Source organism: Pimephales promelas, chromosome 1 (genome assembly GCF_988280905.1).
Source record: "Pimephales promelas chromosome 1, fPimPro1.hap1.1, whole genome shotgun sequence".
Classification (NCBI taxonomy): Eukaryota; Metazoa; Chordata; class Actinopteri; order Cypriniformes; family Leuciscidae; genus Pimephales; species Pimephales promelas.
The window spans coordinates 11,500,592-11,644,770 of NC_142769.1; the positions used below are offsets into that span (position 1 = coordinate 11,500,592).

A 144,179-nucleotide genomic window follows, 5' to 3' on the forward strand; every position below is an offset into this window, starting at 1 on the left:
CTAGTGAAAGAAGGTAAGCTTTCTGGTTCTGGTCAGGAACAGAATGTGTTTTTTTCTATCAATTCAAACTTAAAACTCATTCCTAAATTCAACGAGGAAGATCCTGATACTTTCTTTACTCTATTTGAACGCATGGCAGAATTAAGGAACTGGTCCGATGATAATCGTGTTGCTCTACAGTGTGTGTTAACTGGGAACGCACAAGTAGTTTTTTCTTCATTGTCGGTTGATGATTGTAAAGATTATGAGAGAGTTAAATCTTTAATTTTAAAGGCGTATGAATGTGTATCCGAAGCATACAGACAGCGCTTTCGATGGCAGAAAAAAGACCAGTTACAAACAAACTTAGAATTTGTGCGTGATCTGAGAAAACACTTTAATCATTGGTGTTCATCATTAGACATTAAAACACTGGAGGATTTAACGCATTTGATGGTGTTGGAACAATTTAAAAATTCAGTCCCAAGCCGTATAGCTGTGTATATTGGTGAGCATAATGTTAAAACACCAGAGGAAGCGGCTAGGTTGGCCGATGATTTTGTACTGACGCACAAAACCACTTTTGTTGATTGGCATGCTCGTGATGTTCAGTACATAAAGTCTCCGTCTAACGGTAACTGTGTTTCCACAGGAACTTTTGATCCAAACAAGATTTGCAATTACTGTCATGAGAAAGGACACTGGAAAGTAGATTGTCCGGTCCTTAAAAAGAAGTCCAAACATAATTATGCACAAAGTTCACATGCTAAGCCTTCTGCTCTCGCGGCACCACCAGTCCTGTTTTCAGGGAGTGAACTTTTTGAAAATCAAAAATTTGATGTTGCTTTATCTTCTTACTCGCCTTTTATTACAGAGTGGCGTGTATCCCTGGTTGGAGAGAAAGAGGAAATCCCTGTTAAAATCTTGCGGGATACTGGCGCAATGGATTCATTTATTTTGGAATCAGTATTGCCTTTTTCCTCACAGTCTCATACTGGTGAGAGTGTGTTAATTCGTGGAATAGGACTGAATACTCTGTCTGTGCCTCTTCATAAGGTAAGGCTTCAGTCTGATTTGATTCAAGGTGAGGTTGTAATGGGAGTACGACCAGCCTTGCCAGTGGAGGGAGTCCATATAATTCTGGGGAATGGACTGGTAGGTGAACGAGTGTGGGCTGATACTTCAGTGTTTCCCATAGTGATCACTGATAAGAAAGTTGAATCTGAACTGAGTTCTTTGTGTCAGGATTCAGCGTGTGTCGTCACTCGTGCAATGAAATTTGCCAATAGGGATGTAGTATGTGGTCAAAAAGAGATTAAATCTGATAAAGTCGGCATTAAGTTGTTTATGCCTGGTTTGTCTGCTTTGTCTTTTCCTGTTTCTGCAGAGGAATTAGGGAAGGAACAGCGGAATGACTCCTCTTTGGATGAACTCTTCCGGAGTGCGGTGCCTCCAGTAGAGGAGTGTAACGTTTCCCGTGGATATTTTGTTCAAGATGTTTTTGTTGAGAAAATGGAGTCCTCACAAAAATTTTGTGGGAGATCCTGTTTTCCAGGTTGTTGTTCCTACTAAATTTCAACAAATGATGATCGAAATTGCGCATGATCAGGTCAGGTCACCAGGGGGTGCGTAAGACTTATGATCGCCTGTTGCGATATTTTTTTTGGCCGCGTTTAAAACGAGACATCTCTGCTTATATTAAGACATGTAAAACCTGCCAATTAACGAGTAAACCAAATCAGGTGTTGAAACCTGCTCCGCTGAAACCAATTCAGGCTACTGGTGAACCTTTCGAACATCTTATTGTTGATTGCGTAGGGCCACTTCCCCGTTCGAAGTCAGGTAACAGTTATTTATTCACTGTGATGTGTTTGAACACGCGCTTTCCTGCGGCATATCCACTACGTACCATTACGTCCCGTTCTATTGTGAAAGCTTTGACCCAGTTTATATCTGTTTTTGGGATTCCAAAAATCATTCAAAGTGATCAAGGTTCAAATCTCACTTCGCATCTCTTCCAGCAGGTGTTAAAACAGCTGCACATTAAGCATAATCAATCGACGGCGTATCATGCACAAAGTCAGGGTGCATTGGAGAGGTTCCACCAGTCGTTAAAGTCACTTCTCCGTGCGTACTGTGTGCAACTGGATAGAGATTGGGAGGAGGGTTTGCCGTGGATGATGTTGGCTGCCCGTGAAGTAGTGCAGGAAAGTACGGGTTTCAGCCCTAACGACTTGGTCTTTGGCCATAATGTTCGTGGATTGCTGTCTGTATTTCAGCAGGTTGGTGAAGCTGTAGAACCTCCTAAAAACTTGGCGTCTTATGTTTTGGGGTTTAAAAATCGACTCATCCAGGCTAGAGAATTAGCTAAATTAAATCTAGGAAAACATCAGGAAAATATGAAGCAATTGTATGACCGTACGGTTGAACATCGAGTGTTTGAACCAGGTGATCAAGTTCTTGTCTTACGGCCGATTGTATCCTCTCTTTTTGAAGCCAAATTTGATGGCCCATTTGTTGTACAACGAAAATTGACTGATGAAAATTATGACGTCTCGATGCCATCGCGTAAAAAGTCAGTTAAACGGTGCCATGTAAATCTATTAAAACCCTGAAAAAGAAACCAAACCTGTAGCAAATGTGATTTCTTTACATTCAGCACTTCCCGCCGTTTCTATCGGTGGGGGTAATGTTGTGAGTTTGGTGGGTGAGGAAGAGGAGACGCTCTCGCCCGATGATTGTGTTTTTCGTGGCCGTTTGAATACCGAGTCATTGCACAATTTGGAGTTTACTCTCCGGCATTTATCGCCTGAAAAATGTCAAGAAATATGTAGCATATTGCGTAGTTTTCCTGAATTATTTGGAGATGTGCCATCGCGTACCGATTGGGTAGAACATATCGATGTTGGGGACGCAAAGCCTATTAAACAGCGTTTTTATCGTGTTGCGCCTGAGAAACGAGAACTAATGGAGAGGGAAATTAAGTATATGCAGGATCACGATATTGCAGTACCTTCTTTTTCTGATTGCCCAGATAGCAAACTGACATTGAATCAACGTGGAAATATGACATCGAAACAACGTTGATCTGACATTGTTTTGCTCATCGAATTAACGTTGAACCAACGTCAGATGCGTCATTCTTTCAAAACTAACGGAAAATCAACTTGAAATCAACGCGTTGTTTCAACGTTATGAAAGCAAACCAATTTTCGATTTCATTTAGCTTTGAAGAATGCCGCGTCTGACGTTGGTTCAACGTTAATTCGATGAGCAAATCAACGTTGTTTCAATGTCATGAGAGACGTCGTTTCCACGTTGATTCAATGTCAGTTTGCTGTCTGGGTGGGCTTCTCCGTGTATTTTAGTTGGGAAGTCAGACGGTACTGTAAGATTTTGTACGGATTTCCGTAAAGTTAACGCCTTAACAAAGCCGGACTGTTTTCCTTTGCCCCGAGTCGAGGATTGTGTGGACCAGGTTGGTTCAGCCAAGTTCGTCAGCAAGTTTGACTTGCTGAAGGGCTATTGGCAAGTGCCTTTAACCAAGAGAGCACAAGAAATTTCATCTTTTGTCACCCCGTCAGGGTTACATTCTTACCGGGTCATGAGTTTTGGTCTACGAAATGCTCCGGCGACTTTTCAACGCCTCATGAACCGTGTAATCTGTGGTCTTGAGGGTTGTGCCGTCAATTTGGACGATTTAGTCATTTTTAGTGACAGTTGGGAGTCTCATTTAACACGGTTGCGTTTGGTGTTGAGACGTTTGTCTGATGCTCGACTTACCGTGAATTTGGCCAAATGCGAGTTTGCGAAAGCGACCATCGCGTATCTTGGGAAGGTAGTGGGGAATGGAGAAGTGCGTCCGATACAGGCTAAAGTGCAAGCCATACAGAATTTTCCTTCCCCAATGACCAAGAAAGAGCTTATGAGGTTTTTAGGGTTGGTAGGATATTATCGATCTTTCTGTCGCAATTTCTCTACTGTGGTAGCACCACTGACAGACTTGTTAAAGGGTAAGACAAAGTTTTTATGGTCTTACAGCTGCGAATTGGCTTTTGAGAATGTAAAATCCCTGCTGTGTTCAGCGCCCGTGCTTATGGCTCCGTGCTTTGATGAACCGTTCACGTTGCACGCTGATGCTAGTAATGTTGGGGCTGGAGCTGTTCTTCAGCAGTCGAATGTGGACGGAGTAGACCATCCAGTTAGTTTTTTTTTCGAGAAAGTTTAACTCGTATCAACGTAACTATTCTGTGGTCGAAAAGGAAGCGTTAGCCCTGATTTGGGCCTTGCAGCATTTTGCGGTTTACCTTAACGCCTGTGCACCTATTGTGATATACACCGATCATAACCCATTAATCTTTCTCAATTCTTTGCAGTGTCCTAACCAGAGGTTGGTTCGGTGGTCCTTGTTTTGCAATCCTTCTGTCTGGATATTCGACACATACGAGGGTCGGAAAATGTGGTAGCTGATGCGCTGTCACGCGCTCCTGATGCATTTTAATCTATTGGATTCAAATGTATCATTCCCTTTGGCGTTATTGGGAGCTGTCTTTGGTCCTGCACTTGAGTAATATATTATGCCTATTTATTGAGATTTGTTTGTTCTGTTACAGGGATCTTTGTGGGAGTCCCTGTCTTTATGGGGAGGGGTGTGACGACCCCTGCTGTTGGTCTTGAGTGTTGCTGTTGGTACCTGAGCCCGCTAATTGCATCCAATGGCCTAATTGCCTCAATGGAAACACCTGTGACCTTAGACGCTTAAAAGATCACCATCTGAGCCAAGGAAGGAGGGCTTTTGGTTTTGGACTTTGCTTTGGTGTTTGGCTTGCGTTGTATTTTGTTGCTTTTTGCATTCACATTTCAAACCTCAACATTGCATTACACTTTCAACCATGCACCGTGCTCTACACACTGATTTTGCTGATTACTACAGAAACACTTTTATTTTCTTTAATGGTTTTCATTTCATTATTCTGTTTTGTCTTATTTGTAGTTAAATAAACATTATTTTTGAGCCTATAATTTGGTTTGCGTGTGTCCCTTGTTTTTGTTGCTTCCCTTGAGCCAAGGGTCGTAACATCAGCATCACAATGTTTCTGGAAAGTGGCTTTATATACAGTGGAGCCAAAGAGTATTTAGTCAGCCACTGATTGTGCAAGTTCTCCTACTTAGAATGTTGAGAGAGGTCTGTATTTTTCATCATAGGAACACTTCAACTATGAGAGACAAAATGAGAAAAAAAGTAAACACTGTAAACACCAGCTACAGTGTGTGCAAACCTGGTGAAGACTTACAGGAAACGTTTGACCTCTGTCATTGCCAACAAAGGTTATGTTACAAAGTATTGATTTGAACTTTTGTTATTGACCAAATACTTATTTTCCACCATAATTTACAAAGAAATTCTTTAAAAATCCTAATGTGATTTCCTGGATTTTTTTTTTTCTCATTTTGTCTCTCATAGTTGAAGTGTACCTATGATGAAAATTACAGACCTCTCTCATCATTCTAACTAGGAGAACTTGCACAATCAGTGGCTGACTAAATACTTTTTGGCCCCACTGTAGATATATTATTCGTGTGTGTGTGTGTGTGTGTGTGTGTGTATCTCACTGTTGTAAATCTGACTGATATTGTCATGTTTTACATATGATATAGCACGTCCTATGTGTTCCTTGTACTGAAAGAGAGTTGAGTTGACTAAAAGAAATGTTCATGTGTTGGGAAATATATTCTGTTAAAAAAGGTTCACTTAAGATGACTGTTTCTTTGAAATAATTTTGAATTGGCCTACATCAATTTATTACATTAAAAATGCAATGAAACATTGAAACTGTACTACGGTAAAACAAAACATGTCGTATGGTAAAACATTGAATTTTAAAAGAAATAAAAACAGATACTTTGTTTGTTTACAGGGTTCATGAAAATAATGGAGGAGAGTATGATATACATATATATAACTTCAAGGCATTTTTGACTAATTTCTTGCAAAAAAATAGAACAAATGTCCATACATGACATGCTGTGGTTGTTAAAAAACAAAATATCTAGTGGTGTAGGTGGTTATATTTTGCAACTTGTTATATAATACTTACAGATCAACTATTACATTCATGGTTGTTTTTAACTGTGTCATGAATATCAAATTTAATTTATTCCTAAAAATCACTTCGTTTTACCGTATGACATTTTCAAGGACTGTATACAAAGAAACACATTAAAATGTCGTATATTGTTATTTTTTATAAAGGGCACTAATAAAAACAAAAAATATACACATTGATGTACACAAAAAATGTTATATTTAATTTGTCCTTTAATTTTTATTTTTTTACTGTTTTGAAATTCTAAAACGTCACTGACCCCATTGATGCAAAAAAGTCAGATCTTGGTGACACTACCTGAAAATGCTCAAGACAGTCCTATAAACTATTTGCACAGCCATTTGAAAACTACAGTAAAGTTTCACATTATTGTATTTAGTGAGGTACAGTAATTGAGTATACAATACCTTTTTACTGCAGTCTTCTGCATAGCAAAAGAAAAAATACACCCTTATTTACAACAAACATACAGTAAACTCCCTTTGGGTAGATCGGTGCACAACTGTAAACAATATCACAGTACATATTGGAACTGAACATACAACATACATACAGTATAACCTGCTTGTGGTTTTTTAAACTTTATTGTGTCTGATTTGTGTTTTTAAAATCTTTATATAATTTTCCAAAATGTATAAATTTTGGATTAACTTGTAAAGATTATCTTGCTAGACAAAACGTGTAAGGGTCACAACCCTTTGTTAAACACAGATCTTATTTTTTGCGATTTTCCAAAAATCTATGGGGAAAATGCATTGCATTTCTACCGAGGGATTCATACCTACTTCTGGGTTGTCCTACAAAGTGACGTCATTGGACTGACTCTAAGATCAGCGGAAGTTATCGAGCATCCTTACACACCTTCACCGGAAATACCGCCGTGCATAGAGCCCACAGCCCTGTCTGAGAATGATAGAAGATGAAGAACAGCGATATTTGATGGTGGACTTTGTGAACACCCAAATGTCCTGCACTGTGACAACAAAACTCTGACAAATAATTATGAAATTAAAGGATTAGGATTTGCCTTTTCTATCAATCTTATCAAAACTTTATTTAAGACTTAAGATAGATAGTTTCTGTAATACGCCCCTGTACTGTAAAAGATGTCTCATGCATGATACATTTGATGATGATTTTCTTTTACAGCTACAGCTCATCCATAAAAAAGGTAGGAACAACTTATAAACTGTATAAAACTAATTTTTTATAAAGGTTACAAACTACTTTAGTTAACATGAACTAAGAGTTAACACAACTTCTACAGAAGTTGATGTTAATTTCAGCATTTACTAATACATTTTTAAAAATTTTTTTTTTACAAAAGTTATTTGTAAAAATTACTCCATTGTGAACTTACCAATCAACGGACAGCTGCATTTTTATTAACTCTATATTAATAAAGATGTATAATTACTATAACAAATGTATTGCTCATAGTTCATTTTAGTAAATACAAAACTAAAATAAACCATATACATATTTATAAACTAATAATATATAAACTAAATATACTAATATAAACTAATATAATATAAACAAAAATAACCATATACATATTTATGTTTAGCGTTTCAGCCACAAAACAGGTGATTTTTAAATTATGAAACTATATTTTATTATACATTTTTATTATACATCATACCACCTCTTCTCACAAAATCACTGGAAAATAAGTGCAAAATTAAACCCATCCCAAATTGACATCCATTTTAACATGTGTTACCCTGTGTTTTGAAACTAGATAATATAAACATAACAGAAAAAATATTATCTATACAGACAAAGTCAGGTTAAACACAACCCATATTAATAAATATATAAACACAATGTCACTTCATGTCAATTATATTTTTTGTAATCTTATGAAAAATCTTATATTCAATTTAAATAACAGAAACATTTCAGCAAAACATCTTATTACAGGAATGAATACTGACTCTCAATACATGTGTCCACACACTCTTCAAATGCCAATTCACTGCATCATCACTTTCAGGTGAAATGGTGGCTCATTTGCTACACAAACTCTTCATCCAGCCGTTCTTCTAGTCATTTTCACCATCTTCTTCCTCTTCTGGGGTATATTCTTCATCTTCAGACTCAGTGGAAAGTGGCTCTTCCTCCTCCTCACTCCTCATCTCCTCACCTTCTGCATCACTTTCATCATCATCATCATCAAAACTTTCTTCATATTCATCATCATCATCCACCTCCTCACCATCTTCCCCTTCACATATACCTACAAAAAATAAACAACAAAAATACAAGAACAAAATGTTGATAAGGTTCATGACTGGGTGTTTTCACTGAAAAACAAAGACAAAAAAAAGGCAATATTGTTGTACAGAATATTCTTTTATCAAGTTTACTTTCTGTACCTCATTAGGCCAACAGTGTTATTTTAGTATAACTGTTACAGATGCTATTATGATTTTTCATATTTCATTCAGATTTTACAACTGTTTTTTATATTTTGTTTTCATTTTATTTTTAGTCATTTTTTGTCATTTTTAGGAAATAATTATTATTTTAAATGTGCCAATATAGTTTGTTTTATTTCAGTTTTAGAACAAGTTAAACTAAATAAAATGAGAAATGTTGCCTCGGCAACTGGCTGAAATAAAATGAAGTTTCTTTTTATTATTATTATTATTTTTTTTTTAAACTATATAACTCTACTTTCCATCTGCGATCAGATTTGCGTTGTCATCTGAAACCACACTAATATGAATGAGTGGACGAAGTCATGTTGCATGACTCACAAGAGAATGTTAAATGCGCTAAACAAAACAAATACAGATGCCAACTGCAACATTCGAATATTCAGGTAACGCAGAGAAGTTTGAATCCCTTTTGTTTGGTGCACCTCCTCACAATACGCTCCATAACGTTTAGCAAAACGGCACATTACCGCAGTCCAGGACACATTTAGGATTGATAGCAATATGAAGGTAGTCAAAAACATTCTACATGGTTTCAGGGATCCAATCACAAAATATTATATCCTATTGTGGAGTTTAAAGTCATTATGCAATGGAAGTAGGAACATATCTTTTTCACACAGACACCTATGCACATACGCATGTAAATGTGCATGCTTGTAGACTAAACCCTGATAGCTGGTGGGAATTTTCTAAATTTGTTTAATTTAGGAAAATGAAACAAATGCATGCAAGAGTACTTCGCAAAAAGGCCTAATACGCATTTAGAAATCTCATTTCATACCATCTATAAGTGATTGGATATAAGTTCTGGGGCCTGTTTACCCGTATTTAACACAAACCACTTGAGACTCACAAAGTGTGCTGATGAATGTGCTGCCATGCTGACGCAATTCAGCAATGAACTCCTCCATCTTTCCTTCCATTGTTTCATACAGTGGCTCAGTGTCGACTGTTGGCTCATCAGGGAAAAACAGAGGTTTTTTTAACTGTCTCTGGTACCTGACACACAGTTAAAAAACAAAACAAAAAAACATTAACATGTGGACAAAAATAATGCCCCTCACTGCAAATGTTTGAATTAAGCACCTCAAATCAAAAGTTTGTCTTACCTTTTCATGGATAAATTGTAATCCTGAAAGAAATCCAAAGAGAAACCACAAAATGAAGATCAAATGTAAGTTTTGTTCAAACTGCCAAACAAGGGACACTCGGTTTAATAAAGAACTTGAAAAGAGTATTTTCTACCTCGCCATTTGCAGTGCGGTTGCACTTCGGGAATTAATAGGCATTGCCAGTCAAATAACCAATGATATTTTTGATACTGCTTTCAAAGGCATATTTGTATTTATGCTTTAAAGCATTGTAGCCTATTCACAGACTTTTGAGCGCATTAATGCAATGGCCAATCAGAGGTGTTTAATCCAATGGTTCAGCGATTGTTCATTGACTGCACCCTTGCAAAATGTCTCATAACAAACAAAGTGTAGGCACACTGCAAATAAGAGATTCATGGTGAAGTGTAGCCAGGTTAGGCTATAACAAGAGTTTTCACAAGACACAAGACTGTAGAAGTGATTTGCGGATCAGGTTGCGGTCTTTATGTCACATGGGTAGGGTGCGGAATTAAATTCTGATGCCGTCAGATAACAGGTCAGGTGTTCTGTTAAATATTGTGGGTGAAGGTTTAACAAACAGGACCCATGCAGGACTCTGGTGTAGATGATGCAAATAATGTACCATATTTGGAAACACATTTCGAAACATATATAGAGCAGCAGATTATGCTTTTAAAGAGAATACCATATCAATCCCCAGACCCCAAGGAGGATCTTTACAGACCCTTGGAAATTGATAAATAAAATTAGAGCCAGTGTGTAGGTTTCTACAAGGTGTGCTTTTGAGGAAAAAACAATTACTAGGTTTGCCATAGTTTGTGGCATCAAATATTTGGGATTTGAAGAATTTAGCCACTTTGTGTAGTGTTTGTGATCAAAGCAAAATCATTTCAGTACTTTCTGTAGATCCATTTACATATTTTTTATTTACACATCCCATGTCATTCAGGCGGTTCCGGTCTAAGTGGCCAGTTCTTGGCCAAAATAAGCTTCAAAGTGACCAAACTTTAGCCTGCTCATCAACTTGTAAAACTGCTGGATTCGTCTCTCTTAAAGAGGCCGCTTACACAAAACCATTTTCAAATAAAAACGGAAAACATTTTAATGCTTTCTGGCCATTTATTTACACGACAAATGTTTTGAGGGCATGAAAACACAAACTTTTGAAAATGGGTTTAAAGTGCATGTTTTTGAAAATGATAGCACTGATGATAGATTGTCTACAAAAACATGAATTTGAGAAACCAGTGAAGTGTGACATTGCCAACTACTGGTCTGGCATGCATAACACCGAGTGAATGGGGACAGTTTTTGACAGCATTGCCGTCTGTATGAGTAAAACAAAGGAAAAACTTATCCATGTTTAGTCTATTGTTCTTGTTGTCGTACCCTTAGCCAGACAATGAAACAGCCTTAAAATTGTGTTTATATGTAAAATGTACCTTAATGAATTGGAAAGAGTCATTCTCCTGTAGAAGCCTCTCAAAGCCTGAGTGAACCTCTTGTAGACGAGTCTGATCTTCAGCTATTCGACTCAGGTTCTGCTGGATTCCAGAACAAATCTCAACATCATAGGTGCTGACACATTCACGCAGCGATGATAGAAAAGCATCCAGATGTGCAATAGAAGTCACTCGGAAAGCATCTAGGTGCTGTTCTGTGTCATCCCGGTAGACCTAGAACAGAACAAATATTTCAAACAAGATTTTTACTTTTTTTTTTTTTTAGGAAAAGGGGTGCTTGCCCTTGCAAAAAAAATTTACTTAGCAAAAACAGTAATGTTTAACAAAAGGCAAAAACAAGAGAATAAATATTCACTGATAAATTCTTTAAGACTAAAAACAAAATGATACGAGATGTGAGGCCTCGTGATTAAACTATGAATTGCAATTAACTAAATGACATGACTAACTTCACCTTGTTAATCCGTTCAATCTCTTTTTGTTCAAGTCGATTTTTCTCTGCCTTTAGGATCTTCCTGTTCGCCTTGTGCAGCTGAATGTCAAGATAAATCTAGAGAATAGTGACCAAAAAAAGAGAACAAGAGAGAATTTACTAACATGGGAATGATTCTGTTGAACATTCAACAGTGAACAGCAAGTGAACATTCATTATTGAAACAAGCGGATACCGGATAATGTTTCAAATAAAAATAGTGGTTTTCAATCTTGTTCCTGCAGGTCCGTCAACACTGGACATTTTGTGTTTTAGCATCTGAAATCACGTACTGCCAAATATTGTACAACCTTCCTTTACTCATTTTTTGTATTGCATTTCAAACACTACATTGGTAGCCAACCCTGCTCCTCGAAGACTACCTTCTTGCAGACTTCCAACCCAGTTCCAACACACTTCATGCAAAACACAAACTCATGCAAATTTCAAGTTCCAACAGCGAATTTTGGCCCAACATAGTGGAGATGGAACATATTGTTTTGGTGCGCTTTCTAAAAACACGTCCAATATAGTGCGCACGTGCTAGGTCATAGGGAGGCAAGTAGCTGCTCGTATCTCAGCCTGTCTGACTGACATTTCTAGCTGCATGAAGGACTGCCACCTTCAACTAAACCTTGCAAAGACAGAGCAATTTGTGATCCTGGCCAACCTAAAACTATCACAACTTCTTCATTTAGCTAGGCTCATCATTCATCAAGGCTAAAGCCTTGTTTATACTCGACGCGTCCGCAAGAGCGTGAAGGGCGCGTGCCAAAAATGGCGTCATTGCGGTGTGGGCGGTCGTGCGCGTAGGTTCCGCAAGACCCCATTGCGCCTGGCGGTGTGCACGGCACTTTTTGTAACTTTGCGCGCGGCGCCGCATCCGAAGATGGACGACTACGAGCTGAATCTGGTCGAACTGGTGGTACGATCTGTACCAGCATGTTTATGATCCTTCTATACACCGAGACATTTGCATTGATGGGCGACCACAACATCTCATTTTGTGAACAACACATTTGCATTAAGCACCTAGTTCGCACTTGTCTAAAGTACAAACCCGATTCCAAAAAAGTTGGGACACTGTACAAATTGTGAGTAAAAAAAGAATGGAATAATTTAGAAATCTCATAAACTTATATTTTATTCACAATAGAATATAAATGACATATCAAATGTTGAAAGTGAGACATTTTGAATTGCCATGCCAAATATTGCCTCCTTTTGGATTTCATGAGAGCTACAAATTCCAAAAAAGTTGGGACAGGTAGCAATAAGAGGCCAGAAAAGTTAAATGTACATATAAGGAACAGCTGGAGGACCAATTTTCAACTTATTAGGTCAATTGGCAACATGATTGGGTATAAAAAGAGCCTCTCACAGTGGCAGTGTCTCTCAGAAGTCAAGATGGGCAGAGGATCACCAATTCCCCCAATGCTGAGGCAAAAAATAGTGGAGCAATATCAGAAAGGAGTTTCTCAGAGAAAAATTGCAAAGAGTTTGAAGTTATCATCATCTACCATCATCAAGGGTCAAGGCCGGAAAACCATACTGAATGCCCGTGATCTTCGGGCCCTTAGACGGCACTGCATCACACACAGGAATGCTACTGTAATGGAAATCACAACATGGGCTCAAGAATACTTCCAGAAAACATTGTCAGTGAACACAATCCACCGTGCCATTCACCGTTGCCGGCTAAAACTCTATAGGTCAAAAAAGAAGCCATATCTCAATGGGAACCAGAAGCGCAGGCGTTTTCTCTGGGCCAAGGCTCATTTAAAGTGGACTCTAGCAAAGTGGAAAACTGTTCTGTGGTCAGACGAATCAAAATTCGAAGTTGTTTTTGGAAAACTGGGACGCCATGTCATCCGGACTAAAGAGGACATGGACAACCCAAGTTGTTATCAGCGCTCAGTTCAGAAGCCTGCATCTCTGATGGTATGGGGTTGCATGAGTGCGTGTGGCATGGGCAGCTTACACATCTGGAAAGGCACCATCAATGCTAAAAGGTATATCCAAGTTCTAGAACAACATATGCTCCCATCCAGACATCGTCTCTTTCAGGGAAGACCTTGTATTTTCCAACAAGACAATGCCAAACCACATACTGCATCAATTACAACATCATGGCTGCGTAGAAGAAGGATCTGGGTACTGAAATGGCCAGCCTGCAGTCCAGATCTTTCACCCATAGAAAACATTTGGCGCATCATAAAGAGGAAGATGCAACAAAGAAGACCTAAGACAGAGCAGCTAGAAGCCTTTATTAGACAAGAATGGGACAACATTCCTATTCCTAAACTTGAGCAACTTGTCTCCTCAGTCCCCACACGTTTGCAGACTGTTATTAAAAGAAGAGGGGATGCCACGCAGTGGTAAAAATGGCCTTGTCCCAACTTTTTTGAGATGTGTTGATGCCATGAAATTTAAAATCAACTTATGTTTCCCTTAAAATTATGCATTTTCTCAGTTTAAACATTTGATATGTCATCTATGTTGTATTCTAAATATAATATTAAAATTTGAAACTTCCACATCATTGCATTCTGTTTTTATTCACAATTTGTACAGTGTCCCAACTTTTATGGAATTCGGTTTGTAATTGATTACATCTACAAAATAAGCCTACAATAGCAGAATTAAGCCCTGCTGGTAAAATTAAGGTTTAAACACTCTCCAACAAGGCTTCAGTTGTTTAACTAGTTTACATGCAATGAAAGTAGGCTACAATAAACCTACTGCATTTACTCTTTTATGAATTAGCAATTAATACTACTAATAAACGGCAAACTACTTCTTTACTGCTGATTCCTGGTGGTTTAGAGGAGAATTACTCCGAGTTCGCCCCCTGTCGTTTCACAGAATAGCACAACGGCGAGCGCGTCAAGTATAAATGCCTCGTCCGTTTGGAGAGGTGCGCGCGCAGGCAGCGGAGACTCGCGCTCTTGCGGACGCGTCGAGTATAAACAAGGCTTAACTAGGGTAGGAACCTTGGGGTTGTAATGATGATGATCAATTGAACTTCACAGACCACATTGCTAGTACTGCCCGGTCCTGCAGATTTGCCTTGCAAGACATTAGGCCCTTCCAAACAGAGCATGAATCACAACTCCCTTGTCCAAGTGCTTGTTCTATCCAGACTGGACTATAGTAATGTTTCCTGGCTGGTCTTTCAGCTTGCTCTTTCAAAACTCTACAACTGATCCAGAATGCTGCAGCCAGAACGGTCTTTAATGAGCCGAAAATCCTCACAAAATTGCACTGGTTGCCAGTTGCCGCTCAAATTAAATTAAAGTCAGACATTTGCCTACAGAACAACCACTGGCACTGCTCCCTCTTACCTAAACTCACAACTTCAGACTTACGTGCCATCCAGAAACTTGCACTCTGCTAGCGAATGTTGTCTTGTGGTACCATCTCAAAGAGGCACAAAATCTTTTTCTTGGACCTTAACCATAACTGTTCCCTGTTGGTGGAATGAGCTGCCTAACTCAACCAGAGCTACTTAGTCAGTAGCCACTTTCAAGAAAACTACTGAAGACGTATATTTTTCGACAGCACTTGATCCAGTAATACTAACACTTTCTCTTTTCTATTCTATTCTATTCTTAAAAGAAAAGAACTGCATTAAACAGATAGGTCATAGCACTTACGTTTGTTGTCCTTCTGTTAGTTTAACTGCTTCTATTGTTTTCATTTGTAGGTCGCTTTGGAATAAAGCGTCTGCTAAATGAATAAATGTAAATGCAAGTAGGCGGTCTTGTCCTGTTCTGTTCAAAAGCATTCGACTCTTACAGAATGCGTTTTTGACAACTGGAAGAGGTTGAAAGTGGAATAGCTCAAAAACATTTTAGACCCCATTTAATAGCAATTGTAAACCGTACTTGGCCATCTTTGGAATACTCAAACCAAATATCATCTTCTGTGCTAACTAATGTCAGAAGATTGAATGGGCCTTGACACGTCAGACCTACCTTGAAATCTTTCATGGTGTTCTTCAGCGTTTTGATGCAGTGTCCATTGTGCGTTCCTTCTATGGTGCAGGCATTACAGAGGAACAAGCGCTCATCCATGCAATAGTACCGAAACATCTCATCATGTTCCAAACACTTCCTCTTCTTCATGTCATTAAGCGGCTCCACCAGCGGGTGCTCTCGGAAAGCCGGGAGCTCCAAATGAGGCTGAACATGCTTTGCGCACATGGACACTTCACACTTCAGGCAGGTTTTAACCGCCATGGGACCTTTCCCATCTCCACTGCCATCCACTGGACAGTAATCACAGTGTACCTCCTCAGCAGGTCCGTGAAACGGTTCACCCCGGATCTGGTTGGAGTGAACTGACTGGCAACGACGGCGGAAACCATCAGCAATGTTGGCCAGTTTGAAGTTCTTCTGCCAGTTGGCAGAGCTGCGGTGACTCTGTCGGCACTCCGGACATCGCAAGCGGCCGTGATCTGAGCGGTTCTTGAGCCTCCGCAGGCATGGCAGACAGAAGTTATGACCGCAGGGCAGCAGGTGGGGATCGCGGTATACGTCCAAGCACACTGGACAGGTCAACTCTTCCTCTAAAATGCTGCTCTCTCCAGCAGATGTCGCCATAACTAGAACTGTGAGAAGGACTCTGGGGAGTTGGACTGTAAAATATAGCATACGTCTAAAGTTAACATTTGACATTACAGTTTGCAACCTATCTTTGCCAAATTTGGATTGTTGATACATAGGTTTATAAAGGAGTAGTCCAAAAATGACATCATGTTATTTTAAATCCACATTGTGTTATATTTTTAAACTCTTCTTACGAATATGATTGTCTATGAAAAGGCTATGAAAGCATAGCAATAATCAAATTATTCAAATTATCAAATTACAAGCAGTTATTAAAATGAACAATTCCACATTTAAAGGGGTCCTATTCTGCCCTTGATTTTGTTTTGGGGGTGTACTCCAATATGTTTTCATGCTTGATTGTTAAAAACAATGCATTCTTTTACACATATTTTTACAGTATAACAGCTCATTTCTCCCCAGTCAGGGTGAACACGCTGAAGCTCCTCCTTTCAAAATACAAAATGTGCTGTGTTTGATTAGCTGGCCCAGTGAGCTTTGATTGACCCAGTGTGCTTTGATTGACAATGTCCCACTCCTTTATAACAATGAGCTCCACCACAAGCCTTTAAAGATACTATCAAAGTGGGATATATATATATATATATATATATATATATATATATATATATATATATATATATGCGTGTGTGTTAATAAATTATAATAATCATAATATAGATGCATTTTCTCTTATACAAACATTATTTTTTTTTCACACACACAAAAGGAGTGCGGGCGCGCACACACACACACACAATTTTTTTTTACATTTTAGTCATTTAGTAAAAAATTAATTAATACAAGCATTAACCACAACGTACCCTATGAGGATATATCTCAGCAACGCCTCTCCAGTCCACCAGAATATCCCTTATCTTCCGCTGGAGAAAAAAAAAAGTTAAATTAAGTTTGAACAGGTCAGGTGGTGGCTGGACAAAATATCATCGCAATAAAACAAGCTGTTTTGGACGAGGTTTATTAGCCTGCTCGTCGGTGTTCTGGATCTACATATGGGTCAACATGTGGCTCTTCAATAATTATACATAATTTAACACCGTTTATCGTTGTTACTGTCTTGTTCATGCGTAAATTATTGTCCTGACCCAAGTGACATAAAGCTCTCACACAAACCTGGAAAACCTGACGTGCAGTGCACAAAGAAAATCACATTCACATGTACTAATTCATTCAATCAGTCACAATACACACTATTCTGTTGGTTCCCCCGTGTTCTAGTCCCTTACTGAACATGCGTTAGTATAACAAACACTAAAGTAAATTATTTAAATAAACAAAAACAAACAAAAAAAATGACCCGAGACTAAAGGAAACTAGCACTGACTGAAAGCAAGGCTCTGTTTATTAGTCCCAATTTGTTTAATTATCTTATTGACCCTTGCGTTTTTTGAGGTGTTAACTAAAATAATCTGTACAGACTGTCTTTCCACTTGTTGCGTGAGTTACTTATTTATCATATTAACGTTAATGTAACAACTACTGATACACTTGTACAAACATTTGTGAATCTTCTACAACCGCGTAAACTATACGTACCAAAATTGTTTGTCGTGTTAAGCCACCGGTGTTCTGGAACTGTGGATAATTCGTGATTTTTTTCTCTTTTTGTTAGGAAGAGCTGTCGCGTTTATTTCCCTGTCCTCCCAGTCTCTTGCATTTCCGCAACCAGAATTTTAAACAACTCTCAGTTACGACATTGTTAAAAACTACTTTAAACACAGAATTGCAAAACAATATAACTGTGCGTGCGTGTTAATATAAATATAAACTACAATGCCTGTTGCGTTCTGGGCTGGCAATCCAGTGCTGACTAATTACGTTAACCAATAAAGAGACTTGTTTTGTACCACGTGACCGGACGTATTATTAGCAGAGTATTATTGGTGACGGGAGAAATGAAGCTGCATTCGAATCGCAACACTCTGGTGACCCCTCCTGGTCAGAACTGTGTAAATGCAAAAAAAAAAAAAAAAAAAAAAAAAAACACCCAGGGCAAACATTCAAAAAGTTTTATTGAAAGTGAAATCTATCCAATGCAATCATCATCTAGGATTAGATATCAATAATGTCAACTTTATAGGCCTATAAGTGTCATTTGATCAATTTTCAGGATTTTTTTTTGTTTGTTTCACCAATGGCTCACTCTAACAGGCCAATCAGAGTCTATTAACCACTTTTTTTTACTTTTTAGTCAAATTAAAACGTCCAAAAATGTATACATTTACGTTTTAATTTGACATCAATATAATTAAAAAGTAAAAAAAAAAAAAAAAAAAAAATAGTATCACAATGATCATCGCCCCCACAGAATAGTTATATTTGTTACATGCTCACTGTCATTCGAAACAGAGTAATTAATAGAAGAGAAAGATTCAAATATGAAGTAAACCATCAGGGAAATAATGCAGACTTGGTATGCTAAATTAAATATATCAATCAATAAACTGATTACATAATTGAATGCATCATGGTTATAATACGTATACGTATATAATACTTATAATACGTATAAGTTTCGAAGCATACCGGTGTGCAAGGTTTGATTGATCCACGCTCCGGAACAGATGGTGGCGGTAATGAACAAAGATGTATGCCAACCACCATTGAAGAAGAAGAATGAAGCAAATCGCAAACACTACACACGAAGGTGCGTGCGTAAATCTATGGTCATGATTTACACGCCAACATCGTGACGAAGAACGCAGTTTCAAACGTTTGGTCCAAAACTCTCGGCTTTTTATTTCGTTAAGTGCCTTAGTGTGTGTGCACATTTGATCAAGTTTTTATAGTGTTTTCACCTGTTGGTAGATATGACAGATGTCAGAGCGTTGAGTGTTTTTCAAGAGCGGGTGAAATCTTTGTTCGGCTCATTTCTTGATGTCTTGCTGGTTGAAATTACAGAAGCTTATAGAGAGAGTTTCGCAGACAGCATGTGCCTAAGCCACTGTAAGTGCCATCCTGACAAACAAAAACTTTTCAAAAGTGGTTTATTCATTTTTGACTGTTGTGAATGTATGTGATTGTGTTATCGAATGTAGTAGGAACTATGGTTAAACTGAAATGTCCTATTATTATTATTTAATAATAATAATAATAAAAAAAGGAAATTATAAACTGTGTTAAAATTTCCAACAGGTAACGTTAACAATAAATAAGCAAACAAAAGCCAGTGCCTATGATAGTTCACCTCAAAATAAAATTATGGCATTATTTACTCACTGTGTTGTAATTTTAAACCTGTAAGTAATGACTGTTTCTTTTGCGGAACATAGAATGTTTTTGGTTGTTTTTGTCCATCCAGTAAAAGTCAAAAACAATGTGACACCCCAACTTTCACTGTGTGGGCAATAAAACTGAATTCAGAAGAGCATACTAAAACTATTTATGCTATATCAGGTTTTTGTGTGTGTTCCGTGATGCTTAGTTTGTACATGTAAATCGTATTTGACTTGTTTATTTATAGCACAATTAAACTGCCGCTTACCATTGTGCTGTACAAAACTTGTAAAAACACCAATCAAAACAATAAAATAACATGCAAACCATTTTACATGTAGAAAAACAAGCTCAGATCATACCAAAATATTTAATAAAACTCTAAACCATCTCAAATTGGAAACGAATGACCTGTTTCTTTGTATAATTAGTAAGCATGCACATAATTTGGGTATTCACAAAGTCAAATGAGTCAATGAAGTGTTAGTAATCTTCACACATAAAAAACAGAAGAAAACATGAAAAAGTTGTCAAATTGTGTAATTTATGCAAATACTACTGTAGTGAGTGTCTCTTGCATGTTTCATCATTTACTGATATTTCAAAATGCTTCCCAGCATTTTGACAAATAATAATGAAAAAATGGTATGTTGTGTTTTTCTGTTTAAGAAACATTCACACAGTAAATTATGCTATATGGGGATTGAAGGTAAAAAAGAAGGGATACTTGATTGAGGATATGGGCAGAGAAATTCACAAAAAAACTGCTAGTCACCCATATTTTAAAAATCTATAGACTCATTCAATTCAATCTATTCACATTTATTTGTAGAGAGCTTTTCGCAAGTCATACTCGATGCATATAGATTCAAAGCAGCTTTACTTAAAATCCATGTCTATATTACAATTTAGAGTAATCTATGTAATGTCCATATGTCAGAAATGCACAGTTCTAAGATCATACAAATCATGCACATTATTCAGAAAAAGGTGAAAGATAAAACAGAAGCAGTTAGCATCACAGTGTTGTTTTCTGAATTTATGATTTTGTTTGAAGAAGGTCACCTTACTGTTATCTCGCAAACTTTTCTTTCCATTTTTAAAGGTCATATTGCTTATGGTGAGTGAGTAATGGTTGAACTTTCATTTTGGGGTGAACTGCTGCTTTCTATGATTGATCATTACTGAAATCTGAGTGAATTCAAGGGCTTCAATAAAATAAAATGAAACATAAATGAATTTTTATATATTTTTAAAATATAAATTAAATTTAATCAAATTTATATAATTATGTAAAAATTACATATGTTAAATATTTTTGAAATTCTTGTTTTGCAGGTGATCAATGTGCCAGTAATCAGCTTGATAGCAATGACAATAAGGTATGTTTGTGCTATATACTTTACAGTCTATAGCCGCGTTTCCACCGCAATTACCAGGAACTTTTTTCACAGGAACTTTTTTTTTCCCCAGACCGCTTGCTTACTGCGTTTACACCGCATACTAAAATAAGAACAGTCTTTCAGGACAATCTTTATATATACCTGTCTGACACAGAGGAAACTATTAATGAAAATTCAACAAATATCTTATTTTGTCATTGGATGAACAACCCAGACAGGTTTCTGATTTGTCAATGAAATGATTTGTGAGCCATACACCTTTGATGGAAAGGGTAATGAGGGTTAGAATGTTAGCATGTTGACTGATACTATAGAAATGGACCTTGATCGATTATATCCATACAAGGCCTTAACTATATTAAATAAAAAATAATTAAAAACAACTATTTAAAGTAACTATCAATGTAGTGTAGTAAGAGTATTGGGTAACCTAAAAGCTGTTCTGATTGACTAGGCCAATCTCAACATGTTAAAATAGCTTAAAATCGTTTTTTTAGAGTTTCCCTATTTAGGGCTAAAACAGGTAGTGCATCCCCAAAATGTCAATGTTAACATTCAGATTAATATTCTACACATCTAGACCTTTCAGAAAAGCATGATTTTGTCAGGGGAGGGGGTTGGGGTGTATGATAGGCGAATGGTCATGGCCTATGCATGAAATGGGCTCATTATGTCAACATAAAGCCTTAACTATGTTAATTTTAGACACCTACCAATAAGCAGCATGGTAGATATTTGACCTAAGTCATCATATGTTAAGTTTGAGTGTGTATTGGGTCCCTTAAAAGCTTTTCTGATTGACTAGGCCAATCTTGAAATGTTAAAATCGCTTAAAAACGTTTTTAGGGTTTCCCTATTCACAGGCCTAAAACAGGTAGTGCAACCCAAAATTTTCAATGTTAACATTCAGATTCATATTCTACACATCCAGACCTTTCAAAAAAGTATGGTTTTGTTGGGAGGTGGGGGGGGGGGGGGTAGGCCTATGTAGCTCGCCGCCTAATTTGTTTGACGGGTGTAGTAACAATAACTAGGGGGCGTGGCTTTTGCCAACAGTCAATAGGAACTACCAGTGACGTGTAAGTGTACATTGAATAGCCGAAGGCATGCCATGTGAAACACCACCACCCACCATTTTTAAAAAGCTATGTTAACACTGTTTACATATGCCTACTCCATGAACTAACTTCACGAACCCTGAAGTCCAGGCACATCTCAACCTATCACTCATCCATCCCCAAGTTGTTGACGTACCACAGTTAAATGATGTCACTATCAACTGGCTTACATCACTTTAGAGTTCCTCCTAGTGGTGTCAATGCAACCAGGAAAATGAGTTATCGGGGTTATCTTTAGTTATCGGGGAACATCCTGGTGGCAAGTTTCTTTAACAGATTTCCTATAACTAAAGTGCAAAAGTCCCATAGTGATGCCATAGATAGAAGAGCCATTTTTTTCAGTGATGATCAGTCGTTAAAAGAAGTAAGTTAGTGTAAAACATTTTAATAATCTTTATTCACTATAAAGTACCTTTTTTTCATTAAAAAGGTTCAATGAATGCTAAAGGTTCTTCATGGATCCATCAATGCCCAGTGGTGGAATGTAACGAAGTACAAATACTTCGTTACTTTACTTAAGTACATTTTTCACGTATCTTTACTTTACTTAAGTAGAATAAATAGTGCATACTTTTTACTTTTACTTCGTTACATTTTGCAGCAATTATTATACTTTCTACTCCACTACATTTCTACAACTTCTGCTACATTTTCGTTACATTTTCTGATCAGTTTTTCCCCTGCCAAAACGTAATCTGACCGTCCGTTCGTTGCACGTTTGTTTCACCAGTGACGTTTGGTTGCCATAGATACATCAACTAAATGCGTCTCACGCAGTGTGTTTATCATGCAACTCATACGCGAAAATTTGTTTTTATGTGCATAGGAAACACCCATGTGTAATATACGTTTGGTTAGGATTATGGCAAGCCAAGAGGTTCAGAATTACACCATAAATGAATCGCGTTTACTGCCAAACATAGTTATAAACATATAGTAAGGATAAGCACGATATTGCCTAATTGCAAGCTTGTTTCAGAAATGGTGACATTTTTTTCCATCATTATTGAACATCATTATAGGAGTATTAGGTTGAATGAGTTCGAATTAAATGTTTTATTAATCATTAGAAAATAGACATTAAGATAATAAATTGTTATGCAAGTACTTTTACTTTTAATACTTAAAGTACATTTAAAATAAAGTACTTTTTACTTTTTACTTAAGTATGGTTGTCATTGTGTTACTTCTACTTTTACTAAAGTAAATATTTATCTGGGTATTTGTACTTTTACTTAAGTACTGAGATTTAGTACTTCCTCCACCACTGTCAATGCCAATAAAGGACCTTTATTTATAAGATATTGTTCAATGAAAAGTTCTTTCGGAAACCAATAATTGTTATTTTATGGCATCAATTATATGGCAAAAAGCAGATTTTTTAAATCTTTTTTTTCACACAGTCTGGCTTAAATAATACTTGACTTTGCACAGTCTGCATTGTTGTTGTTTTTTACCCAATCTAATTGAAATAATATTGTACCGTCAACAGTCATAAAGGTCAAGTGAAATCTTTGTGCTCTTTGCATCTGATTGAACTACTTTATCCATTATGTTTGATTGCACAATAATTGCATCATCATAGTATATGATTTTCTTCCATTTTAATTGTCTTTTGTCCTGTAATTTCAGCAGGACAGTGAAGTCAGAGTGGAATCTGAAGAGTCCCAGCTATTAATGAGATTTCAATGTAGTGACACAGTCACTCCATTGCAGTTGATGCACAGGGAATCTAAACAACCAGAAGGAGAACAAAACCAGTCCAACACCCTGAAAATTCTCAATCCGTATCCAGTGCAGGTGTCATCTCCTATATTAACAGCACAGATAAATCAGGATGACATACAGATAGCCATTGTAGAAAATATGATGATACAAACTACAGAATCCATAAATGACAATGAAAAGCAGACATTTCTGGAGACTCCCAACATACCTGTCCGAAAGCCTGAAGAAGGGCCGCCAACTGTTCATCATCAGCCAGAAACATCGGGCAAGACTGAACCAGAGCCCGAACAAGTCATTAAACAGGAAAATGAAGATGTCGCTGTGACGATTGAAGAAAAAGAAGAACTAGAAAATGGGTGTCGAGCGGAGACGCAAGTGTGCCAGATCTCAGGTGAAAATACTCAAGCTCAGCTGAAGCCTGAAGATGGTGAGCTTCATGAACCAGTAGAGTTAGACCAGAGCACCTCTTTTCAACGAGAGGATTCATGTCTTCACTGGAATCAGTCTTCTTTCGGGGTTTTTGGCACTGTACGAAGCCAGATACCTCAGAGCCATCAGGAAAGGCTTGAACCTTTGCAGAAGCTGGACAACTGTCAAATGCCCAATCGCTCTTTGATGCCTCAACATAGGGGGTGTTTAAGACCTTGCTTTGTACAACTCCAGAAGGCTGAAATACTGCAAAGAACCACCGGCCAGCCTAGACAACTGCATGTTTGCAGTATCTGTAACAAATTCTTTATCTACAAGAGAACCCTAAGAAGGCACAAACGCTTCCACACCGGCGAGAAACCCTACAGCTGCTCGCTCTGTTCCAAGACCTTCATCTTACGCAAAACCCTCCGTCAGCACAAGAAACTACATTTAAGGAGACCGTACAGCTGCACTCAATGTGGCAAGAGGTTCAAACACTGGAGAAAGTTACGCATCCATTGGCGTTCTCATGCCGGAGAGAGTCCGTTCAAGTGTAGCCTTTGTGGGAAATGCTGCAAGACTCTAAAGAGCCTTGACCGGCACCTGGCTTATGTTGACCACACCTGACTTATCGAGAGAGGAATCAATTGTTTAAAAAAAAAGATGTAAGGACATCATTGGATTTTCATTTGTGTGTGAATATTGTTGTACCGTTTTGTTTTTGAAGTGTTTCAATTATAACTAAGTGAAATAAATGGGTTGTATGTGTTCTTTATTGTTTAATTGTTTTGTTTGTTTTTTTAAATAAAAACAAAAACTTACATTCGGAAAGGATGTTGGTCTGTAAGGGTTTTTTTTGTTGTTTTTTTTGTTAATGTATTGAGCATTTTTCTGGCCAGTCCACAGAATACACTCTAAAAACAAATGTTTTGGATCAAGAAAAATACTAATAAATATAACGCAATTGTTAACTTCAATCTTTTTGTTATAACAACTTTTGATGAAATTGTTCAGCACACAAACTAGATTGAGTTAGAAGGAAATAATTTAAATGGAGTGGTGGCCCTGTAACCAATTAATCTTACATATTTTAGGTAAGCATATGTAGCGTAGGTTAGACTGGTAATTTAAATCTAATTTAAAATCATCAATTTTAAAACTAATTGATTCTGTTAAGTTAGCATAATGAGTGAACAATTTACAATTGATAGATCAAACATGCTTTTGATGTATTTTAACCCTTGTGCACTGTTTGAATTCTGGATACAGCGTAATTGGATTCAATACAATTGTCAAAAAATCTTTACTTATGTTTTAATGTGTGTTTTAAAGATTGAATTTATGTTACACCTCTACTCTTTTTCAAAGGGCATTCTGGACAAATTTACCCATTGGTCTCTGTCCATTATCATGACCTCCTTATCATCCCCATATAATTCATACTGTTTGACCTCATTACTCTGTCTCCTCTCCATCAATGAAGCTGGTGTGTGTGTGTGTGTGCATTCTGGCACAATATGGCTGCCGTCACATCATCCAGGTGGATGCTGCACATAGGTGGTGTTTGAGGAGATTCCCCCCCCCCCCCCCCTTCTATATGTAAAGCGCTTTGAGTGCAGTGAAAATCATATCTAGACTGAACATCACCTTAGAGATCACTGATGAATTTTCTTGTATTTTTGTTGAAGAGATTTGATGTATGAGATTTGTTTTTGTTTTGTTTTTTTACTTATAAAGGGTCCCAAATCATAAAGTCCTTGCAAATCTGGAGAAAACCGAAATAACTATTATTGAAATTAGTGATAATTCATCATAAATAAATGACAAATGATATAATTGTCGGTTACTCTTTATTTCGACAGTCACTTTAGACGTTCTCTTAAATATAAGTAACTTATCAACTACATGTCAACTAACTCTCATTAGAGTATTAGTATATTATAGTAGACTGTCAGTAGACTGTTAGGTTATGGTTAGGTGTTAGGCTTTGGGTTAGGAGAATAAGTTTACTTGTAGTTGCCAAGTTACTTACAGTCAGTTGAATGTCTGTTGGGGGACCAACAAAATAAATTAAGCTGACAGTCTACTAATACTCTAATGACAGTTAGTTGACATGTAGTTGAAAAGTTAATTATAGTTAGTAGAATGTCTAAAGTGGACTATCGAAATAAAGTGTTACCATATTGTCTCATTTGTTTGATTGGGTTCTCGGCTTACTTTTTGGACTGGAAATCTGGGCCCGTATTCATAAAGAATCTTAATGCAAAGAGTAGCTCTGACAAAATTCTAAGAAAATTCTTAGAAATGTGGACGTTTACACTTACAATTAAAGAAAAAAAATCAGAGTAAAGAAAAAAGTAATTCAAAGAGTATCCTAAAAGAATAATTCAAAGAGTAACCCTTAAAAGAGGTATTCAGGTCAAAATTGTTAGGAGTACGGACGAGGACTTTTAAGAGGCTAAAGAGTTTCTTTAGCAGAGGAAAAAATGGCAGAAAGATGAAGAGGGAGAAGAAATGTGTTGCAGACAATGGATGACACTGAGTTAATAAGACGTTATAGATTGACTCCTGGCCCGAATGTTCCTTTAAGGATGACCTTGTGTTCATCCACTAACTGGGCTAACAGTAAAACACTGTTCCTCTGTCCAGTCGGGCTTTCTCGTCCTTCTTAGTTTTGATTCCATGTTTGTTACATTAAAACCAACATTCAAACCACCATTTAATAGACATGCCAGCTGTCAGTGCAATTGGAAAGAGTGGAATAATTTGTTTCATTCTAAGCCAATCAAATACCTTATAGGAAATTAACAGCATGGTAAATAAAAAAGGATTTATATACACTTATTTAATGTGTGTGTGTGAGAGAGAGAGAATGGTAAAATAGGAAAATTTATGCAAGTAATTTCAAAGTGAAGTATCACTCTTTTTTCCCTTCTTGGACAACCAACCAATCAGTCTTTACAAGATTGTGTCATACATGATTTCAACGGGGTCAACCCCGCCTCCTCCCTAAGATGAAAGTTTTTGTCTTTTCCTTACTCAGAGTTGCTCTCAGATCGGTCCCGAATCGCTCTTAAGCTAAGACTCCAACATAAAAGTTTTTAAAGAGCCCCTATCATAGCATTTAAATTAAAATGTTCCTATTTTTGTTTTAGGAGTTCCCAAAAACAGTCTAACATGCATGCAAGGATAAAAAACACTTTATTTGTCTTATAATATGTATTTATTTTTAACTGATTTGCTCACCGACTCCCAAATGATTCATACAACGACTCATTTTTCCAAACCACTCCTTTGCGTGACGCTAATCGGTGGTGATTGGTCAGATGACGGACCCAGTCAGTTATTGTTTGTTAGCATAACACATATTGATAAAGCACTGCAGTACTACAAGACGATCTATTCTTTATGACAACTCCAATAACAGCGACAAACATTTCACATATTTAAAAAAAATTGACATTGGAGACCTAGAAGCTGCGCTGAGCGTAACTTGCGCACACACACACATACTTATTGCGCCTTCCCTCCTCGCGCCCGACGCTACAAAACCGTTCAAAACCCATAAAAGCAACAATTATTAATAATACTTACAGGTTGTGATTCATAGGAGGAAGCTGATCCATATACACTGGGTAAGTAAGTTACTGAGCCCTAGCTCCTTCAGGAACAACCGCTTGCGAATCCACATTTGAATTCATTTATGCTTTTGAACGAGTCGTAATTAAAAAGGATGAGAACTATACTGTTGTGGTATCGTTGCAAATATGAACTCTAACCACCGATTCTTCACATGCTCGCCCCTTTGTAAATGAAAACAAAGTGGCTGAACTATCTTTGCATTGTAGAACACAGCGTCTTCTCGACATGATGCTATGATGAAGTATTTGAATGTGTTGACTTCAAGTTTACACTTCCGTCTGCGCGCGCAGTAACTGGGCGCGGCCAATGACCTCTCTACGTCACGATGTAACAGCTAATGACTCTTTTCAAAAACAATTCATTTCATAGACTCAGAGAGTCGACTCTCACTTTTGAAAGAAAGTAACTTTATATACGGTGCACTTTCGGTTATAAATCTTTGCAGGATGTTTTCATTCCCTTAGAGCTATATTCCACACCATATGAATAGTCATTTAAAAAAATCCATGATAGGGGCTCTTTAAACTAAATTAAGAGTTTTCTGAGAGGATTGTTTGAATCTTTATGAATATGGGCCCTGATGTTTTGGGTCATATTTATACAGAAATATAGATAAGCTAAAGGGTTCACAAACATTCAAGCACCACTGTGTAGTTTATCAACTATAACAATTCCTGTCAAAGGACTATAAAACGAGCACATACTCTCGTTTGTGCTCGTTATCATTTGTGTTTTGGAATTTCAAATGTTACTCATTCTTGATGTTGAACTGTCCGTTGCATTTCTCGTTTGTAAGTTGTTATATGAACAAATACAGCATAATAAACATTTCTTAAAGGAAACAAGTATGCTAGGCTAGGTATGTGTAACAGTGCTTCATTGGCATACTTATTATTTTGCTTCACTTCAAAGAACAAAACAGTTTATTTTATCAAAATTAACACATTTTCTCAAAGTGGGTCTAAAGCCATCATGTACTGACATTTTAGGGACTGAACGTGTTTAGGGACAAAAAGAGAATCATTTTAAAGCAATTATGAAGTTAAGTAAAAATGTAATGTCTATGGCTTTCTACAAATTAGCAGTTATTGTGCTTCTTGATCTCACTTGCTTTCATGAGCGCTTTAATGGCTCTTGCCCTCATTTCCAGCTCCAGTAATTCCAGCTGTTGAGCAGACGGCTGCTCTGTTGGAGCTGCCGGAGCATTTTCTATCGTGGCTGATTTATCCAGTGATTCGGTCCTCAAATCTTTGCTGGGTTCAGAGGACGTCAGAGCCAGAATTTCACTGACGCTTCTATCAATGTCCTGCTGAAGCACCATTTTCGGCTCAGCTGACTGCATGACTGGGGCGAGAGGCAGAGTTTCATCTCTGATCACGGATTCTTCAGCTTTGATGACTTTATGACCCTCAATGTCACTGTCGTCAATTTCTGCATTGATGCTGAGAACATCACTGTCTTCTCCAGAACCCGCACCTAAGATACACACAAATGCACACTCACTAAAACTTTCAGAAATAAGTTTAAAATCAATAATAGTGCTGCACAATATCAGAAAAAAATGACATTGCGATATTTAGTTTTTCTGCTATATTGCGATATGAAAACTGTTTCACCAGATGAATTTCATCAGATCAAGTCTGCAGTGTTATTTTAAATTTGATTAATATATTTCTGTATCTGAATATTGTTATAGTCTTCGGCGTATAAATGAAAAAAATGTTAATCAAACAAAATCACATTTTTAAAGGTGCCATATGGAATAATTGAGGTAAAAATATCCAAAAAATGAGCTACACACATCAAAAGAATGAGAAGAAATAAGTGCAATGATGTCATTAAAAAACTGACAAGTTATAGTGCTGCCAAGATATAACCTAAATTAGCATGTTAAATTATTAGCCCCGACCCGGCAGGTGTCGTAATACCAGTTTCGGCCATGGGAGGCGGTATGCGGGCGGGCAACCTTACCACCAGCCAAACTGCAGTAACCACGAGTAAGTCGCGCCGGCTTGTGTGTACTTGAACAAACTTGAACCTGATGTCATGTCGTGATGTCGTGTGGAAATACAGCCCACTACTAAATTTCAGTTCAGGGATGAGTTAAATAAATGATTGGTCGATATTATGCATGAGGAATACATTTTGGTAAGTTGTAACATATCTTTCAACAGTGTTTGTGTTCTTTTACCATTAGAGATGATCGGTTCACATGCGCTAGGGATCTGTCGTCTAACATTTACAAGCGCCAAAACTGCATTTATTGTTTGAATTGCGTAATAAAATGAACAGAATCTGAGAGCTGAGATCGGTCTCTGTGTCCTTTTCTGTGCATGACAAAATGGATGTGGCATGAGAGTGTGTGAAAAGTTGTGTGTCTCACGGTGAATTTGTGAGAGTTGGCAGCTCTGAAAGGCGCTAGCTTGGTCCACATCAGGGAATGCTGTCTGTCAAATTAATTCAAACTAATGATAAAAAATGTAACATGAGCAAAACGAATACCATAAATTAAAAATGCCTGGGCTTTCATTTTCCCATATCGTCGAAATGCACCGGCTTGTCTATGAGACGGCCTTAATAATTTAGTATTGAGATGTTGTTCATTTAGTCTCTAATCTCTGAAAATCTCCAAATGATCCACGTGAAACTGCGGTCTTCCAACCTTTTACTATTAGTTTTACTGACTAATATGCGCGTGGGAGACCCGCTCGCCCGTGTTGTTTGAAGACATGAGTGCGCGCGGCCGCGGAGGTATTTTTCTGGAGGTATCCTACCCCCATCTGGTATGGAATATGGTGTATGATTTGATTTTTTATCCCAGAGGGCACCTTTAAAGATTAATTATAAAGGACTCATTTAGACAGTATATTAACCTGCTGTCACTTTAAGTGCTAATGCACTGACCCAATATAATTAGAAACCGGATGCATATTTCTCAATTGCTTATGTAAGCCATAAGCGACTGAGTTTATGAGGATACTCGAAGACAGACATTTTGATTTAATTTAGCATGTATTTGTCCATTCAAACACAAATAGACGAGAAAGAGAATGGAATTCTATGTTTGCGTGCTGTGTGTGCACAGAAAACAGTTCTCTTTCGCATCTTTGTGTGCTCGGATAGGTTAAAATCGCTTGAATTTTTAAACTGGCATGCCCTAAAACATGTGCTGATGATAAACGTTCACTCTATTATGGTTAAACTTGCAATTCATTTGAGAATCACATGCGGTTTCGAATCATGGTGCCTGGACTTTACGGATCACGTATCAACTACGATCCCTATGGACATTGCACATGCTGTGATGCGTAGGGTTGGGTATCGTTTGAATTTGAACGATTCTGATTCCGATTCCGATCCCTGGTTTCGATTCCGGTTCCTAACGATTCTCGATTCCGATTCTTTTAAGAGGCAGGGTCAAAAAAAGTTTAGCTAACCTTGCTAACCAACGGTCTTTCTGAAGGAAATAATCCTTTTGTCACAAATTTTGCATTTTGCCGAGATTTCGTTATTTTTAGTAAAGTGAAGCCACACTTTGGACCGCTGACGTAAGCTACTCATGTTCGACTCGCGCGGTTATGCCAACACTTCCGGTAGACGCTTCTTCGTTGGTGTTGTTCAGCGTTTTCTTCTTCTGCTCGGCAGACTGTGAATATCGAAACTAGGAATCGAAATTTGAACTTTTGAACTATGGAATGCCAAAGCTGACTTAATTAAAAATAAATATATACATAAATAAAAATACGAAGAAATGTAAAAAAGCAAAAATACAAAAATAAATACATAAATAAATATACGAAGAAATGTAAAAAAAGTACAAATAAATGAGTATTTATAGTTTTATTTCCATATTTATGTATAATTGTATTTTTTCACACATTTATTTATTTATTTCTACATTTATTCATTTATTTATTTCCACTTTTATTTATTTCCACATTCATTTATGTATTTATGTTTTTATGTCTACATTTATTTATTTTCACATTTATTTATTTCCACATTTAATTATTTCCACATTTATTTATTCCAACATTTCTTTCTCCGTATGTTAATGAGGGGGGCGTGTTTTAACTCAGACGTAAGCAATCGAGCTCAGAGTGGCAGTGCTGAAGCTTTGAGGCCACAGTGACACCTTGTGGTGTTTGACCAAACGAAACGCAAGAGCTGTGCAGGCAATATCACATTTAAGTCATTTGTATCACCCTAAAGGTAGCCTTTAACCCTTAAAGACCTATATGGCCGCCGCCGGCTAAAATAGCCTTTAACTGTAGCCTATGTAGGGTAGGCTATATAAGGTAAACTATAGCGCACATGAACAGAAACTGTCTTCAACGGGTCTGATAGCAGATACTTGGACAATGGACATGAAAGTGTGTGAAAGTATATCCACTATTAATAACATGCGGTGAATAGCTGATAGCTTGCGTTTGGCTTGGGTTTATTGTCGATAAGACTTGCACACCAGCGCAGAACGCGGAGAGAAACCAGCGCACATTTCACTGACTCCTACGCAAGCATACTGATCAGTTTGAAACGCGACTCAGTGGTTTACAGTCGCGTTTCCTCATTTTGTATGCATAACAGGTGACAATTCAAATGTTTAAAACGCAATCAACATGGATGCTGCTCTTAGATAGCTACTGATCTACTGATAAAGTCATACATTTTGAATTATTCTTAAATCAAACAAAAGGGGCTCATGTAAACGCAGTGAGCTACATCTCACGCCATGGAGCACAGAAGAATCATATGCCCATTCAAACAGCACCGGTCGTGCCCATGGTCCTGGTGATATTTCCCCCTATAATTGATATTATATCTCCCCAAACCTTATTAAATAGGTAGGCTTAGCTACATCATCATATATGTCAAGTTCTTAATATTAATCGATAAACTACTCAGTTATTATAATAATAAGGCACTAGAGACCTGCGCGGGACACAATTTTCAGACCCGCTCCCGCCCGCTCCCGCAGTGTTCAGTCCCGCTCCCTCCCGCTCCCGCAAAGATTTGTCATTTTTAGTCCCGCTCCCGCCCGCATCTGTGATATAATGTCCCGCTCCCGCCCGCACTTTCTGACGAAAGGTCTTGGCCCTGGGGAAAAAAAATGCGTGCTCACAAAATTCCTTACCAATACTTGGTAACATATTTATTGGTAAGCCTGCATAATCAACCATACAAAACATTAAAGGGTAACTAAACCCCTGGTCAGAGCCTGACTCCACCCACTAGCAATATTTGAAAAATGCTGAAAAAATGGGCAGACCCCAGCGGGGCTAGGGGGCGTGCACCTGAGACCCGCCGTGAGTGACAGCTGCTGTCAGACTCTAAAATAGAGCGAGACTGGAGTGACTCAAGTAGCTGCCTTTGCAACAGAGCGGCCATTTGAAGTCGAGGACTTTTCTCCCTCACCTTCACCTTCACCTGAAGTGGATGAGGGTGAATTGTATGTAGACACAGGGCCAAATCCATTCGAGCTGCTGGCTCAAACTGCGGTCTTAACTCCCGCATCGCGACCGGCATCTGATGAGTTATGTCGTCGAGTTGATCTCAATAGCGCACGCTGGCATATATTCATATTGATATTATGCCGCTATATGAAAAAATCCAGCAAAATGCACCGGCTCGTTTGTCGACCCCAGAGGATTAACTTTATCCTAACCATAAATTGTGATTAAAATATCCATGATCACTCACATCAAGACGCCGCTGCGGTGGAGGAGTCCATGCAGGACGAGCAGTGTTTGGCACTGCGTGTGGAGAAGCCCATGTCCACCTCTATTCCGTTACTATCCTGATCACTGTACTAAACACTGATAAATCTATGCTAACTTGAAGCTATCCTAACTGTACTATGCTACTAGCTAACAATACTCTATCTCTGTGAGCTCGCACCAAGGGTGTGACAGAGTGCGTCTGAGAGTTCGCTACGTCAGCAAGTACCCCTGCTGCAGGAGCTTTCCGTTTAACCTGAAGAGGGCAGCACTCAGACGTTTTTACACCATATATTTGAAAATCAAAACACTTTATACTCAATTGTCAAAAAATGTACTCGAATCAATGAACAGCATTTATGAAGCTCCATTCTTACAGATCATTAACTAAAAAAAGTTGTTTTGGTGTTTAGTTACCCTTTAAACAGGCATCAGTAACGAACGCCAACAAAGATAACATTAATCGGCCGAAATTCCATTAGGCTTAACATGTAACAAAAAAAATATATATATATATTCGATTAGGTAATATTATTATCTATCTAATATATATAATTCGATAATGCTCCTGTCACATTATAGGCTAGCCATGAAACATTGCGACTAAAAAACTATTTGGGCTTTGAGCCGCTCAGTGCAGGTGTTAAACTGAAAATAGCCTGTGTGCCTACCTTTTAATTTTAATAATAATAATATAATAATATGAATATGAATAGAATAATATGAATAATAAGAAGAAGAAGAAGAAGAAAAAAAAACTCAGCAGGTCACTACCAGCATGTCTAAATGAAAATGATCAAAATAAAGGTAAAAGAAGCAGATAATGTTCCTGTCACATGTTCCTGTGAACTAAAACATTGTGACTAAAAAACTATGTGGGCTTTGAGCCGCTCAGTGCAGGTGTTAAAATGAAATAGCCTGTGTGCCTACCACAAGTACTTTAGAGAAGTAACGTAACTTACATCTGAAGCGCTTAGGCCTCTATCTGAAGCACTAGAGGCGCTCTGTTCCTCGTCCATGCTGTCTATTTTGAACTTGAACTAGCTTTCGAATTCAAACACGGAGCAGCGGGAAGGAATTGTCTCTAAACAAGTGTGCGACTGTGCGTGAGATTATGCCCCGCCCTACCCGACAATATTCACAAGTTTAGGCTGCTTAAAACGTTTTTATTGCTGCCAATCAGAATCTCCCTCACAACTACAAATTATGTACGCTACTTTAATCATTTATATATTTTATTTTACACTCATATTTAATTTGCGGGAGTGCAGCGCATCATCCGTCACGACCGCACCCGCAAGTGCACCTCATCATCCCGCCCGCTCCCGCATTGACCTTTCAAAATTTCTCCCGCGCCGCACTGTTTTGCGTCGCGACCCGCGGGAGTCCCGCGGGGGTGCAGACCTCTATAAGGCACTATGACTGTTATCAGTAAAATAAAATGATCAAAAGTCAATAAGTCATTAAAAGTCAAAATCTTAATACAGATTGCATGGCGTGAGATGCGAGGCTCACTCGATTACATGCCCCATGATTGTTTAATTTAAGAATAATTCAAAATTGGTGCCTTGTGATTAATCAGTGTCTAAGAGAGCAGCATCTAGCACACAAAACGTGACTCAATGCGCGGTTTACATTCGCGTTTCCTTACGCAGTTATGCATACAAAATAAGGAAACGAATGTAAACTGCGTTTTGAGTTGCGTTTTGTGCGAAACAAAAGCCAAACAAAGCCCTATCCACCGCATTTACATTGTTATAGTGAATACTTTCACGCGCTTTCATGTCCAAGTATCTGCTATCAGACCCGTTGAAGTGCAGTTTCTGTTCATGTGTGCTATGTGTTTTAATATAGCCTACCCTACATAGGCAGTTAGGGTGATAAACATGACTTAAAATGTGATATTGCCTGCACCACAAGGTGTCACTGTGGCCGACAAAGCTTCAGCACTGCCATTCTGAGGTCGATTGCTGATGTCTGTGTTAAAACACGCCCCCCTCATTAGAATACGGAGGAAGAAATGTTGGAATAAATAAATGTGGAAATAATTAAATGTGGAAATAAATAAATGTGAAAATAAATAAATGTAGACATAAAAACATAAATACATAAATGAATGTGGAAATAAATAAAAGTGGAAATAAATAAATGAATAAATGTAGAAATAAATAAATAAATGTGTGAAAAAATACAATTATACATAAATATGGAAATAAAAGTATAAATACTCATTTATTTGTACTTTTTTACATTTCTTTGTATATTTATTTATGTATTTATTTTTGTATTTTTGCTTTTTTTACATTTCTTCGTATATTTATTTATGTATATATTTATTTTTAATTAAGTCAGCTTTGGCATTCCATATTGAACGATACCGGGAAAAACGAAAAGTCAGTCTCGGTTCCAATCGATACTCGATTCTCGATACCCAACCCTAGTGATGCGCTGTTGATGCATGCATTATGCACTGTTGGGTAGTCACTGATTACAAGTAATCTGGGTTACATAATCACATTCCAAAAATTAAGTCCTTGTAATTAGATTATATAATACTCAAAATCAGACTACAGTTAAGTTTCTATTGATTACATTGTTCTCACAATGACAGTAAATTATTCATAATTCATTGATTCTACAACTTTGTTATTTTGAACTTTCCTTTCAATTAAACCCTACTGCTGCTTATATATGATTCAGGTCTTCCAGGTTTGTGGAATTGCAAACAGATCAGTCACAAGTCATGTGCCTATCACTGAAAGCTGAGATCCACACAGCATTTGATCACTGCATTTGCAGATTTTTTTTGTAAGCGTTTTATTTTGATATTTTTTATTTTAAAATTCTTTTTTATGATTTAATTAAGCAACTTTCTATTAGCTTTTCATTAAACTCACAAACCCCATAGTTCCATCATGAACTCCAGTCTGGGAGACCCTGATGTAATGTAAAATTTAATATACTTCATTTGTTAAAAGCAGCACTGGATTGTAACTGCGATGCTGACCTGGCGATCTTGTGATGAACTTGTAAGTAAATCTCTTATTTGTAAACTTGTTTGCGTACTATGTTGTATGTTGCTGCGCTGGCTTGTGGTATGTCATTTTTTACGGTGCTGTTCATTCATCCGTTGTTGATAATTAGACCAGTTCAATAATTCCCACACGTCTAGCTAGCTTTCGATTACCAGAGCTGTAAGCAAACTTCCTAACAAACAGTCGTTTCTCTTAGTCTTGTTGTTTTTTTTCGTTATGTTTTATTGCCGAGCTTGCCACAAGAGCTAGTCAGCTGAACTCAGGTGTTGTGATGTGTATTTATCACGTAACTTTAGTCCTATGTCTGATTCGGATTTCTTATGGCGTGCGTAAGTTACTGTTATATAAATTTTACCTGACTAACAGTGCACTTCCCGACTGTAACTTTACTTCAAATTGTTTTGATTATGAATCAATTAAATCTTGACGCTGTTGATATTGATTCTTGCGAATATCATGAGGACATAGTCAATATCTCATAATTATTAGGACTTATATAAGCCTAGAGGTTGTAAATAATTGTACACAATTTGCTATTATGATAAATTGTAATAATCATGTCTAATGAAATCATAACGGCCAATGTTATGAAATAATGCGACGTACATTAAACTTTATTGATGTCATCTGACATTTTGTAATGTTTACATTACAATCAAAAAACATAAATAAAATTATACAGTAGTCCAAACACTATAGGCTATTTACTTCTGATTCATGTAAATGAATCAAAGAAAATGTAAAGAAAATGAATGTAAAGAAATCATGTAAAAACGTTATAAGCCAGCAAACGCGATAGGCAACTTTATTATTAAAAAGCAGTCTAACACTTGACAGTAGTTCAGTAGATATGCAGTAACAGGGGAATACCGGTTATTTGCGACAGTGCAAGTACACCACAGAGGCTCTAGAGGTCACTGTTTTACAAAAAAATCTGAGATTGCATGGTGTGGCTTTAACGTACAGATATAACGATATGCAGTTTTATTTTAAGTTCACAGGGCTCCAGACTCAAATTTGAGGGCAGCACCACCTCAAATGAGAACTCGCACTGAGTTCTACAAAAAAATAAAAAAATAAATAAAAAATAAAAATCTGGTAGCCCTGGGGCTGACAATAAATCACTAAACTTAATTTAGGGTGTAGATGAAATTAACTTTAGTTATTATCATTCATAATTTTCTTAATATTAATTAAAAAACAAAAGGAGTGAAAAAATGTATATTAAAGGGCACCTATTATGAAAAATTCACCTTTACATGGTGTTTGAACATAAATATGTGTTGGCAGTGTGTGAGCAAAACCACCCTAGAATGATAAAAATCCACCCAGTGGTTTTTTTACAATCTCAATAAATCATAAGCACTGTCTCAGAACGAGCTGTTCTAAGATTCAGCGCTTTGTGACGTAGAATTGAGCAAGGGGTTTGATTGACAGAGTGGTTGTGGCATAGACCCCGCCCTCGGTGATCTGTACACCATCCTCCATTGTTTCAACGACAGCCGGTAATGTCTCTTCGAAACATTAGTACATAGTAAGTGAATACATAGTGTATACATAAGTGAATACATAGTAGTTTTCACTTATTTCTGACATCAGAGCCACTGAAAACACAGTGGCTGTATTGTATTTTGGAAGTTTAAGTGGCGCCTTTCCTTCGTAAATAAGTTTGAGCGAATAATTTTCTGACTGACTGTTTTGTGAACGAGGGTCAATTCAAAGCATGTCTTGCTTCAAAGTTAATCCTCAAGTGTGGATCATCGTCTACTGTTTGCGATCCACTGACACCTCCAGTAACAGTAAGTGTATTTTATGATTTTTGAGCAAATAGTCATTTCAGTCGATGTCAGCCAATTCAACAACAAATGCGTCTAAAGTCGTTGTCGTCGTAGGATGTCTGTGTCTAACCACACGTTTATAAATATATATATTTTTAAAGATATTGTAATAAAAACTGCATATATGTTCTTGTTCTGTAAGTTAGACATCTTCTCACATTTGCCACAAAAGCACCTGTATGACAAGTAACGTAAACATGACGCAACAGGTCCCTCGCATAAATGTAATTTTGCTTGTACGTAGCAAACTTTATCACAGTATGTGTTTGTAGTTTCAAAAAATTGCGGCAACATTAGTGTTTGTGTGTGTCTGTGTGTGTGTTTTGCACATCCATAATTGCAAAGGGGACGCGATTACAACTCTACAGGCCCGTCGCCAAGGCGACTCGCCGTGCCCACCCACTCAAAAGCATTTTAGATATTTATGTTGATAATAACCGTCAAGTAAAGCTTAGTCGTTTCCGCAGAACTTATCTTACAGGAACGGTAAGCTCTACAACGGTAAGAATGTATAACACATTATCTTCAGAAATGATTTAGAAATTCATTATTCAACACATTATTAGACAGAACGTACCTTGAAATATAATTGTCTTCATAAATGACTGTTAAAACATCCCAAAAACAGCACCCAAACCTTGCAAAGACCTACCTCATTAATTATACACATTCAACAGCCAATGTCAAGTCTCCAGCAGCAGACCTTTCAATTTGCTATTTTTGTGTTAGTATTTTTATTTCTTCAAATTACAATATGCAGTTTGTATGCAAGTATAAATAAATCATAAAACTGTGCAATTCATTTAGTTAAGCATACAGTATTGTTTATACGTAATTCGTTTGCGCAGCTGCACACTGCGCAGTGCATGCAATCCGAGAATCAAATTCTGGCGGTTTTGTAGAAAAGCTTATGCTAAGAAGTAGTTTAAAGTTTCGTCGTTGACAAAGACGACTTTGACCAACAACAACGTGCGTGGAGATGACTCTGGAGCTAATGAGATGGTAGGAATGGAGAATTTGTCTTCTACATTGTTAAATTTTTATTGCAGTATTTTATGCATTGCTTTTATTATTGCTGTATTGTTGGTGGAAACCAGGTGCTTTTGTGACTCATGTTTATGAAGTGTAGAGTCATAAATCAAATTGGTTTTGGCGTAGTCTTACTTTGGACTGTGATGAACGAAATGATATTACGTTGATTGTGCCTATTACTCAAGAAAGCCACTAGATGGCACTGTGTTGTGTATGTGACGAACTATGCAGATTAACAAAAATTATAGGCTATTAGTTAAATGTGGAAATGTTTGTTTTTTCTGGCGACGGCCCGGCTGAATGACATTCATAACAGCGGGTCTCTCACTCTCAGCCCTTCTGCTTACACTGACTGCCATAGGTATCAAGTTAAGCCCTCATCCAAAGGCAGGGCGGGGATATGCAGCTCATTTGCATTTAAGGCCCTACACTTCATTTGCAAAACAGGCCCTAAATTTCAAATACATTCTGGGGACACCCGAGACCAATATTATATCTTGTAAAAAGGGGCATAATAGGTGCCCTTTTAAAAATGAGCTGTTTTGGTGTATACAACCTTAAATGCAAATGAGCTGCATATCCCTGTCCTGCCTTTGGATGAGGGCGTAACTTGATGCCTATGGCAGTCGGTAAGCAGAAGGGCTGAGAGAGTGAGAGAAACCGCTGTTTTGAATGTCATTCAGCGTACGTTTGAATCAGAATATATAAATAGTACGAAGAGACTCCGGCAGAATAAACACAAATGAGAATAGACCAGTACGTCTCGGTATGGTTATTTGATACCTTTATGTACTTATAGAGTTGTTATCGGGTCCCCTTTGCAATTATGGATGTTTCAGTTTCAGTTTCAGTTTAGTTTATTGTCATTGTTATCCAAAGGACAGCAACGAAATTGTGTTCGGAGCATACAACAATCGTACATGGTATTTTAAAGTGCACTAATAAATAAATAATAATAAATATCCCCTGTGTAGACATGGCCCATCAAAGTATATATAATAATAGTAATAGCAGCAAAACAGTTTACAAACAAGAGACAACCAGAAACATAGAATATGATCAGAGGTGGGTATGGATGAGGTTAATGCAGCAATGCAAAGTCCAGTTCAAGATATTCCACAGAGCATGATTTACTGTCCACGGTAGGAGGGGGGGAGGGGGGGAAGGGGGGGGGGCGTAAGGAAATATCATCGTTAAGCAGGACGGATATGGTTATGGTTATGGTTGATGCAGCAATGCAAAGTCCAGTTCACAGTTATTTTAAACATGAGATATTGTTTACTGTCCATTGGAAGGAGGGGGGTGGGTGGGGAGTTGTAGGGAGATAGAAGGAAGGACATCATTAAGCAGCCTTACTGCGTAAGGATACAGGCTGTTAGCCAGTCTGGATTTCCTGGCACCAATAGACCTGTACCTTCTTCCTGACGGCAGCAGATGGAACAGGTGATGGGCCGGGTGATCCTGGTCCTGCAGGATTTTCTTCACTCTCTTCAAACAACGGCTATCATAGATGTTACTGATATTCGGGAGAGTGGTCCCAATGATTTTCCCAGCTATATTTACCACTCGTTGGAGTGCCTGCTGATGGGCCTTAGTGCAGCTGGAATACCACACTAAGAATCCATATGTCAAAACACTGCTGATGGCACAGTTGTAGAAGTTGACCATAAGCTGTTTAGGGATCCTGGCATTCCTCAGTTGCCTCAGATAGTAAAGGCGTTGCTGAGCCTTTCCTATCACGGAGGTGATGTTGGTTCCCCAAGACAGGTCCTCAGTCACCGTTACTCCCAGAAATTTGAAAAATGGCACCCTCTCCACCACTTCATTGCCAATAAAGAGAGGAGAGTGATTGGGTCTACATTTGCGGTAATCCACGATGATCTCCTTAGTCTTTTTAATGTTCAAAGACAGGTTATTCTTGACACACCATGACGCTAGATGTTGCACTTCAGTCCGATAATCCGCCTCATTGTTGTTGTTAATGAGTCCCAGCACTGTTGTATCATCTGCAAATTTAACAATGAGGTTGGAGCAGAGAGAAGCAGAGCAGTCATGTGTGAAAAGAGTATAGAGCAGAGGGCTAAGCACACATCCTTGGGGGGCCCCGGTGTTGATTGATAGGGTGGGGGACAAGTGCTTGCCTACTCTAACCCTCTGTGTTCGATCTGTCAGAAAGTCCACAATCCAATTGCACAGCGAGTTGTCGAAGCCAAGGTGGTGCAGTTTGGCTCGGAGTTTAAACGGCCGGATTGTATTAAAGGCAGAGCTAAAGTCAACAAAGAGGAGTCTTGCGTAGGTGTTCTTGTGCTCAAGATGTTCCAGTAACATGTGGAGCACAATGGCAATGGCATCCTCAGTCGACCGATTCCGCCTATATGCAAATTGGTGTGGATCAAGTGATGATGGTATTGCACTTTTAATGTGAGTAATGACCAGCCTCTCAAGACACTTAGCAGGAATGGAAGTGAGTGCTACCGGTCTATAGTCATTTAAAAGACTGGCATTTGACTGCTTGGGTACTGGGACTATTGTGGCTGCTTTAAAGCAGGCAGGAACCCATGAAGTGGACAGCGAAGTGTTATAAATTTCAGTGAAGACGTCAGTTAACTCCGCAGCACAGTCTCTCAGCACACGGCCCAGCACACCGTCTGGTCCGGCTGCCTTCCTGATGTTAATGTTGCAGAGAGCCTGTCTTACTTCATGGTTGCTCAGGACTGGTGCACGGTCAGTAGACGGGAGGGGGGGCAGCACTGGGTCAGTGTTTTCCCTGTCATAACGGGCATAAAAGAGATTAAAATCCTCAGCTGAGATATGATCAGCAGAGGGAGATGTTGATTTACTCTTATAATCCGTGATGGCTCTAATGCCCTCCCAAACCTGCCTGGGATTTGCAGAGTTATCAAAACAGGCTTCAATACGCCTCCGGTGTTGTTGTTTGGCAGTGTTGATTCCTTTCCTTAATGCAGCCCTGGCTTTGCTGTATAAATCATGATCTTTAGAACCCAACGCTCTATTTCTAGCCCGGATCAGTTGTTCAACTTCGTGTGTGATCCAAGGTTTCCTGTTGAGATACACACGGAAATGTTTCCAAGATGTAACATTGTCCACACAGAAGTTAATGTAACAAAGGACAGTGGAGGTGTATTCATCCAGTGACTCACGAGTGTCCCTACCCTGCCCCTTGAAAACATCCCAATCTGTGTGGTGGAAACAGTCCTGTAACATAGGCATAGCGTCCTCTGAGAACATTCTCACTGTCTTGGTTGTGATCCTAGTGCTCTTGATCTTGGGTGTGTACCGTGAGTGTAGCAGCAGAGAGAGATGGTCTGACAGACCCAGGTGGGGGTAGGCCTGGGCCCTGTATGCTTCTGCTACATTAGTATACACCTGGTCCAGCGTTTTATCTCCCCTCGTAGCACATTTCACATTGCGATGGAATTTGTGAAGAACAGTTTTTAAGTCAGCATGATTAAAATCCCCAGCGGCGACAAAAACACTGTCCGGGTGTGCTACCAAGCTTTTATTTATGCTGTTGGAAACCCGTGCAAGCGCTAGCTTTGCATTAGCGTCCGGTGGAATGTAAACAGCACAGATATAAACAGCAGTAAATTCCCTCGGGAGATAAAACGGTCTGCACTTCAGCAGCATAAATTCCACCTCCGGACTGCATAGTCTGTCCATAACGGTGACATTTGTGCACCAGGAATTGTTAATATAGATACACAGTCCCCCGCCGACCTTCTTACCAGAGTCTGCGGTCCTGTCGGCTCGGTAGGTGGTGCGCCCCGCTAGCTCGATAGCAGTATCCGGAGTGGTGCTGTTCAGCCAAGTTTCAGGAAAAATCATGCAACAACAGTTATAAATAGTCCTCTTTGCTGCTATATGCAACCGGATCTCATCCATCTTGTTACGTATCGACCGGGCGTTTGAGAGGAAGATTGTAGGAAGCGGTGGTTTAAACGGATTAGCCTTCAGCCTAGTCCATACGCCCGCTCGCTTACCCCTCTTCTGCTGCCGCTCACAGCGCCTCCTTCGTCGGCCTGCTCCTGCGGGGAGCCCGGTAGATGGTCTAGTGATCTCGAGGGGAATGAACTGCTCGGTAAACAGGTGTTGTACTCCAGTATTCAGGTTCAGAAGTTCAGTGCGGCTGTACTGAAATGCCGCTATACTTAAAATTTGCGACGTAATACACAGTAACACCAAGAAAGTGAAGAAAACATGCACGTTGTAGGAGCTCCTGGCCGCTGCGACTGTGCGCGCCGCCATCTTGAGTTAATAACACACACTTGTGCAACACACACAGACACACACAAACACAAACGCTGGTGCAATTTTTTGAAACTACATACACATTCTGTGATAAAGTTTGCTACATACAAGCGAAATTACATTTATGTGAGGGACCTGTGGCGTCATGTTTACGTTACTTGTCATACAGGTGCTTCTGTGGCAAATGTGAGAAGATGGCTAACTTACAGAACAACAACATATATGCAGTTTTTAATACAATATCTTTAAAAATATATATATTTTATAAACATGTGGTTACACACTATAAAAACAAGGTTTAAATTATATACACAGACATCCTACAACGACAACAACTTTAGACGCATTTGTTGTTGAATTGGCTGACATTGACTGAAAAGACTATTTGCTCAAAAATCATAAAATACACTTACTGTTACTGGAGGTGACGGTGGATCGCAAACAGTAGATGACGATCCACACTTTGACGATTAACTTTTAAGCTACAACAACAGGATTAACCCATGACAGAACATTTATGTTTCCAAGAGACATTACCGGCTGTCGTTGAAACAATGGAGGATGGTGTACAGATCACCGAGGGCGGGGTCTATGCCACAACCACACTGTCAATCAAACCCCTTGCTCAATTCTACGTCACAAAGCGCTGAATCTTAGAACAGCTCGTTCTAAGACAGTGCATATGATTTATTGAGATTGTAAAAAAAACACTGGGTGGATTTATCATTCTAGGGTGGTTTTGCTCATACACTGCCAACACACATTTATGTTCAAACACCATGTAAAATTGAATTTTCCATAATTGGTGCCCTTTAAGGAGTGAATATAGCCAATAAACATCCTATTGTTTACAATGTTTTTTTTTTATTTATATATATATATATATTATACAACATCTTAACATTTTTGTTTTAAAACAATCTTTGAATGAAGAACAAAAAATGTGTTGGTCATCACATAAAAAAAAAATTAATTAAAAAAGCATTTACAATATGATTTTATAGTTTTGAAGTGCTAGAAAAAGATGTGTAGGCTACTTGTTAGCGTTTGACTATTTCGGTCACATTATCATATTTATGGTTAGAGTTACTTACTACATTAGCCTAAATCCATGGTGAATGTTGCTTATCTTATGAGTGTTTCTCCTGGTTTCCACGTCAGCGCTGTTTTGATGTCTGGTTTATAACAGAACTCTGCGCCGAATCGGAATGTTTCTCACTAGTTCTTGTAGTGATCGAATTCTATTGATTTCTTCACAGGATCTCCTAGTAACATCGCGTGAGCAAGATCGGCCCAAGTTCGGGGCTTTATTTTACTGTCAATGGTTCGGCGCTGCTTCAAAGATATACATAAGAAAGGCTATGTGCTGCTCTGGTCCGGTCTGTGAAGCATAAATGAGTAGCATATTTTGGATACACTTTCATTTTGTTTGCATTTGCTGCTTGGTAACGAGTCGATCAATCGCTCATTGCTCAGACGCACATAGCAGGTTGTGATATTTGTCACTGTCTCCTTCCCACAGAAGTTTATGTGCGCTCCCTATTTTTGTCACACTCACTCATTCCAGATTCACCGACGCACACCTTCCACGATTAACGTGTGGCAAATTTACTGGTCTCACATGTGTGACTGGATGTAAAATTCAGTCGCACACTCTCAAATTTTGGTCGCAAAATGCAACCATTTGGTCGCAGTCTGGAGCCCTGTAAATGATTCTGTAAATCCAATGATCATATGCTGTATTGGTCTCGGTTTTCAGTGATAGGGACATGACTAGTGGGTGGTCTGTGTGTGCAACCTTCAAAACTAAACATATATTATGGCGCTTTTCCACTACACAGTACCAGCTCGACTCGACACGACTCAGCTCACCTTTGTTTGGTAAGTTTCGGGTACTTTTTTTAGTATCACCTCCAGCGGGGTTTTGAGCGAGCTACGGCAAGCTAGTGCCGCATTCCCACCCGTGAACTCGTACTAGATCAATGTCCTCCCAGTTACGAGCTCTGACGTCACATTGCCCGCGAAACCATGCAAAACAACAATGGCAGCCCCTATAGATTCAGTGTTTCTACAGGCAGTACAGGGTGAGAATACACTTTAGGACAACATAACGCAAACTAGTTTTCAGTCCATTGAGAGCAAGGATAAATTAATATTAAATACATTTCCAAATACAAATTAAGTAAAATAAAAGGTAGAACAGCTTATCTTGCCTTATGCACCGTTTTTCCTCCTCCATTTCCTTCAAATAAACAAGGAGTAAGCACCTTTGGTGACAGAAATGCGCATAAGCCCCGTAAGGTCCGCCATGCTGGTTTGTTTACATCTAGCTACCACAATTCCTTGCACTCAGGTAGTTTGGCGTGACTGGCCTGGAATGCTACAAAGTTGTGAGTCGTGGTTTGAAGTAGTGATTTACGTGCTCAAAAATCTGCCTGGAACGTAGCATAGGCCGGTACTAAAATGTGACGTGAAAACAATCCCGACTGCTGATTGGTCAGAGAGAATCCTCACCATTCACCAGTACCAGCTCGTGTTGAGTCGAGCTGGTACTGTGTAGTGGAAAAGCGCCATAATATATGTTTAGTTTTGAAGGTTGCACACACAGACCACCCACTAGTCATGTCCCCATCACTGAAAACCGAGACCAATACAGCATATGATCATTGGATTTACAGAATCATTTACAGGGCTCCAGACTGCGTCATCATTACACGCGCCAGATGGAGTATCCAGAATATCCCTGCCATTTTTAAATAGTTTGGGCAGAGACAGTTTCTAAATGTATTACTATTATGGCAACGGAAGAATACACCATGGTCAAACGAGGAGGGGCAGACATTCCTTTGTTTGGTTGCCGAAGAGAGGATCCAGGGAGATCTTGATAGGGCAGCGAGGGAACGAAAGGCGTCGCTATGATGATCGGGTACTATTTGTGGCGGTACTGTCTGCAATGGAAAACGGAGCGAAAAGCGAGCCGAGTTGAGGCGAGCCGAGCTGGTACTGGTAGGCTTTCTTAAAAAGGAAAATGTAAAAAATAAAATGGCAGTAGGTAGAATCAATGAATTATTAATAATTTACTGCCAGTGTGAAAATAACATTTAATCAGCGGTGTAAAGTAACGAATTACAAATACTCACGTTACTGTAATTAAGTAGTTTTTTTCAGAAATTGTACTTTGAGTAAGTTTAAAATTGTGTAATTTTACTTTTACTTGAGTACATTTTAAGTGATGTATCGGTACTTTTTCTACGCTATTTTCCTTCCGTTTGTGGACGACTTTGTAGCTTTCCAGGTCATTCACGCCAAACTACCTAGATGTAAACAAACCAGCATGGCGGACCTTGCGGGGCTCACGTGCATTTGTAATAATTGCTAACGCCAAAGGTGCTTACTCCTTGTTTATTTGTGGAAAACTGAGGAGGAAAAATAGCGCATGAGGCAAGATAAGCTGATATACCTTTTATTTTACTTTATTTGTATATTTGGAAATGTATTTTCTATTAATTTATCCTTGCACTCAATGGACTGAAAACTAGTTTACGTTATGGTGTCCTAAAGTGTATTCTCACCCTGTACTGCCTGTAGAAACACTTAATCCATAGGGGCTGCCATTGTTGTTTTGCATGGTTTCGCGGGCTATGTGACGTCAGAACTCGTAACTGGGAGTACATCGAACTAGTACGAGTTCACAGGTGGGAAGTCACGGGTTTGACTGCCGTTCCAGTGCACTTTCACGGGTATAAGGTTGGAAAAACACGAGTTACAGGTTGCCTGGAATGCGGCACAACTTCCCTATTTAATGCACAATTTTCCTTTCAAATGATATTATCAGCACAATGTGAGTAAATGTAGCCGTGTAAAATGTAAGGGATGATGCCACCCTTCTAGAAACAATGTGCATTTACGTTTAAATTGTAACATATTTAATAGCATGGAATTAAAGTTTGTAATTAGTGCTAGCTCACTATCTTAGCCTTTTTCAGTGCATTAGTTGAGGTAATCTGATAATATTAGTGATTCTCATTTATCAAAACACTAACATTTGTACCGTTTTGGAGAGATTTTTTAATCTCTCTATTTAACCCATCTCTTGGTGTGTGATGCTGAACTATCATATGAGTTTCTAAAGGTTTTTGAATTCTTTGCACAGTTATGAATATTGATATTTTATGTGCAACAATAGCATGCTCAGGCCCAGTGGCTTTTCGCCTAATTTTAAATGCTTTTTTCCCCCAAATAATATGATTTAATGTGAGTGTGCTGATTTGATGCATTTTAAAAATATATTCTTCAATCTTTCTTACAAAGAACAAAATATAATGTGAATTACAGTATGTGCATTTTTTTAATAGCTTGTTTTCATGTGACGTCAATGCAGATGGAGGGCAGGAAGTGAATTTCTATATTTAAGAAGCACTATAACACACTCAAAATGCCTATGTTTTGCGTCGTTTATGGTTGCTCAAATCGATCAAACCACGAGGAGTTTTTATCGTGTGCCAAAAGTTGTTGATCATAAGGGGGGGGAAAATACAAGAAATTGACAGAAAAACACCGGGGAAAAAATGCCTTGCAAACCTACTGCAGTCTGCAGTCAGGAGGAGCCGAATGAGAAAATGCCTGTGTGTGTGTGTGCAGTGATCACTTCGTCAAATGTGAGTTATTACATTATTTATGTGGCTTATAATTACATTATTCAGGTGTTTAAATACACTTATGTGGCTGTTTGTGTAACGTACCAGTTTCCAAACTTTGTAAAGTCAAAGTGTGTCTGTAAGACGAGTTACTGATATCTACAGCCTCGATGGCAGGCAAATCTCTCAATTCAGTTGAAAATCGGTCCTCTTCATAATGTAAGGATCACGTCCAACATATGTTTCGATTTTCTGTTGATATATTTCTCTTGTAACAGCGTCTAAAGTAGTACATTACGGATTTTCCTCCACCTTGACCATTGCACTCTTCACTCCTCGCCCTCCATCTGCATTCCGGGCGTCAACACAATCACGTGACTGCAAACCACCATGTATAAATTGTAGAGCACACAAGGGGTAGAATCCGCACCTCAGTACTCACTACTCATGAGTACTTTTAAATAAGCTACTTTTTTACTCTTACTCAAGTAGTTTTTTGGACAAGTACTTTTATACTCTACTCACACTATATTTTTTGGAATGTAATGGTACTTTTACTTGAGTATGTTTTTTCAGTACTCTTTCCACCACTGCATTTAATCAAAAAAACATTTCTGGGTCTGATTATGGTTATCTTAAAACGTAATATAATCTAATTACAGGTACTTACCGTAATTTTTGCAATCTGACCACGTAATGCAAATTACATTAAATCAGTTACTACCCAGCACTACCATTGCAGATACACACATCTTTATCAATGTTAAAATAATACAAAGTGCCCCCCTAATCTATAATCAATTATTTACCTTGTTTTTCTTCTGTTTCAGGATTTTCTCTCAGAGAGGAAGTGGAGTCCACATTACTGTCTTGCCTGTAAATATTAATGAACACATGATCAAAAGTTCAATGACAAGTTGAAATTTTAGTTTAATAAATAATTCTAAGAGTTCTGACTTACTGGCTGTCTGTTAAGTTATTCACTTCAGGTGCTGCAGAGACTGATAACTCTTTACCTTTACAAACAAAAAAATAATAATAAAGCCTTCATCACAAGAGAAAAGATAGCAGACTTATGGTGCATAAATATCAGTAATCGGGATACTTCAGGATTTAGCATTAAGCTTTGTATTAGTAGAAAACCTGTAGTATTTTCAAATTACCACGCTTTCCACCCTCATATCCCCCTGAGAGAAGAGATTTATGTATTTTTTTGTCTGGAAAAAATCCTCAGATGACGCAAAATGATGATTTTTACATGTACAGCTTTTGTTTTAATCTATCTGAATTCATTCCGATTGATGAATCTGAATCTAGTCTTTAAATAAACGCTAAAAAAGTGATCGGTTGTTGTGCGTTTTATCATTGCTAAGAAAATTCATGCTCCTCTGTGAGAAACGAGACCGGCGCGTCTCACAGGTGTCTCTCATCGGTAATCACGCCACCGGCCTCGCGTCATTCTCCCGCGGCCCTCACTCGTCCTGTCACAGTAAGCATACTGAATGGTGACTGTAGAACGCAAAAGCCGAATCCCCAACATTTTGGGTGATCTCGAAATCCCGGGCAGACTCATCACGGAGACTCGCTAGTAGGGCTGGGTATTGAGACAAATTTCACAATTCGATTCGATTTCGATTCACAAGCTTGCAATTCAATTCAATTTCGATTACGATTCAATTCGATTCAATATTGATTATTTTGGATATCAGTTACAATAAATGGCAATTTTTCTCAAGGGAATCAAATCTCTTAACTAATGCTGTAAACTATGGGAGTTGTAGCCTATAGGCTTCATTAGCCTAATATGAAGGTAATAATGAACTGTTTTGTAGCCATACAAACACTTAAATTACACTTTTATTTATTTTTATAATAAAAAGATTATATGAAATATAAACATTTAAATGGTGGCTGTCATAAAAACTTGACAGATTTATTCAAATATGCATTAAATATTGAAGAACACTAACGAGTGTGGACTAACGAGTTTATGTGGGTTTTCTGAGGTAAATATGACGATACATGACATTGATTACAAGCTGTTTAACTGACGTCTTTCCACGGTTGAAACGCTGATTGAGTGACTCAATGTGATATGACAGGGATTTCGATAAGTGGTACTCTATCTTTAACACACTTTCAGATGCTCATTCATGTTTATTTGGCGCTGTAACTGGTATTATTAACCCGGAAGAGAGATCAGCGCTGCTGCTTCTCTAGAGCTGCGCCAGAGCGATCTCACGCCACAGCGCCAAAACGCTATTTATGTTTCTGAATTTCTAAAGAAAATGGACGAAATTTGAAAATTGAGACTTTGTTTCATATCAATAGTAACAAAGGACAAAGATTATTGCGATTTTTTGGATGCGCGCAGCCGCTATACAATGATCCATTCATTCAAATGAAACAGGATGACTAATCGATTCTTGAGATTTAAGAATCGATATCGGTTCGTAAAAATGAGAATGATTAATATCGAGAAATCGATATTTATTACCCAGCCCTACTCGCTAGTAGCCTAGACTTGTCATTTAACTACTGCGCTCTTTTACCGGTAGGCGTGGCCTCCTAGGGCAGTGAAGCAAATGCATTCTGGGAGTTGTTGTCTTTCATCCAAATAAGCCAAAAATACATTTTGTGGCTTTTCTCAGTCTAGAAAGCTCCAAATTCAAAAATAATTTAATATTTCTTCTACAAAAATAACCCATTTTAAATACACATTCATCTTTTCGGAGGTGAAGTATCCCTTGCAAGTTTATCTGGACAACTCGTTATGAAATCAATGACGCACGTTACACTGTACACAGAAGCTCTTACTTACTCTATGTACATCATAGCGTTTGCACTGGTGAAAGCATTAGAGAGAGTGCAGAGACTGCCTTACAAAGACAAGATCTTCATTCTCGCGATCAACAACATTTTATGTGATGGGAATAGATCTATTCTAAATACTTCAAAAATTTCTCACAATTCAGTAATCTCAATAGCTGGAAAAGCAAAAACATATAATAGCTGTAGTAAAAGTATTCGAGAGAGTTTAACATGTAATATGTAGCTATTTCATATGCAAGCATGGCAGCCAATTACAGCAGTGGGCGGTACACTGAAACCCACAGCAGACACGCCCCTTCAAACAGAGCGTTCAAAACAGAGGCTAAAATCAGGCTAGGAAAATGCCCTTTATTACTAAATTATGACTATTTTTAATCTAAAAAACATACCAACACTACAAAGGCAACTTAGGAAACATTATAAAATAATAAAATAACCCCATGTCAGGGGACCTTTAAGGACTGTATCAACGGGCAAAAGGCAGTGTTCAGATAAAGATTATGCTAGGCTGAAAATCATACAAAAAGAAGGAGACAAAGACATTGAGCATCAATTCACCACATTGAACACAAAAAACTGTGGAACTCAATGAAGGTTGTTACTAATATGGAATCAAGTAAATCACAAATGTAATGAACTGACTGATTTTATCTCCAATTTCAAAACCATGATTTTTCTGACAAATGTTAACTATCCGAGGCTCTCTGAAAGACAACTTAAATTGGAGGTAGATCATATTCAAGTGCAATTACTGTTCAGTGGCACACAGATATCTAAAGTATCTTTTAAAAACCACTATTCCCTTCTTTCAGCGTTCTCTAGACTTGCAAAGAGTCCTCCTCTTGCAAAAGGATCTGTGATTATGCTGAGCCCATAGAATCTGTCCTCAAAGTGTTTTAACTAATATAACTCAACATGTTAAGGTTAATTATAAAATGATACAATTTAATAAGGCAATTTCTGATCCTCAAGTCATCAATTCAAGAGCTCCCAAGTTCTCTTTACATTGTATACAAATAGCTGTGCGAGCAAAGCCACTCACACATCAAAATATATCATCTTACCACTCTAACAGTTAGTATAGTGGTGTGATACCCATCACATTATTGTGAATGAAGAAAACTGAGATTTTTATTTAAAGTTAATTAGAGATCACAGTCCATTACTTATTCACAATGTTAAGACAATGTGACGCGAATAGTCACGTGAACAAGCAAATCCACAAAGATAGAATAGGCTAATAAAATATAATACGTACGCAAATTAGATGGTTTAATTTGGAAAACATTTATGACTAAGTCGAAGTGTCATCTAAAATTTAAGACCTTTCATAAGTAAAAATAAGACTTTATAAGACTTTTTATGGCCTTATTTAAAAAATCTAATTTAAGACTTTTTAAGGATCCGCGGGAACCCTGTTATAAAAATAAACAAATTCACCCCCCCTCACAGTTGTCATGAAGGGAAAAATAGCTATATATAGACCAAAAATTTGGAGCAGTTTTTGCACCAGGCTGTAAACATATTTTGTTCTGCTGTAAAGTTGGGTATTTTAACATGGAGGAGATATAGATTTGACTCCCCTTTTGCATCCAGCCTCAAGCAGCCAGTCGATGAATTGCAGTTTAAGTCACTTCCGTGTTGGTTTCAAGAGAGACAGGGAGGTTGCCGCTCGGTTAAAACACAACCAACATGACAAGAGAATGACCAATGTTTGATTCGAGTGTTCAGACACAGGTCAAAATTCACACAGCGTGAAGATGAATCGGATATTTACCCTCCAAAATCTCCAGCAGATGAATCTCAGAGAGTTCCTGCAGCTGATCCCAGCACAGTTTCTTAATCTCATTAAAAGAACAGTCCTGCAGGAAACAACAAGGTGTTATAATAGCCTATACAATTAATTATAACAGCCTATACAATTGAATTATTTTTATGTTTCACTTTTTACTCACTCATCTAAAGCAAACTTAAATGTTTAATTGTAAATGCAATCTTAAAAAACATAGAAACTCTAAAAACTGATGTTGTTTTTGGTTAAATAACTAATTCAAATTTGACTCTCCAAGACAGTGTGACAAGCAATCTGAGCTGTCAAAGGAATAGTACTAAGTAGAGTGAATGGCCTGGTTTTAAAAAAAAAATCTGGTTCCAAACTACACAATTAACCAATTCACATTTGATGTGGCCATATAAAATTGTGATGGATTAAATGACACGACATATATATCATACATATTCCACTTTTATGACAATTTGGGCTGATATCAGTCTCATAATATTGTCTAGGGGTGTCCATGGTTAACCGATTAGGGCTGGGTATCGATTCACATGTTCAATTTCGATTCGATTTCGATTCGCAAGCTCTCAGTTCGATTCGATTTCGATTCTCAATTCCTGGTTTAATTCTCGATTCGACTATTATGAATATAGATGTAATACAAATCCTATATTTATAATACAAAAAAAAGAACTGGACATAAGTTTACTAGTGGTTAATTAATACAAAGAAATTAAAATTATAAAAATAAATTATATTATAAAACTCTTTTTATTTTAGGTAAACTATACACTAAATGCATAGACAGGATTTTGATGCAAGATTGATGCTGAAAATTGGACAAGTCAGAACAGTAGCACAGCTTGATCAAACAGGATCAGGTTATTTTATGTTTAAGATAGATATAGATAAATAAATATATAAATATTTAGACCTTTTTATTACATTGCTCTTACCTAAATGTTTGTTTTTACAATGGGGTAATTTTGTTAAGAGTTTATGCAACACATGTAAGCTTGATTTCAATCTTTGAATTAAATTGAAAAAAGTTGCACAAATAAACACAATAGAATAAAGACACAAATAAAGAGACATATTAAATAAAAAAGTTTTTGGGTATGTCAGAAATACTAGAAACTGAATAAAGTAATCCAATGTAAAATAACACTGGATAGTCTTTTTAGTCCAGACTGAATTAAATAGGCCATTAATTCTGATTGCTTACAGTTAATGCTATATTATGTTGTTATGACAAAAGAATTAATGCCTGAGACATATGGCTGCTTTCACTTTAAGAACTAGTGCACGAATCCACGGTGTGTCACACGCGTTTAATGCTTAAAGACATAACCGACTGTCTTGACGAGGTTACTCACCAAGACCAGAGTTTTGACATCATTTCGCATGTTTTTAACTGTTAAAGTGATATAATCCAGGGAAAAAAAATGTTGTTTCTGGTGAGCTGTTTGTGAGGTGGATTTAGGCTTTACTGTATGTGCACACAGTGAAAGACATCTCTGAGAGTGCGCGAGCACGGGATGGTTTAAGATTGCTTGAATGTTTAAACTGGTAAAACTTAAAAAGACATGAAAATGATAAACGTTAGTTACGATGTAATGCTGGCCCGATTGTAAAAGTGATTAACCATTTAAAATTGCATAACCGAGGGAAAACTTTTTGCATATTTGAATACATATTTGCACAAAACTTTTGCGATTTTTTTTTTCTGAATGTCGATAAAAAATATTGTGAAATGACGGCGTTTCCATTAACGATGTTATGCGACTAAAACATCTTTTTTTTCCTTTCGCGATACGTCATTCCAAAAATAATGGCAACGGACGTTGGTAGGCTATATCACAGCCACCGCACTAGACATTATTATTATTAATGGAAGGAGACGTGGTGTGTTATCCAAGCATTAATGGCAGGGAAAGACACAGAGTTACTGGATGTTTCTCCCTCATTTCTGCTCTGAGGTCTTGATTGTTGCATTCCTTTGAGGTTTTGTCTAGTAGGCTATTCCTTGTTTCTTTTATGAATTTAAAAAAAAGAACTCTGCCTCATATTATGTCCAAACAGTCAGTGTACTTTTGTGTTCATTCGTTTCCCCTTATTTAATCTGTAGGCCTAATTGCAAAACGAAAAATGAACGGTTGTTGTATTTTTAAAACACAAAGTTGAACATCAAAATGTTCATTTGAACTGTACTGCAAATGCTGCGCAAAAGTATAGGCTATATATGAGACGAATTTTCAGATATTTGTTTGATTTTTTGCCCCTTTAAAGTCCCCGTGAACCGGAAGTTGCAAACGATTTTTCTCCCGTGCTGTGACGTATTATTATTGATGATTATTTTTTATTATTTTTATTATTTGCGGACACGGACCCAAAACACACAAAATGTCGCATTGCAGTTTTGTGAAATATTCTTTTTTCGAATTGCGGCGTTTTTGCGAAATGGACGTGATGTACGTATTTTCAATTGGCAATTTCAGTTTGAAGGGTGATGGAAACGCGCCTACTTTAACTGCTCTGTCCTTACCACTGCGTTTTATTTCTATAAATTAATTTCGTTTCAAATGGGGTCCAACCAGTTATTAAAGGTGTTAAAAATTAACTAATTAAAAATTAACTGCGCTCACATATGGTTAACCGAGTATTAACCGCTAAGGGCCTCGGTTAACGGTTAATGAAAAACTTGAAAATGTGCAGCCCTAATATTGTCTATGGTCTTTCTATCGACACATTCTGACACTATTCTTTACCAGCTCCACCAAAACAAACACATACAGGCTCATCTGATCAGAGATGTAATGATGCATTATGAATGTCAGCAAAATAAAGATACCTTAAGTTCATCTGGCAGCATCTTTTTGAGTTTATTTTCTCCCAGTACATGAAAACACTGTTCCAGCATCTCCTTGCGGTCCTGCATGTAGGCACTGATGGGTTTGAATGCCTTATTTAGGTCCAGTCCGCCCTCCTCCAGATCACTAGGGTCACGAGGAACCTTGGGCTCCTCCTTCTCCTTTCTAGGCTCCTTTCATATTTAACAGAATTTGATTAAACAGTACAAAAGTAATACTTTACAAGAAACAAATTAAAGAAAGCAACAGTGGCCATTAATATAATATGACTGCCATAAGAAAGAAAGAAAGAAAGAAAGAAAGAAAGAAAGAAAGAAAGAAAGAAAGAAAGAAAGAAAGAAAGAAAGAAAGAAAGAAAGAAAGAAAGAAAGAAATTGTATGAGATGTTGGGAGACTAAGAATGAAGTGGGTTTTAAATAAAATACATACATTTGACCTCTAGACATTTCACAACAGCCTTTCATTAGTAAAACTAAAGACACGCAGTGATTGAAAGGCGTGGATATGTTTATTTTTTTTATTCATTTATTTATTTATTTTTTTTTGCGGTTGGCCTTAATGCATATGTTGGACTAAGGAGTTTACCTTTCAGACACAACATGTAACTTATGGAAAAGTATTTAAAATAATCACGCAAGGTGATTTACTAAAGTTTGCGCAAGTCAATATTTGCTCCATTATTTAACGCCCCCAAAAAGGTCTTGAATCAGGCGCTAATTTTCGCTGCTCTTGGCTGACTGCGTTGGTCATTATGGAATGACTCGGCAGCATCTGTGTTCTTTAATTTGCGCGTCAGTAGATAACGCACAGACCTTTCCACTCCTTTCGGCGCTTTTTTTTTTAATTAAATTGCTCTCACGCTAATTTGACCTGTTTATTAAACCTGGCCCTATGTGTTAGCTACAAGACAACTTTACCCGTAACGGCAATAGTAGCCTATTAAACCGCAATCAGTCTCTCTTTCTCACCACCGTGCAGGATTCAATAGTCCTCCTCTTCAGCTCTCCTTCATTGTGCTCTCGATCAGAATGTCCCCGTTTCTTTTCTTTTTCTCTTTTCTTTCCCTCCTGCATATTCCCATTGCTGCTGGAGCGCCGTCGCATACCAATGACGTCAACAAAAAGATAGTCCAATCAGAGAAACCGAAACAAGCACTTTAAGCAATACCTTCAAAATCAATTGGCTCAGACAATTCTTTAACAATCCAACATCACTTTGGAACTTTATTCCAAACTATATTTTCTCTAAAATCGGTGGCCTAAATTTTATGTCATTACCCTGCAAACAAGCCTGGACTGGCCCTGTCCGGGCCCACTTAGGGCTAGCCTAAGGGCCCCCTGCAGGCTGCTAGCGCAGGGCCCATGAGAATTTGCTCATTGGCAAAACGTTGGGCCTGCATGGGCAGCCCTCACTTAGCCCTCACTAAACCCACACAGGGCCCGCACACTGGGCCCACAAAACGTTGGCCCTGCATGGGCAGCCCTCACTTAGCCCCAAGGAATCCCTCACTAAGCCCACACAGGGCCCGCACCGCACACACAGGGCATCTACAACAATAGATCTAGTTCACAATTAATCTGTTTCACTATAAATACTTTTTGGCTAATATAACTATAAGTCTTTGGGAAAAACAATTATTCTATACATCTGAATGCAGTCACCACATAACTAATTTCTGTATTTTCACAAATTTATTTATTACAAAACATAAAACATTAAATTTAGGTTATTATATATAATATAATTACACTATTATATATTCACATAAAAAACAGAAACATAGAAAACAGCTGTTTTACATTATGATAAAATTTCACAATATTACTGTTTTTTTTTTAAATAAATGCAAATAAATGCAAGCTTGATAAGCAGAATAGACTTCTTCCAAAATGTTTCCAAATTTTTTACCTGTATACTGTATATGATTTTATACAAAATAAATAGTAGTTAATAAGATTGACACTGTATTATATCTAGTAATATTGAAGCTAAACAGAGTCCCTATAACAGTGCAATTTGTAGATTTTTAGTCTTCGAGAAAATGTTTTATGAGTTGCAAACCTCTTTTTCTTTGCTTTCTTTCTCTCTCTCACAAACACAACACATCAGTTACACAAAACATCAGTTAAATTCTTCATTGCAGGTGCACAAATCCTATTCTAAAAATTACCAAACTCATAGGGTCATATTTTTGTTGATAAACAGTAACATTTTGGCCAATTATGCACATTTCTTGGTGTATAATTTTGTGAATCATCTATACTGTTTGGCTATTCTCATGTGGTCACACTTCACTTTTCAATTTCACAGTCACATATGCTCAAACCCCGTGTGGCCGTGCCTTAAATGTCTGCATACATTTCTTACAGGGCTGTGCAAAAGTTAATTGCGATTAATTGCATTCAAAATAAAAGTCTGTGTTTACATAATATATTTGTGTGTGCTGTATATAATTATTTTGTATTAGGGCTGTGAAACGATTAATCGCGGTTAATCACATCCAAAATAAAAGTTTGTGTTCACATAAATTATATACGTTTGTGTAGTGTGTATAATTATTTTGTATATATAAATACACACACATGCATGTATATATTTAAGAAATATTTGCATGTTTGTACTGTATATATGTTTATACAAAATTAATATTATACATAAATATAAATCTTTGATATATCAATAACACATTTTTCTTAAATATATACATGGATATGTGTGTATTTATATATACAAAATAATTATACAGACATATATCATGTAAACACAAACTTTTATTTTTGATGCAATTAATCGTTACACAGCCCTATATTGTATATATAAATACACACACATGCATGTATATATTTAAGAAAATGTGTTATTCATATATAAAATATTTATATTTATATAATATAGATTATGTATTCATATATATATATATATACACATGCATGCATAGGTATTTATATATACAAAATAATTATATACAGCACACACAAATATATTATGTAAACACAGACTTTTATTTTGGATGCGATTAATTGCAATTAATTTTTGCACAGCCCTTTTTGTGATTTGAAAAAAAGAAAATTATTTGTACACCTCCAATGAAGAATTTGAAAAGCTGTAACTGCAGTGTTTTTTGTGAAAGAGAAAAAAGTTTGAAACTTAAAAAAAAAAAAACGTTCTCTCTGTGACTACTTTACACCTGACTACTTTTAACTGACTACGTTACACCTACAGATTCCACTGTCACAGGTGCTCTGTTTTGCTATAATGAAACCTTTACAGAACATGATAGTAATCCGCCATCCATGTAAAAGCAGAGGTCGGTGTGGTGTACAGGTACATCTGTCCAGCCAACATCTCACGCCTTGATGCCTTCCACTGTGGATCCCAGAAAACCTGCAAAAAAAAAAAAAAAAAAAATACAGTTCAAAATCTATCATACATAATCATACATCTGGTATCACAAATTATTCCAGGTTATTATAACAATTCCAGGTTCAATCAGGTAATGCTCAATATTAGAGCTGCACAATACTAAAAACCTTAAATAAAATATTTTGTTTATCTGCTGCTATATATATTGCGATATAAAAACAAATTTCAAGAGATTATTGAGTGAATCTGCATTGAAAATTATAACAAATTACAAGTATTGATAAATTCAATAGAAGAAAAATACAATTGAAATAAGCAGTGCATGAAGTTTTTTCGGAAAATCTAACTTATCAGGTACGGAAATTGAATTATCTAATGTAAAATAAGTCTTCACTGAGGTACAGCCTCTCTCTACTCTTACAAAATGACAAACAACCAGCCTGAAAAACACATGACAATGACACAAGATAATGTCTATAATAAATAGTGTGTGTGTAATTTCTTCAGTACCGTCAGCAGAACTGATAACATCTGAGCTTATCGATACTGCAGTCTTCCTTAATTTGGCCCCAGGGCCCGTTTAATGTTTAATACCGGGTTTCGGAACCTATTCCTACATATGGGTGAGTTCATATGGATGAAGGCCTGTTATGTTTGGCCTCTTGGTTTGTGATGGTGATATAGCTATTGTGAAACTCACCTTCGTCATGTACTGGGTATGGATGGCATCAAGATCTTGTCCTGAAGAATCACAGGATCAAATGATATCTCATCTGGTAACAAGAGCACAGCCATAACCCCCTGAATTCAGCATTTGAAAGTAAAAAGAATTTCAGTATTTATCAGTCAAACATACATAAAAAAATAGCTTTGAGTTGGACAGTATGGTGTCTCATTGGCCAACATAATTAAAAACACACCCAGAGAAAAAATAAAATAAAAAAATTATATATATATATATATATATATATACTGTATATATATATATATATATATATATATATATATATATACTGTATATATATATATATATATATATATATATATATATATATATATATATACCCATGACTATTATCCTGAATTATTATAACTATGACTATTATAACATTATATTTGCCACCTATTATTTAGCTTCTCAAGTACAATGTCACTGAAAAAAACTGTAGTTAATGAATTTAAAGTGAGAGACTTCATTCAAAATCATAAATCCTACAGACCCACAACAATTAAACAGTATGTATGAAGTTTTGCTTACTATAGTCGAGGTCATAGCCGTGGAGATTGTCTTGGACCCCAGGGGGTGCAGCAGGACATCTATGATGATCTTCAAGAAAATAACATGCAATGTGTCACAGAGCCAACAATATTACATTGAATTTACAATAGAACAAAGGGTTTAATACAAGGAAGCAAGCTAGAGCATAGCTAAAGAATATACATAAAAAATCTTAAGGTAATATATTGTGCAATAATGCATATGAAATAATTATCATGATTAAACAATAATTCCCCTTTGTTGTGTTTTTTTCCTGTTCCTTCTGAAATCACTTATTACCAATATTTGTAAATGACGTCATTAAGTACGTTACAATGAATTCTTTCAAGGTTAAATAAATTAACTTAGCTAACTTCCAATCACCCATTGACAAATTACCAGCAAAACAAAACTATCAAAAACTGTTATCAACACAAAAATGTGGTTAAAAACCCACACTTATGTAAAACAAGAGCTCAATTGTAACGTAAACAACTTAACGTTAACGTTAGCTCTTCTGAAAACGGTTCAGTCAGATGCTAACGGACTTTATCGAAGACACAAAACTATTTCTATAAAGCAAATATTCAACAGAAGTGTATCAATTACACGTAAGACATATATCAGGAAGGTTTGTATGTATTATTTGTGTGATTTTGGTAACTAGACTTACCTGAAAGCAGAGAAAACAACAGTGAGAGACGCTAGTTTGCTGTTTGTCAGTTGATGGGTTTCCTCGTTTCCATGGTTTCCATCTGCTCGCGCGCTCCTGTCTTTGAATCAGATTTGAATGCGACTCGCGCACGTACGCCCATAGAACACGTCAAAAGGCACGCAGCATTTAAATAAACATCTAGAATTATAACATTTAACAATTTAAAATATAATTAATTTTATATAATGAATTTAAACTCATTGTGTAGTTCTATGACCCATTCAGTTGACAATTATGCTTTTTAATACCATTTTGCTTTTACTTTTATTGTAAAGCAATTTCATGACATCTGTATTATATAAAGGCCTACATGTAATATAAAGAGCAACGTGTAATATAAATATGTAACATAAAGTGTGGAATGAAACTGCAACAGGCCCGTAATTTCATTACCATCTTTATATAAAGAGTGCTTTCTTATTCTCTTATATATATATATATCTTAAAAAAAAATAAAACATTTTTAAACAATTTAAATATATATATATATATATATATATATATATATATATATATATTTAAATTGTTTAAATTTTTTTTAAGAGAATTAAAATTACCAAGTTATTAGTGCTTTCTTATTCTCTTTATATATATATATATATATATATATTATTAGTGCTTTCTTATTCTCTTAATATATATATATATATATATATATATATTATTATTTTATTTTTTTAATTTTTAAGAGAATTAAAATTACCAAGTTATTATGATTAGAGGACGTACTGACGACATTGTGGGCATGTGGGCAAATCTAAATGTGGGCTACCTAAACTAAACCCGCATGGGCCCAAAGGTGCAAAACCTGCTCATGGGCCCGAATGGGATGGCCCACAGTGGGCCATCATGGGCTTAATGTGGGCAGCCCGCTAGTGTGGGCTGCTCACTGATAGTCCGCAGTGAGCCCAAAGCTGTGGGCCTCGTCTGGGCAACCCGCACTGGGCCTGTTTAGGTTTGGCGTGGGCTGGCCCTAGCCCACTGTGCCCACAAAAAGCCAGCGTCGGCCCCGCAGGGGCATGTTTGCAGGGTATGTAATTATAATATTAACAAAATCCCAATCAAACTGTCCAATTTTCATAAACACATGCTTTTGGCTTGGTCTCTCTTATTTAAACATAACTTCTCACCTCATCGTTATTACATTTGGAATAATAAGGACATTCTCTACAAAAACAAATCTTTATTTTTTTTTTTTAAACTGGGAATAATATTGTACTTGTTGGGCAACTCTATGACACAAGTGGCAGACTGTACTTGCAGAAATTTCAAATTCCTGTTTTGGTTAAGGAGTATGCAATTGTCTTTGGTGCAATTCCTTCTGGTATCAGAATGTTGCTGGGAGGCATTAATTTCCCATGGCCACTTACTCACAATATGGATTTATCTGATACTGAGGGGAGATTATGCTTTTCTGCAGTGACGAAAAATAAAACTATTAGGGCTTTATACCAAAAGAAATTGTTACTATTCCTTATATAATCCCATATTGGAACAGGTTAGTAGAGAATGTCCCTTGGAAAAACGTTTGGTCTTTGCCTTTTAAATATATGCTTACTAATAAAGTGAGAGAAGTTACATTTAAATTAATTCACAGATTCTACCCAGTAAAGTGTGTGCTTAAGCGGTATAAACCAGATATTGAATCTGAATGCTCTTTCTGTAAAAGGTCAGATGAAGATATTTGCCATTTATTTTGGAAATGTTCATACACAGAAAAATTTTGGTCAGATGTCCTTGAATTTATCCAAACCTTTTTTGTTACGGATTTCTCATTTTGCTTTAAAGATGTTTTCTTTGGTGTGGTCGACCTTAAGACAGACAAGGAAGGAAAGTATTTCATTATTATTTCAGTATTTCATTGATTATCCCCACCACAAATATTATAAATCAATCGATCTCTGTAGGGGAATTCCCAAATGCTTGGAAATTGGCTATTGTTTCCCCTTTATTTAAATCAGGAGACAGAAAAATGATCTCCAATTATAGACCTATTAGCATTCTGCCTGTAATATCTAAGGTTTTAGAAAAATGGGTGTCTCAACAGATTAGGGATCACTTGAATAACTCGTTATGTTCCCTTCATCCGTTACAATTTGGATTTAGGTCAAATTACTCCACTGAGACAGCGAATTGTTATTTTATTGAAAATGTTAAATCGATGCTTGATAGGCACAAGGTTGTTGGAGCTATTTTTTTAGATCTTAGGAAAGCCTTTGACACTGTTAATCACAGTATTTTACTGTCTAAACTATCTCATTTTAACTTTTCTACGAATGCTCTTAAGTGGGTTGCATCTTATTTGTCCCAACGATCGCAATCTGTACGTATTGGCAGCTTTCAATCTGAACCTCTTCAATTGTCCACTGGAGTGCCCCAAGGGTCTATATTGGGCCCCCTTTTGTTTTGCTTGTATATTAATGACTTGCCGCTTGCATGCCCAGAAGTGAGAGTCCAAATGTATGCAGACGACACTGTTTTATATATACATGGAACTTCAAAAGCAGCAGTGGCTGCCAAACTTACAAAGGCTATGTTTAAAATTAGTGAATGGTTAAACCACTGTAGCCTTCAGTTAAATCTCTCCAAAACAGTGGGTATACGTTTTTTAGTAAAACCACCAACTCTGCAGTTGATCCGGACATTTTTATTAACGGTGAGAAAATTCAAATTGTTTCAGAATGTAAATATCTTGGTATTATCATTGACTCCAATCTTAAGTTTAATTCCCAGATTTCAAATACTGTTAAGAAAATAAAATACAATTTATCTAATTTTCGTTATATCAGGAATTTAATGTCTACCCAAGCTGCCAAAATGTTTATGCACTCTATGATTTTTTCACATATGAATTACTGTCTCACTACATGGTCTCAGGCCAACCACTCCGCCTTGCTACCAATACAATCTCTGTATAAACAAACGCTAAAATGTTTTGATAAGAAACCACATCTTTTTCATCATTGTAAAATTCTATCAAAATATAATTTGTTGAGTTGGGAAAACTTTGTTAAGTTTTCAAATGGCTGTTTAGTTTATAAGATTCTAAATGGCCTGGCCCCACCACCTCTTAGTGAGTTTGTGAGTTTAAGGTCGGATAATAGTCGTCTCACTAGAGGTTCCCTTAGAAGGGACTGTGTTATTAATTTTAGGAAAACTGCTTTTAGTCAATCTGCCTTCTCTATTAAAGCCTCAAAAGAATGGAATGACATCCCAACGTCTGTAAATGTGGCTTTTTAGCATGCAAATATGTCAACATTGATTTTTTTTTATTCTATTGTTGTTTTTTTTTGTTTTGTTTTTTGGGGGGTTTTTTTGTAGTTGTTTTGGTTTGTTATGTTTTAATTATAATTGTTGTATGTATATTGTATTTTTAGGTTGCCTATTGTACATCTGGCCCAGGACTGCAGATGAAAACTAGCCTTTTGGCTAACTCTGGCATATTTTGACTTGTCATGTTAATATGCACTGTCCTTGTAATAAATAAAAAAAAAAATTAATCTTTTATTTCTACTCGCTAAATATCACATCCATAAATGTAAGTTCAGAGCCTCTAAACCCTTCTTTCCTGTGTTTGAAAGTGAAGTCAATGAATACTTGGACTCCATAAGATATTCAAAGAACTGTAAAGCTCTGAAGACTGTGCAGATATACTCAAAACTTGTGACATCGTGTGAGTGAATGAAATTGGATCTCATAACTATATGGTATGTTATGAATTGGACTATATGGTATGCTATGAATTGGCTTGTTGATTAGCCTTGCTGGACTTTGCAAACCCCACTGGATATAATTTATTCATGTATGTACTTTATTTATCTATTTATTATTTATTTATTTATGTATTTATTTATGTATGTATTTGAATGTATTGTTTGTATCTGCAAATGCTGTCAATAAAAAAATAAAAAAAATCTCTTCACCACACCGGTAGTAGGCTAAATCAAATTTAAAAATAAATTCAAAATAAAAGTTCCCTCTTCCTGGGAATTCAATCGTCGAGAAAAAAAAAAGAAACCGAAACAAGCGCTTCACTACTGGCAGAAATAAAATACAGATATACTTTTACTGTCTATGAGATTTACCAAAAATAGTCTCTGTATTTACTCAGTCAGGATTTACTCAATGCCATATATCAATGCTATAACATGCTTTGTTTTCTAGAACAAGAATTAATTTCACTTTGTTGATAACGTTGAAGCATCAATATAGCATCTTTTCATTATCTTCAACCGAGAGACCAAAATGTTTACATTGTTTACATGTTTACATTGTCGGGGTAGGCTGTCGGCTAACCGTATGTGATTGGCCCTCATGAGCTTTGAGTTGTCAAATGAAATACGATTTTATGGGTTTGGTCCACAAAAACCATAGACAGTAAAAGAAATGGACAGAGCGATCCCATTGGAACTCCATTGAGACGATTGAAGCCCGTTTTTGGCGATTTTTTAGCACTTCCGTCCCTGTTGCGCAGACTCAAACAGAGCTTGACTACGTAGATGTGACGAGGGTAACCCGTCTGTGTTCTAGTGCTGTGGCATGAGAAATCTGAATCATTCCCTTCCGAAACATTCAGAGGCAGAGAGTGTGAATAGGAGCTGTCCATATAGGAGAAGGAGACAATTCTGCTTGGTATTCTGATTAATTATTTTGTCATTTTGCCTCCACATTTCCCCGATCGCACGCGAGCTTCTTCTCCCGTCCATACGGTAATCCCTCTACTGTGCGACAGAGAGTCGCGTGGGTATGACGCAACCGTTAGCCTACTTTCACTAAAACTGCTTCTATGGGGGAAGTCTACTCTACTAACCTGGGGGCATTTTATACATTGCTGTGTTTCTTTAGAAATAAATAAAGGACAAATGGGGTCTTCAAACGCCTCAGATGTAAAGTTATTTGCTGTCAAAGTGACGCCAAAATGAATGGGAGTCAATGGGAATGCTAACGCAAGTGAAGTTCTGCTACAAGCTTTTAGCTATTATGCCAGCTGCAGCTGGAACCAGCTTCCAGAAGAGATCAGGTGTGCTCCTACAGTAGTCACATTCAAATCCAGACTCAAAACACATCTGTTTAGCTGTGCATTTACTGAATGAGCACTGTACTGCTTTAACTGCTTTAATACTGCTTTAATACTCTCTGACTGGAAGAGATTTTGATGGAGAGCGGGAGAGTCTTCACTCCGATGAGGCGAGTGAAGAAGTAAATTACTTATATTGCTGAGAGTATAAGTAGTCGCTGAGAGCGTCATTAAGGGTAATGGCAGCAGAAACATGCTCTGTGGGGGCCCCGCTGGGCATTACTGGTGTAGCACCACCCCAGCAGAGTACGTCCCTGGGCTGGAGGTCCAGTTGCACCGTAAACCAGCTCAATCTCTTCCATCTCATATAGGGGTATACTGGAAGAGATTTTGATGGAGAGCGGGAGAGTCTTCACTCCGATGAGGCGAGTGAAGAAGTAAGTTACTTATACTGCTGAGAGTATAAGAAGTCGCTGAGAGCGTCGTTAAGGGGAGAAAAGTGCTCTGTGGGGGCCCCGCTGGGCATTACTGGTGTAGCACCACCCAAGCAGAGTACGTACGACGCTCTACGTCCCTGGGCTAGAGGTCCAGTTGCACCGTAAACCAACTCAATCTCTTCCACCTCAGATAGGGGTTAACTGGAAGAGATCTTGATGGAGAGCGGGAGAGTCTTCACTCCGATGAGGCGAGTGAAGAAGTAAGTTACTGCTGAGAATATGAGAAGTCCCTGGGCTGGAGGCCCAGTAGCACCGTAAACCAGCTCAATCTCTTCCATCTCAGATAGGGGTATTACTTTATTTTATTTTTACTCTTAACTGTTTTTATTTATTGGTTCCATTTACTGAATGAGCACTGTGCCACTGTTTGTCCGACTGTTACTGTACATTTTATTTTCGACACTGTATTTTATTTTTATTAATCGGATTTTTTTTTTATTCTAAACTGTTTTAATTATTCTGACTTCTTTAGTTTCTTCCATGTTGGGGGGTGGAGCGCAGAAAGTCCAGAAAGGAGAGCTATGCCATCTACTTTTACAAAGTACTGAAACAGATTCATCCTGACACCGGGATCTCCTCCAAGGCGATGGGTATCATGAACTCTTTCGTCAACGACATCTTCGAGCACATTGCCGGTGAGTCGTCTCGTCTCGCTCACTACAACAAACGCTCCACCATCACGTCGAGAGAGATCCAGACCGCTGTGCGAACTGCTGCTTCCTGGTGAGCTAGGCAAACACGCCGTGTCTGAGGGCACGAAGGCCGTCACTAAGTACACCAGCTCCAAATAAAACCCCACCTACTAATCACTACTAATAACTAATTACCAAAAGGATCTTTTAAGAGCCACCCATTCTCTCGTTTGAAGAGCTAATGATTGTAAGATGAACGAAATGTTTTACTTATGTCAGTGATGGCATGTTTCAGCAGTGTGTGGTTAGGAATAAAAAGAAGATTATGAATCATGTGTATATTTATTTAAAGTAACCTATATTTATTTAAAGTAACCAACATAAAATGGGAGTTCGCTATTATTCGATGTTTTATTAACAAGTTTCGGGAGGATCACGTTCTAATGATCAAACAATCAAGTCAGCCAGCTGTCAGCAATCAGTAATCAACTGGTTCACTCAATCAGCACAAGTAAAGCCTATAAAAACACACAGTTGACTCACCCTTATTCCTCGACTGTTCTCAGCATTTGGTGTACTGCTTTGCAAAAAGATGTCCCAAATGCAACTTTCAACATCCGATGACGACCTCAACCATGCTCCGCCGCCATCAGCTGGCCCCAGGACAACTTCTCCACCTGATACCGCCTCCGAGCCCCACGTTTCATCTCGTGGGCGCCGGTCGGTACAAACAACTCCTTGCATGCCAAGACGCCGGGGCTTACCCTCACCTCCACCGGCGAGGACTCCAGCTTCCTCCCCAGCGTCCTCCTATCGTTCGGCCGTGCCAACGATTCCGCCTATTGAAAAGTGGACAGTCTTGAGTCTAAGACAAGCGCTGATAAACTCAGATTTTCAGCCCTCGCGCAGGATGACTAAAGTGCAACTTTACAACATGTACGTTACCTTGCAATCATCAAACATCTCTCCTAGATCCACCCCAGGTTCCAAGGCGGCCAGCAGGCCGGGAAATTCTCGCGAGGCCCTGAACTCGCCTCGCCCGACTCTGCAACCTTCCCGTACAAGGTCTGGTTTTCCGCGCGCTTCGGCCCGGAGCGCCAGGATTTCCGCGAGCCTGGGTCGCGCTCCAGATTCCACCGCCACGAGACATCACTCGCCTCTCGCTTCACCTCAGCTTTTCAGCACGACGCTTCCCGCCGCAGCGCCATTCACAGCTGGGCCCGCCGGCTCACATTCCGCTTCCCAGTTTTTTCCTCCTGCTGTTTCTAACCCCTTTCCTCTGCAGTGGCCTCCGGCTCCCGTAGCAAACGCTAGCGTGAGGTTGCCTCCGCTAGCGGCAGAGGCTCAAACTTTCCACCAGTTTCCTGCGACTAACCCCTCCCCTTTTCAGTGGCCTGCAGCCCAAGCAAGCGCAAGACCACCTCCGCTTGCAACACAGGCTCAGGCATCTCATCCATTTTCTCCTTTTCCCTCTGGTGCTTATTTCAATCTTCCTTCTCAAGCCCCACAGGCCGACCTAAGCGTGAGGCTGCCTCCGCCGACAGTCGCAGCCCAGGCTTCTCTCCCTTACAGCTCTCTTCTAAATGCCAAATCACAATATTCTCTTTTCACAGCTTCCCCGATGCCAGTTCCACCAAACGCCGTCGCTCTGGAGCCTCCCCCGGTGACTCAAAACATCCGAGCACAGATTATGGCAGGTGCGGATGTAGATCTCTCACATTTACTTTCTCTTTTTCCCGTATCCGATTCCAACCGTCAGTTAGACTGCGGGGATTTTTCAGTCACTTTAAAAAAAATCAAAATACACATTCGTCACGTTTACTTTCTTTTCCAGAGTTTTCAATTGCTTTCAGCCACTACACAGACATCATTTGCTCAGCCTTCCCCCATAGACGACGCGAACTGAACGACTATTTAGCACTGATAGCCGAGCTCGCGTTGTCCTACGGGGGAGGGCACTTTTACACTTACCACAAACTCTTTTCAGCAAAATGCGCCGTTAGGGTTTCTCAGTGGAACCAATGCCCTTACTGGGGAGCACTAGACACTGACTTACACAGTAGAGTCTTCCTCGGCTGCAGGAATATTTCCTGCGCGGTCTGTAGGTCAGTGTCGCATCCCACGACATCGTGTCCCCAAGTTAACCCCTTCGTTTCTCCACGCCCTGAAACAGCTCCAGTCAAATCCACTAGCTACACACCAAGACCGGCGACTAGCAACCTTCACGAGGCTAAATTCAGCTCCAGAGCACTCACAGACAACAAACAGCCTTGCAACAATTTTAACATTGGCAAATGCACCAGGCAGCGTTGTCGGTACTTGCACATATGCAGCTTTTGCGGCGGTGCTCATGCCCGTCCCGTATGCCCTGTATATAAAGATGTCAATAAAAAATCTAGAAATTATTTATCGACTCCTGTGAATATTTCTCGCCTTTCCATCGAACTAGCTCACCACCCGGACTCCGAATTCACCGAATATCTGCTGTCTGGCCTACTACACGGCTTTAAACCTGGAGTGGTTTGTCCGCTCTCCCAAAACATCATCTGCGATAATCTCCAATCGGCTCTCGCTGAGCCCGACGTGGTAGACAACCTGATTAAAAAAGAAGTCGAGTCAGGCTTTATGATCGGCCCTTTTGACGAGCCTCCTTTCAAAAATTTTCGCATTAGCCCCATTGGAGTGGCTACGAGAAAGTTTTCAGGTAAGAAACGCCTCATAGTCGATCTGTCAGCTCCACATAAGTCCATGTTCCCAAGCATTAACAGCCTGATCCCACTCAACGAATTTTCTCTCAAATACCACGACGTAGATCACGCAATCGACCTGATTAAAATCGTGGGTCGGGGTGCCTGGCTCGCTAAAATTGACATCACTTCAGCTTTTAAAGTGATGCCCATCCACCCGGATTCATGGCACTTATTCGGCGTGCGCTGGCATGAGAAATTTTATTTCGCCGTACGCTTAACTTTTGGATGCAAAAGCAGCCCCAAAATTTTCGACATGCTATCTGAAGCCGTTTGCTGGATCTTGTCAAACAATTACGCAATTCCTCACCTCATTCACCTGCTGGACGATTTTCTAATAATTTCGCCTCCTGGCGCCATTCCAGCAGCCCAGATCCTCACAGTTCAAAAAGTCTTTTCCGAGCTCGGAATCCCCATCGCCCAGGAAAAAACCATGGGTCCCGCTACATCCATCGAGTTCCTTGGCATTAATCTAGATTCAGTTCGATTCCAGGCCTCCCTGCCCAAGGAGAAAATTGATAGGATAATCCTCATCTCATCTACCCTCGCGGACAGTCCAGAGTGTTCCAAACGCGAACTCCTATCCATGCTCGGCCACTTAAACTTCGCCATACGCATTATTCCACAAGGCCGCCCTTTTATTTCTCATCTCCTCTTTCTCGCGTCTTCAGTCCACGCACTAGAGGATCTAATTTCCATAACTCCGGCATGCCGCGACGAACTCGGGCTATGGATAACTTTCCTTAAACAGTGGAACGGCCTATCCTTTTTCTATAAGGATCTAATTTCCTCCCCCCTCGACATCCAGCTGTTCACAGATGCAGCCCCCTCTGTTGGCTTTGGAGGGTTCTACCAAGGTCGCTGGTTCGCGTCTACGTGGCCCCCCCAAATACAGGACACGCTTCAGTCCTCTGCATTATTCGAGCTCTACCCTCTCGTAGTAGCAGCCTTCCTGTGGGGGAAAGAATGGACTGCTAGCAGCATTGTAGTGCATTGTGACAACGAAGCTACAGTCCAGTGCATTAATAAAGGCCGTTCCCATGCACCCGCTCTAATGCCACTTTTAAGACGTCTAACCTGGATTTCCGCATGTGACCAATTTATCTTAATCGCAAAACACATCCTCGGGTCAAAAAACCAAATTGCTGACTCTCTGTCTCGCTTTATGTTTCAGAAATTCAGGATGCTGGCTCCAGAGGCGGACGAGCTCCCAACTCCAGTACCTCATTATTCGGAATTAATATTCCCATAACTCACCCGCAAAAATCCCTCCTCAACAGATCGCTCGACACCATTCTCCAAGCTGTTTCCCCCAGAACTCTCCAATCCTATGTGACCGCATGGAGATGTTTTAAAGCCTTCCACCTTTCTTATAACACGCCATTCCCTGATTTTTCCCTCCTTACAATAACCTCCTTTATCTCTTACCTCGACAGTGTCAAAAACCTCCAAGTCGGGTCCATCAAAAGTTATTTAAGCGGCATCCAATTTTTTCACAAATTGATCCACGGCGCCCCCTCTCCGGAAATAAATAATTCACAAACCTCCCTCTTGATTAAAGGCATCCAACGATCCCAGCCCACCCGCCCGGATACCAGACAACCCATAACTTTAGATATTCTCACTAAATGCATTCAGACCCTCCGCACAGGCTACCGATCCCTCAATACCTCCCGCACACTCGACGCCATGTTCATTCTAGCCTTTTTTGGTTTCCTAAGATGCTCTGAACTGGCTATCACTTCCAGATTTGACCCAAAAATCCACCCAAACATCTCAGATCTCTCAGTGCTCGACAACGAAACAATCTCGTTTCTGATTAAACAGAGCAAAACAGACCAAACCAAAAAAGGCCACTTCATATATATTTTCAACCTCTCGTCACCAATTCAACCGTTCCAAACTATATTAGCCTACCTCCAACTGAGAAACTCTCATGCAAAATCCCCTCTCGAACCCTTGTTCATCGACGATTCTAACAAACCCGTGACACGCTTTTGGTTCCAAAAACACCTAAAATCTGTTCTCCAACTTTCAGGCATCCCAGCAGAGAATTTCTCCAGTCATTCCTTCCGCATTGGAGCAGCAACCTCAGCAGCCCAAAAAGGCCTCTCTCAGCAACAGATCCAAGCGCTCGGAAGATGGTCCTCAGACGCGTTCCAAACTTATATCAGAACTAATCGTTTCCATGTCAAAAAAGCCCACCAAATCCTCATTGGTTAAAAAAAAAAAAATAAAAAATAAAAAAAAAAACTTTTCGAGTATCCATTCCATGCCTTCTCGTTCTTCATCCGGCAAATATTGATCTCCCAGCGGACATAGCGAGAGCCTTCCTGGTCGAGCTTCTATGTCTTCTCTGTCTCCGTCCAGCAAGTATTGATCTCCCAGCGGACCCAGAGACAGCCTTCCCAGTCGAGTAATTATATCTCCTCTTTCTCCGTCCAGCGAGTATTGATCTAGCGGACACAGCAAGAGCTTTCCTGGTCGATTATTTATGTCTATTATTTCTCCGTCCAGCGAGTATTGATCTCCCAGCGGACCCAGTGATAGCCTTCCCGTTCGAGTATTTATACCTCCTCTTTCTCCGTCCAGCGAGTATTGATCTCCCAGCGGACACAGCGAGAGCTTTCCCGGTCAATTATTTATATCTATTCTTTCTCCGTCCAGCGAGTATTGATCTCCCAGCGGACCCAGAGACAGCCTTCCCGATCGAGTACGTGTATCTCCTCTTTCTCCATCCAGCGAGTATTGATCTCCCAGCGGATCCAGAGATAGCCTTCCTGGTCAGGTACGCATATCTCCCCTTTCTCCGTCCAGCGAGTATTGATCTCCCAGCGGACTCAGCGAGAGCTCCCTTGGTCGAGCATCTTCATCTCCTCCTCCATCCAGCGAGTATTGATCTCCCAGCGGACTCAGCGAGAGCACCCTTGGTCGAGCATCTTCATCTCCTCCTCCATCCAGCGAGTATTGATCTCCCAGCGGACTCAGCAAGAGCTCCCTTGGTCGAGCATCTTCATCTCCTCCTCCATCCAGCGAGTATTGACCTACCAGTGGACATAGCCTAACCCTCCCAGTAAAGCATCTATGTTTTTCTTTCAGGACTGGTGAGGCTTACCGATGCCGGGACCTTTGCCACAAGAACCCTCCCGTTCGGACACCGCGAGCTCTCCCAGCCAAAACTACCAGGCTCTCCTTGAAATGCCAGCCCGCCAATCTCTGCGCTCTTTTCGGGGGGTCTTTAAGCAGGCGGCTGTCCTTTACTTACTTTGCTTTTTGGGGAGTACTCTGGGTTCGGGCCCAATTTCCGAGCTCGGAGCCCTCCCCCCGGACAGCACGCCAAATACGCATAACTATTTTTATTCTCTGATCATTAGTGAGTGTGAACTCGTGAATCGATGTTTTATTAACAAGTTTCGGGAGGATCACGTTCTAATGATCAAACAATCAAGTCAGCCAGCTGTCAGCAATCAGTAATCAACTGGTTCACTCAATCAGCACAAGTAAAGCCTATAAAAACACACAGTTGACTCACCCTTATTCCTCGACTGTTCTCAGCATCCCTCCACCACCCCATCTCCTCACACTTGCCTAATTATCTTCCTAAACAGAGATACGGGGGGAGTACTCTGGGTTCGGGCCCAATTTCCGAGCTCAGGGCCCTCCCCCCGGACAGCACGCCAAATACGCATAACTATTTTTATTCTCTGATCATTAGTGAGTGTGAACTCGTGAATGTTCTTAAAGGGCATATTGCAGGTTAGAGGACCCAACGAGTCAATGCATATAAAAACAATGTAGGAACTAGATTTTCTTTAAAATATATGTATAAACACAATACAGAAGCTTCTGTCACAGGTCGAGGGGAGGAACGCTCGGGTGACCAACCACCCCCCCTCTAACTGAGTCACCACCGTGAGGAGCCGACACCACAGGCACACAACAGAGGACCCGGAGACAGAGATAAATTTCAAAGGAGTAACAATCTTTATTAAGCCAAAGGTTTCTCACAGTTCAAGAGACTCTCGTCGATGTACGATGATGGAGCAGGGGGGTTGAAGCTTACTTCTCCCCAGCGGTGCTGCAGACTTCCAGACCCAAGAGTAAGTATGTCAGGTAAGGATTCTTCACGGTACAAAGTACTCTCGTTGGTGCACAGTAATGAAGCAGTGGATTAGAAGCTTACTCTTCCCCAGCGGTGCTGCAGACTTCCAGACTCAGACAGTAAGTATGGCGGGTAAGGATTCTTCACAGTACAGAGTACTCTCGTTGGTGCGCGATAATAAAGCAGTGGATTAAAAGCTTACTTTTCCCCCAGCGGATGCTGCAGACTTCCAGACTCAGACAGTAAGTATGGCAGGTAAGGATTCTTCACAGTACAGAGTACTCTCGTTGGTGCACGATAATAAAACAGTGGATTAAAAGCTTACTTTTCCCCCAGCGGTGCTGCAGACTTCCAGACTCAGACAGTAAGTATGGCGGGTAAGGATTCTTCACAGTACAGAGTACTCTCGTTGGTGCACGATAATAAAGCAGTGGATTAAAAGCTTACTTTTCCCCCAGCGGTGCTGCAGACTTCCAGGCTCAGACAGTACGTATGGCGAGTAAGGATTCTTCACAGTACAGAGTACTCTCGTTGGTGCACGATAATAAAGCAGTGGGTTAAAAGCTTACTTCTCCCCCAGCGGTGCTGCAGACTTCCAGACTCAGACGGTAAGTATGGCAGGTAAGGATTCCTCACAGTACAGGGTACTCTCGTGGGTGCACGGTAATGAAGCAGTGGATTAAACGATTACTTTATCAGCATTGCTGTATACTTCTGGGCTCAAACAGTAAGTAGAACAGGTGAGGATATTCACAGTACACAGTACTCTCTCTTCAGTTCACAATAGGGAGACAGTGAGTCATAAGGTTACTTTACCAGTGGTGCTGTATGCTTCTGGGCTCAAACAGCAAGTAGAACAGGTGTGGATCTTCACAGTACAAAGTACTCTCTCCTCAGTTCACAGTAGGGCGACAGTGGGTTAAACGATTACTTTATCAGCGTTGCTGTATACTTCTGGGCTCAAACAGTAAGTAGAACAGGTGAGGATAGTCACAGTACACAGTACTCTCTCTTCAGTTCACAATAGGGGGGACAGTGAGTCATAAAGTTACTTTACCAGTGGTGCTGTATGCTTCTGGGCTCAAACAGCAAGTAGAACAGGTGGAGATCTTCACAGTACAAAGTATTCTCTCCTCAGTTCACAGTAGGGCGACAGTGGGTTAAACGATTACTTTATCAGCGTTGCTGTATACTTCTGGGCTCAAACAGTAAGTAGAACAGGTGAGGATAGTCACAGTACACAGTACTCTCTCTTCAGTTCACAATATGGAGACAGTGAGTCATAAGGTTACTTTACCAGTGGTGCTGTATGCTTCTAGGCTCAAACAGCAAGTAGAACAGGTGGGGATCTTCACAGTACAAAGTACTCTCTCTTCAGTTCACTGTATCACTCTGGGCTTCTGACGGAGGCAGATATAATAACCTTCCACGAACGTGTAAGCATGGATGGGGGCCACTTCTCAACAAAGACACAGCACACTTGTGTTCACTTCAATTCCACAGCAATAAATCAATGTGTATCAATAAGGCAAAAGCACTGCAATTCACTCACACGATAGGGTTGGACAGAGGCCCCACTCCGGCCGTTGCGCTCGTTTACAGGGTTTTCACTTTTAATTCCTCCTCATCACACTCTGAAACACATAGCTCCTCCAACAGTCAGATCCACATTCACTGTATCCTCTTCAAGTGGTTCAAATGTTCATAAGATGAAACCAATTCACTTATCTTTCCTCTCTCCTTCCACAGCACAGATCCAGCCCTAGCTCGGCCCAGCAGTCTTCCCACAAACGATCAATCTGACCCAGCAAACTCGAATGGGCGATCTCCACACTCCAACGATTTTTCCAAGGAAGCCTGTATCCAGCACTGCCCAGAGTCAACCCTTTGGAATCTTGACACACTGTACACCCACCAACCGCGCTGCAAACACTCTCTAAATGCTCCTTTTATATTGTGGCTTATGAAACAGGAAGCCTGTGTGAGCGCCGCTCCTCTCTCTCTCACACCTGCAATGCATTAGCGCTAATCAGTACGGGCATGTTTCCATCACACCCGGAACCGTAGTGGAGTGTTGCACCCAATACGTTCCCCTAGGAAACTCAGGACTCTCAAGAAGGTTCCGTTACTGAGCGATTTTGTCACCCGTGACACTTCTGCAGTCGTTTTTGTGAGAAAATTTTACTTCCGCGTCTGAAAATGGGCGTGGCGGGCGTGACGCAATGAGCGGGAGAGCCGTCAAATCACACAACAGGAAAACAATGGATCGCATGACATTTCGGACGCTGAGGAAATACTCGTATGACGGATCAAGCCATAAAGTTATGAGCCTGCTATGCTAAAGAGATCAGGGACAGGCCAGGATATTGTCAGACAGAATGGTCAGAGAAAAATTGACCTGTGATGTGAGGAGAACCAGTGGAGAACAGGACAGGTGCCTTTAGGTGAGAGACGTGCTTATAGTAGGCTATACACGTTCGCTAACGATATACACTGTGCTCACAATATTGTACAGATTATTATGATCCTATAACAGGCCAGCAGACATTAGTATGTTTAGGGTAGATTTATATACTATTAAATGTATAAAAACTTTACTTGAGTATATTTCTATACTAAAAGCATAGGCTACTCAGGTAATACATATTTTTCACCTAGGTTATAACATAAACAGAACATTAAAGATTTGAGTATTTAAACAACCAATTTTGTTTTTCAATTACAAGTTCTATTTAGGGCATGACATGACTAAGTTACCTATATAACACTATCTGATGCCATATTGGTAGTATACGACGATCAATATTCTTGCTTCGGCATACCATGTTGAACTCCATCATATTGCCGGGATGCTAATCATTTGATCTGAAGTGAATGCTACGCACGACCGCGTTTTCCGAGCCGATGCAGAAGAGAAATCCCGTCTCTTCACCTGCTCAAACCGCACCAGGAACGAAAGATAGGCTATATATAGCACCGTCACTTTTATTGTAATGGAAACTTGTGGACTCGATCTTGAAGTCCTGACAGGTTGGAGTTTTTGCAATCTCCACAAACACAATAATTTACCATGACGATGATAAATTAAAATGCAAAAACTAACGAAAGCACACCGACTGACGAGCGCTCTCACTGAACACCAGCCTGCTCTCCTCTGAGCCGAGGCTGCGGCTCCCTGATATGACGTCAAATGACGCGATGTTGAAAAAAAAGCCGTTTTTACTAGCAGTCCAAGAAACGCTCACCTTATCTTCTAAATTAGTGCCCTTATGTTGTTTTAAAACATTTTAAATCCTGCATTAACTTTTCATATGGTATTTTCAAACAAGGTTATCTATAAATTTCGATTTTTTTTTTTACCTGCAATATGCTCTTTAAAGGGATAGTTCACTTTGAAATTAATTTTTGATATGTTTTTGCTTACCTCAAGGGCATCTAAGATGTAGGTGTCTTTGTTTCCACAGTATTTTCAATTTTGACATTTTTCGGTCAAACCGATGTTGTGTGTCAGTCATATAATTTAGGGGGTCCACCCCAAAGAGCATGCACAGAGAAGTCAAAATTAAACATAATTTAATGACTCGCGAATGTAAGTACACACTGATGGCCTAAGACACGAAACGAGCGGTTTGTGTGAGAAAACGAACAGTATTTATATTGTTTTTACCTCTTGTTAAAAGACATGTCACAGTGATCTGAATCAGATGTCCAACTGAACCAAACTGAACCGTCTCCAACGTTATGCCGGAAGCGATCTCTCGCGCGTCTACGTCACGCATTGTTTACATGGAGATTTTGGAAGTTTTACCTTTCACTAAACATTTAGATATACAAATAAACAATGCGTGACGTAGACGCGCGAGAGATCACTTCCGGCGTAACGCTGGACACTGTTCAGTTGGACATCTGATTCAGATCAGTTCGACATGTATGTTAACGAGGTAAAAACTATATAAATAGTACTGTTCGTTTTCTCACACAAACCGCTCGTTTCGTGTCTTAGGCCATCAGTGTGTACTTACTTTCACGAGTAATTAAATTATGTTTTATTTTGACTTCTCTGTGCATGCTCTTTGACGTGGACCCCCATACCTGCATTATATGACTGACAGACAACAACGGTTTGACTGAAAAATGTCAAAATTGAAAATCCTACATCTTGGATGCCCTTGAGGTAAGCTAAAACATATCAAAAATTAATTTCAAAGTGAAGTATCCCTTTAATGGCTTATACAATTTTTGAAACAACCCATTTTTTACACAACTCTCTACGTCTCTCTATTTGTGCACATTTTTATAAAATTATAAAATGTTGCAAAAAGCAAACCTCATTCAAAACTATTTTTTTACTTCAAAAATGTCTATTTATTTAGTATTAAAAACAACCCATCATATTATTAGTCATAAAAATGGATGTGAAAAATGTAAAAGGACTTTGCCAGGCGACTCAACCCTCCCCCGAAACGTACGCACACATTCACTCACTTACCCCAGTGGCATCGAGTTACAACTTACAAGACTTCTATGACACCAATGGAATGTGGCCGAACGAATGTCTCTGAATAAAGAGAAATACATCTCTTTTGTTTTAAAGACATTTAACAAAGGTATTCAATGGTTTTATGTATGTGTGTTCTCCCCCATGTCACAGTGAAATAACTGTTTGGTCACAGCGTAAATAGAAATTAGAAATACCTTCGTTATGCATTTTAAACATAAGTGTATACAGGGACGTGCACAGGGGGGTTGCTCAGGTTGCCCGGGCAACTGCCCATATGCCCTTCTCGACTCAGGTTGCCCTTCCGAGGAAAAAAAAAATCGTACAATGGATGTAGAATTTCACGTAGGCCTAGACAAAAAAATAATATAAAAATCGCAAAGCCTCATTCACTTCCATTCGGGCACTGAAAGGGAAAGTCAAACTGTTTACGTGGCTGCAGTGCCGCACGCGACCATAGACTGCACGCGACCGGTGTGTATGGTAAGGCACCGCAAATTACTCAGGCCGCGCCTCCATCTCGTGTCGCGCGCTAATTAATGTGTACGAAGTCCATGACAAAATGAAGCGAAACTATCCTTCTCGTCACGAAAAGAGGAAGAAGAAAAACATGAGAGTGAATTGCGGGAACAGCAGTCAGGTAAACTTGTGTTCTCTCCTCTCTAGTTTGATGTCAGCAAAGTTTGAAGGTTTTTGGTCTTGCTAACCTATCTGGGTAGGCAGTGCATCTCTTGCATCACTTTTTGCCTGACAAAAGTGAGAGTAAAATACCATTATTTATTACGGTTTTTTTTTATAAACGACAAAGTGCAACAACAGTGTTTGTTTACTACAGCTCGGAAAACATAACCGCGTCGCGTGTGTTGCGTTCATATGCGCGTGCACGAAATGAAACTCGCATTTTTCAAGCAGAAATGTGGAGACCAGAAATACTGTACAATACGTGAATGATGCCACTCCCAATCAAAGTACACATTATAAAGACACTGATTATCTAGTCTCAGTGTAGTTAAAAACTCTAAACAACTGCACTAATTATGCAAGATAGAAACCAATGTATTGGCAATTTGACATTGATTGACTATTGATTTATAGGCTATATTGAATTTAAAATGATGATTAGCTGGACATTCTGGTCAATATGAATGCAAATCCCTCAGTAAATAACAATAAATCAAGATTTGCTTCAACATGCATAAAAAAATAAATAAATAAAAATCATAGGCTACTGATTCCAAAAAATACCCAGGCTGTAGAGTGAATCAAAATTAATCCCAAAAGCCAAAGTTCAGGGTTGTACTTTATTATTTTCTTCTTATTTATGTTTACGTTAATATTCACTTGTTATCTTAACATTCTATAAAAATGCTTTATTCAGTAAATATTATTTGTTTGAACCTCATTCTGTTCTATATTGTTGTACTTATTCTTTGACTGTTTTGTTTAAAGGAGGGATGATTGTTATTGGGCGGTATTGAGTGGCAATGGCAAATGGTTTACATGGCTCACGGCATCACAGATCAGGTAGAGGGCCCCATAGCAGAATTTTGCTTAGGGCCCCAGGGGGAGGTCAGGATTGGCAAAAAAGGATTGTATTTTTTCCCGAAATCTAAGCGTTTTTTATTTTTTCGAGTTTTTCCATTCAATCCAGATTATTTCTTTTCAAATAAATAAATAAATAATAATAATTAAAAAAAAAAAACAATAAACAACAATATGAGGAACTCTTTTGCTCATTTGTCTCATCTCTGACATTTTGCAATCTTTATAAAAAATAATAAGACCATAAGATGAGGCATTGCGTTTGGACATAAACACGGCCAGATAAGGCAATTTGGAAGGTGACAAATTCAACTGAATATATTCCTTCATATAGCCCGTGAGGGAGGGGGGGGGGGGTGCCCTTTTTTCAGGTCAGAGCAACTGCCCCTCAAAATTCCTGTGCACGTCCCTGAGTGTATATTCCTTTAATGTAACACAATGTTCCTTGATATCTCCAGAATGCTTATTGAATGAAACACTCGAATATGCATAGAGATGTAAAGGAAAGTGTATTTTTAATATGTTTTACTGCCAATGAAGATCAAACTGTTTTACTATTAGCCTCCTTGAACACACCCCCTCCCACGAGGAGAGCGCGCTCTGGAACAAAGGACAATAAACTGAGAGTTCCTGCGTGCAACGTCCATTCTCCCGATTGGCTCCAGCCAACAGGAAGGGGATGGATTTCTCCAAGACGATAAATGAAGGAGCGTGGCTCCCCCCGCCCCTCTTCCTGGAAACCCAACGTATCAGGAGCATGTAAACCTCACAGGAATCTGATCCGACCATGGATCTTTTCTTTTGTTCGTCTAAAGTTCGTCTCTTCTTTAAGATTACTAATAAGTTCACCTCCCAGGAAAGGAAGTGGACTTTGCAGAACTATTTCCTTAGGTAACGTCACCTCAAAGACTTTAAGCCTCTCAAACACTCGCGCCGAAGGCCAACGAACACCACGTGACTAAGGAGCCCACGGAACAAAGGAGCCACGCGCAAGCGACCAACCATGCACGCGCCGGGACGGGCCATGCAAGGACGCTGCGGCTGCGCTCCACGTGACGGGCGCACGCAGCACCTCCAGTCAACACGCGGCCCGAACGGGCCGAGCAAGGAGTTCGGGACAGACATATGCTTTGCAAGTATATTCTCTTTCAGCGCTTCTAAGAAGCATTAAGATGAGGTTTTCGTGGTGTTTCAGAACGGTGATTGTCTTGGTGAATGTCTCTCCATGTCTCTCCATGCTCTCTCTACGTACTCTCTCTCTCTCTCTCACACCCTCTCTCTCTCTCTCTCCAACTCATTTACACGGTACCCATTGTCTAAACGCCCCGCGTCGTCTTAGTTTGTGTTTTTAATGTTTGTAAATACATGTATCATTGTAACGTAGTAAATGCTTAAGTAGTTGCTTTATTAAATACAATTATGCTAATTTCTGACTGAATCATTGTCTTGCTCATGATACAAGTCCCTGAAGTGTCGATCCAAAAGACTACAAAGCTAATCAAAGATACCTTAAAGGGTATGTTTTTATAGAGGAGGAAAGCTAATTCTTGTGGCCACAGAATTTGTTTTCACGACTCTATAAATTAATTGAGCTAATTAATTGTGCCTGTCTTGTAAAACGTGGTCCGTGTAATTAATTACAATTAATTTGTGGTTAATTGCAGAGATGCACATGCATGTGGGTAACATAAATAAGCCTCCCTAAATCTGTTCTGTTCTGTTCGGACGCTCCTGCTTACTGCTCCGCACTTTGCTCTATCGCTTTAATATTTTTAAAATATTTTATCTCCTTTTCACCTAATTTTAACTTCAGCAAATCAGCACAGTGCTCAGACGCTGGGATTACTTAAAAAGTACTTCACACTTTTATTCAACCAGCCTCTCACTGCTTACATTCCGGGGAAGAGAAAACACAACTCCCTACATTCATAAGGATAAGAAAATGCCTCTTCTGGAATCTACTTGCTGCTCTAACTGCCACAGAATTTTACAAAGGATTGCAGTTCTTGAAACAAAGTTAAATTCGGGACCGACAAACCAGACGGAACGCACAACAGAGCTTCGTCATGGACGCCCTCAGCACACAGCCGGTGAGTCCCATGAATCTAGTGCTCCTCGACAGGCTATACTGACTGTAGAGAAACAAGCCGATCGTCTTACAAATCGATGGCACAAACAGGGAGCGAGACCCAAAGGCACTCGAGACATCAGATTGTCACGAGCACCACATATTTCAGCAGTAGCATCATCTACCCCAGATATGACTCTGACAAGGATTGCAACCACTGGCCTCCTACCACTGCCTATTCATCTTGAGAACAGATTTGAAGTATTAAAGGGTTAGTTCACCCAAAAATGAAAATTAAGTCATTAATTACTCACCCCCATGCTGTACCAACCCCGTAAGACCTTCATTCATCTTCGGAACACAAATAAAGATATTTTTGATTGAATCTGAGAGCTAGATCAGTCCTCCATAGACAGCCTGAGGGACTGCCTCTTGACGGCCCAGAAAGTCATTAAAAGAAAAGGTTTAAATATTCCATGTGCCTACAGCGGCTCAACTATAACTTTATCAAGCGACGAGACTACTTTTTGTGCGAAAAAAAAAACGTAAATAACGACTTTATTCGACTTTCCATTACTTCCTTTTGGGCGCATGCGCGAGAACTGAGACGAGACCGTTCTTCTTTGAATACTTTTTGTTACCGGCTGCTCACCGCTTAGGAGTATTAGCGCCCCCCTACCGTATAAGATGACGTACTGCTTGTAAACAGAACGTTTTGCGCCTCCGGCTATATCAGTACGTCATCTTATACGGTAGGGGGCGGTAAAACTCCTAAGCGGTGAGCAGCCGGTAACAAAAAGTAGTCGAAGAAGAACGGTCTCGTCTCAGTTCTCGCGCATGCGCCCATAAGGAAGTAATGGAAAGTCGAATAAAGTCATTATTTACGTTTTTTTTTTCGCACAAAAAGTAGTCTCGTCGCTTGATAAAGTTATAGTTGAGCCACTGTAGGCACATGGAATATTTAAACCTTTTCTTTTAATGACTTTCTGGGCCGTCAAGAGGCAGTCCCTCAGGCTGTCTATGGAAGAGTGATACAGCTCTCAGATTCAATCAAAAATATCTTTATTTGTGTTCCGAAGATGAACGAAGGTCTTACGGGGTTGGTACAGCATGGGGGTGAGTAATTAATGACTTAATTTTCATTTTTGGGTGAACTAACCCTTTAATGAATGAGGAATCCCTGAATTTGACGAATGTGATCGAACACAGACTGAGTCAACCTGTAGCTAACACTGATGCTAACCGGCGCTCAAGGTTGAGCAGACAGCGGCACTCAGCTCAGAGCACAGCGGGGCCCAGGACTCTGATAGTGGGCGACTCCATAATCAGAAACATTAGTGGCAAGGATATAACTACATACTGCCTTCCACAAGAAACAACTTCTGATGTAAACAGGGAACTTCTGAACATTCTGATGAAACATATAAAGACTGCAAATCGACTCATCATTCATGTGGGGAAAAATGATATTCATAAAGAGCAGTCGGAACTCCTTAAGAAGGATTTCAATGAACTTTATGAAACACTTAAAAGACTGAAAGTTGAAACATTCATCACTGGACCACTCCCAGCAAGAGGAACAAACAGGTTTTCACGGTTGATTGGGCTCAACACATGGCTGCAAAAAACCTGCAATATAAAAGGACTGAACTTTATTGACAACTTTAATCTTTTCTGGAGTCAGAGGCAACTGTTTCAACGGGATGGCCATCACCCAAACAAACTTGGTTCAAGAGTGCTAAAGGACAATATCTACTTCTCCCTCGATCATCCTTCTGCTGTGTGTGCCAATCCATTCAACCTAAATGGCACTCACACACCTGGACACAGTATGAATGACCACAGGACTTCACTTCAGCACCTGAATGGGCATATTGCTGACACATCACACAAGGACAATGATAACACCACTCAGCCACAACAACAACCTCTGCTCACGGATACAATCTCAGCAGAGCCCTCCCCACAGAGCTCACCACAGACAGACTGTGACATATCAGAACTGCTCCCAGATTCAGCACACAAGGACGACTTTATGGAAAACCGCGAGGGAAACCAGGACAGCATTTTACACCCTCCAATAACACCAGAGCAACAGCCCATCTCACCTGACACGTTATCCATCTCTCCAGCATCTCCACTTCTGTGCTTCTCAGAGAAAATGGAACAACTGGTGTCTGCTGGAACCAAACTATCACACTCTTTTGCTGCAAGCCCCCAGATACCAACCAAAAAACGGCAGGCCCCACAACCACCAAAGCCTGCGGGCCCAACTCGCCCTCCCCCTCCTCCTCCGAGAGTTCTTCGGCCTCTGCCACAGCGCCAGGGCCCACACCCTCCTCCATCGGCTCGAGGGGAACCAAAAACAACTGATACCAGCTCTAAGTAGTGTTGTCAAAAAACTCGGTACTTCGGTACCAAGTCGGTACTAAAAAAAAAAAATGTTACGGTACCAGCTTTTCTAGGTACCGAGTACCAGGTTAATCCAGTTCTGTTCTAGACGCGATGTCTGAAACGTGCACAGTTGCGTCCTCTTCATAACGCTGATATCATATCCCAGACAGCAAACTGACATTGAATCAACGTGGAAACGACGTCTCTCATGACATTGAAACAACGTTGATTTGCTCATCGAATTAACGTTGAACCAACGTCAGACGCGGCATTCTTCAAAGCTAAATGAAATCTAAAAATTGGTTTGCTTTCATAACGTTGAAACAACGCGTTGATTTCAGGTTGATTTTTAGTTAGTTTTGAAAGAATGACGCATCTGACGTTGGTTCAATGTTAATTCGATGAGCAAAACAATGTCAGATCAACATTGTTTCGATGTCATATTTCCACGTTGATTCAATGTCAGTTTGCTATCTGGGATGGCTCTCTCTCTCTGAATCCACTTGTTGAAACAAAAGGAGGAAAGAGCCACATATGGAAATATTTTGGATTAGGCTAATGTCACGTTGCCATAAGAGGCCGATTACATGCAAATTCGCAATTTCAAATATAGGCGTGATTCAAGCGCGCTCCTAATAAAAACTCGTTGGCGTTGCATAGCAACGACAGACGCCGCGTGAGAGCAAGCGCTTTGGAAAGAATAAGCACGCGCAAAAATATAATTAAAAAACACGCGCGACATGTGAACGGCCTCTAAAGTGCTTTCGGGGTAGTTTTACGAGTACATGAGCACAGTAGTATCTACCCGACACCAGAGTACTATGGTATTAGTATTGTCATTTAATGTCAATGCCAGTTCTAGGCGTATTCTCCCAGCTAAGATTTTTTTGTTCTAAAAATGTTCTGAGAACATTACCATGCAGTGTTCTAATAATGTTTTCAGCGGGTAGTTTTCTTTTGGTTCCTAAAATGTTCTCTTAAAAGTTCTAATAACATTCTCTAAAAACATTCTAAATATGTTAAATGCTAACATTGTTAGAACATTATTTCCTGACGTTCTTATAACATTTTCAGCGGGTAGTTTTCTTTTTGTTCCCAGAATGTTCTCTTAAAAGTTCTAATAACATTGTCTAAAAACATTTAAAATATGTTTATTGCTAACATTGTTAGAACATTATTCCCTAATGTTTTTATAACATTTTCAGCGGGTAGTTTTCTTTTGGTTCCTAAAATGTTCTCTTAAAAGTTCTAATAACATTGTCTAAAAACATTTTAAATATGTTTATTGCTAACATTGTTAGAACATTATTCCCTAATGTTTTTATAACACTTTCAGCAGGTAGTTTTCTTTTTGTTCCCAGAATGTTCTCTTAAAAGTTCTAATAACATTCTCTAAAAACATTCTAAATATGTTAAATGCTAACATTGTTAGAAAATTATTCCCTGACGTTCTTATATCATTTTCAGTGGGTAGTTTTCTTTTTGTTCCCAGAATGTTCTCTTATAAGATGGCATAACATTCACTAAGAACACTCTGAAAATGTTTTGTGATGACCTTCTATAAAGGTTTAATCATAACATTTTTAAAACATTATCCCCTAACTTTCTTATAAAGTTTTTAGCGGAAGTTTATTTTTGTTCCCAAAATGTTCTCTTAAAACCCCTCAAAAATGATTAGCTATAACATTGTTAAAGCATAACATTTTATTAATCTCAAAACTAAAACATCAAAATCTAACAGGTTTAAATGGCATCCACATAAATTATTAGAAGTTCTGCGTACAGTAAATGCCCAACATTACATGAAGAACTCAGTAAAGTCACTCATGCGTCTTGACTGCGGTGTTTGCTCAGAGCACTCATCATCAGTCTTTGCTTGTTTTGGTTCTTGCCATATTTAAAAAAATAATCCAGGAATCTGTATTAATAATAGTGTTCTACTATTCTCTCTTCTAGTTGTCCAGCTGCACCCCCAGTTAGCATTGAGCTCTGTTCTCTGTGTGCACGGTAGAGTTTTTCCTCATAGCCTAAAAAAGAAGATCATGCAAAAGTGTAAACATAAAGAATACACATACATTAAGATCACAAGCAATATTGACATTGAAAACTTTCAAAATTAGCCAGCCTAATTAGCAGTCAGAAATTATGTAAAGACTAATTTATTGAAAGTATAAATATGATAAATTATGAGTATCTTTTTTGTTTCTGTAATTTAAAACATACTTAATCCATGTATCCAATATCTTAATACAATAAAGTTTTAAAAATGGATATTTTTCTTACACAAATGCTTCGCTTTAAAAGGGCTTTATAACCCCGCCAGAGTCATGTGGTGGATTACTTTTATCATGGATGGATGCGCCTTGATAGACGGCCATTCACTGCCATTCTAAAAGTCAGAAGAGTCAGGACATTTTTTTTAAATATAACTCAGATAGTATTCATCTGAAAGAAGAATGTTATATACACCTGAAGCCTTGAGAAACGCTCTTTCCAATTCATTAACGTTAACCTCTAACGTTATATGAATTACTGAATTATTATTAACTTTTACTTTCAAAAGACATTAAGATCACTTTTAAGTAAAAATACAGTATTCGTATGCATAGAACACATTACCGGCATTATAGTAGGCTACCTTGGTTGTAAATGGAGACTTTATTGTGTCATCGGTAAGTTAATCATCTTGAAACAGTCCGTTTGGAGTCTGCATTAAAACAAATCTAGCTGTTATTCAAAAGTAGCATACACTCAGATTTATTGCGACTGTCATACAATTCTAAGAAAGTTAGGTCTAATACTGAAAGACATCAAGGATAAGAGAAAGCTATGTAAACTGAAAAAATACACACAAAAACTTACAGTTGTGAAAGAGTTCCGTTGACCAGGAGTTCTGTTGTTTTGGGCCAATGTGTCGCCAATTTAGACAACGGACATTCTGCGCCGATTTCTTCAACAGAAATGTTGCTTTATTTGCGCTGTTTGTCGAGTTCAAATGTTCTTACGTCATGGGAACATCGCGCTGTGATTGGTGGTTTTAAACGTCGATCTACAGCGACCTCCAATCAGCTTCTCATCTCTTGTAAACGCATTTGTCGCAACAGTTCATTTCAGAGTAGCCTAATATATCCTCAAAACACTTTACCGTATGCTGTTTTGACAATGTTCCTCTTTCATTATGGAAAGTTATGCCATTATTCTATAGGTTAAAATAATTCTAAAATCTGTTACCTAAACAGCTTCCTTAAAATATCCTTACAATTTTATGAGCTTTTGTTAACATTTATTATGAGATTTTGTCATCTCAGGTAAATGTCCACAAAACATTTGATGAATGTTGCTTTGATAATGTTCCTCCTTTGTTATTGTGCCAATGATTTATAAAAGATAACAACATTTCGACAAAAAATCCTCAAAATGTATCATGCAAAATGTTTGTTAAAAAGTCAATTTAAAGGAATGTTTTATTAAAAACATTTTATCATCTCAGGACTAAATAATATATCCTCAAAACATTTTGCGAACGTTAATTTGATTATGTTCTTCCTCTGTTATTATGGTAGGCCTACATTCAATATTTTATGAAAGATCATTCTATAAACTTTTACCTCATCAACATCCTCAAAATGTTACATTTAAAACATTCTAGTTTTGTTAACACGTCACATTACAAGAATGTTTTATAAAAACATTCCATCATCTCAGGCCTCAATGATATCCTCAAAACATTTTTCGAACGTTGATTTGATAATGTTCCTCCTCTGTTATTATGGAACATTGTTTCAGTGTTTTATTGAGAACGTTGTAATATCTGTTATCTCAACAACATTCCCAAAACATCCTTAACATGTTACAGTGTTAATGTTTAAACACGTCACATTACAAACATTTTATTAAAAAAACATTCCATCAACTCAGGCCTCAATGATATCCTCATAACATTTTGCGAACGTTGATTTGATAATGTTCCTCCTCCGTTTTTATGGGACATTGTACCAATGTTTTATTGAGAACATTGTAATATCTGTCATCTCAACAACATTCCGAAAACATCCTCAACATGTTACAGTGAAAATGTTCTAGTTTTGTTAACACGTCACATTACAAGAACATTTTATAAAAACATTCCATTATCTCAGGACTAAATAACATCCTCAAAACATTTTACGAACGTTGATTTGATAATGTTATTCCTATGTTTTTATGGGACATTGTTTCAATGTTTTATAAAAGATCATTCTACAAACCTTTACCTCATCAACATCCTTAAAATGTTAAATTTAAAACGTTCTAGTTTTGTTAAACACGTCACATTACAAGAACATTTTATAAAAAAACATTCCATCAACTCAGGCCTCAATGATATCCTCATAACATTTTGCGAAAGTTGATTTGATAATTTTATTCCTATGTTTTTATGGGACATTGTACCAATGTTTTATTGAGAACATTGTAATGTCTGTTATCTCAACAACATTCCCAAAACATCCTCAACATGTTACAGTGAAAATGTTCTAGTTTTGTTAACATGTCACATTACAAGAACATTTTATAAAAAACATTCCGTCATCTCAGGACTAAATAATATCCTCAAAACATTTTGCGAACGTTAACCTGATAATGTTCCTCCTCTGTTATTATGGAACATTGTTTCAATGTTTTATAAGAGATCATTCTACAAACCTTTACCTCATTAACATCCTCAAAATGTTAAATTTAAAACGTTCTAGTTTTCTTAACATGTCGCATTACAAGAATGTTTTATAAAAAACATTCAGTCATCTCAGGCCTCAATGATATCCTCATAACATTTTGCGAGCGTTGATTTGATAATGTTCCTCCTTTGTTTTTATGGGACATTGTACCAATGTTTTATTGATAACATTCTAATATCTGTTATCTCAACAACATTCCCAAAACATCCTCAACATGTTACAGTGACAATGTTCTAGTTTTGTTAACACGTCACATTACAAGAACGTTTTATAAAAACATTCCATCATCTCAGGACTAAATAATATCCTCAAAACATTTTGCGGACGTTGATTTGATAATGTTCCTCCTCTGTTATTATGAGATATTGTGCTAATGTTTTATTGAGAACATTGTTTAATCTGTTATCTCAGCAACATTCCCAAAACATCCTCAAAATGTTACAGTGAAAATGTTATATCTTAGTTTACATTTAACCTTATAGGAACATTATTTGAAATGAGAAAACATCCTTAAAACATTCTTAAAACATTGCATTCAAATGTTTTATTTAAAACATTAACCAAACCTCTAGGGAATGTTAGCCAAAGTTCTAAGAACGTTCCCTGTTAGCTGGGCTTGCCTTTATAACTCAGCAGGTTTAAAAAGCCTTTTTAAAATTAAATATGAATGCAGATTTAGATTAATAAAAGGACAGTCAAGTCAAATAAAACATGTTTTATGGTAATGCTACAAAGATACCATTCATAAACATTACTTAGTTATCAACACATTGAGTGAACAATATATTTTTACAACATTAATGTTTGAAATTACAAACACCTGATTGTTCATGTTTGTTCACTTAATTCATTGTGCATTAAATAAATAATGGATTAAAACTTTACAAACAACTTTAAAAATGTGTTAGTGTATACTATTGTTTATTTTAGGTCATTTTATCTAATCTTTTTCTAAAGTGTTTATAATACAAATGTACAGTTTCCATACTTGTAACCGTGATAAACACTTAAATATATGTAAATTTAAACTAAGCTAAGCTTTGGTACCGAAATTGGTACCGAGAACCGTGAATTTTAACTGGTATCGGTACCGAATACTGAAATTTTGGTACCGTGACAACACTAGCTCTAAGTGATATACTTCGGGTCCTCCCTATGAAAACAATAACTTTATCAAATGTTTACAGAACAAGCGGGAACCCAGTGTGCCTGAATCTTTCTCTATTGCTGTTCATTTGCATGATAGGAAATCTAAGGCCTTCAACAGCTGTACAGCAAACCCATCTAATCTGGTGCCTATTACACACCAAACTAAGACTGCTGTGGGGACAAAAAGTAAGACTATTAATTTAGCACTTTTAAACATCCGCTCCATTAAAAATAAATCACTTCAAGTCAATGACTTAATAACCACATACAACCTGGACTTCATGTTTCTAACTGAAACTTGGCTAGAAGACAGCTGTAGTGCAATGGTCCTAAACGAAACATCCCCTCCAAATTTTACTTATATGAGTGTCTGCAGAGTGGGTAAGAGAGGTGGGGGTTTAGCTGTTCTTTTTAAATATGTTTATCAATGTAAGCAAATTTCATTTGGGAATTACTCGTCTTTCGAATATCTGGGTATTTTGTTAAAAGGTGCTCCACGTATTTTACTTATCATTGTTTACAGGCCTCCAAAATACTCTCCAGCCTTTGCTGAGGACTTTACAGAACTGTTATCAACAATTGCCTCTGAGTTTGACTGTTTTGCCATTGCTGGAGATTTTAACATTCTCATAGATAATGCAGAAAACAATATGGCAAAAGAAATCAAAACTGTTTTAAAAACTTTTGATTTGACACAGCATGTACATGGTCCCACACACAATCGTGGACACACTCTAGATTTACTAATCAGTACGGGTTTAAACATCTCATCGATCGTTATTAAGGATGTAGAATTGTCTGATCATTTCTGTATTTTCTTTGATATATTAATCTCTCCTGCCATTGAAGCTAGAGCTGTGTCTGTCAAGAAGAGATGCTTAAATGAAAACACTGGTGTGCTATTTATGAAGGCTATATCTTTAAAACCAAGCATATCTGCTGACTCTGTTGATTTTCTCCTTGATTCTTTTAACTCAAAAGTTAAGAGTGTAATTGATGACATTGCTCCTGTGAAAGTCTGGAAGAATAGTGGCAGACAAAAAGCACCTTGGAGAAACTCAACAGCTGTGCAAAATATGAAAAGACAATGCAGAAGAGCAGAACGCATGTGGCGGAAGACAAAACTTGTAGTCCATTATAACATCTACAAAGACAGCATCCACGCTTTCAACAGGGAACTAGGCAAAGCTAGACGGATTTTCTTCTCAAATATTATAAACAGCAATATAAACAACACACGCACTCTTTTTGCTACTGTAGAGAGACTGACAAACCAGATTCCCATAGAAATGCTCTCAGAAAGGAAATGCAGTGAGTTTGCTTCTTTCTTCTCTGAGAAAATCAATAACATTAGAAAGGTGATCAGCACATCCTTGAGTTGCTCTGGGGTCAGGCAGGTCAGACCACAACCTGAGAAAGTAGTTACTATGTCTGATTTCGAAGAAATTGATGGCACAATTTTGCAAGAAACCGTACAGCAACTTAAAACATTAAACTGTGCCCTTGACGCACTTCCCACATCTTTTTTCAAAAGTGTGTTAAACTGTTTAGAAGCAGATCTCCTAGAAGTGGTAAATGCCTCACTTCGCTCTGGGAGTTTTCCGAACTCCCTGAAAACTGCAGTTGTCAAGCCCCTCCTGAAAAAGAGCAATCTGGATAAGACCATCTTGAGCAATTACAGACCGATCTCAAATCTTCCTTTCATAGGCAAGATCATTGAAAAGGCTGTCTTCAATCAGCTGAACAAATTCTTAAGCTCAAATGGATACTTTGACAATTTTCAATCTGGTTTCCGATCGCATCACAGCACGGAGACAGCGCTCATAAAGATAATAAACGATATTCGCTTAAATACTGATACAGGCAAATTATCCGTGTTGGTACTACTCGACCTCAGTGCTGCATTTGACACTGTCGATCACAACATACTTCTTAACAGGCTGGGAAACTGGGTGGGGCTTTCTGGGATAGTCCTAAAATGGTTCAGGTCATACTTAGAAGGGAGAGGTTATTTTGTGAGTATGGGAGAACATAAGTCTGAGTGGACATCCATGAACTGCGGATTCCCTCAGGGCTTGATTCTTGCGCCACTCCTATTCAACCTGTATATGAAGAGTTCAGATGCAAAAGTCTCTAAATGCCATTTGAAATTTTCTTTTTTTTTATCAAACTTGAATATTTAAGTTCAGTAATTTCACTTAAATAACAATTAATGGGTAATTATCATTGCCATTTAAGTGAAATCACTGAACTTAAATATACAAGCTTGATAAAAATGATCAATCTAGAAGAAAATTTCAAATGGCACTTAGAGGCTTTTGCATCTGAACTCTTCATATGCTCCCAATGAGCCAAATAATGAGAAAGAACCGCATCTCTTACCACAGCTATGCAGACGACACACAGCTCTACTTATCCCTATTGCCAAACGACTATAGCCCCATTGACTCCCTGTGCCAATGCATTGATGAAGTAAACAGTTGGATGTGTCAAAACTTTCTGCAGTTAAACAAAGACAAAACTGAAGTCATTGCGTGTGGAAACAAAGATGAAGTTCTCAAGGTGAATGCATACCTTGACGCTAGGGGTCTAACAACTAAAAATCAAGTCAGGAATCTTGGTGTGTCTCTAGAGTCAGACCTTAGTTTCAATAGTCATGTCAAAGCAATAACTAAATCAGCATACTATCATCTGAAAAATATTTCAAGAATTATGCTTCGTTTCCAGTCAAGACTTAGAGAAACTTGTGCATGCTTTCATCACCAGCAGGGTGGATTACTGTAATGGCCTCCTCACTGGCCTTCCTAAAAAGACCATAAGACAGTTGCAGCTCGTACAGAACGCTGCTGCCAGGATTCTGAGCAGGACCACAAAATATGAACACATCACACCAGTCCTCAGGTCTTTACACTGGCTGCCAGTTACATTTAGGATTGATTTTAAAGTATTATTACTGGTTTATAAATCATTTAATGGGTTAAGACCTCAATATATTGCAGATATGCTCACTGAATATAAACCCAACAGATCACTCAGATCACTAGGATCACATCAGCCAGAAATACAGAGGGTTCACTCTAAGCATGGAGTCTGCTTTTAGCTATTATGCCAGCCGCAGCTGGAACCAGCTTCCAGAAGAGATCAGGGGCCTCATGCATAAAACTTTGCGTAGATTTCATCCTTAAAGTGTGCGTACGCACATAAGGCAGAATTTGCGTACGCACAAAAGTTTTCAGATTTATAAAACCGTTCGTACGCCAGAACCTGCGCAGAATTCACTTTATAAATCCCAGTCAGCGGGAGATTATGCGCACGTGCGTCTCCTCCCCGAAATAACCATATATGGAGATTACAACGCCTAGTTTTACTATGCATATCCTCATCTGCATATCATTTGCATATGATTATTCATCCACGTGATACCAAGTTTAACGGTACAAGACGTTAGGAAAATATGAAATGCGGATGTGCCCAGGGGCGAAAATTTCATCAAAATGTTGGGGGGGACAATAAACATAACAATTCTCAAGAGCAAAGGGGAAGGGGACACCAATAATACAGGCAAAAAAATACAGAGGAAAGCCTTACCACTATTATTAGTGTAGCATGGAGACCATTTCATTATACTTCTTAATTTCTTTCTGGTTTAAGCCAGCGGCGAATCTGTTTACATAACGTTACTCTCCTCACGTAGCGCAGCGATTTCATTTCATTCATTGACTCATTCTTTAACTATATTAAATCATATAAACCAACTAAATCACAGTGAAAGCGTTACAATCTAAATGCACAGCGCACCCGGACTTTCTCACCAGTGTATGGCCAGCAATATTGTAATGTTTAATGACATGAAGATAATGTCTGTTCTAAGTTATTATTGTACTGTACAATTAAAAACAATCGTTCCTGAGTCTGCAGTCTGAAAACTTTACCTCAGAGCATCTGTTTACTGAATGAATTGAGAATCTAACCTGAAAAATCCAATAACACCAGCAATTGTCATTCAAGCAGCTGATTTCTGTAAATAAATGCAAAACTAAATGCATATGGTATTGCAGCATAGGGCGAAGTCAGGATCCGTCAGCACCGATTTGAGACAAAAATAATTTAAATTGTATATAAAACTATGTAAATGGCACTCTGTGGCGCAGCAGGGTTTTGAACACGGTCCTGCCGTTGCTGGGCGCCGCGGACAGACGCCGAACGGCGCCGCCGGTGTGTGTACCGAGAATAATGTGTTCGAATTGTAAAGACGTGGCGCTGCGCGACGCGACGCTTCTCGTCCGGTGTGCGACCCCTTTACTGGAGTTCCACAACTACTCAAAAACTATGTTTTTCTCTCCCGCCACCGGAATGTGTGTGTCTGAGGTAAAAGGGACGGAGGCGTCTGAGGTAAAAGGGACGGAGGCAGTGGACCAATGCACTGTGAGGCAAGGGAGGGGGGTCTCAAAATGTTTAGAACGCTTTTTTCGATATTGCCCCGTTTGCATTTGTGTTATTTTATTTCTTAATTATTTTGAGAACATATCATTACATTATTTACAATACACATATTTTAATGTTTTTTGGGGGGGACAACCCTCAGATAGGGGGGGTCCTGACCCCCCCGACCCCCCCGCGATTTCCGCCTATGGATGTGCCGTCACATTATTACAAACATTTTTTTTGTAGCCTATATCCTTGCCTTGTTTTTGAATGAATAAATCAAATAGTGTTAAATACATTTCAGAGAAAGTTTTTCTCAATCTTTTCCACTGGCCAAATAGTATTTTTAATTGATTTATATTTTAATGGATAATGGAAGAGATTTTAATGGAAGAGATAGACATGGTTGTGCATTATTTGCACGAAACAGTTTTCTCAGACAATCTCGTTAAAACATTAAAACACAGCATGCCAGAAGAAAAGTGTTCAAAAGCAATGTATCCACAACAAATAGGTCTTTTTCTATTTATTGAATATATATATATATATATATATATATATATATATATATATATATATATATATATATATATATATATATATATATATATATATATATTGTAACTTCTCAGTAATGATTTCATGTAGTTTAAGAGTTTAACTCCATTAATGAGAATGGCATATTTAATCTAAATGTTTATATCAGAAGTAAAACATAGTACCATTCTTTTATTTATTTAAACTATTATTGTGAATATGGACTGTATTTATGATTTGGACTCATAATGAAGATTTACGGTTTTACTCCATCTGCCGTTAGATTATAGGCTATATGTGCGTCAGTTTCACCAAACGGCCCAACGCGCGTGCTGGCGCGGTCATTTAAGAAGGGATGGATGTTTGCTTCAAGTGATGATAGGTTTGTGAAATTATATTTGTATTATCTTTCTGTAGATGTATAATTTTCTTTAGATTCTCTGTCTAATAGTAAGCAAAAAGACATTTGACATTTGACAAAAAGACAGCTCACCATCGGTGTCGCCAAAACCCATAATCTTCTAAAAGAGTGCGTACGCACGGTCAAGAGCATCCTTACGGTGCGCACTTATTTACGCCAAGTTTATTTTTTATAAATCCCGATGTGCACGTGGAAAAATGCGTACGCATATTTCTATGCCCATTTTGTGCGTACGCAACGTTTATACATGAGGCCCCAGGTGTGCTCCTACAGTAGTCACATTCAAATCCAGACTCAAAACACATCTGTTTAGCTGTGCATTTACTGAATGAGCACTGTGCCACTGTTCGTCCGACTATTACTGTACTTCATTTTATTCTAAATGGTTTTAATTTACTGTATTTTATTCTCATCATAATTTTTATTTTTCATTATTTCTTATTTTTTATTCTAAACTGTTTTAATTATTCTGATTTCTTTTGATTATTTTAATTTCTTCTATGTAAAGCACTTTGAATTGCCATTGTGTATGAAATGTGCTATATAAATAAACTTGCCTTGCCTTGCCTTGCCTAAATGGGAGATTTGTTAACATGTAACGGTCGGTCTGATCTAAATCTGTATGAATAATTATTAATTATCAATTATTAATTATGATATGCAAATTCTCCCTTGATCGGACCGCCTTGTGTCTTTACACATTGCTATTTTGTGTCATTTGCTTGGATAAGAATGTATTTCTATACTTAAATATGAACTTCGATTCTATAGACGCTTTCAGCAGTGACAACATAAACAAACAGTACTGCGCATGTGCATTATTCTGGCCCAAACTTAACTTCCGGTGTTCCGGAAAATTCGGTTCCCCTGTTTCCCCTTCAGCAAGACGTTGAGAATCTCAGCCTGAATCGCCGTGTTTTGCTACTCTCCATCACAGTAATGTACATTTTACATAGTTTTTTTTAGATAATTTGCATTTACATACAGGTTTTAAAGCATAGGATGTATATTTTCAGACGTTTATGGCTCAGTCAGATTTAAATGACTAACGTTACATCGTAGGCCTACTTTCTAATTCTAGTTATACGGGTTTTTTATTATTATTAATTATTACTGCGTGTGTGTCGTTTTGCTGTAGACATAAATAAACTATACTGCACTGCACAAATTTGTAATCTGTGTTGTTATTATCATTTACGATATTTTATGACATTTGTCTACTACAGAAAATGTTGTTCTGTAAATTAGACTACATTTTTAGTATTCATAACACACTGCAGTGATGCTGGTGATCTATTTAAGTGTCATCTACATGTGTAAACACTGTCATCCGTCGATCAGTCTCCTCCACTGAGAACACAGGGGGAACAGTTTTACCTGCTGGCCCAGAAAAAGTGGTTCCCCCTCCTGTAATTTTACATTTTCAGTATTCATTTACACTGCAGTGATGCTGGTCATGTATTTAAGTGTCATCTACATGTGTAAACACTGTCATCCGTCGATCAGTCTCCTCCACTGAGAACACAGGAGGAACAGTTTTATTTGCTGGCCCAAAAAAAGTGGTTCCCCCTCCTGTAATTTTACATTTTCAGTATTCATAACTCACTGAAGTGATGCTGCTGATGTATTTAAGTGTATAATATATATATAATATAATAGGGGATGTATGACACTACACTGAATCTGTTAAACTATAAACATTTTTTATTCAACAAAAACACAAAACCTACATACAGTCATGGTCAAAATTGATGGCACCCCTGGTAAATATGATCCAAACTGGCTGTAAAAAAAAATCCAATTAGAAAAATTTACAAAATTCTAACCTTTCATTGAAGTAAAATAATTGAAAGTGGGGTGGGAATCACATTATGAAATAAATGTTTTTCTCCAAAACACGCTGGCCATAATTATTGGCACCCCTAGAATATTTTATGAGAAAAATATCTATGAAGTATATTCCCATTAATATTTACCTTTTTTAGCACACCAGGGTGACTAGGAACATGAAATTGTCCAGTCATGACTTCTTGATTCACAGGAGTTTAAATATGAGGAAACACAAAGGCCAAATCCCCTTAATCATCCATCACAATGAATAAAACCAAAGAATATAGTTCTGATGTGCATCAAAATATTGTTGAGCTTCACAAAATACAAAGTGGATGTAAGAAAATAGCTAAAGAATTGAAAATCCCCATTTTGACCATCAGGGCAATAATTAAGAAATTCCAATCAACTAAAGATGTTAGGATTCTGCCTGGAAGAGGATGTGTGTCTATATTGCCTTAATGGACAGTGAGGATGAAAGTTTGAGTAGCCAAAGACTCTTCACGGATCACAGATGGAGAATTGCAGAGATTACTGGAGTCTTGGGGGTCAGAAAGCCCCAAAAAATTATCAAACAACCCCTGCATCCCCACATGTTGTTTGAGAGGGTTTCAAGAAAAATCCTCCTCCCTCCTCCAAAAACAAACTCTAGCATATTCAGTGGTCAGACACGACTCTTCAAACGGCACAGGCTTCTGTGGTCAAATGAGACTTAAAAAGAGCTTTTTGGCAGCAAACACACTAGATGGGTTTGGTGGACATGATGAGGATAAAAAGTACCCAATGTGTACAATTTAATATACCATTGGATCTTTAATGTTGGGGGCCTATTTTTCTGCTGGAGGTCCTGGACTTCTTATTCAGATACATGGCATTGTGGATTCTATCAAATATCAATAGATAAAAAATCAAAACCTGACGCCTTCTGATAGAAATCTTATAATGGGCCGTGGTTGGATCTTCCATCAGGACAATGGTCCAAAACATCAAAATCAACACAAAAATGTGTAACTAAGCACAAAAAGAAGCTTCTGCCATGATCACCCCAGTCCCCTGACCTGATGAGTGAAGTGAACAGAAGAGATGAAGCACCAACATGGATCTGGGAATCTGCAGGATCTGGAGAGATTCTGTATGGAGGAATGGTCTCTGATCTCTTGTCAGGTGTTCTCCAAACTCATTATAGGTATTATAGGAGAAGACTCAGAGCGGTTATCTTGGCAAAAGGAGATTCCAAAAAGTATTTAATCAAAGGGTGCCAATAATTGTGGTCAATGTGTTTTGGAGAAAAACATTTATTTTATAATGTGATTTACCCCCCACTTTCAATTCTTTTACTTCAATGAAAAGTTAGCATTTTGTAAATTTTTTGAATGAAAGATCAAAAGGATAAACAATGCAGATTTATTTTTTACAGCCAGTTTGGATCATATTTACCAGGGGTGCCATTAATTCTGACCATGAGTGTACTTTACATACTTCCACCAACATACACACTTTCAAAAACTCACAATTCAGCTTTGTCGCAATGTGGAGAAAGGACTAAAAAGCGAAAGCTGGTTACTGAAATTTACAGTTCAGTGACATAAGGCAGTCTGCCATTCACCGACCATCTTGGCGGACACAGAACTAAAGAAGGAAACTGATTGGTCTGGCGGCAGCAACTAGGCAGAGTGTAAGAGATATGGTTGTAGACAGGAGACACTTAGGTACAAATGAGCGCAGACTCAGCAGTCTTGCAGGCAGCTTCACTGAGCAGAGGTCATGCTGGACACACAAGACAGGAAAGGACAGGACTAGGCTAGACTGGACAAAGTGGGTAAAGCACAAAGTAGAGTGTCTATAAATAGCATGCATGCCACAGTCAAACAATAAACTGACAAAGAGGTGAAAAACAGAGACTTAAAGTGTTAGTTCACTCAAAAATGAAAATTCTGTCAGTATTTACTCACCCTCATGTTGTTCCAACCCCGTAAGACCTTCGTTTATCTTCGGAACACAAATTAAGATATTTAAGATATTAAGATCGCTCCTGCATACTAGTCCATAGGCTTCTTGAGGGAATGACACTTGATGGCATCTAAAAGTCATTAAAGACATTGTTAAAATAGTCCAAGTGACTACAGTGGCTCAATCGTAAGTTTATCAAACGACAAGAACACTTGTTGAAGTATATTTACGTCATTAAAGTATACGTAAACTCGTCATTAAAGTATACGTAAACTGCGGCTGTCAATCATTCTCCATTCATATTCAAACAGCACGCGCGCCTCTTGGATGCACGGTAAAACTCTCTCCAATATGATATATTCACATTATAAATGCATGATCTGTAGATAAAAGGCTGTATATTCGCATAAAATTACTTTATTTTCTTGGAGTTTGTTGCTGTTTTTAAACGACTCACTACCGTGTGCTTGTTACTGTTAGATCACACATATCACAAGGATTATGAATCGGCATCAAACGCACAATAACTGTGAAACAAAGGAACAAATCGCACTAGGATTTGTGCGCTTAACATTTCTTCGATTTGTGACATGAGCTTTTAAATGCGCACTTATGCAGCGCAGTGCTGCTGCACACTGTGACTCCATGTTGCTTTGAGCACATCATTCTGCACCCGCGATGCGCATACACTCTGTGTGCTCTGTTTTTCATGTTATCATGGGTTTGCGCACTGAAATATTATTAAAAGCCAATATATTTTGTTATACCTAGCCTGCTCAATACATTTTAAATAAGCATAATTTAATTGTATATTATTTATTTGTAGTTTAGGCTATATATGCACTTCTGAATTCTTGACATTAATATATAAATATAAAATTGTGACATGATTGCCTGATTAAATTTTAAAAGAGAACTAATAGTAATTTGTTTTTATTAACATATTTAGATTTTATAAAATTACTGTGCAGATTTTTTCAAGAATTACTTTTTGCTGCTGATGTATACACTCATTAAGTTTATTAAAAATTCATAATACATTTATGTAATATTTAAAGGTATTAACTGTAATCTTACACTGCAAAATAATAACTTAAAAATGATTAAATTCATCACAATTATGTAAGTATCTGGAAATTTGCTGTGGGGCAAGGGCCCTTATATATATATCATATAATATCATTATATACAATATAATATATATTAGTTGGGCCCTACTAATATCATTAGTAACATTAAATATTACACAATAAACCAAAGTATATCAGTAAGAGTTTCCTTAAGTCTTTCTGATACTTTTCTACAGGCTGGTTTACTACAACTGTAGAATACAATTCTGAAATTATGGTTTAAACCATGGTTTATACTGTAGTTTTTGTGTGCCACCCCAAGATTTTAACTGGCCCCATCTGGCCACCCCTATGAAAAATTTCTGGAGGCGCCACTGTTCCTACAACAGTTCAATAAACAGTTAAGATTAAGTCACTTACTGTTTATAAGCAATATTGGGTGTTTTTGTTCCATTTCAGCAGCGAAAATAGTTCCAAAGAAAAGTCACAGCAGAACCACGAAGCATCTCACAGGAACTCATCCTGTTTTCATTACTGAATGATTCAGCATTTTGAACGAATCGGTTGAGTCAAGAATTCAATGACCCATTCATAAACATCAACTGTCTCATTCTTGAATGAATCAACCGTTTGAACGAATCGTTTGAATTAATGAATCAATAACTCACTCATTTATACGGCCGCCTGCCGCCAACTATTGGCAGTTTAGTGTTATGTTTATAAGTAGCCTAGTATAATTCTTTTCAATATTTCTTATTTGCACATTTAAATCAATTTCATAACATTATTTTATGAAATTGTAATTTTTCAGTGTAAATGATTTAATTTCATCAGCCCTACCTAGGGTAACAGTATGCTTCATCTTTCATTTTAAATTCCTAAATTTGATCAATAAATTCAATTATTTAGAATAATAAGACACTATAGGGCATTTAATAATATTGGTGGATGGGGATGCCCTTAAAGGTGCATATATTACAATTTGCCTTTTTAAATATCAAAGCTGATTGAACACTGATGAGAATATTGCTTCAGAATAAAAAAAATAAATACATTTTAAAAATCCGGACAAGCAACTTTTTTACTCGGACAAGTGATTGACAGATTTACTTACTTGTCCGGAGGACAAGCACGTGAAAAGGCTTAAGGGGATAGTTTACTTTCAAATTAATTTTTGATATGTTTTAGCTTAACTCAAGGGCATCCAAGATGTAGGTGTCTTTGTTTCCACAGTAGTTTCAATTTTGATATTTTTAGGTTTGACTATCCCTTTAATGCCGAGCCCTGAATAATTTCCTACCCATCCCTTGCTGCCACTGAAAAAAAAAAAAAAAAAAAAATTACCTACCGACCCATGACCTCAACTGACAACCAACCGGAACCAAATTTTTTTTTTTTAGGCCTCGTACACCAAACGTCTGTACTCTGTATTGAGCTGCTTCATGTCAATCATTGTGTGCTGTATGCTTTCGAATCAGTACTGTGATGTCATACACCAATCGTCTGTACTCTGTACTGAGCTGCTTCATGTCAATCACTGTATGATGTATGCTTTCGAATCAGTACTGTGATGTCATACAATCGTCTGTACTCTGTACTGAGCTGCTTCATGTCAATCACTGCATGCTGTATGCTTTCGAATCAGTACTATGACGTCATACACCAATCGTCTGTACTCTGTAACAGGCGCGGATTTATGGGCGGCCAGATTGACAGGTGGCCCACCCAAACAGATTATTAAAAACAATTTAAATTTTTAATTTTCATAATAATAATGAATTAAGTTTGGCCTTACGGCCCCCCCAACACTTTATATGATATGACAAGCGCTGAGCGCGTCCATCTCTGGCTCAGCGCCAGCGAGCGCACAGTTTGAATCTGGCAGTGATGTCATGTCACTGTACATATTTTGTCCAGACTTCGACACCCTTGCAAGGAGAGTAGACGAGGCTCATTGTTCACATTGGTAAGACAAAGAATAGGGCCCGTTCACAGATTGCGCACTCAATTTTGTAATTTCAAATGTACGTTCATAATGGAAGCAACGTTGTCGCGCGGTCTGGCGTCTGATTGACTTGTCAAACGCGTGCGTTTCGACAGTCAAGGGACGCGCGATTTGCCATAAAATATAATATCTTGACGACATTTATAAAATATAACATCTTGACCATATTTAATGTTAACATATATTGCATAAATATTTTTATGTATAAGTATGTGTGAATATGACAAATATTATGCCCAGAGCTTTCAATCATTTTTTCATGTATTCTTCGGATGTTCATGCCTATTCCACTAGGCGTTGTAAAGATTTGTATCTTGCCTTTTGTAGAACTACAGCTAATCAATCTACACTGAAATACAGAGGGAATTCCCTCTGGAATCATTTGGACCCTGTTTTAAAGACTACAATCACTATAAACACTTTTAAAAGAGAGCTGAAAAAAATGTTAACATATAATTAAGTTTATTTTGTTAATTTATTGTATTAACATGATTGATGTATTGATTATATTGTCTTGCTTGATCATGTAATTTTATGTCCATTTTAATGAGATTTTGGGGAAGTGGTTTTATAACACCTCATGTCTTCTCACTTTCTGCCGCACAGTTTTTTTTTTTTTTTCCGTTAATGGACTTGTAAAGTTGTATTTTAAATGTTATATGTGCAAATAAATAAAATCTAAAAGCTCGCATTCTTAACGTGTGCTTTGTGGTCACGGAAAATGCGCATGAGAAACTCCCGGGTTTGCAGCAAAACGTGTGTCCTCGACGTGTGATCTGCTATTTAAACGAGATTGTTTCTGTCTGCAGGTGTTTTAGGTTAACAGCCATATATTGTCTTATTATTCGAAATAATTGAATTTATTGATCGAATTTAGGAATTTAAAATGAAAGATGAAGCATACATTTAATTATATTGGGGGATGGATGCCCTTTAACGGTGCAGAAATTACAATATGGTGATTTAAATATCAAAGCTGATTGATCACTCATGAGAATATTGTTTCAGAGTAAAAAATAAATAAATAAAAAAAATGCTTTCAAATCAGTACTGATGTCATACACCAATCGTCTGTACTCTGTACTGAGCTGCTTCATGTCAATCACTGTATGATGTATGCTTTCGAATCAGTACTGTGATGTCATAATCGTCTGTACTCTGTACTGAGCTGCTTCTTGTCAATCACTGCATGCTGTATGCTTTCGAATCAGTACTGTGACATCATACACCAATCGTCTGTACTCTGTAGAGAGCTGTTTCAAGTCAATCCCTGTGTGCTGTATGCTTTCGAATCAGTACTGTGACGTCATACACCAATCGTCTGTACTCTGTAACAGGCGCGGATTTATGGGCGGCCAGAGTGACAGGTGTCCCACCCAAACAGATTAATAAAAACAATTTAAATGTTTAATTTTCATAATAATAATGAATTAAGTTTGGCCATACGGCCCGCCCAACACTTTATATGATATGACAAGCGCTGAGCGCATCCATCTCTGGCTCAGCGCCAGCGAGCGCACAGTTTGAATCTGGCAGTGATGTCATGTCACTGTACATATTTTGTCCAGACTTCGACACCCTTGCAAGGAGAGTAGACGAGGCTCATTGTTCGCATGAACACCATTACTTGGTAAGACAAAGAATAGGGCCCGTTCACAGATCGCTTCTTTTGCGCACTCAAGTTTGTCATTTCAAATGTACGTTCTCATAATGGAAGCAACGTTGTCGCGCGGTCAGGCGTCTGATTGACTCGTCAAACGCGTGCGTTTCGACAGCCAAGGGACGCGCGATTTGCCATAAAATATAACATCTTGACCATATTTAATGTTAACATATATTGCATAAATATTTGTATGTGTGAATATGACAAATATTATGCCCAGAGCTTTCAATCATTTTTTCATGTATTCTTCGGATGTTCATGCCTATTCCAGGCGTTGTAAAGATTTGTATCTTGCCTTTTGTAGAACTACAGCTAATCAATCTACACTGAAATACAGAGGGAATTCCCTCTGGAATCATTTGGACCCTGTTTTAAAGACTAAAATCACTATAAACACTTTTAAAAGAGAGCTGAAAAAATGTTAACATATAATTAAGTTTATTTTGTTAATTTGCTGTATTAACATGATTGATGTATTGATTATATTGTCTTGCTTGATCATGTAATTTTATGTCCATTTTAATGAGATTTTGGGGATAAGACCTCATGGTCTTCTCACTTTCTCCCGCACAGTTTTTTTTTTTTTTTCCGTTAATGGACTTGTAAAGTTGTATTTCAAATGTTATATGTGCAAATAAATAAAATCTAAAAGCTCGCGTTCTTAACGTGCGCTTTGTGGTCACGGAAAATGCGCATGAGAAACTCCCGGTTTTGCAGCAAAACGTGTGTCCTCGACGTGTGATCTGATATTTAAACGAGATTGTTTCTGTCTGCAGGTGTTTTATGCTATATTAACAGCCAGTGTCTTATTATTCGAATTAATTGAATTTATTGATCGAGTTTAGGAATTTAAAATGAAAGATGAGCATACATTTAATAATATTGGGGGATGGATGCCCTTTAACGGTGCAGAAATTACAATATGGTGATTTAAATATCAAAGCTGATTGATCACTCATGAGAATATTGTTTCAGAATAAAAAAAAAATAAAATATAAAAAATGCTTTCAAATCAGTACTGATTTTTTTTCTTTTTTCTTCTTCTTTCAAATCAGTACTGATGTCAGGCGTTAAAAAAATAAAAAAATAAAAAATAAAAAATAAACTAAAAAAAAATGTGTTTGTTTCCGGTTTCCGACCGACCCTGTCAATTTATGTGCGACCCCAAATTATTTTATGAGCTTGGGGAAGAAATAATAAAAATTAAATAAATACACAAATAAAAAACTCTGAGGCGAACTATTAATTTACGTTTTTGTACAGCTCCGTCTTTTTATAGCACGCGATGTAAGATGCATCTTGTCCTCCAGCAATCTATTAACAAACGAGGCAGATATCGTTCGTCAAACTGAACTATAATACATATTATACAAGTCTTTTTTTGTAATTTAGGATATTTTTATTCATATTCGCACACATACAAATACATGCATTCATAGGCATGCACACACCACATACTAATACCTCCATCCGCCTATAGTTTTATAAAAAATCATCCTATCATGATCCAATCATGATCCCAATCACATCTTCTGCTGTCTAGCACTTCTTTCGCCATGTATTTGTTCGTTTCTTTCATTATTTTATGCAATCCAAAACACTCTAACCTGCCGCGGTTCGTATCTCTAGAGCCCGTCTAACTTGACCGCTTTTCCGGGACAAATGGATTTTTGAAGTACAAGTAAAAGAGAATTTTACTCGCCTCAACGGACAAGTAGCCTGAACATCAATAACAAACAAAAAAAATAGCTAGGGAATCACTAAACCGAGAGAATGATTCTGATTTTATTACATTTATTGCAAGTTGCGATCGTGGATAATAAATGTAGCAGGCCTACTGTATTACTGATGGTAAGGTTGCGCTGTTGACGCTCGCGCAGAGAAATCTACACACATGAGCGGAGCACACACACACACAGTTAACAACATACTCTGCCTATAAAAAATCTAAATGTGGAGTTTTTATATTTTAACATATGTTAAGCACTAAGCAGCCTCTAATTATTTTTCCTGAATACCATCACGATTGAAAAAGTGACATTGATTTCCTACAACAGTTCAATAAACAGTTAAGATTAAGTCACTTACTGTTTATAAGCAATATTGGGTGTTTTTGTTCCATTTCAGCAGCGAAAATAGTTCCAAAGAAAAGTCACAGCAGAACCACGAAGCATCTCACAGGAACTCATCCTGTTTTCATTACTGAATGATTCAGCATTTTGAACGAATCGGTTGAGTCAAGGATTCAATGACCCATTCATAAACATCAACTGTCTCATTCTTGAATGAATCAACCGTTTGAACGAATCGTTTGAATTAATGAATCAATAACTCACTCATTTATACGGCCGCCTGCCGCCACCTATTGGCAGTTTAGTGTTATGTTTATAAGTAGCCTAGTATAATTCTTTTCAATATTTCTTATTTGCACATTTAAATCAATTTCATAACATTATTTTATGAAATTGTAATTTTTCAGTGTAAATGATATAATTTCATCAGCCCTACCTAGGGTAACAGTATGCTTCATCTTTCATTTTAAATTCCTAAATTTGATCAATAAATTCAATTATTTAGAATAATAAGACACTATAGGGCATTTAATAATATTGGTGGATGGGGATGCCCTTAAAGGTGCATATATTACAATTTGCCTTTTTAAATATCAAAGCTGATTGAACACTGATGAGAATATTGCTTCAGAATAAAAAATAAATACATTTTAAAAATCCGGACAAGCAACTTTTTTACTCGGACAAGTGATTGACAGATTTACTTACTTGTCCGGAGGACAAGCACGTGAAAAGGCTTAATAAGGGGATAGTTTACTTTGAAATTAATTTTTGATATGTTTTAGCTTAACTCAAGGGCATCCAAGATGTAGGTGTCTTTGTTTCCACAGTAGTTTCAATTTTGATATTTTTAGGTTTGACTATCCCTTTAATGTCGAGCCCTGAATAATTTCCTACCCATCCCTTGCTGCCACTGAAAAAAAAAAAAAAAATTACCTACCGACCCATGACCTCAACTGACAACCAACCGGAACCAAATTTTTTTTTTTTAGGCCTCGTACACCAAACGTCTGTACTCTGTATTGAGCTGCTTCATGTCAATCACTGTATGCTGTATGCTTTCGAATCAGTACTGTGATGTCATACACCAATCGTCTGTACTCTGTACTGAGCTGCTTCATGTCAATCACTGTATGATGTATGCTTTCGAATCAGTACTGTGATGTCATACAATCGTCTGTACTCTGTACTGAGCTGCTTCATATCAATCACTGCATGCTGTATGCTTTCGAATCAGTACTATGACGTCATACACCAATCGTCTGTACTCTGTAACAGGCGCGGATTTATGGGCGGCCAGATTGACAGGTGGCCCACCCAAACAGATTATTAAAAACAATTTAAATTTTTAATTTTCATAATAATAATGAATTAAGTTTGGCCTTACGGCCCCCCAACACTTTATATGATATGACAAGCGCTGAGCGCGTCCATCTCTGGCTCAGCGCCAGCGAGCGCACAGTTTGAATCTGGCAGTGATGTCATGTCACTGTACATATTTTGTCCAGACTTCGACACCCTTGCAACGAGAGTAGACGAGGCTCATTGTTCACATTGGTAAGACAAAGAATAGGGCCCGTTCACAGATTGCGCACTCAATTTTGTAATTTCAAATGTATGTTCATAATGGAAGCAACGTTGTCGCGCGGTCTGGCGTCTGATTGACTTTGTCAAACGCGTGCGTTTCGACAGTCAAGGGACGCGCGATTTGCCATAAAATATAATATCTTGACGACATTTATAAAATATAACATCTTGACCATATTTAATGTTAACATATATTGCATAAATATTTTTATGTATAAGTATGTGTGAATATGACAAATATTATGCCCAGAGCTTTCAATCATTTTTTCATGTATTCTTCGGATGTTCATGCCTATTCCACTAGGCGTTGTAAAGATTTGTATCTTGCCTTTTGTAGAACTACAGCTAATCAATCTACACTGAAATACAGAGGGAATTCCCTCTGGAATCATTTGGACCCTGTTTTAAAGACTACAATCACTATAAACACTTTTAAAAGAGAGCTGAAAAAAATGTTAACATATAATTAAGTTTATTTTGTTAATTTATTGTATTAACATGATTGATGTATTGATTATATTGTCTTGCTTGATCATGTAATTTTATGTCCATTTTAATGAGATTTTGGGGAAGTGGTTTTATAACACCTCATGTCTTCTCACTTTCTGCCGCACAGTTTTTTTTTTTTTTTCCGTTAATGGACTTGTAAAGTTGTATTTTAAATGTTATATGTGCAAATAAATAAAATCTAAAAGCTCGCATTCTTAACGTGTGCTTTGTGGTCACGGAAAATGCGCATGAGAAACTCCCGGGTTTGCAGCAAAACGTGTGTCCTCGACGTGTGATCTGCTATTTAAACGAGATTGTTTCTGTCTGCAGGTGTTTTAGGTTAACAGCCATATATTGTCTTATTATTCGAAATAATTGAATTTATTGATCGAATTTAGGAATTTAAAATGAAAGATGAAGCATACATTTAATAATATTGGGGGATGGATGCCCTTTAACGGTGCAGAAATTACAATATGGTGATTTAAATATCAAAGCTGATTGATCACTCATGAGAATATTGTTTCAGAGTAAAAAATAAATAAATAAAAAAAATGCTTTCAAATCAGTACTGATGTCATACACCAATCGTCTGTACTCTGTACTGAGCTGCTTCATGTCAATCACTGTATGATGTATGCTTTCGAATCAGTACTGTGATGTCATAATCGTCTGTACTCTGTACTGAGCTGCTTCTTGTCAATCACTGCATGCTGTATGCTTTCGAATCAGTACTGTGACATCATACACCAATCGTCTGTACTCTGTAGAGAGCTGTTTCAAGTCAATCCCTGTGTGCTGTATGCTTTCGAATCAGTACTGTGACGTCATACACCAATCGTCTGTACTCTGTAACAGGCGCGGATTTGCGGGGTGTCAGACAAGGTTGCCCTATTTCGCCCTTTCTTTTTATTTTAGTTGTTGAGTTGTTGTCCAGGAACATTTTATGCAATCCTGATTTGAAAGGTATCTCCATTTTTGATAGGGAAATAAAAATTTCGCTACTGGCGGATGACACAACACTTTTCCTTAAAGATAAAGATCAGATACCTAAAGCTATTGAGTTAGTTGAACAGTTTTCTGCGGCCTCGGGTTTAAAGCTGAATATATCTAAATGTGAGTTATTGCCTGTGCATGATTGTGAAGATACCTCGATAGGAAGTATCCCTGTAAAGAATGTAGTGAAATATTTAGGTATTTATATATCCAGGAATCTTTCTGCCAGACAACATCTGAACTTTAATGAGAGAATAAAAAAAACGAAGAATATATTTAACCTCTGGCTTCAAAGAGACTTAACGATATATGGCAGAGTGCTTTTATCAAAAGCTGAAGGTCTGTCTCGTTTTGTTTACCCATCACTTTCTCTTTTTGTTAATGAATCCATGGCCAATGACATTAATAAGTTATTCCTTGATTTTATTTGGAGAAATAAAACTCACAAACTTAAAAAAGCTGTGCTATCTAATAGCAGAGCGGAAGGAGGTCTTGAAGTTTTAAACTTCATTGATACTATTAATACTTTTAAAATTAACTGGCTTAAAAGATGCCTGGCAAACCCTAATTCTGTATGGTTTTTTATCCCCAACTACATTTTTGAAAAAATTGGTGGCCTCTCTTTTGTCTTGATATGTAATTACTGTCCAAACAAACTCCCTGTTGCATTATCTAAGTTTCATAAGCAGTCACTTCTTGCATGGAAGCTATGTTATGTCCACAATTTTTCTCCTCACAAAACTTTCTTATGGAATAATATTAATATAACTAGTAAAAATTCCTCTCTTTTCTATCCAAAGTGGTTCCAAAGAAATATAGTAAATATCTTGTCTTTGGTTGATGAACATGGCTCCATTCTGTCATATGAGAACTTCATGATGAAGCACAGTTTTCCCATTCCTTTTAAGGAATACAATGCGGTAGTTAAAGCCATCCCTTCTGGGTTGATCCATCTAATTAGGAGTCATGTTCTTTTTAATAAAGTAAATACCCCATATCCTCAACCTACATTGTCTATGAACGGCATTCAATTACTTGATAAAAAATGTAACAATAAATATATTCGTACAATATTGCAAAGTAAAAACAAAGTCGTTCCAAGAGGAAAATTTTTCTGGAATTCACAGTTGGATGATATAAATTGGAAAAAAACATGGCTTTTACCTAATAAATTTTGCATTTCCAACAAGGTAAAAGAAGTGCATTTTAAAATCTTGCATAAAATTTATCCTGTAAATTCAATTATATCCAAATATATGGATGTTGATAGCTCCTGTTCTTTTTGTGGATGTGCTGATGAAACTTTTACTCATCTTTTCTTTCATTGTGATTCTACAAAGAAGTTTTGGTCTGATTTAAATTATTTCATATTCCATCCTCCCATGATGATTTATAACTTTTCTCTCAAGGATGTAATATGTTATTATGATAATAGTAAGGATCAATCTCTAATTCATGTGGTGAACTTTCTAATTTTATTGGGGAAATTTTTCATTCATAAGCAGAAATTCTTAGGCTCTCAACCCTCATTCCCTTTATTTTTAGTAGAACTTAAATTACTTTTCAATTCCCTTACCCTGATAGATAATAAGAAGTGTAATAGACTTATAGAGTGCTATGAAAATATATTTGGTAAGCTTCCCTGATATTATAGTGATTAATTTACCCAATGTTTATTGGCTGTGTAAGAGGAATTTACTATTTATGTATTCTGTGGCTAGCTATTTTTATTGTATTTTTATTTATTTATTTATTCATCTATTTTATTTAAATGAAATACTTGTAATGCGTATGTATGGATATGTTTGTGTGTGTGTATCCATATTTGTTTTTGTTTTTTTATGTTTATATTTTATGATAGGAGAAATTTGTTAACCTTTCTATTTCTGTTTGGTGTTTGAATGTATCTGACTAATTTTTGTAATTTACAATAAAAAAAAAATAAAATAAAAAAAAAAAAACAAAAAAAAAAAAAACAAAAAAAAAAAAACAGGCGCGGATTTATGGGCGGCCAGAGTGACAGGTGTCCCACCCAAACAGATTAATAAAAACAATTTAAATGTTTAATTTTCATAATAATAATGAATTAAGTTTGGCCATACGGCCCGCCCAACACTTTATATGATATGACAAGCGCTGAGCGCGTCCATCTCTGGCTCAGCGCCAGCGAGCGCACAGTTTGAATCTGGCAGTGATGTCATGTCACTGTACATATTTTGTCCAGACTTCGACACCCTTGCAAGGAGAGTAGACGAGCCTCATTGTTCACATGAACACCATGACTTGGTAAGACAAAGAATAGGGCCCGTTCACAGATCGCTTCTTTTGCGCACTCAAGTTTGTCATTTCAAATGTACGTTCTCATAATGGAAGCAACGTTGTCGCGCGGTCAGGCGTCTGATTGACTCGTCAAACGCGTGCGTTTCGACAGCCAAGGGACGCGCGATTTGCCATAAAATATAACATCTTGACCATATTTAATGTTAACATATATTGCATAAATATTTGTATGTGTGAATATGACAAATATTATGCCCAGAGTTTTCAATCATTTTTTCATGTATTCTTCGGATGTTCATGCCTATTCCAGGCGTTGTAAAGATTTGTATCTTGCCTTTTGTAGAACTACAGCTAATCAATCTACACTGAAATACAGAGGGAATTCCCTCTGGAATCATTTGGACCCTGTTTTAAAGACTAAAATCACTATAAACACTTTTAAAAGAGAGCTGAAAAAATGTTAACATATAATTAAGTTTATTTTGTTAATTTGTTGTATTAACATGATTGATGTATTGATTATATTGTCTTGCTTGATCATGTAATTTTATGTCCATTTTAATGAGATTTTGGGGATAAGACCTCATGGTCTTCTCACTTTCTCCCGCACAGTTTTTTTTTTTTTCCGTTAATGGACTTGTAAAGTTGTATTTTAAATGTTATATGTGCAAATAAATAAAATCTAAAAGCTCGCGTTCTTAACGTGCGCTTTGTGGTCACGGAAAATGCGCATGAGAAACTCCCGGTTTTGCAGCAAAACGTGTGTCCTCGACGTGTGATCTGATATTTAAACGAGATTGTTTCTGTCTGCAGGTGTTTTATGCTATATTAACAGCCAGTGTCTTATTATTCGAATTAATTGAATTTATTGATCGAGTTTAGGAATTTAAAATGAAAGATGAAGCATACATTTAATAATATTGGGGGATGGATGCCCTTTAACGGTGCAGAAATTACAATATGGTGATTTAAATATCAAAGCTGATTGATCACTCATGAGAATATTGTTTCAGAATAAAAAAAATAAAATATAAAAAATGCTTTCAAATCAGTACTGATTTTTTTTATTTTTTTTCTTCTTTCAAATCAGTACTGATGTCAGGCGTTAAAAAAATAAAAAAATAAAAAATAAAAAATAAACTAAAAAAAAAGTGTTTGTTTCCGGTTTCCGACCGACCCTGTCAATTTATGTGCGACCCCAAATTATTTTATGAGCTTGGGGAAGAAATAATAAAAATTAAATAAATACACAAACAAAAAACTCTGAGGCGAACTATTAATTTACGTTTTTGTACAGCTCCGTCTTTTTATAGCACGCGATGTAAGATGCATCTTGTCCTCCAGCAATCTATTAACAAACGAGGCAGATATCGTTCGTCAAACTGAACTATAATACATATTATACAAGTCTTTTTTTGTAATTTAGGATATTTTTATTCATATTCGCACACATACAAATACATGCATTCATAGGCATGCACACACCACTAATACCTCCATCCGCCTATAGTTTTATAAAAAATCATCCTATCATGATCCAATCATGATCCCAATCACATCTTCTGCTGTCTAGCACTTCTTTCGCCATGTATTTGTTCGTTTCTTTCATTATTTTATGCAATCCAAAACACTCTAACCTGCCGCGGTTCGTATCTCTAGAGCCCGTCTAACTTGACCGCTTTTCCGGGACAAATGGATTTTTGAAGTACAAGTAAAAGAGAATTTTACTCGCCTCAACGGACAAGTAGCCTGAACATCAATAACAAACAAAAAAAAATAGCTAGGGAATCACTAAACCGAGAGAATGATTCTGATTTTATTACATTTATTGCAAGTTGCGATCGATTGTGGATAATAAATGTAGCAGGCCTACTGTAGCCTATTACTGATGGTAAGGTTGCGCTGTTGACGCTCGCGCAGAGAAATCTACACACATGAGCGGAGCACACACACACACATGTAACCCGGGTAATCCAGGCTACTAAAAAAATAATATGGAAGCAGAAAATAAGTAAGAAAGAAACAAAGAAATCACATATCAAATGAGGTGATGGGCTCTTTAAGAGCTAGCAGCAGAGGAAGTGCGGGAGTGCGCTAAGCCCCGCCCATCTGTACTAGCGGGCGAGTGAGATGAGGCAGCTACACGGAGCGATCTTCAAGACCCCTTCATGAGCTGATGCCAGAGTAAGAGGCGGATGAGACGGAGGCTAGTGAAACAGATCGATGCAGATGGATGGAACATCAATGTGCCACAAATGAACTTCCTTGTAGGAAATATATATAAATTCATCGCCTTGGTGAGTTAAAACCCAAGCATTAACTTGACATTTATATAAAAATGTGCTGCGGATCTGATAGAGATTCAAAACAGTGTCATATAGACTGTGCGAGCCGAAGTGGATAGCACATGGGCTAAAGCTGACGCACGTGTGAGAATGCTAATGAGCTAATGAAGTACGCTATTAAGTGTTAAAGTGTTATGTTTAATGTGTTGATTGAAGTGCATACATGTGTTTTGACGATGATATTGTTTAACTGTGGATTAATTATTGTTCTGCCTTGTGTTTTACAAGGCTGGGTTTTTTTGTGAGATTCAAGTTCTCCTGTGATGGTTCCCTGATTCGTGCTGGACGCACGAGGTGCAGATTGTAAATGGCGAGCCACCGGAACCATATTTTCTGTTGAACTGTGTTTTTTGAGCCATCAAACTGGTAGGAGAATTCTTTCTTTTACTATTGGACAAACGGGACTTGGACTCATTGAGATCATCTTGCTTCCATTTTTTCCTTTTGATTTTCCAACAAAAGACATTGATTGTAATTCTGATTCATTCTAAAAGAATCAACAGTTCTCTGAACCCATCGACCGAGTTACGAACTCTGGTTAACCGAATCTGATTGTCAAATCTTGAGTCTCTGATTCACATTGGACAGACTATTAAGTTTAAAGAGAAAGTAATTTGTTTGTAACTGAAAGTGAAATTTCTGAATTTCATTCTGTGAACTGAATCAAACTGATTGTTCATTTGATTTGATTTTGAAGTATTTGAACTACTGATTGCAATACTTTGTGTGGAAGCATTATCCATTGTTATTTACTTTTATTGTATTACAAGGAATTTGACACAGAGGTTTATTTTATTTCTTTTATTGTTTTTCATCAATATGTGAGAGTCTGGTTCAATAGAGTACTGTCCAAAACTGAGTCCACGTATCTGGAAAAAAACAAGAGTGTGAATATTGTCATTTACCATATTTGATTTGTTATCTTTGTAATCCACACATTTTATGTAAAAGTATATTTCCTCTTAATACAAAACCCAAACTGAATCATAAAGAAGTCTTTGTATTGATTGTTCACTCACCTGTTGTGCTGTCTTCCTCTCTCCAGTAGTCGCACTTTTCTTCTGATCATTTGGCCTATTGAATGTTACGCTAGTAAGACGCGCTAACCACGTGTCACACGCTACAGTTTGGCGAGCCAGCCAGGAGAGAGGACGCAGTTTCTGCTGAGGTGAATAATCAATTTAAATAGCGCATACAGTGAATCAGACAAAATGGATGTTGTAGAACGAGAAAATGTCAATGTGCAAAATGCAGTAATTGTCAGTGGCATAACACTAACTGAACTAGATGAGGCTCTTGAGGCTTATTTGCAGAAGTTTGGCTCTATTCGACAAAACGTACTAATTGATGATGCATGCTCTGAGTTTCATCATAATGCAGTAATAGAGTTCTCATCCAATTCCGCCATGTCCAACCTCAAGCCTCAGCTACCCGCAACCATCGTAAGTCCCACTGATGCGGACACAGTGTTTCATGTGCGCGCCTTGAGTAGCGTATACACCCCTACCGCTACTAGCGCCACCGCAGGATATTTGGCGAAGTTACAGGCAATAGCAAATGCCAGTGGAGAATCCCTTCAGGACGTGCTCCAACGAGAATTGAATAAGATAAGTGAGATTAGAACTCCAGTTGACGCGTCGTCCAGAACAGAGCCTGAAATAGAGCACCATCCTGGTAAATCGAGTTTTCCGACACATGCCACCAGCACTCCTCAGCATCCAGTGTGTGAATCGCTACCTCTACGGAGAACGGAATTCGCTGCGGAGACATTGACTTGCCTTTGAAGAATGATGAACTCAAAAACCCAGTCAAGGAAGCCATGAGCGCTACATCACCGCATTGCTCAAGAGATCTCGACGACAGCACTACTGAGACGGTATCACTGAAACTCCCTATGACTGCTGTACACCCTCCAGGTATCCAGAAAGTGGTGATGGAACACATTGTAAGAACGAGTGACTCCTTGTCCCCACACAATACTCCGTTTCGCCTAAGAGCTTTCTCTGGGAGGAGCCCCCGCCCAAGCAATGAGCCTGATTTTGACACCTGGCGAGCAAGTGTTGACTACCTGTTGAACGATCCATCCCTTCCAGAGTCACACAAGACACGGAGAATTCTAGATAGCCTGTTACCACCAGCTTCCGACATCATTAAACATGTGAATCCAACAGCTCCATCGTCAGAGTGCCTTAAGCTGCTAGAGTCCGTCTATGGTTCGGTGGAGGATGGAGACGAATTATTGGCTAAGTTCATCAGCACCCTGCAAAATCCAGGTGAGAAATCATCTGCCTACCTCCACAGATTGCATGTGATCCTGAGTGCTACCATCAGACGTGAAGGTGTTGCGGAAGGTGAACGAGACCGATGTTTGTTGAAGCAGTTCTGCCGTGGCTGTTGGGACAACACCCTTATAGCTGACCTGGAGCTTGAAAAGAGGAAGGTAGACCCACCTCCTTTTGCTGAATTAGCGACACTCATTCGCACAGCTGAGGACAAACAGGCCTCTAAGGAGGAGAGAATGAGGAAGCACTTGGGTGTGAGCAAGTATCCATCAGCTCCCCTCAAACTGAGAACGGCTTCGCACCAACAGTCTGTTTACCCATTCAGCACATTTTTAGAGGATGTTGCAGAGACCTCAGATCCTAAAAATGCAGAGCAGAAGGCACCTAAGCAGAAAGGCAAAGTCCAGTGTCCTGACGTGTCGGAAGTGAGTATCTTAAGGAAAGAAATTGCCGGCCTTCAAAGGCAAATCGCCGCCATGAAAGCAGACACTAAGAAGAAAGAAGGGGCATGTACTGAGACAAATGAGTTTGAAGAGTTGAAAAGCCAGATAAAGGAGCTTAAAGTTCAGGTTGCTGCCTCTAGTACACAGACGAACCAACCTGTAAGATTCCCTCACCTCGGAAGTAGTCTCAGCAGATCGAAGTCCAGTGAAGTCAGCAGAAAGGAGAATGAAGGACCGAAGTACACTGAGATGAGATCCAATCGTCCTCGACCATGGTACTGTTTTCGCTGTGGAGATGATGGTCACCGAGCTGCTGATTGTGAGAACGCACCCAACCCACCTAGAGTTGAGGAGAAGAGGCGGAAGCTGAAGGAGAGACAAGCTGAGTGGGACTTTCAAAATGGAACCGTGACGGCGCCTTTAAACTAAAATCAGTCTCTGTCGCAGGGCGGATGGGGACTAGAAGTCAGAAACAAAGCCCTAAGCAGCAACCAGTGACTAATGTCGACACCGGAAATTCTTTGAAGCTACCAGATGGATTAATAGGAATGAGGTGCACAGCGCAAGTCCGAGTCGAAGGGAAGGAAGTAAACTGCCTGTTAGATACAGGGTCTCAGGTCACGACAATCCCTCTGTCCTTCTACAACAGTTACTTGTCGCACCACCCCCTGCAGCCATTGAATCGCCTGTTGGAAGTCGAAGGGGCAAACGGCCAGGCTGTTCCTTACCTGGGATACGTTGAATTAGCTCTGAAGTTTCCTCAAGAGTTCTTAGGAGCAGAAGCTGAAGTTCCAACATTGGCCTTAGTAGTTCCAGACCTGACACATGTGCCCCAGATCCTCATTGGCACTAACACTCTGGATGTCTTATATGCTGATTACCTGCAAGAAACTACACACAAAGCCAAGTCATGCTACCATGGATATCGAGCTGTTATAAGAATCTGTTACAACCCCTTGGCTCAAGGAGCAGCAACATGAATGGAGAGGCCATACAACGTAATCAAATTTGCACAAATTTGATATTTAATCAAAACAAGAACATTAAAGTATACCATAAAACATAAAGTTAACAAACAACATCATCAAGCCTTGGACTGGAGAGGGTGAGCAAGTCAGGACAACCAAGCAGCAAGACCAAACTCCAAGCCGCCCCAGCAGCTATCCTCCAGCTTCTTATGAGCAGCATGGTAAATCACCATCAATTCTCCACACCTGTTTCACAGCAATTAACCTGAGGACACAAAAAGTGTTACCCAGAGACACCTACTGGAAAAATAAAGTAGTACACCCCGTGATCCATCACAAATCCTAGAAGCAAGACGGCAACAAGCTGGTGTGAGTGTCTTAGGCCAAGTGAAAGTGAAAGGAGAAATGCCTGAAGTGGTTGCTGCTGGAAGCACAGTGGTTCTAAACGGCTGTGTCAATATTGTCGGGCCAGTGTCAGAGACTTGGGTAACCGTGGAGCCATCAGCATCATCGTCTTTGCCTGGCGGACTGTTAGTGGCTAGTTGTTTGCATTCCCTACCTCCAAAGCGCAACATCCAGGTTCCAGTAGTGTTGAAAAATGAGACTCAGGTTGACTTAACAATTCCTCCTAGAGCAGTATTGGCTGAAGTGCACACTGTCCAAAGTGTGATTGAGGGAAGAAACCCTGTGAATTCTCCTGTGTGTGAAGTTGTGAGACCTGCACAAGCAAAGATTGTCCCTGACTTTGGAGACTCTCCTTTATCAAGTGAATGGAGGGAAAGAATAACTGATCTAGTCAGCTCCATGTCAGATGTATTCGCACTGCACGATTTGGATTACGGTCGGACCGATAAGGTGAAACACCACATCAATCTCAGTGACAATACACCCTTTAAGCAAAGGTCTAGGCCTATCCATCCTCAAGATGTCGATGCAGTGAGAAGGCATCTCAAAGAACTCCTCGATGCAGGTGTCATTCGAGAATCGGAATCACCCTTTGCCTCTCCGATAGTAGTGGTAAAGAAGAAGAACAATGATGTACGTCTCTGCATTGACTTTAGGAAATTGAATTCACAGACCATAAAGGACGCGTACGCTCTGCCAAATTTGGAAGAAGCCTTCTCAGCTCTAACTGGCTCCAAATGGTTTTCAGTTCTCGACTTGAAATCAGGCTTCTATCAGATTGAGATGGAAGAGGCGGATAAACACAAAACGGCATTCGTCTGTCCTTTAGGCTTCTATGAATTCAACCGAATGCCACAAGGGGTCACGAATGCGCCGAGCTCATTTCAAAGACTAATGGAGCGGTGCATGGGCGATCTTAACAGGAGGGAAGTGTTGGTCTTCGTTGACGACCTCATAGTTTTCTCTAAAACTTTAGAGGAGCACGAAACCAGACTCTTGCAAGTATTGAAGCGGTTGAGAGAGTATGGACTGAAACTTTCGCCCACGAAATGCAAGTTCTTTCAGACGTCAGTCCGATATCTAGGCCATATAGTATCTCAGAACGGAGTCGAGACGGATCCGGCCAAGACTGAGGCTCTCAAGACCTGGCCAAGGCCCAGAAATCTCAAAGAACTCAAATGTTTTCTTGGGTTTGCGGGATATTACCGAAGGTTCGTTAAAGACTTCTCTAAGATCATAAGACCTCTTAATGACCTTACCATTGGATATCCCCCTCTGCAGAAAAACCAAAGGCAAGACCCAAAGAAAAGTGTGCAGTACCGGGATCCCAAGGAGCAGTTTGGGGACCGGTGGACCCATGCATGCCAGCAGGCGTTTGATAGCATCATAGAGAACCTGACTTCAGCGCCAGTCCTTGGATTTGCTGATCCCAGACTTCCGTACGTGTTGACTACTGATGCAAGTATGACAGGACTTGGGGCTGCCCTATATCAAGAGCAGGAGGGTCAAATGAGAGTTATTGCTTTTGCGAGCAGGGGCCTAACCAAGAGTGAGACAAAGTACCCTGCGCACAAATTGGAGTTCCTCGCGCTCAAGTGGGCGGTCACTCAAAAATTCAGTGACTATCTGTATGGAGGAGAGTTTGTTGTAGCAACGGACAGCAACCCGCTCACCTACATCCTAACATCTGCCAAACTTGACGCGACCAGTTATAGGTGGTTGTCCGCCCTGTCTACCTTCAATTTCAAGATCCAATATCGTGCAGGCAAACAAAACTTGGACGCTGATGGACTCTCCAGACGTCCTCATGGAAGGCCCGTGGATGACCTTACCTCCCAAAAAGAGCGTGAAAGAATTAAACAATTCACTCTTCACCATTTAGCGGAATCGGAGCAGCCAACAATTCTCCCAGCAGCAGTGAAAGCCCTCTGTGAGAGACACCAAGTCTATCAGAACTGTGATGATCCTGACTTGTCATGTTTCCAACCCACTGTGTTTGAGTCACTGTGTATTAATACTAATGCAGTACCACTGGAGTTCCAGCAAGAAGATACCCACGGCCTTCCGATCCTTTCCCAAATGTCTGAAGAAGAGTTGAGAGAACGTCAAAGGGCTGATCCAGAACTCAAAGAAGTCATTAAGTACCTTGAATGCGGGCAAAAATCTGAAGGAAAGCTTGTACCTGTAAAGATAGCCTTATGGCTGAGAGAGTGGAACAGATTGGAGTTCAGGAATGGTGTGTTATTTAGAAGGAGACAAGATCGAGGAGATGTGCTGTATCAGTTGGCGTTACCTGTGGATCTGCGGGAGACGGTCTTGACAAGCCTGCACAACGACATGGGCCATCTCGGAATTGAAAGGACTCTGGATCTGGCTAGGTCCCGTTTTTACTGGCCAAGGATGGCAATGACTGTGGAGGAGAAGATAAAGGCCTGTGAGCGTTGTGTGAGACGGAAGACCCTTCCCGAGCGTGCCGCACCCTTGGTGAACATAGCAACCAGCAGACCTCTCGAGCTAGTCTGCATAGACTACTTGTCGCTGGAGCCTGATTGCAGCAATATTAAGGATATTTTAGTGATAACTGATCACTTCACCAAGTATTCCGTGGCAATGCCCACTAGGAACCAGAAGGCTCAAACTGTGGCCAAATGCCTGTGGGATAACTTCTTCATCCACTACGGGTTTCCAGAGAAAATCCTCAGTGACCAGGGACCCGACTTTGAGTCAAAGTTGATAAAGGAACTATGTGGAATAGCAGGAATCCGTAAAGTAAGGACAACACCTTACCATCCCCGGGGCAACCCAGTTGAGCGCTTTAACAGGACGCTGCTCCAGATGCTAGGAACCCTGGATGAGAAGGGGAAGACCTGTTGGAAAGACCATGTGAAACCGTTAGTCCATGCATACAATTGCACTCGTAACGACTCGACGGGATTCTCACCTTATGAGTTAATGTTCGGGAGGCAGCCTCGGCTACCGGTTGATCTGGCCTTCGGTTTACCTGCCAAGTCGTTCCCATCTCATTCAAGTTATGTCAAAAATTTGAAAGATCGCTTGCAGGAGAGCTACAAAGTAGCAAGTGAGAACGCCTCAAAAGTGGCAAGACGCAATAAGAGGAGATTCGACGAGCGAGTGGTCGCCTCATCCCTTGAAATTGGAGATCGGGTCCTGGTAAGAAACGTCAAGTTGAGGGGAAAGCATAAGTTGGCAGATAAGTGGGAGAAAGAGGTATACATTGTGATCGAGAAAGCCGTTGACTTGCCAGTCTATACCGTTCAATCAGAGGGCAAAGATGGGCCGCTTCGCACATTGCACCGAGATTTGCTATTACCCTGTGGATACTTGCGAGAAAACACACCTGAGGAACCAGTAAGACCAAAGATACCCCGGAAGCCTAGAACTCGAGCAAACCCTGGTACAGAAGATCCCGAAAGTGTGACTGAGGACTCTGAATCAGAAAATGATTGTATGGATTATTATGCACCCAGGCACTTGCAAAGTGTTGGAAACAGAATTCTCTCCAATTCCAGACCTCAAAAGCAGTCAATTGGTGGAGAGACGGCAGAAGCTTCTCCTGAAATGAGAACTGTGATTAATACAGACCCTGAGCAACCTACTCCAGTGAAATTGCAAGTGAGCTTGCCTAACCTACCTGACGCTGGGGAGGGAATTCCACTGGATGAACCTGAGAGAGAGGATGTGCGGGTGATGGATCCCGTAACAGCAGATATGTTGAGTGACTTACCTGTTAGAGATGACCCAGGACTGGTAGAGCAGAGAAAGGAGTCAGATGAGTCGGCACCTAAGATCTCCACGGAGGATAATAGGACTGATGTCCTGCCGCAAGACATTGTAGACGATCGGGCAAACCCTCAGAGTGATCAGGCAGTAGTTGACCAGGCTGGAGAAAGTATCCTAAGGCGTTCGCAGAGACTCCATGAGCCACCAAAAAGGCTACAGTACCCTCAATTAGGGAATCCCCTTTCCTTGGTCATGCAATCTTTACTGCGGGGACTCAGTACAGCGTTCACAGCATCACTGGAGGAGTCTGACTGTCTTTGGGAAACCCCTCAAGGAATAAAAGCTGGATCTCCCTCTGCTGTAATTGCACAGCCCGGACGATGCAGTGGGACCTGCATATCTTCAAGGCGGGGAGAGTGTAACCCGGGTAATCCAGGCTACTAAAAAAATAATATGGAAGCAGAAAATAAGTAAGAAAGAAACAAAGAAATCACATATCAAATGAGGTGATGGGCTCTTTAAGAGCTAGCAGCAGAGGAAGTGCGGGAGTGCGCTAAGCCCCGCCCATCTGTACTAGCGGGCGAGTGAGATGAGGCAGCTACACGGAGCGATCTTCAAGACCCCTTCATGAGCTGATGCCAGAGTAAGACGCGGATGAGACGGAGGCTAGTGAAACAGATCGATGCAGATGGATGGAACATCAATGTGCCACAAATGAACTTCCTTGTAGGAAATATATATAAATTCATCGCCTTGGTGAGTTAAAACCCAAGCATTAACTTGACATTTATATAAAAATGTGCTGCGGATCTGATAGAGATTCAAAACAGTGTCATATAGACTGTGCGAGCCGAAGTGGATAGCACATGGGCTAAAGCTGACGCACGTGTGAGAATGCTAATGAGCTAATGAAGTACGCTATTAAGTGTTAAAGTGTTATGTTTAATGTGTTGATTGAAGTGCATACATGTGTTTTGACGATGATATTGTTTAACTGTGGATTAATTATTGTTCTGCCTTGTGTTTTACAAGGCTGGGTTTTTTTGTGAGATTCAAGTTCTCCTGTGATGGTTCCCTGATTCGTGCTGGACGCACGAGGTGCAGATTGTAAATGGCGAGCCACCGGAACCATATTTTCTGTTGAACTGTGTTTTTTGAGCCATCAAACTGGTAGGAGAATTCTTTCTTTTACTATTGGACAAACGGGACTTGGACTCATTGAGATCATCTTGCTTCCATTTTTTCCTTTTGATTTTCCAACAAAAGACATTGATTGTAATTCTGATTCATTCTAAAAGAATCAACAGTTCTCTGAACCCATCGACCGAGTTACGAACTCTGGTTAACCGAATCTGATTGTCAAATCTTGAGTCTCTGATTCACATTGGACAGACTATTAAAGGGTTAGTTCACCCAAAAATGAAAATTCTGTCAGTATTTACTCACCCTCATGTTGTTCCAACCCCGTAAGACCTTCGTTCATCTTCGGATCACAAATTAAGATATTTAGGATATTAAAATCGCTCCTGCATACAGTCCATAGGCTTCTTGAGGGACTGGCTCTTGCTGTCCTCGAAAAGTAATTGAAGACATCGTTAAAATAGTCCAAGTGACTACAGGGGCTCAATCTTAAGTTTATCAAACGACGAGAACACTTTTGTGCGCAAAAAAACAACAAAAATAACGACTTTATTTCAACTATTCACTTCCTTCTCCATAAGCCTATAGTCCGTTAACGTAGTGTGATTGCGTAGAGCTACGTCACACGTAGGCTCACTATTGGTCGACGCTGGTCATGTGTGTGTGATGCGTGTGACGTACAATAACAGAAGCTTACGCTATTAAACTAGTTAGCTGACTCGCGCAGAGGGAGAAATAAACGAATAGTTGAAATAAAGTCGTTATTTTTGTTGTTTTTTTGCGCACAAAAGTGTTCTCGTCGTTTGATAAACTTAAGATTGAGCCCCTGTAGTCACTTGGACTATTTTAACGATGTCTTTTATGACTTTTCGGGGACGGCAAGAGCCAGTCCCTCAAGAAGCCTATGGACTGTATGCAGGAGCGATTTTAATATCTTAAATATCTTAATTCGTTTTCCGAAGATGAACGAAGGTCTTACGGGGTTGGAACAACATGAGGGTGAGTAAATACTGACAGAATTTTCATTTTTGGGTGAACTAACCCTTTAAGTTTAAAGAGAAAGTAATTTGTTTGTAACTGAAAGTGAAATTTCTGAATTTCATTCTGTGAACTGAATCAAACTGATTGTTCATTTGATTTGATTTTGAAGTATTTGAACTACTGATTGCAATACTTTGTGTGGAAGCATTATCCATTGTTATTTACTTGTATTGTATTACAAGGAATTTGACACAGAGGTTTATTTTATTTCTTTTATTGTTTTTCATCAATATGTGAGAGTCTGGTTCAATAGAGTACTGTCCAAAACTGAGTCCACGTATCTGGAAAAAAAACAAGAGTGTGAATATTGTCATTTACCATATTTGATTTGTTATCTTTGTAATCCACACATTTTATGTAAAAGTATATTTCCTCTTAATACAAAACCCAAACTGAATCATAAAGAAGTCTTTGTATTGATTGTTCACTCACCTGTTGTGCTGTCTTCCTCTCTCCAGTAGTCGCACTTTTCTTCTGATCATTTGGCCTATTGAATGTTACGCTAGTAAGACGCGCTAACCACGTGTCACACGCTACACACAGTTAACAACATACTCTGCCTATAAAAAATCTAAATGTGGAGTTTTTATATTTTAACATACACTCACCAGCCACTTAATTAGGTACACCTGTCCAACTGCTGGTTAACACTTAATTTCTAAGCAGCCAATCACATGGCGGCAACTCAGTGCATTTAGGCATGTAGACATGGTCAAGACAATCTCCTGCAGTTCAAACCGAGCATCAGTATGGGGAAGAAAGGTGATTTGAGTGACATTGAACGTGGCATGATTGTTGGTGCCAGAAGGGCTGGTCTGAGTATTTCAGAAACTGCTAATCTACTGGGATTTTCACGCACAACCATCTCTAGGGTTTACAGAGAATGGTCCAAAAAAGAAAAAACATCCAGTGAGCGGCAGTTCTGTGGGCGGAAATGCCTTGTTGATGCCAGAGGTCAGAGGAGAATGGCCAGACTGGTTCGAGCTGATAGAAGGGCAACAGTGACTCAAATAACCACCCGTTACAACCAAGGTGGGCAGAAGAGCATCTCTGAACGCACAGTATGTCGAACTTTGAGGCAGATGGGCTACAGCAGCAGAAGACCACACCGGGTGCCACTCCTTTCAGCTAAGAACAGGAAACTGAGTCTACAATTTGCACAAGCTCATCGAAATTAGACAATAGAAGATTGGAAAAACGTTGCCTGGTCTGATGAGTCTCGATTTCTGCTGCGACATTCGGATGGTAGGGTCAGAATTTGGCGTCTACAACATGAAAGCATGGATCCATCCTGCCTTGTATCAACGGTTCAGGCTGGTGGTGGTGGTGTCATGGTGTGGGGAATATTTTCTTGGCACCCTTGGTACCAATTGAGCATCGTTGCAACGCCACAGCCTACCTGAGTATTGTTGCTGACCATGTCCATCCCTTTATGACCACAATGTACCCAACTTCTGATGGCTACTTTCAGCAGGATAATGCGCCATGTCATAAAGCTGGAATCATCTCAGACTGGTTTCTTGAACATGACAATGTGTTCGCTGTACTCAAATGGCCTCCACAGTCACCAGATCTCAATCCAATAGCATCTTTGGGATGTGGTGAAACGGGAAATTCGCATCATGGATGTGCAGCCAACAAATCTGCGGCAACTGTGTGATGCCATCATGTCAATATGGACCAAACTCCCTGAGGAATGCTTCCAGCACCTTGTTGAATCTATGCCACGAAGAATTGAGGCAGTTCTGAAGGCAAAAGGGGGTCCAACCCGTTACTAGCATGGGGTACCTAATAAAGTGGCCGGTGAGTGTATGTTAAGCACTAAGCAGCCTCAATTATTTTTCCTGAATACCATCACGATTGAAAAAGTGACATTGATTTCCTACAACAGTTCAATAAACAGTTAAGATTAAGTCACTTACTGTTTATAAGCAATATTGGGTGTTTTTGTTCCATTTCAGCAGCGAAAATAGTTCCAAAGAAAAGTCACAGCAGAACCACGAAGCATCTCACAGGAACTCATCCTGTTTTCATTACTGAATGATTCAGCATTTTGAACGAATCGGTTGAGTCAAGGATTCAATGACCCATTCATAAACATCAACTGTCTCATTCTTGAATGAATCAACCGTTTGAACGAAACGTTTGAATTAATGAATCAATAACTCACTCATTTATACGGCCGCCTGCCGCCACCTATTGGCAGTTTAGTGTTATGTTTATAAGTAGCCTAGTATAATTCTTTTCAATATTTCTTATTTGCACATTTAAATCAATTTCATAACATTATTTTATGAAATTGTAATTTTTCAGTGTAAATGATTTAATTTCATCAGCCCTACCTAGGGTAACAGTATGCTTCATCTTTCATTTTAAATTCCTAAATTTGATCAATAAATTCAATTATTTAGAATAATAAGACACTATAGGGCATTTAATAATATTGGTGGATGGGGATGCCCTTAAAGGTGCATATATTACAATTTGCCTTTTTAAATATCAAAGCTGATTGAACACTGATGAGAATATTGCTTCAGAATAAAAAAATAAATACATTTTAAAAATCCGGACAAGCAACTTTTTTACTCGGACAAGTGATTGACAGATTTACTTACTTGTCCGGAGGACAAGCACGTGAAAAGGCTTAAGGGGATAGTTTACTTTCAAATTAATTTTTGATATGTTTTAGCTTAACTCAAGGGCATCCAAGATGTAGGTGTCTTTGTTTCCACAGTAGTTTCAATTTTGATATTTTTAGGTTTGACTATCCCTTTAATGTCGAGCCCTGAATAATTTCCTACCCATCCCTTGCTGCCACTGAAAAAAAAAAAAAAAAAATTACCTACCGACCCATGACCTCAACTGACAACCAACCGGAACCAATTTTTTTTTTTAGGCCTCGTACACCAAACGTCTGTACTCTGTATTGAGCTGCTTCATGTCAATCACTGTATGCTGTATGCTTTCGAATCAGTACTGTGATGTCATACACCAATCGTCTGTACTCTGTACTGAGCTGCTTCATGTCAATCACTGTATGATGTATGCTTTCGAATCAGTACTGTGATGTCATACAATCGTCTGTACTCTGTACTGAGCTGCTTCATGTCAATCACTGCATGCTGTATGCTTTCGAATCAGTACTATGACGTCATACACCAATCGTCTGTACTCTGTAACAGGCGCGGATTTATGGGCGGCCAGATTGACAGGTGGCCCACCCAAACAGATTATTAAAAACAATTTAAATTTTTAATTTTCATAATAATAATGAATTAAGTTTGGCCTTACGGCCCCCCAACACTTTATATGATATGACAAGCGCTGAGCGCGTCCATCTCTGGCTCAGCGCCAGCGAGCGCACAGTTTGAATCTGGCAGTGATGTCATGTCACTGTACATATTTTGTCCAGACTTCGACACCCTTGCAAGGAGAGTAGACGAGGCTCATTGTTCACATTGGTAAGACAAAGAATAGGGCCCGTCCACAGATTGCGCACTCAATTTTGTAATTTCAAATGTACGTTCATAATGGAAGCAACGTTGTCGCGCGGTCTGGCGTCTGATTGACTTGTCAAACGCGTGCGTTTCGACAGTCAAGGGACGCGCGATTTGCCATAAAATATAATATCTTGACGACATTTATAAAATATAACATCTTGACCATATTTAATGTTAACATATATTGCATAAATATTTTTATGTATAAGTATGTGTGAATATGACAAATATTATGCCCAGAGCTTTCAATCATTTTTTCATGTATTCTTCGGATGTTCATGCCTATTCCACTAGGCGTTGTAAAGATTTGTATCTTGCCTTTTGTAGAACTACAGCTAATCAATCTACACTGAAATACAGAGGGAATTCCCTCTGGAATCATTTGGACCCTGTTTTAAAGACTACAATCACTATAAACACTTTTAAAAGAGAGCTGAAAAAAATGTTAACATATAATTAAGTTTATTTTTTTAATTTATTGTATTAACATGATTGATGTATTGATTATATTGTCTTGCTTGATCATGTAATTTTATGTCCATTTTAATGAGATTTTGGGGAAGTGGTTTTATAACACCTCATGTCTTCTCACTTTCTGCCGCACAGTTTTTTTTTTTTTTCCGTTAATGGACTTGTAAAGTTGTATTTTAAATGTTATATGTGCAAATAAATAAAATCTAAAAGCTCGCATTCTTAACGTGTGCTTTGTGGTCACGGAAAATGCGCATGAGAAACTCCCGGGTTTGCAGCAAAACGTGTGTCCTCGACGTGTGATCTGCTATTTAAACGAGATTGTTTCTGTCTGCAGGTGTTTTAGGTTAACAGCCATATATTGTCTTATTATTCGAAATAATTGAATTTATTGATCGAATTTAGGAATTTAAAATGAAAGATGAAGCATACATTTAATTATATTGGGGGATGGATGCCCTTTAACGGTGCAGAAATTACAATATGGTGATTTAAATATCAAAGCTGATTGATCACTCATGAGAATATTGTTTCAGAGTAAAAAATAAATAAATAAAAAAAATGCTTTCAAATCAGTACTGATGTCATACACCAATCGTCTGTACTCTGTACTGAGCTGCTTCATGTCAATCACTGTATGATGTATGCTTTCGAATCAGTACTGTGATGTCATAATCGTCTGTACTCTGTACTGAGCTGCTTCTTGTCAATCACTGCATGCTGTATGCTTTCGAATCAGTACTGTGACATCATACACCAATCGTCTGTACTCTGTAGAGAGCTGTTTCAAGTCAATCCCTGTGTGCTGTATGCTTTCGAATCAGTACTGTGACGTCATACACCAATCGTCTGTACTCTGTAACAGGCGCGGATTTATGGGCGGCCAGAGTGACAGGTGTCCCACCCAAACAGATTAATAAAAACAATTTAAATGTTTAATTTTCATAATAATAATGAATTAAGTTTGGCCATACGGCCCGCCCAACACTTTATATGATATGACAAGCGCTGAGCGCATCCATCTCTGGCTCAGCGCCAGCGAGCGCACAGTTTGAATCTGGCAGTGATGTCATGTCACTGTACATATTTTGTCCAGACTTCGACACCCTTGCAAGGAGAGTAGACGAGGCTCATTGTTCGCATGAACACCATTACTTGGTAAGACAAAGAATAGGGCCCGTTCACAGATCGCTTCTTTTGCGCACTCAAGTTTGTCATTTCAAATGTACGTTCTCATAATGGAAGCAACGTTGTCGCGCGGTCAGGCGTCTGATTGACTCGTCAAACGCGTGCGTTTCGACAGCCAAGGGACTCGCGATTTGCCATAAAATATAACATCTTGACCATATTTAATGTTAACATATATTGCATAAATATTTGTATGTGTGAATATGACAAATATTATGCCCAGAGCTTTCAATCATTTTTTCATGTATTCTTCGGATGTTCATGCCTATTCCAGGCGTTGTAAAGATTTGTATCTTGCCTTTTGTAGAACTACAGCTAATCAATCTACACTGAAATACAGAGGGAATTCCCTCTGGAATCATTTGGACCCTGTTTTAAAGACTAAAATCACTATAAACACTTTTAAAAGAGAGCTGAAAAAATGTTAACATATAATTAAGTTTATTTTGTTAATTTGCTGTATTAACATGATCGATGTATTGATTATATTGTCTTGCTTGATCATGTAATTTTATGTCCATTTTAATGAGATTTTGGGGATAAGACCTCATGGTCTTCTCACTTTCTCCCGCACAGTTTTTTTTTTTTTTTCCGTTAATGGACTTGTAAAGTTGTATTTCAAATGTTATATGTGCAAATAAATAAAATCTAAAAGCTCGCGTTCTTAACGTGCGCTTTGTGGTCACGGAAAATGCGCATGAGAAACTCCCGGTTTTGCAGCAAAACGTGTGTCCTCGACGTGTGATCTGATATTTAAACGAGATTGTTTCTGTCTGCAGGTGTTTTATGCTATATTAACAGCCAGTGTCTTATTATTCGAATTAATTGAATTTATTGATCGAGTTTAGGAATTTAAAATGAAAGATGAGCATACATTTAATAATATTGGGGGATGGATGCCCTTTAACGGTGCAGAAATTACAATATGGTGATTTAAATATCAAAGCTGATTGATCACTCATGAGAATATTGTTTCAGAATAAAAAAAAAATAAAATATAAAAAATGCTTTCAAATCAGTACTGATTTTTTTTCTTTTTTCTTCTTCTTTCAAATCAGTACTGATGTCAGGCGTTAAAAAAATAAAAAAATAAAAAATAAACTAAAAAAAAATGTGTTTGTTTCCGGTTTCCGACCGACCCTGTCAATTTATGTGCGACCCCAAATTATTTTATGAGCTTGGGGAAGAAATAATAAAAATTAAATAAATACACAAATAAAAAACTCTGAGGCGAACTATTAATTTACGTTTTTGTACAGCTCCGTCTTTTTATAGCACGCGATGTAAGATGCATCTTGTCCTCCAGCAATCTATTAACAAACGAGGCAGATATCGTTCGTCAAACTGAACTATAATACATATTATACAAGTCTTTTTTTGTAATTTAGGATATTTTTATTCATATTCGCACACATACAAATACATGCATTCATAGGCATGCACACACCACATACTAATACCTCCATCCGCCTATAGTTTTATAAAAAATCATCCTATCATGATCCAATCATGATCCCAATCACATCTTCTGCTGTCTAGCACTTCTTTCGCCATGTATTTGTTCGTTTCTTTCATTATTTTATGCAATCCAAAACACTCTAACCTGCCGCGGTTCGTATCTCTAGAGCCCGTCTAACTTGACCGCTTTTCCGGGACAAATGGATTTTTGAAGTACAAGTAAAAGAGAATTTTACTCGCCTCAACGGACAAGTAGCCTGAACATCAATAACAAACAAAAAAAATAGCTAGGGAATCACTAAACCGAGAGAATGATTCTGATTTTATTACATTTATTGCAAGTTGCGATCGATTGTGGATAATAAATGTAGCAGGCCTACTGTATTACTGATGGTAAGGTTGCGCTGTTGACGCTCGCGCAGAGAAATCTACACACATGAGCGGAGCACACACACACACAGTTAACAACATACTCTGCCTATAAAAAATCTAAATGTGGAGTTTTTATATTTTAACATATGTTAAGCACTAAGCAGCCTCTAATTATTTTTCCTGAATACCATCACGATTGAAAAAGTGACATTGATTTCCTACAACAGTTCAATAAACAGTTAAGATTAAGTCACTTACTGTTTATAAGCAATATTGGGTGTTTTTGTTCCATTTCAGCAGCGAAAATAGTTCCAAAGAAAAGTCACAGCAGAACCACGAAGCATCTCACAGGAACTCATCCTGTTTTCATTACTGAATGATTCAGCATTTTGAACGAATCGGTTGAGTCAAGGATTCAATGACCCATTCATAAACATCAACTGTCTCATTCTTGAATGAATCAACCGTTTGAACGAATCGTTTGAATTAATGAATCAATAACTCACTCATTTATACGGCCGCCTGCCGCCACCTATTGGCAGTTTAGTGTTATGTTTATAAGTAGCCTAGTATAATTCTTTTCAATATTTCTTATTTGCACATTTAAATCAATTTCATAACATTATTTTATGAAATTGTAATTTTTCAGTGTAAATGATATAATTTCATCAGCCCTACCTAGGGTAACAGTATGCTTCATCTTTCATTTTAAATTCCTAAATTTGATCAATAAATTCAATTATTTAGAATAATAAGACACTATAGGGCATTTAATAATATTGGTGGATGGGGATGCCCTTAAAGGTGCATATATTACAATTTGCCTTTTTAAATATCAAAGCTGATTGAACACTGATGAGAATATTGCTTCAGAATAAAAAATAAATACATTTTAAAAATCCGGACAAGCAACTTTTTTACTCGGACAAGTGATTGACAGATTTACTTACTTGTCCGGAGGACAAGCACGTGAAAAGGCTTAATAAGGGGATAGTTTACTTTGAAATTAATTTTTGATATGTTTTAGCTTAACTCAAGGGCATCCAAGATGTAGGTGTCTTTGTTTCCACAGTAGTTTCAATTTTGATATTTTTAGGTTTGACTATCCCTTTAATGTCGAGCCCTGAATAATTTCCTACCCATCCCTTGCTGCCACTGAAAAAAAAAAAAAATTACCTACCGACCCATGACCTCAACTGACAACCAACCGGAACCAAATTTTTTTTTTTTAGGCCTCGTACACCAAACGTCTGTACTCTGTATTGAGCTGCTTCATGTCAATCACTGTATGCTGTATGCTTTCGAATCAGTACTGTGATGTCATACACCAATCGTCTGTACTCTGTACTGAGCTGCTTCATGTCAATCACTGTATGATGTATGCTTTCGAATCAGTACTGTGATGTCATACAATCGTCTGTACTCTGTACTGAGCTGCTTCATATCAATCACTGCATGCTGTATGCTTTCGAATCAGTACTATGACGTCATACACCAATCGTCTGTACTCTGTAACAGGCGCGGATTTATGGGCGGCCAGATTGACAGGTGGCCCACCCAAACAGATTATTAAAAACAATTTAAATTTTTAATTTTCATAATAATAATGAATTAAGTTTGGCCTTACGGCCCCCCAACACTTTATATGATATGACAAGCGCTGAGCGCGTCCATCTCTGGCTCAGCGCCAGCGAGCGCACAGTTTGAATCTGGCAGTGATGTCATGTCACTGTACATATTTTGTCCAGACTTCGACACCCTTGCAAGGAGAGTAGACGAGGCTCATTGTTCACATTGGTAAGACAAAGAATAGGGCCCGTTCACAGATTGCGCACTCAATTTTGTAATTTCAAATGTATGTTCATAATGGAAGCAACGTTGTCGCGCGGTCTGGCGTCTGATTGACTTTGTCAAACGCGTGCGTTTCGACAGTCAAGGGACGCGCGATTTGCCATAAAATATAATATCTTGACGACATTTATAAAATATAACATCTTGACCATATTTAATGTTAACATATATTGCATAAATATTTTTATGTATAAGTATGTGTGAATATGACAAATATTATGCCCAGAGCTTTCAATCATTTTTTCATGTATTCTTCGGATGTTCATGCCTATTCCACTAGGCGTTGTAAAGATTTGTATCTTGCCTTTTGTAGAACTACAGCTAATCAATCTACACTGAAATACAGAGGGAATTCCCTCTGGAATCATTTGGACCCTGTTTTAAAGACTACAATCACTATAAACACTTTTAAAAGAGAGCTGAAAAAAATGTTAACATATAATTAAGTTTATTTTGTTAATTTATTGTATTAACATGATTGATGTATTGATTATATTGTCTTGCTTGATCATGTAATTTTATGTCCATTTTAATGAGATTTTGGGGAAGTGGTTTTATAAGACCTCATGGTCTTCTCACTTTCTGCCGCACAGTTTTTTTTTTTTTTTTTTTTCGTTAATGGACTTGTAAAGTTGTATTTTAAATGTTATATGTGCAAATAAATAAAATCTAAAAGCTCGCATTCTTAACGTGTGCTTTGTGGTCACGGAAAATGCGCATGAGAAACTCCCGGGTTTGCAGCAAAACGTGTGTCCTCGACGTGTGATCTGCTATTTAAACGAGATTGTTTCTGTCTGCAGGTGTTTTAGGTTAACAGCCATATATTGTCTTATTATTCGAAATAATTGAATTTATTGATCGAATTTAGGAATTTAAAATGAAAGATGAAGCATACATTTAATTATATTGGGGGATGGATGCCCTTTAACGGTGCAGAAATTACAATATGGTGATTTAAATATCAAAGCTGATTGATCACTCATGAGAATATTGTTTCAGAGTAAAAAAAAAATAAATAAAAAAAATGCTTTCAAATCAGTACTGATGTCATACACCAATCATCTGTACTCTGTACTGAGCTGCTTCATGTCAATCACTGTATGATGTATGCTTTCGAATCAGTACTGTGATGTCATAATCGTCTGTATGTACTGAGCTGCTTCTTGTCAATCACTGCATGCTGTATGCTTTCGAATCAGTACTGTGACATCATACACCAATCGTCTGTACTCTGTAGAGAGCTGTTTCAAGTCAATCACTGTGTGCTGTATGCTTTCGAATCAGTACTGTGACGTCATACACCAATCGTCTGTACTCTGTAACAGGCGCGGATTTATGGGCGGCCAGAGTGCGAGTGTCCCACCCAAACAGATTAATAAAAACAATTTAAATGTTTAATTTTCATAATAATAATGAATTAAGTTTGGCCATACGGCCCGCCCAACACTTTATATGATATGACAAGCGCTGAGCGCGTCCATCTCTGGCTCAGCGCCAGCGAGCGCACAGTTTGAATCTGGCAGTGATGTCATGTCACTGTACATATTTTGTCCAGACTTCGACACCCTTGCAAGGAGAGTAGACGAGGCTCATTGTTCACATGAACACCATGACTTGGTAAGACAAAGAATAGGGCCCGTTCACAGATCGCTTCTTTTGCGCACTCAAGTTTGTCATTTCAAATGTATACGTTCTCATAATGGAAGCAACGTTGTCGCGCGGTCAGGCGTCTGATTGACTCGTCAAACGCGTGCGTTTCGACAGCCAAGGGACGCGCGATTTGCCATAAAATATAACATCTTGACCATATTTAATGTTAACATATATTGCATAAATATTTGTATGTGTGAATATGACAAATATTATGCCCAGAGCTTTCAATCATTTTTTCATGTATTCTTCGGATGTTCATGCCTATTCCAGGCGTTGTAAAGATTTGTATCTTGCCTTTTGTAGAACTACAGCTAATCAATCTACACTGAAATACAGAGGGAATTCCCTCTGGAATCATTTGGACCCTGTTTTAAAGACTAAAATCACTATAAACACTTTTAAAAGAGAGCTGAAAAAATGTTATATAATTAAGTTTATTTTGTTAATTTGTTGTATTAACATGATTGATGTATTGATTATATTGTCTTGCTTGATCATGTAATTTTATGTCCATTTTAATGAGATTTTGGGGAAGTGGTTTTATAAGACCTCATGGTCTTCTCACTTTCTCCCGCACAGTTTTTTTTTTTTCCGTTAATGGACTTGTAAAGTTGTATTTTAAATGTTATATGTGCAAATAAATAAAATCTAAAAGCTCGCGTTCTTAACGTGCGCTTTGTGGTCACGGAAAATGCGCATGAGAAACTCCCGGTTTTGCAGCAAAACGTGTGTCCTCGACGTGTGATCTGCTATTTAAACGAGATTGTTTCTGTCTGCAGGTGTTTTATGCTATATTAACAGCCAGTGTCTTATTATTCGAATTAATTGAATTTATTGATCGAGTTTAGGAATTTAAAATGAAAGATGAAGCATACATTTAATAATATTGGGGGATGGATGCCCTTTAACGGTGCAGAAATTACAATATGGTGATTTAAATATCAAAGCTGATTGATCACTCATGAGAATATTGTTTCAGAATAAAAAAAATAAAATATAAAAAATGCTTTCAAATCAGTACTGATTTTTTTTCTTTTTTTTCTTCTTTCAAATCAGTACTGATGTCAGGCGTTAAAAAAATAAAAAAATAAAAAATAAAAAATAAACTAAAAAAAAATGTGTTTGTTTCCGGTTTCCGACCGACCCTGTCAATTTATGTGCGACCCCAAATTATTTTATGAGCTTGGGGAAGAAATAATAAAAATTAAATAAATACACAAATAAAAAACTCTGAGGCGAACTATTAATTTACGTTTTTGTACAGCTCCGTCTTTTTATAGCACGCGATGTAAGATGCATCTTGTCCTCCAGCAATCTATTAACAAACGAGGCAGATATCGTTCGTCAAACTGAACTATAATACATATTATACAAGTCTTTTTTTGTAATTTAGGATATTTTTATTCATATTCGCACACATAGGGTGATATCAGGTAAAATGGGCCATCAGGTAAAATGGGCCATTTAAGGTTTGGGGGTCCCAGCTTCTCTGGAATTTAAAGCCAATGACTGCAAAGGATTTCAAACTGTTGTCATAACTGTGCTTGACAAATAACAGGTGATAAGATTGGTTTATGTTTGCTATGGTGGGCGGGGGAATAATTCAAATCGAGACTACACCAAAAAGCTGCATGGTAAGTAGCCTGGCATACCAAATTGCACTGAACTATTATAAGGATGATACATCAATAAAAAAACAAACATGCTCATAAAAAACTATGCATACTGTCTGTCTCGATGGCATTAATCAGAAATAATGTTGTTAGTTTGGTATATAAACATATTTTTTGTAAAAGTTATGTTTTTCTTGGCGGCCCAATTTACCTTAACCCACTAAGGTAAAATGGGCAACATGGTTTCAGCTAAAATGGGCCATCATCTTTGACACACACACACACACACACACACACACACACACACACACACACACACACACACACACACACACACACACACACACACACACACACACACACACACACACACACACACACACACACACACACACACACACAAATAGACACAGACTCAGACACAGATACACACAGATAGAGACTCAGACACACAGACTGACACACAGACACAGAGACTCAGACAGGCTCAATTTTAATTTTCAAATTGAAATCAGACTGAGACAGACACACAGATACAGACACACAGACTCAGACACACTCAGACACACAGACTCAGACAGACACAGAGACTCAGACACAGAGACTCAGACACACAGACTTAGACAGAGACAGACACACAGACTCAGACACAGACAGACACACAGACTCAGACACACAGACTCAGACACACAGACTCAGACACAGACAGACACACAGACTCAGACACACAGACTCAGACACAGACAGACACACAGACACAGAGACTCAGACAGGCTCAATTTTAATTTTCAAATTGAAATCAGACTGAGACAGACACACAGATACAGACACACAGACTCAGACACACTCAGACACACAGACTCAGACAGACACAGAGACTCAGACACAGAGACTCAGACACACAGACTTAGACAGAGACAGACACACAGACTCAGACACAGACAGACACACAGACTCAGACACACAGACTCAGACACACAGACTCAGACACAGACAGACACACAGACTCAGACACACAGACTCAGACACAGACAGACACACAGACTCAGACACACAGACTCAGACACACAGACTCAGACACAGACACAGGAACTCAGACTCAGACATACCGACTCAGACACAAAGACTCAGACACACGGACTCAGACACACAGACTCAGACACAGACACACAGACTCAGACAGACACAGAGACTCAGACACAGAGACAGACACAGAGACTCAGACACAGAGACTCAGACACACAGACTCAGCCACACAGACTTAGACAGACACACAGACTCAGACACACAGACTCAGACACAGGAACTCAGACTCAGACATACCAACTCAGACACAGGAACTCAGACTCAGACATACCGACTCAGACACACAGACTCAGACACACAGACTCAGACAGACACAGAGACTCAGACACACAGACTCAGCCACACAGACTTAGACAGAGACAGACACACAGACTCAGACATACCGACTCAGACACAGGAACTCAGACTCAGACATACCGACTCAGACACAGGAACTCAGACTCAGACATACAGACTCAGACACAGAAACTCAGACTCAGACATACCGACTCAGACACAGGAACTCAGACTCAGACACACAGACTCAGACAGACACAGAGACTCAGACACACAGACTCAGCCACACAGACTTAGACAGAGACAGACACACAGACTCAGACACAGGAACTCAGACATACCGACTCAGACACAGGAACTCAGACTCAGACATACCGACTCAGACACACAGACTCAGACACAGACTCAGACACAGACACACAGACTCAGCCACACAGACTCAGACACAGACACACAGACTCAGACACACAGACTCAGACACAGACACACAGACTCAGACACATACACACAGACTCAGACACACAGACACAGACACACAGACTCAGACACACAGACTCAGACACAGACTCAGACACACAGACAGACACAAACAACGCACGCACACACTGACAGACACACAGACAGACACACACACACACACGCACAAATTTTTGTTTTTAAATGGCACATATGAACTATGTTTGTTTAATTTGGCTGTATAAGAAATTGTGTTTAAATATAATTGATGATAAATTGCTATTTCCCTTTGCAATTTGACTGGCCCATTTTACCTGAACAGCTGGCCCATTTTACCTGAAAGGGCTCATGCAAAAAAACTCGGCACTTCTGATGTTTCAGGAACCGTAGGGCCTAAATAATTTTATTTTATTACAAAATTTCAACACAAATGTATCAAAAACAGTCATAATTAATCATAAAAACACATGGATACTGCATATATGGTATTGTATTATTGTCCCAAACAATTTACCAAAAAGTGGCCCAATTTAGCTGATATCACCCTACAAATACATGCATTCATAGGCATGCACACACCACATACTAATACCTCCATCCGCCTATAGTTTTATAAAAAATCATCCTATCATGATCCAATCATGATCCCAATCACATCTTCTGCTGTCTAGCACTTCTTTCGCCATGTATTTGTTCGTTTCTTTCATTATTTTATGCAATCCAAAACACTCTAACCTGCCGCGGTTCGTATCTCTAGAGCCGTCTAACTTGACCGCTTTTCCGGGACAAATGGATTTTTGAAGGTCAAGTAAAAGAGAATTTTACTCGCCTCAACGGACAAGTAGCCTGAACATCAATAACAAACAAAAAAATTGCTAGGGAATCACTAAACCGAGAGAATGATTCTGATTTTATTACATTTATTGCAAGTTGCGATCGATTGTGGATAATAAATGTAGCAGGCCTACTGTATTACTGATGGTAAGGTTGCGCTGTTGACGCTCGCGCAGAGAAATCTACACACATGAGCGGAGCACACACACACACAGTTAACAACATACTCTGCCTATAAAAAATCGAAATGTGGAGTTTTTATATTTTAACATATGTTAAGCACTAAGCAGCCTCAATTATTTTTCCTGAATACCATCACGATTGAAAAAGTGACATTGATTTCCTACAACAGTTCAATAAACAGTTAAGATTAAGTCACTTACTGTTTATAAGCAATATTGGGTGTTTTTGTTCCATTTCAGCAGCGAAAATAGTTCCAAAGAAAAGTCACAGCAGAACCACGAAGCATCTCACAGGAACTCATCCTGTTTTCATTACTGAATGATTCAGCATTTTGAACGAATCGGTTGAGTCAAGGATTCAATGACCCATTCATAAACATCAACTGTCTCATTCTTGAATGAATCAACCGTTTGAACGAATCGTTTGAATTAATGAATCAATAACTCACTCATTTATACGGCCGCCTGCCGCCACCTATTGGCAGTTTAGTGTTATGTTTATAAGTAGCCTAGTATAATTCTTTTCAATATTTCTTATTTGCACATTTAAATCAATTTCATAACATTATTTTATGAAATTGTAATTTTTCAGTGTAAATGATTTAATTTCATCAGCCCTACCTAGGGTAACAGTATGCTTCATCTTTCATTTTAAATTCCTAAATTTGATCAATAAATTCAATTATTTAGAATAATAAGACACTATAGGGCATTTAATAATATTGGTGGATGGGGATGCCCTTAAAGGTGCATATATTACAATTTGCCTTTTTAAATATCAAAGCTGATTGAACACTGATGAGAATATTGCTTCAGAATAAAAAATAAATACATTTTAAAAATCCGGACAAGCAACTTTTTTACTCGGACAAGTGATTGACAGATTTACTTACTTGTCCGGAGGACAAGCACGTGAAAAGGCTTAAGGGGATAGTTTACTTTGAAATTAATTTTTGATATGTTTTAGCTTAACTCAAGGGCATCCAAGATGTAGGTGTCTTTGTTTCCACAGTAGTTTCAATTTTGATATTTTTAGGTTTGACTATCCCTTTAATGTCGAGCCCTGAATAATTTCCTACCCATCCCTTGCTGCCACTGAAAAAAAAAAAAAAAAAAATACCTACCGACCCATGACCTCAACTGACAACCAACCGGAACCAAATTTTTTTTTTTTAGGCCTCGTACACCAAACGTCTGTACTCTGTATTGAGCTGCTTCATGTCAATCATTGTGTGCTGTATGCTTTCGAATCAGTACTGTGATGTCATACACCAATCGTCTGTACTCTGTACTGAGCTGCTTCATGTCAATCACTGTATGATGTATGCTTTCGAATCAGTACTGTGATGTCATACAATCGTCTGTACTCTGTACTGAGCTGCTTCATGTCAATCACTGCATGCTGTATGCTTTCGAATCAGTACTATGACGTCATACACCAATCGTCTGTACTCTGTAACAGGCGCGGATTTATGGGCGGCCAGATTGACAGGTGGCCCACCCAAACAGATTATTAAAAACAATTTAAATTTTTAATTTTCATAATAATAATGAATTAAGTTTGGCCTTACGGCCCCCCCAACACTTTATATGATATGACAAGCGCTGAGCGCGTCCATCTCTGGCTCAGCGCCAGCGAGCGCACAGTTTGAATCTGGCAGTGATGTCATGTCACTGTACATATTTTGTCCAGACTTCGACACCCTTGCAAGGAGAGTAGACGAGGCTCATTGTTCACATTGGTAAGACAAAGAATAGGGCCCGTTCACAGATTGCGCACTCAATTTTGTAATTTCAAATGTACGTTCATAATGGAAGCAACGTTGTCGCGCGGTCTGGCGTCTGATTGACTTGTCAAACGCGTGCGTTTCGACAGTCAAGGGACGCGCGATTTGCCATAAAATATAATATCTTGACGACATTTATAAAATATAACATCTTGACCATATTTAATGTTAACATATATTGCATAAATATTTTTATGTATAAGTATGTGTGAATATGACAAATATTATGCCCAGAGCTTTCAATCATTTTTTCATGTATTCTTCGGATGTTCATGCCTATTCCACTAGGCGTTGTAAAGATTTGTATCTTGCCTTTTGTAGAACTACAGCTAATCAATCTACACTGAAATACAGAGGGAATTCCCTCTGGAATCATTTGGACCCTGTTTTAAAGACTACAATCACTATAAACACTTTTAAAAGAGAGCTGAAAAAAATGTTAACATATAATTAAGTTTATTTTGTTAATTTATTGTATTAACATGATTGATGTATTGATTATATTGTCTTGCTTGATCATGTAATTTTATGTCCATTTTAATGAGATTTTGGGGAAGTGGTTTTATAACACCTCATGTCTTCTCACTTTCTGCCGCACAGTTTTTTTTTTTTTTTTCCGTTAATGGACTTGTAAAGTTGTATTTTAAATGTTATATGTGCAAATAAATAAAATCTAAAAGCTCGCATTCTTAACGTGTGCTTTGTGGTCACGGAAAATGCGCATGAGAAACTCCCGGGTTTGCAGCAAAACGTGTGTCCTCGACGTGTGATCTGCTATTTAAACGAGATTGTTTCTGTCTGCAGGTGTTTTAGGTTAACAGCCATATATTGTCTTATTATTCGAAATAATTGAATTTATTGATCGAATTTAGGAATTTAAAATGAAAGATGAAGCATACATTTAATTATATTGGGGGATGGATGCCCTTTAACGGTGCAGAAATTACAATATGGTGATTTAAATATCAAAGCTGATTGATCACTCATGAGAATATTGTTTCAGAGTAAAAAATAAATAAATAAAAAAAATGCTTTCAAATCAGTACTGATGTCATACACCAATCGTCTGTACTCTGTACTGAGCTGCTTCATGTCAATCACTGTATGATGTATGCTTTCGAATCAGTACTGTGATGTCATAATCGTCTGTACTCTGTACTGAGCTGCTTCTTGTCAATCACTGCATGCTGTATGCTTTCGAATCAGTACTGTGACATCATACACCAATCGTCTGTACTCTGTAGAGAGCTGTTTCAAGTCAATCCCTGTGTGCTGTATGCTTTCGAATCAGTACTGTGACGTCATACACCAATCGTCTGTACTCTGTAACAGGCGCGGATTTATGGGCGGCCAGAGTGACAGGTGTCCCACCCAAACAGATTAATAAAAACAATTTAAATGTTTAATTTTCATAATAATAATGAATTAAGTTTGGCCATACGGCCCGCCCAACACTTTATATGATATGACAAGCGCTGAGCGCGTCCATCTCTGGCTCAGCGCCAGCGAGCGCACAGTTTGAATCTGGCAGTGATGTCATGTCACTGTACATATTTTGTCCAGACTTCGACACCCTTGCAAGGAGAGTAGACGAGCCTCATTGTTCACATGAACACCATGACTTGGTAAGACAAAGAATAGGGCCCGTTCACAGATCGCTTCTTTTGCGCACTCAAGTTTGTCATTTCAAATGTACGTTCTCATAATGGAAGCAACGTTGTCGCGCGGTCAGGCGTCTGATTGACTCGTCAAACGCGTGCGTTTCGACAGCCAAGGGACGCGCGATTTGCCATAAAATATAACATCTTGACCATATTTAATGTTAACATATATTGCATAAATATTTGTATGTGTGAATATGACAAATATTATGCCCAGAGTTTTCAATCATTTTTTCATGTATTCTTCGGATGTTCATGCCTATTCCAGGCGTTGTAAAGATTTGTATCTTGCCTTTTGTAGAACTACAGCTAATCAATCTACACTGAAATACAGAGGGAATTCCCTCTGGAATCATTTGGACCCTGTTTTAAAGACTAAAATCACTATAAACACTTTTAAAAGAGAGCTGAAAAAATGTTAACATATAATTAAGTTTATTTTGTTAATTTGTTGTATTAACATGATTGATGTATTGATTATATTGTCTTGCTTGATCATGTAATTTTATGTCCATTTTAATGAGATTTTGGGGATAAGACCTCATGGTCTTCTCACTTTCTCCCGCACAGTTTTTTTTTTTTTTCCGTTAATGGACTTGTAAAGTTGTATTTTAAATGTTATATGTGCAAATAAATAAAATCTAAAAGCTCGCGTTCTTAACGTGCGCTTTGTGGTCACGGAAAATGCGCATGAGAAACTCCCGGTTTTGCAGCAAAACGTGTGTCCTCGACGTGTGATCTGATATTTAAACGAGATTGTTTCTGTCTGCAGGTGTTTTATGCTATATTAACAGCCAGTGTCTTATTATTCGAATTAATTGAATTTATTGATCGAGTTTAGGAATTTAAAATGAAAGATGAAGCATACATTTAATAATATTGGGGGATGGATGCCCTTTAACGGTGCAGAAATTACAATATGGTGATTTAAATATCAAAGCTGATTGATCACTCATGAGAATATTGTTTCAGAATAAAAAAAATAAAATATAAAAAATGCTTTCAAATCAGTACTGATTTTTTTTCTTTTTTTTCTTCTTTCAAATCAGTACTGATGTCAGGCGTTAAAAAAATAAAAAAATAAAAAATAAAAAATAAACTAAAAAAAAAGTGTTTGTTTCCGGTTTCCGACCGACCCTGTCAATTTATGTGCGACCCCAAATTATTTTATGAGCTTGGGGAAGAAATAATAAAAATTAAATAAATACACAAACAAAAAACTCTGAGGCGAACTATTAATTTACGTTTTTGTACAGCTCCGTCTTTTTATAGCACGCGATGTAAGATGCATCTTGTCCTCCAGCAATCTATTAACAAACGAGGCAGATATCGTTCGTCAAACTGAACTATAATACATATTATACAAGTCTTTTTTTGTAATTTAGGATATTTTTATTCATATTCGCACACATACAAATACATGCATTCATAGGCATGCACACACCACTAATACCTCCATCCGCCTATAGTTTTATAAAAAATCATCCTATCATGATCCAATCATGATCCCAATCACATCTTCTGCTGTCTAGCACTTCTTTCGCCATGTATTTGTTCGTTTCTTTCATTATTTTATGCAATCCAAAACACTCTAACCTGCCGCGGTTCGTATCTCTAGAGCCCGTCTAACTTGACCGCTTTTCCGGGACAAATGGATTTTTG

General features: G+C 38.4%; 4 protein-coding genes and 2 long non-coding RNA genes across 7 annotated transcripts; 1 reads left to right on the forward strand and 5 right to left on the reverse strand.

The window, feature by feature from the left end:
* Positions 1-7,679: 7,679 nt before the first annotated feature.
* Positions 7,680-18,015, reverse strand: LOC120463418 (E3 ubiquitin/ISG15 ligase TRIM25). The gene is made up of 8 exons (XM_089126787.1): positions 17,751-18,015; positions 17,018-17,077; positions 15,561-16,222; positions 11,566-11,661; positions 11,091-11,324; positions 9,643-9,665; positions 9,387-9,532; positions 7,680-8,328 (listed from the first exon to the last, which is right to left on the reverse strand). Exons 3-8 carry the CDS (start codon positions 16,185-16,187, stop codon positions 8,135-8,137), a joined length of 1,320 nt encoding a protein of 439 aa, XP_088982913.1. The 5' UTR covers positions 16,188-16,222; positions 17,018-17,077; positions 17,751-18,015; the 3' UTR covers positions 7,680-8,134.
* A 790-nt stretch (positions 18,016-18,805) lies between these two features.
* LOC120463410 (uncharacterized) lies at positions 18,806-24,860 on the forward strand. Of its 2 annotated transcripts, none has more exons than XM_039652484.2 (3): positions 18,806-19,160; positions 20,769-20,812; positions 23,587-24,860. In XM_039652484.2, exons 1-3 carry the CDS (start codon positions 19,025-19,027, stop codon positions 24,715-24,717), a joined length of 1,311 nt encoding a protein of 436 aa, XP_039508418.2. In that variant the 5' UTR covers positions 18,806-19,024; the 3' UTR covers positions 24,718-24,860. The 2 variants fall into 2 exon arrangements, with proteins under 2 accessions (XP_039508418.2, XP_039508407.2); XM_039652473.2 differs by having other exon boundaries at positions 18,807-19,160; positions 23,584-24,860.
* A 3,777-nt stretch (positions 24,861-28,637) lies between these two features.
* Positions 28,638-56,871, reverse strand: caap1 (caspase activity and apoptosis inhibitor 1). Its single transcript, XM_039652453.2, has 6 exons — positions 56,711-56,871; positions 55,724-55,915; positions 52,870-52,954; positions 49,222-49,276; positions 49,070-49,134; positions 28,638-29,208 (listed from the first exon to the last, which is right to left on the reverse strand). Exons 1-6 carry the CDS (start codon positions 56,843-56,845, stop codon positions 28,811-28,813), a joined length of 930 nt encoding a protein of 309 aa, XP_039508387.1. The 5' UTR covers positions 56,846-56,871; the 3' UTR covers positions 28,638-28,810.
* Positions 56,872-58,672: 1,801 nt separating this feature from the next.
* Positions 58,673-61,494, reverse strand: LOC120476328 (uncharacterized). Its single transcript, XR_016149912.1, has 4 exons — positions 61,037-61,494; positions 60,364-60,432; positions 59,806-59,906; positions 58,673-59,126 (listed from the first exon to the last, which is right to left on the reverse strand). It is a non-coding gene; the product is annotated as an uncharacterized LOC120476328 (long non-coding RNA).
* A 6,359-nt stretch (positions 61,495-67,853) lies between these two features.
* LOC148998343 (uncharacterized) lies at positions 67,854-68,681 on the reverse strand. The gene is made up of 3 exons (XM_089131844.1): positions 68,600-68,681; positions 68,170-68,348; positions 67,854-68,063 (listed from the first exon to the last, which is right to left on the reverse strand). The coding sequence occupies exons 1-3, from the start codon at positions 68,679-68,681 to the stop codon at positions 67,854-67,856; spliced, it is 471 nt and encodes a 156-aa protein (XP_088987970.1).
* A 30,405-nt stretch (positions 68,682-99,086) lies between these two features.
* Positions 99,087-101,217, reverse strand: LOC148998344 (uncharacterized). The gene is made up of 3 exons (XR_016149982.1): positions 101,093-101,217; positions 99,605-99,732; positions 99,087-99,458 (listed from the first exon to the last, which is right to left on the reverse strand). It is a non-coding gene; the product is annotated as an uncharacterized LOC148998344 (long non-coding RNA).
* Positions 101,218-144,179: the final 42,962 nt, after the last annotated feature.

What these genes read in the sequence shown, in the direction of transcription:
- LOC120463410 (XM_039652473.2), top strand. Translation starts at nt 19,025, where the DNA reads ATGACAGATGTCAGAGCGTTGAGTGTTTTTCAAGAGCGGGTGAAATCT. An exon ending in CAGCATGTGCCTAAGCCACT is followed by an intron (nt 19,161 to 20,768) that starts GTAAGTGCCATC and finishes CTTGTTTTGCAG; the next exon opens with GTGATCAATGTGCCAGTAAT. An exon ending in TTGATAGCAATGACAATAAG is followed by an intron (nt 20,813 to 23,583) that starts GTATGTTTGTGC and finishes CTGTAATTTCAG; the next exon opens with CAGGACAGTGAAGTCAGAGT.
- LOC120463418 (XM_089126787.1), bottom strand. Translation starts at nt 16,187, where the DNA reads ATGGCGACATCTGCTGGAGAGAGCAGCATTTTAGAGGAAGAGTTGACC. An exon ending in ACTCTTTCCAATTCATTAAG is followed by an intron (nt 9,666 to 11,090) that starts GTACATTTTACA and finishes GATTTCTTTCAG; the next exon opens with GATTACAATTTATCCATGAA. An exon ending in CACATTCATCAGCACACTTT is followed by an intron (nt 8,329 to 9,386) that starts GTGAGTCTCAAG and finishes TATTTTTTGTAG; the next exon opens with GTATATGTGAAGGGGAAGAT.
- caap1 (XM_039652453.2), bottom strand. Translation starts at nt 56,845, where the DNA reads ATGCGACGGCGCTCCAGCAGCAATGGGAATATGCAGGAGGGAAAGAAA. An exon ending in TGCTGCCAGATGAACTTAAG is followed by an intron (nt 52,955 to 55,723) that starts GTATCTTTATTT and finishes TGTTTCCTGCAG; the next exon opens with GACTGTTCTTTTAATGAGAT. An exon ending in AATAACTTAACAGACAGCCA is followed by an intron (nt 49,135 to 49,221) that starts GTAAGTCAGAAC and finishes TAATATTTACAG; the next exon opens with GCAAGACAGTAATGTGGACT.
- LOC148998343 (XM_089131844.1), bottom strand. Translation starts at nt 68,681, where the DNA reads ATGGATGAGATGCCTGAGCCTGTGTTGCAAGCGGAGGTGGTCTTGCGC. An exon ending in GGCCACTGAAAAGGGGAGGG is followed by an intron (nt 68,349 to 68,599) that starts GTTAGTCGCAGG and finishes TGGAATCTGGAG; the next exon opens with CGCGACCCAGGCTCGCGGAA. An exon ending in AGATGTTTGATGATTGCAAG is followed by an intron (nt 68,064 to 68,169) that starts GTAACGTACATG and finishes ACTTTTCAATAG; the next exon opens with GCGGAATCGTTGGCACGGCC.